This window comes from Mixophyes fleayi, chromosome 8 (genome assembly GCF_038048845.1).
Source record: "Mixophyes fleayi isolate aMixFle1 chromosome 8, aMixFle1.hap1, whole genome shotgun sequence".
In the NCBI taxonomy this organism is placed as follows: Eukaryota; Metazoa; Chordata; class Amphibia; order Anura; family Limnodynastidae; genus Mixophyes; species Mixophyes fleayi.
This window is the reverse complement of record NC_134409.1, coordinates 132,918,878-133,063,056: the sequence shown is the minus strand read 5'-3', so window position 1 is coordinate 133,063,056 and position 144,179 is coordinate 132,918,878. Positions and strand designations below refer to the sequence as shown.

The following is a 144,179-nucleotide window of genomic DNA, read 5'->3' as shown; positions in this document are numbered from 1 at the left end:
TTTAACTCTCCTTACTGAATCATCCTCGCCCTGCCACACAGACACAGCGATACATTTCTATCTGTATTACAAATAAATAAACTTGTGTTTGGATGTATCTCTTTCCAGGCAACAGTGAGTTAAAAGCTTTGGTCCAGACATGGCTAGACCAAATCTGTCTTCCTCTTCATGCAGGGAAGTTGGCATATCTAAAGCTGGCACTATCCTGAAATCCCTGGCATCCCGGCAAAGCTATGTCAGTTTAGTAAATACAACAGGTTGATGGTGCCAGCGGTAGGATCCCTGTTGGGTAGTGAGATGTGGTATCTGTATTAATATCTCGCTCCCTGCTGAGTATTTCAAGAACACAGTCTGTGCAGAACGCGTTGGCAGGGGGGGCATGCACCAGAAGTAGGCAATGCCAATATACCAGGTCCATAGAGTCTGGCACCATCTGTCAGGTCATTTCTGGTTTCCCCACTGTATCGTGCAGAACTCAGGGTCTGTTACGCCTGACAGTCATTTCAATTCGAAAGCTTTAGATGTCTAAATCAGAGTAAACAATTCTCCCTGACTTGCAGGGATCTTCATGCCGGTGATCAATGGGCTCCTTATCTTAACATAAAACTAGAGGAGCTTAAAATCACCAAGGAACAATTTATCTAGACAAAATTAGAAAATAACTATTGTTAAGAGAAGAAGCAGCTCAGTGGTTGGGCCACTTCACTTTCTAGAAATTTTAAACCGGTATGAAAAGCAATTTAATTTCACCGTTTCCAACATGTTCACGGTGCAGAGGTGAATAGACCCCAATTTGAAGTTTGCATGTGCATTAAAATGAGTAGTTTTTTTAACTTTTGAATTTAAAATACTATTTAAATAATATTTATAGTTTGAAGATCACCATTCTCAATAGATAAACCCCACCAAAATATTTCAAAACGTGTGTGAGCCGGCTGAAACACACACGAATCGGCTGAAACACTGTTGAACAGGCTTGACTGTCTCGATTAGTTAATGTTTCTAAAAATTCGAGAAATTCTGACGAATCGTATTGAAACACAGTTGGTTTGAGTAACTCTAGAAATCAATTGGCAGAACCAAGGGAATCCCACTTCTGGCACCATCCTTTTTTCTGTCAGTAATGGTCAGTTTTCCAAGGATCGACAACATTGCAAGAATTTTGAAGAATACAGGGCTCAGCGCAAAGTTATCCATTGCCGACTTTGTGTCATGATCCTTTTTCTTCCTATCCTGAGTTGGAGCTAACTTTACTAAATTATAATATGCATTTAATGTGCCGATTACTTAAAAAAGAAAAAAAAAAGTAATTTTAAGATTTTATTTGCCTTTTAAGACCTGCTGCTGTGACGCGCTTCTGTATAGCGGGCGGTGATTAATTACAGAGTTTAAACAACCTCACCAGCAGGGTCCAGGACTCTTCCTACTAGATGGCTTAATAGTCATACTTGTCAACCTTTGACAAGTGAACTCCGGGAGATTCCGGGCAGGGGGCACAGTTGGAGGGCGGGAGGGGGCGGGGTGCGGTCAATCGCGTCATTTTGGCCCCACCCCCGAGACGAAAATTGCATTTTGTCGCGGGGCCATGACGCGATTCACCGCAAATCCCGTCATTTTGACAAGCAAATACCAGTATGCGGGATACTTGCCTGCTCTTCCGGGAAAGACATACCCAGATTTCAGGAGTCTCCCGGACATTCCGGGACAGTTGGAAAGTATGTTACTAGTAAAGATATAATACTGGACTATACTCTACAGACCTTTATACCAAGAAAGGGGTTGGAATGTAATCTGTGTTTATTTATTACATCTCTTTTGTAAAATGCATCTCCGGCACGTCTCGATAAAGACACAGACAGATATTATGTTTGATGAACAAAAGTAATACATATAGATAGGACCCAAACAGTACTGATTATGGACAGTGTAAAACCAGGATGCTGGTTTTTGGATCTTGTAGTTCTGAATTTTCTGGGACGCAGAATGCACTTTTTGACATGCTCCCCCCCCAATAAAGATATACTGAATGGACCGCAATGTGATGCATGTATATAAACATTTAAAAATACATTGTTTCCAGATTCATTATGTATAAACATAGAACATTTTTTTTTTAACAAATCTACAGTTTTGTGCGTTAACCCTTTTAAAGCATTCTTGTACGAGCTAGGTCATCTCTCCGCTTCAGGATTAGCAATGCACAGGTTACTTATAATATACAATCTTGTTCTGTTACCTGTACACTCATGTGGTTAATCTAAGTATGAATATCATACATAAAGTCAGCAGGAACAGCGCTGTACTCACCCTTTATGAGGGTCTGGGGATCAGACAGGTCACATATCCCCTTCCCAGCAGGGATAAGACCAGCCTATCAGTAGAAGCCACTACAGCCCCCTCTACAAGCATTTTATAGAAAATGCTACTGAAAACCTGTAAAACGAAATGACCTGGCCAGAAGGAATTTAGGAAGCCAACTGAATATAGAATATTTAATTTAGTCATCAACGGTAGACATAGCAACTGGATTGCTTGTAGGGTTAAGCAATCAATGTGCATTACAGTGTCACCTGCATACCTTGGAGGCAGACATTTTTGAGCCTGAACTGCAGCTTTGCAATTCACTAGACACAGTGCCTCATGCCTCAGTGAGGTATATGGATTCCGGCCACAAAAAAGACCATCTCCACTATGAATAGGTGACGGGTACAGTTTAAAATGTTCTTGCCTACTTTTTGGACAAGTATAAGGGCCATGACGATGCGGTTTGAACCATCATGGAGCTGCCCCCCACTGCGCAATGATGCAATTCACATCGATCTGGCACGGTGGCCTTCTCTTCCGGGATTCCAGAAGGACTCCCCGGAATTCTGGAGTCCACCTGACATTCCGAAAGAGAAGACAAGTGATACAAGTTCAAACTTATAATACAGCAATATGAAAAAGGTCACATCACAGAGGGTGGCAGCCTTTAATTTCTATACCACAAGGAGACATTTATTAGAGACTGCAGGACTTCAGCTACAAACCGGAGATTATATAAGGCGTGGTATGTTATTTACTCCACAAGCAAACCAAAAAAATCTAGAAGCTGACTGACCACCGCCCTGGAAAGTCACTGGCAGAGTAAGGATTCCCAGAACATACAAAATCAAGAACCTGATTTTAACATTTTCCCACTAGCCATCCGCTGTACTAACCTCCCTATCTCCTCTGATACAGAATGACATGGCCTGAAACCTGTGTATAAAACAGAAGTATTCTAACAGCAGTTAATACAATCATTGACGTGTTTTATACTGTCAGGAATACATAAGAAACGAAGTGCTTTGTTGTTCAAAAAATGGGGCAGACAATTCAATCAATTCAATTTCAGCTCACTGCAATTTTTGTGGATTTAACTACGCTTCACTCAAGGGTTAATTTACTGACAATCAAGTAAAATAAAGTCAAAGTTTCATCCATTGGAAAGGTAGACACTACGATAATGCACGGAGGACAATCCCCCATCACCTCTTTCCTTAGTTGCTGCAAATACTTTTAGTCGTGGATACATTTTAATAGAGAATAATAATGTGTTTTAAAAACGATGGCCGTCAGTAAATGTGCTTAATGTTATCAGTAAAATGGGTTATCGAAGCCTGGTTCACTCATCGTGAAAGTCATTCCTTAAACAAAAGTCTATTCAGCATTAATACTTCCCCTGGTTTCTGTAGTGGCTTGCCAAAATTTAGCATAACCGGAATTAGAGGCTGATCCGTGTCTACAATGTAATATATTGCATTCACAGCGCTAGAACTGGAGAGAAAATAACATCCAGGTGCTCCGTTTTCCTCCCACACTCCAAAAACATACTAGTAGGTTAATTGGCTGCTATCAAAATTGACCCTAGTCTGTGTCTCTCTCTGTCTGTGTGTATGTTAGGAAATTTGGACTGTAAACTCCAATGGGGCAGGGACTAATGTGAGCGAGTTCTCTGTACAGCGCTGGGAATCAGTGGCACTATATAAATAAATGATGATGATGATTACAGCATAGTCTGAAAACGTCCTTTGCTTAGTACTTATCATTACCAAATCGCTCAACATCTATTACAGCCTGATTGATTAAATATTGGTAATAATGGTTATGGATCATCATATTAGGTGTGTTATAACTTCAACGCCTGTAATGCACTAAGCAAATTAAAACATGAGTCATGTGAGAATACTGGGCGGAGCCTTGTAAATAAATTCATTAGACAAACGTACACATTAGACAAAGACGGCTTTTGACATAAGCACCTGCAAACGAAAAGACTATAAAACAGCTGCATTTATTTTAATTGATTACAAGAAATTTCCAAGCACTCTCGCTGCGATTATAAGATGCAGGTCACAAATAATTCTCTTGCCAACAAAATTGCATGGTAACGGAATAAGGATGGCATTTTACTTAGAAACAAACTGGAGCCATAATACAAGCAAAGGGTTTTATTTTTCCTGTCGGCTCTTTGAGAGAGGAAATGGTGCGACAAATCGGTAGATTTAACCCCATTACTGCCAGTTGTGGCAAATTCCCAGAACGGCAGTCAGCGCACGGGTGCAGATGATCACTCACCATGGTCGTGGGAAAATACCAGGAAGTTTAGGCCGGTTAGTATCTGCGCCATATCATCATATCGGTTGCAGTGTTCTCCAGCGCCGTGAACCACAAACACCAGAGCCCTGGGGACCGAAACAGAAAATATAAACCATTTAATAAATCCGCACAGGAATGCATGCTGCATAAGCTCAGCACTTTGTGTTAATCAATTGCAAATCATCTTATTATCAACCTGGGGGATAGGAATTAAAAAACAGGAACAAGGAGCTCAGTGGTATGAACTATATTAAGGACTAATGAACTGAATGCTGTAAGTTCGGAGCATGTAGATGGCTGTTCATTAGACACCAGGGAGTATATTTACTAAAACTATAGGTTTGAAAAAGTGGAGATGTTGCCTATAGCAACCAATCAGATTCCAGCTGTCATTTTGTAGATTGTACTAAATAAATGAGAACTAGAATCTGATTGGCTGCCATAGGCAACATCTCCACTTTTTCAAACCTGCAGCTTGATAAATTTACCCCCAGGACTGGTACGCAATGTTGTACAGTAGGGTGGCAGCTAGAGGGGTGAGGCGTTTCAAGAACCGTTTAGTCGCCTGTGTGACGGATGCAGGGGAGATTTTGTGCAATTGATCTGTGCGACACCCTTCAGGCAATACCATTTAATGTTAGCAGGAAAGCATCTTAAAAACTATAAGGCTGGAGAAATAGCTCTTATGACATGAGCCCAGCAGAGCGACGCGCCACAGCGACCGGGGAGCCCCGCAGAGCGACGCGCCACAGCGACCGGGGAGCCCCGCAGAGCGACGCGCCACAGCGACCGGGGAGCCCCGCAGAGCGACGCGCCACAGCGACCGGGGAGCCCCGCAGAGTGACGCGCCACAGCGACCGGGGAGCCCCACAGAGTGACGCGACACAGCGACCGGGGAGCCCCGCAGAGCGACGCGACACAGCGACCGGGGAGCCCCGCAGAGCGACGCGACACAGCGACCGGGGAGCCCCGCAGAGCGACGCAGCGACCGGGGAGCCCCGCAGAGCGACGCGCCACAGCGACCGGGGAGACCCGCAGAGTGACGCGCCACAGCGACCGGGGAGCTCGGCAGAATGTTATACATTTGTAAAGCGCTACGGAATTTGCAGGCGCTATATAAATAAATGTTGATGATGTTGTGTATTAGACACCAATAAATTTGCAGAACGCTTTGTATTAGGCACCACAATGATTATAATGACCTTATCATTCCATTCAAACTCTTTATCTCACAATCGTTATTTTCATTAATTTAAACGCTTGATGAACACACATTACCATATATATATATATATATATATATATATATATATATATATATATATATATATATATATATATATATATATATATATATATATATATATATATATATATATATATATCTGTATTAACTTATATGGGACCTAAAGGAAAACAATGGGTAGATTTAATGGCCGGGGCAAACTTCAGATCACTCGAACGTCCCAATTTTTTCCTTTCAAAATCCAGTCGTACGATGAGAACAGTCTGAACTGAACGCCGGCTTCTCTTGGATAACGCCTCTCAGCCTTAAGAACAGGATCTTACTACACCCTGGAAGCCGGTATATGCCATAGACTCCCAACGATAAAATCTTTAATTTGGTTGAATGTCTCTTTTCCACTTTCGCTATGCAGCCGCCTGAACACAGGAGCACAGTAAGACGGGCAGTCGGTGAAATCCCTCCCTTGGAGAAACAGATGTCTTTTTGATGTCCGAGAAAATACATTTTTTTTTTTTTTTTTTTTTCAAAAATACATTTTCCAGTGGAAAAAATAAATAACATCTTTCATCCTTTTCCGTTGTCCTTTCTCCATGTATAGTAACAAGCACCCATTTATAGACACCAGACGTCCCAGTCTTTAACCTTTTCACCTCCGGATATAACCCTTCCAAAGCCAGCCAGCCAAAAATGTATATCTTACAATACCAATATCCGCATTTTGTTTCTTTTTAAAGTGTCAGCTCTTTTGTTAACATTTTATTGGAAATATTATTTTACCTTGGGTCTAACTTAATAATGTACAAGTAATAATTACTGTCTAAACGTCTATGGGGTTCTATCTCGGTACCGTGCTGCGGATTATCACATGATGAAACGATCACTTTGTTGTGTGACGGAAAGTACTTTATGATATAGTGATGGCTATACGGTGTGAGCAGGAAATAGCAATCCTTGTTGTACACCGCCAGGCGGGAGGGGGGGGGGGATTTGGGAGCCTATAGGAAGCCAGGTGGGGAATAAATATTGCACATTGGAGTGTGCTAAGCTGCATCACAAAGGCAGGTTTTCTAATCTGACAGCTCCACAATGCAATTTAAACATCCATATTGATTTATCCAGCAGGCACTGAACTACAACGGAGGCACGTGCTGCGGCTGCCTGCCACACAGGCTTAACCTCTTAGCTGCCGAATATATCTACAACGGCCATATATGCAGAATAACAGTATAAACAGTAAAATGATAATATAGGACATGACGTGTGCTTTATTTTGTGTTGTTGGGGCTGTTTGGCGACCGATTTTCACCACCGCTCTTGTCTTTTCAACCTTCGGTTCCCAATGTTTTTCCCACGTTCCACAGTCCTCCATCACTGGCTGCCGCACACCGGTCTTCCCTGATTCACAAAGAGACCGTATCAATAAGGAATGTCAGTCTGCCAACAAGGACTCGCTGGAGCGCTGTCTCTCACCTCATCCCTCGCCTCTGGCTCGTTGCTTTCTTCTTGTAATTTTCCTAAAAGTCAGTTACTAAAAAGAGAACAGGTTTCCAAAGCTGTTATTATGTAACGCCAAAAAAAAAAAAAAAAAAAAGGAAATGGCTTTTCTGGGCTGGTAGAAGCCGTGGAGCCAGGGGAGGAAGAGATACAAAGTCAATTATTTCACACATATCTATTCTGAGAGAGCGACAGGAAACCCTGCAAGCTTCAGTATTTAGTCTGTCCACGCTGGATCTTACTAGACAGCTCAGTCACACTGCTGACATTGAACATGGCAGATCCATACGATTTCCATCAGTGCTCCGGTTAAAGCCTGACCTTGAGAAAAGCTCGGTGCCCTTGGGATGGCCGGAGTTCCAGGCATTCCGTTACTGTGCTCAGAAATAATTTAATTTATGTTATCCTTTGATCAATCACACACACATTAAATCTATTTGTAGTTAGATTGGTGTATTTTTTTTTCCAGTTAAGAATGTCTTAAGGTCAGCGGCTGAACGCAACATTGTTGATCCCCATAGCAAATATTTTTGGGGGGCCTCTCCTCCCTATGATTTGGTCCCATACACAGAAGACCACGTTGGACAGACCCTGTTGTGGGTGGAGACGGAATAGATCACAGTAGGCGCCAATACACCTGTGAGCCTCTGGCCGTACACGCCAAGGCAGACATTACCCTGGATTTTCCAACATCATTGATCAAATCTGGTTAGAATGGATTTTGATAGTTTAAAACAATCATTATGGATGCTGGTTTGGTTGAAAACTACCAAATTTAACTACCAAATTGACCAAAATGAGCAGCTTTAGACTAAAATGCAGTAAACAATAGCAACCAATCAGAATTAGTTTTCAGCGAGCGAGAGAGTTTCTGTGCATTTGTACATAACTAGTGAATAACCACAATGTGCGAGTGACCCTAACTGGGTTTGAAATCAATGGAGAAACTCCAATATATTGTAGGATATATAATTTGTTATTACCTTGTTCACCCGCACCAATTTCTGACCAGTAACGTTTATAATATCTGGTGATTGAAGTTCTGTAATAATTGTTTTTGATCTGTTGCACAATCTTTCTGTTACGTCATTATTTCTTAGTGCCCGGAGAATTTTTCCTTTCTTTTTCTGTTTATAGAATTTAGTATTACTAGTAGTTTGGGGTTAAATGTTATTTTGTGTGTTGTTCGTAACATAAAATGCTAATAATAAAATTTGATTTAAAAATAAATAAATAACCGCCAACGTTTTAGTCGCTAGACAGTGACTATCAAACACTACACGAGCCATGTGAAATCATTTGGATGCTTTTGATTTGGCGGGGGGGATTAATTTCTAAACTTTATATGTTTCAGTGCAGATTATTATTCCGTAGTCTAAAGTAAAATGTTTTAATAGGTGAACTTTATTTCACTACTTACCTAAAAAAACAATAGTATAAAAACGACCTGCAGCAATGTGAGGGACTACTGATGAGATTATTAGGAGTCCACAAGATAGAACAGTAAAATAAACTTGCATGGTCATTTTGGGATTATCACATGAGGGGTGGAGCCTGTCATTCCAGGTATGAGTAGCCCCACCCCTCCTGTGATAAGCCCTGCCCCTTCACAGGTTGATGTACTTTGGTGTGCTCCGTGTCACATTATTCTCAGGCTGGTCATACACATGACATCTAATTCAGCTGATCACAAGCTAAAACAAATAGTTCTGCAGATACTGTATCAGATGGACCAACACGTTCACAAGTTCACTGACCCTCATACCCTGCACTCGCACGGTGGGACGTTACTTGGGATAGCTTACCATGCCATAGGTCAATCCTCAGGAGTGACCCGTGGACATGATTGAACTCAACAACCCTGTGTCACGCTGGATATAGGACTGTAAGCTAACGGCGTGGCTACTGTTAGCCTCAGGGTACTTACACAGAGGCAGCTAGACATCTACCTCTGGTGTGTCCACAGGAAGGAGCAACTGCAAAGGGGGCTCCAAGAAATGCTTTTTATTTATTATTTGCATTAACAGAACAATAATAATATTTTGCAGCATTTTAACTGTTAGTTCCAATATTACCTTCTCGGATTGGTTCTAGCCACACCCCCTTAAATATGACTGAGACACAGACACCCAGAAGGGGGGAGATAATAATAGGTACTAGCAATACTTGAAAACCTTATAGTACCTATAAATTGGGTATATTTTCCTTTAAAGCTGCACTACAACATATGTGGAAGAACATTTAAAATTCCCCACTTTATAACGGCCGTGTAAGAAGTGTGAACGGAGGACCAATCAGAAACCGCAATCCCCAAGATTCCAGCTTCTGATTGGACCTCCTCCGTAATACATTGCATTTAAAGGCAATTCAGCAAACTGCAGGTGCGATAACACCTCGGTTCAATGTTTCCAAGCACAGAGGAGTACGATGTTATCACTGCAGTATGACCACATTCCAGGGTAAGGACATAGCCAAGTATGTGTGTCCCGTACAGCTGTAACGGATTCTATACAGCCCATATACATATGATCTATACAGCCTGTATACACGCATAGGGAGAGTCGCTAATTCTGTCATATTTAAATACCTCATTACTATGCACAGTTCAAGAAGAAAAAAAGGGTGTAATTATAAATTCTGTTAATTCCTTGCAGTCTGGCCTCGCCTATCTCTGTATAATGACATTTAATTTGCATAACAACTCAGCATTCCAACAGACTGGTTCTGGAGCAGTTCAGCGGGCAGGTAACTTACAACAACCTCACGTAAGGTAGGTTTACCCTTTGTCTTCTCACTCTGGAGACGGCCATGTTGTGGGTCACCACAATATTCAGCATGCAGCCTGTCAGTTCACTAGGTGGTAGTCTATGAACTCACCAGGAACTAGTGACATCACTAAGGAATAAAGTATTTTGTACCTCAATTCTGCAAATGCAACAGAATAAAGAAAAAAAATGCATCCTGGTTAATACATGCATGCTTTACTGTCCTGCAAATGGCTCGGGCTTGTTTTCTCCAGCACATCCCACAGATGCTCGATCAGACTGAGATCTGGGGAATTTGGAGGCCAAGTCATCACCTTGAACTCTTTGTCATGTTCCGCAAACCTTTCCTGAACAATGCTTGCAGTGTGGCATGGTGCATTATCCTGCTGAAAGAGCCCACTGCAAATCAGGGAATACCGCTGCCATGAAGGGGCGTACTTGGAGGTAGATGGTACATGTCAAAGTAACATCCACATGAATGGCAGGACCCAAGAACATTGCCCAAAGCATCACACTGCCTCCGCCGGCTTGCCTTCTACCCATAGTGCATCCTGGTGCCCTCTCTTCTCCAGGTAAATGACGCAACCGACTGTCCACATAATATAAAAGAAAATGTGATTCATCTGCCCAGACCACAATCTTGCATTGCTCCATGGTCCAGTTCTGATGCTCAAGTGCCCATTGTAGGCGCTTTCAGCGGTGGACAGGGGTCAGCATGGGCACTCTGACCGGTCTGTGGCTACACAGCCCCATACACAGCAAGCTGCGATGCTCTGTGTGTTCTAACACCTTTCTATCATAGCCAGCATTACATTTTTCAGCAATTTGTGCTACAGAAGCTCTTCCGTGGGATTGGACCAGACGGACTAGCCTTCGGTGCTCATACACATCAATGAGCCTTGGGCACCCATTACCCTGTCGTCGGTTCACCGGTTGTTTTTCCATGGACCATTTTTGGTAGGTACCAACCACAGCACATCACCCCACAAGACCTGCTGTTTGGAGATGCTCTGACCCAGTCGTCCAGCCATCACAATTTGGCCCTTGTCAAAGTCGCTCAGATCCTTACGCTTGCCCATTGTTCCTGCTTCCAACACATCAACTTCAAGAACTGGCTGTTCACTTGCTGCCTAATATATCCCACCCCTTGACAGGTGCCATTGTAACAAGATAATCAATGTTATACACTTCACTTGACATTGGTATTAATGTATGAATACCTGAATGAATATGAGTGACAGCTGACATACTGACTTTCTCTGCTAAGGTAATTTAACCAACTTCTGCATTAGAAAACTACCATGAAGTTATCAAATTATCACAAATGTTAAAACTGAAGTGCACCTTTAGGCAACTTTATCTTGCACATGGGGAGTTTGTTTGTCATCATCCTTGGATAGGACAACAGATAAGAAAAGATCTGTTCATTGGACATTAATGTATCTACACTGCAATTCTGTTGTCAGATCTAAGCACACAAACAACTCTAACATAAACTTGTGTGAAGGTGGACATCTGCTTTAAACGCTGGCATAGCATTAATAAGAGATACTTTTTTTTTAGCTATGCACCCCAGACATATGCACCCACAGGGTTTAGCACAGGAGGAAAAAAAACTCAAAAAAAGTTCAGCATTAAAAAATTTTCAGGGCAGGGACCTGTTAAAGTAGGACACACATGAACAATGAATCCTGCAAACCTCCGTGTCCTGTGCTATGCATTATTTATACAGGCATCTGCGTCAAACAGTGCTCTGTCCAGGCTTATAAAGGGTGTGGGTCTGTTAACTCTATCAGTGCCAGGAGAGCTTCAGTAACAGAGGGCAGCCTTACCTCGGAGGAGAGGAAGGTATCCAATCTCTGCAGTAAATCTTCTGTCCATCAGCATTGACATAACGCTGTGGATCCTTAGTTGGTGCATCCTGAGGACCGGGGGAGCAGTCTTCGGGCATCATTGGAATACTGCCTAAAATTTAAAAAACGAAAATAATTAAAACTTAGTTATAAGTTTCCACGGACCTATCACATTAACTCACGTGTACAATGATCATTATCTGCAGAATGTTGGGATACTTTGCCCCGTCTCCCGCTGTGCATGGCCAAATCTGCCTGTACCCCGTTGGTGATATGTAATACAACACACACAGCTTTTAAAGGGATAGCAACACATAAGCTCATCACATCCTCTATGCGGAAAGAGAGGATATTAGGCAAGAGTCCGGCTCGACAGCTAATGCTTTAATCATATCTCACATCATTGGCACTCTTGGTCATTTAACTTTAAAGAGCTGTGTTATAGAGCTATTATAGAGCTATTACTAGGATTAGCACTAAGCAAGTTTTTTGCATTCTTGCATTAAAAAATCAGCATATATTATCTTTGTTGGGCGTGTTTTGGGCAAAATTATTTCTTATTCTACCGAAAAACTGAAAAGCAGCAGCAATGCCATTCTGGAGGTGACAGGGTTAAAATACTAAGACACAACATAGGACTGCATATGATGGCATTGTGATAATCGGATATGTGAGCCGTTCCTTTCAGTCATCCAGTCATGCAAAGTAAACAGACCAAACAGGTGCATAAACAATATTGTATGTCATTTATTGCAGGTCATAGGAAAGGACGAATACACGTCTGTACATAACTACACTCTGTGATTAAGTAGACCGTGCAGTGTGATTACAGTATAGAAATACACTGATATACATGTTGCATTAAACACATGTATGCTAAGATTGCCTTTTATGTATGCATAGCAACTTTGATACTGTACATAGCAACAGTGGTACATATGCAGAATGGTGCAATTACCCGCGTTCATCATACATGGAATTATAACAGGTTAACAGAGGCAAATTTGCAAAAAAAACATGCATTGGAAAATGACACCCATGTTGCAGATACAGACTATACAGTGGGCGATCAACCGTGTGAAACTACAAGTCCCAGCATGTCCTTCCAGCAGCATCCTGGGACTTTTAATTTCTAAACAACCAGCGAGCCACAAACTGTAGGACATGATGGGATTTGTAGCTCCACAAAAGCCAGCAAGCCAACAGGAAATTCTTTTACAGAGTCTTGGCACAAACATTACACACAGGTGATTGCTACACGGCGTTTAAGACCAACATATTGGATCCCAACTCACGTAAACAAAAATAGTGTAGAAATAAGAGGAGTAATAAGCAGGATCAATCCAGGGAAGGAAAGAGAGCAATACATTATCTATCCAGGGCTCAGAGAAACCCTGCCATATACAGTTCCTGATCTAAGGGGGGGCACTAATTTATATACCCACAGTTCCATATATTAATAGAGATGACAAAACAGCTTTATCTACCTATGAATCGGAAGGCATATAGATGCTTTATACATTTGAATGAGATTTGTCTGCTACTGAAGCTAAAAATTGTGCTTTACTTACTAAGTGTAGGGGAGCAGAGCCGTAACTAACCGAGAAGCTGATGAGAAATATGCCTTAAATACCTAGAGACGTCTGATCAACCGTGAAACTGCCTCATCTACTCAGGGATCAATTTCCACACTACCTTATTTACTCAATAATCAATTGGAAAGAAAAATACTAACAGATCAATAACACACACTGCCCTATCTGTTAAGAGATCAACTGAGAAAATCCAACAAGGAACGCAGAATAAGATAAGTGCCGGAGGTTGGAGTCACTTGGGCAACTGTCAATACAAATGTACTCTCTGTCCCCTGCAAAGGGACGCTCACTCTGCAGGCAATAGAGGCACTAACTGACTTATGTGCCAATGTTGTACCCTCAGATACCCATCATTAATGGCACTACAACACTACTTGTCCAGGTTAATAGCACTGCTTAACCCACCAATACTGAAGGTGCTATCTAAGGGTACTTTCTTACCAACCAACACTGAAGATGCTGCCTTGCCCTCTCACACTAAGAGTGCTCCCTTACCCACCAACACTGAGGGTGCATGCTACCTTGCCCACAAACACTGAGGGTGCATACCCACCAACACTGAGGGTGCATGCTCCCTTACCCACAAACACTGAGGGTGCATGCTCCCTTACCCACAAACACTGAGGGTGCATGCTCCCTTACCCACAAACACTGAGGGTGCATGCTCCCTAACCCACAAACACTGAGGGTGCATGCTCCCTAACCCACAAACACTGAGGGTGCATGCTCCCTTACCCACCAACACTGAGGGTGCATGCTCCCTTACCCACCAACACTGAGGGTGCATGCTCCCTTACCCACCAACACTGAGGGTGCATGCTCCCTTACCCACAAACACTGAGGGTGCATGCTCCCTTACCCACAAACACTGAGGGTGCATGCTCTCTTACCCACCAACACCTAGGGTGCATGTTACCTTACCCACCAACACTGAAGGTACATACCCACCAACACTGAGGGTTGCATGCTACCTTGCCCACCAACACTGAGGGTGCACACCCACCAACACCGAGGATGCACACCCACCAACACAGAGAGAGCATGCTATGTTACCCACAACACTGAGGGTGCATGCTTTCTTACCCAGTAGCACTGAGGGTGCATGCTACCTTGCCCATCAACACTGAGGGTGCATGCTACCTTGCCCATCAACACTGAGGGTGCATGCTACCTTGCCCACCAACACTGAGGGTGCATGCTACCTTGCCTACCAACACTGAGGGTGCATGCTACTTTGCCCATCAACACTAAAGGTGCATGCTATCTTACCCAATAGTACTGAGGGTGCATGCTCTCTTACCCACCAACACTGAGGGTGCATGCTCCCTTACCCACAAACACTGAGGGTGCATGCTCCCTTACCCACAAACACTGAGGGTGCATGCTCTCTTACCCACCAACACTCAGGGTGCTGCCTTGCCCTCCCACACTCAGGGTGCACCAACACCGAGGATAACGTCTTACCCAACAACAACGAGGGTGCTCTTACCCACCAACTACGCTGGGTGCAGCCTCCTAGCCCCGGACGGTCATGCTGTGCCGGCTCTGGCTCGGTCTCTCTCACTGACAACCAGAGCAGCCTGTGCAGCGGACTGGGCGGGGTGGGCGGAGATAACCAGATGAGCGGGCGGGGCTCCGTAGCTGTCACTCCTGGAACGCGGCTCGGCGCACGTGGCTGTCAAGGGCGTGGGCGGGGCTATATCATGTGGTGGGTGTGTTTTCATTACTCCACGCCCCCCCTCTTAAAGCACCGGATTAATTGATGGGAACATAAGGGTAGTTATGCCAGGGGGGTGCCAGGGGGTGCCATCTGTGTCACACTTACACTACTGGAAGGGATTTATACTGGAAGGGCAGTGATTACTAATAGCCACTAGATTGTACAACGCTGCAGACGATGTTGGTGCTTTAGCAATAAATATTGTAATCCTGCTAAAATTAATAAATAATATATAAAAGAGTATATGATAAAAACACCAATGTAACAATATGGAAGTCTGCAACAACAGCAGTAATAATAATAATAATAATAATAATAATAAAAATATTTATTTTTGTTAACAATAATTGATAATATTACTTGAGAGAGAGAGAGAGAGAGTGCATACACTGTGCAGCTTGCAATTATTGTTTTGTGTTGTGTCGTTAATTTATTCATGCATATATACAATGGATAACATGACATTAGGGCAATATGTGGTGGCCACAGCGCTTGGGTTTGTAGCCCACAGAAGCCTCCCTGTCTGTGGTCCAGGTGTCCTCTGTAGCATTGGTACCAGTTTGGGTACACCTGACACTGAGACTTGTCCCAAGCAGAGACTGTGTACAGCTTATCTGTACACTTCCAAAATGTAAACATTCATAATTCATAAGTTTTATTATACATATCATAGGTCACGTGTTTATAAATCATGCTTGCAAAGGAGAGGTAATAAAAGTAGGCACACTGTGTTCATTGAGGTGGGTGGTGACAAGGGCTGGCTGGCAAATTTTAGGCAAGACTGGGCTCAGCAGCCTATTGGGAACATTTTAATGGGAAACAAACGCAGATAGTCCTGTGACCCAGCTTAAAGTAGTCCACTAGGGGATACACAACTACCCCCCAGCCAGCCTCTGAGTAGTGATGATGGCCATGCTCGATGATGCAATTCACACCCACCTTGCCTGCAAGTAGGGGCCTTTTCCACCGCCAGTGCAGCCACAATTGTGTAAGCGACAGATACCTTTAAACCTTTAAACATCAACATATTTTCTGCCCCCCCCTCCTTTATAAAGGGTCTATACAACTTCTAGCAGCCAAAAGGTTAAATAAGAGGTGTGGGGTTTTCAGTTTCGTAATGAGAGGGTTAAGCCCATATGTAGTCATCTCGTTGCAAGCATTGCATATGATTGCAGTAATGCTGTAATTAGAATGACCTCAGCTAATGCATCCTTATAACATAGATCTGGCTGTCAGATATCTGTTTATCTTAGTTATGGGTGGAGGGTGTATACCTCCAAGCAGAGCTTTGCAATGAGTGATGCAGCATGTGACAGTGTGATAAGCTCCAGAAGCCTTAGCAGGGAGTTTGCATTAGCTGCAAATTCAGATCCCCTACAAACACATTACTTCCCAGAACCTCTGGAGGCCAGAGACCCAAACCGATCAGAACTGGACCAACAAGATGTAAGATGCAGTGGCAGAAACTAAGCCCACCAGATACTGCTCTGGGAGAACAGATAAGAGAAGTCTCAGCCCCCCCAGCAGATGACCCACACATAGCAACACAACTAAGGGGCACATTTATCATTAATCGGCAAAAGTGAGAAATAGTTATCAATCCTTATCGCAAGGATAAGGATTGAACTATTTCTCACATTTATTAAAAAGGGATCACAGAAACAGCAGTTCCGAAAAACTGCTGTTTCTGTGATAAAAAAAATCATACTTACCCTTACCCCCCTCTTCGGATGCGCTGTCTCGGGATCTCCTCTTCGTTCCTCTTCTTCCTTCAATTGCGCATGTGCAGTGCACATGCGCACAAAGTCCCCACTCGGTCTCTGCAACTATCGTTGCAGAGAGAGCGCGCTGAGTGACAGGGATGGATCATGTGATCCCTCCACACATGCGCTGTCCAACTCTGCTCTTCGGAGCAGAGCTGACAGCAGTGGATTTCTTCAATTCTGATAATGTACACCAGTTTCAGCTGGCGTACATTATCAAGACAAGTTCCCGAAAAAAAAAATTTTCGGGACTTGTTAGATTGCGGCCAGAGCAGTCACCATTCTGTTGAATGGTGACTGCTCGCAAAAACGATCAGGAGTGCAAAGCAGCAGATATCCATGATATCTGCTGCGATGCACCTTTAATAAATTAGCGGAGGGCACATCGGGACTTTAATTCCACGGTAAGTGCACAATAGTGCACTACCGTGATTTGTTAAATATGCCCCTAAATAACTAGTTTTAGAATTTAGACTGTAAGTCCTCTGGGGCAGGGACTCATGTGAATGTTTAATAAACAAACTCTGAACAGCGCTGCTCAATATATTGGTGCTATAAAAATAAAGTATAATAATAGGGGGTCAGATAATGACTTCCATGGGGGATATATATATATATATATATATATATATATATATATATAGGGTAGGGGGATGTTCCTTAACGCACAAGCTTACTATGGTTTCATAACAAATGTATCCAGGTAATTATATGATTTGACAATTAGTACTCTTTCCTATTGGATACCGATTGGGGATAGAGAAATAAGGCCCCGCCCCATTGGGGATAGAACATCAAGACTCTGCCCCTTTAAAAGGAAAGGCGGGATCAGGCAGGGTGGCCTACTCTCCCTGGAGTCTCGTAGGTCTCCCCAAAATTCATCAGTCTCCTGGATGTTCCATGAGTGTAGACAAGCATGATGTATAGGGCTCCATCACAATTTTTCTGTGGTGTCCAGATATTCATATTTACAGCCCTATTCAGAGGGGAGGTATATTATTTTTAGGTGTAACATCCACGATTGTACTTTAATTGTATTTAATGTCTCTATGTTCCTCCATCCTATTACTCTGGAGTAGTGTGACCTTCCATGACACATCTCTGGTATCTCAGTAACTTGCTTATGAGTTTTCAGTGTGAGTCAGGGTCCAAACTTAGAATAGACTTATAATTGCTAAATTTAAAAATCAATTCACTCTCAACTCATTTAACTCAAATATATGTTACGTACAACAGGGGGAATTACGGAGGCAACACCGTGCAGGGCACATACATTTCTCGTGTTATTCTAGGGCAGCACGGTGGCTCTGTGGTTAGCACTTCTGCTCACAGCACTGGGTCATGAGTTCAATTCCCAACCACAGCCTTATCTGTGTGGAGTTTGTATGTTCTCCCCGTGTTTGTGTGGGTTTTCTCCGGGTGCTCCGTTTCCTCCCACACTCCAAAAACATACTAGTAGGTTAATTGGCTGCTATCAAAATTGCCCTTAGTCTCTCTCTGTCTGTGTGTATGTATGTGAGGGAATTTAGACTGTAAGCTCCAATGGGACAGGGACTGATGTGAATGAGTTCTCTGTACAACACTGCGGAATCAGTGGCGCTATATATATAAATAAATGGTGATGATGATGATGATTCTAGACCCATAACATGTTCTCTAGAATTGTCTGGTTATCTCCTGCAGTGCATGCTGGGACCTGTAGTTACATAACACTGCAGGTTGGCCAGGTCTGGTCTTGAGGCCTCTCCAACCATTCAATTTATTGCTTGCCATAAATATAGGGATTCCCCTCAGTAACTAAATCATATGGAATGACCCTTTCCTGGTCGAACATTCTTCAAATCAGCGATCTGATGTCAGCTGCACTGTGGGAAACATTAAAGTTAAACAGTGGTTTGACGACTCCGTTAATGGTGTGAGACGCGTCTAACGAATACCTGAGGGGAACGTTTATTGCTTCTCTCAAAAAACGAAATGAACGCTCTGAGAGAGATAAATTCGCCAGAAGACTGGAAACTGCAGAGGAAAGATATTTAGTTTCTCATTGTTCTACTGAAATAAAAACAAACAATAGGAACAAGATTGTAAAGCCGATCTCAGATGTCACTGCAAAAAAACGTTTAGATTAATATTCAGAACTTTTAGGAATATGGGGATACGGTGATTAAGGTAGTGGTCCTGCTACGCCAGTGACCAGGGAGCTGCTGAAAAGCACGGCTATGCTAAATTTTACATACACAATTGCCAGCGCACGCCAAAATAAACATGTAAATAACAAAATTGATGCAAAACAAATCAGCGCTCTCACCTGTATAATATATGATACAAATAGATGTCTAACCAATATCTCGTTCTATCCGTGTGCTCTTCTTTAGACCTGTGCTCCCTGTCGTTTTTTTAAAAAAATCCACGGGTATCTCAAAGATACAAATTAAAGTACCTATAGTGTAACACCGTGATACAATAAACACACCCATTGTGTAAATAGTGTAAGGTATGTGAAAAAGTGGAAAACAGGTGATATGTTGTTTTTCTTAACACCCAATTTGATTAAGGACTTTTTAGGAAAGATATAGGATTCAATCACCAAAATGTACCCGTCTTTATTCACTTACTGCTCACACTAGGAGGGCAGCTTTGTATATGCGTAACGTTGGATAGGTTGCACAGATTTAGTTTCCTACGTATATAAGATAGAATGAGGCCGGGAAAGAAGAATAAAAGATCTGGCGTAATAACTTCTGTATAACATGGCATCTTTATTAAAAATGCACTTACCAATCAAATGTCATATAGATTATATGTAACAAAGAGCTCACAGTTTGTGAGATTTTCAGGCAAGAGATGACATTGGGCCTAATTCATTATGGAAAGTTAAGCAAAAAATTGAGTAAGTTTTCTTACTTAAGTTTTCTGGACAAAACCATGTTACAATGCAAGGGGTGCAGATTAGTTTATTATTTTGCACATAAGGAAAATACTGTCTGTTATTTTCATGTAGCCCACAAATACTTGATAGCTTTATTTGTACACTGAAATGTAAATATTTTCCTTATGTGCAAAATAATAAACTAATATACACCCCTTGCATTGTAACATGGTTTTGACCAGGAGAAAACTTAAGTAAAAACAATGAGTACTTTCCTTAATGAATCAGGCCCATTGTCATTAGTTGAAGATTGCGTTAATGCTGTATAATTTTGTGAGCTTGCTGGAAGATTTACTCTGTACCTCAGTCCTTTCAGTAATAAGGTGAACTTTTGTGATCCTGAGTTAAATATATCGGAAGATTTATATATTGACGTTGTAGTGTTTAATTAAAAACTGTGACTTAACTGGCTGTAAGTAGATACATTGCTCCTCATCCTCATGTTGTCACGACACCCACTTCACTGAAGAGGGGTGGGAAGGGCGGGTGGAAGGGTGTGGGGCTTCATAATTCGCATCATTTTGCCCCCCCCCCCCCAGTGATGTAAGCTTGTTTGGGGTCTTTTTACATCTCTAGGGGCGGGGCCAACATGACGCAAATCGCGACTGGCTGCACCCCTTCTGCCCATACACCCCTCCATGCTGTCAAATGCAGGAGAATTGCCAGCTCACCTGGTATTCCAGGAGACCTACCCCGAATTCGGGAGTCTCCCGGAGATTCCAGGAGAGTTGGCATGTATGTATTTATCCTTATACACAGTACAAAGCTTCTCTGTCCTCACTGATACTGCTCATCTTCCATTCCCCTCGCATCAGAAACTGAGCTCTGCATTCTCAATACCAGTCCTGGCTCATGCCTTCTCCTTCCTCCTCTTCTCCCCCAAAGCATACTGGGAGTTGTAGTTCTTCAGTGGTACGACAAAAGCACACTACTTTTGACCTTAGCACACCATTACTTAACTATGTGCACACACCCCTTGCCTTCCCTTTTTGCCCCTGAAATCGCCCTTTGCACTTGAATATGAAGTGGCTGTTGCTGCGTTCACTGGTGTATAGTTCGGTTCTGGGTATGCTCAGAGCGATTTCTATGCAAAATACGGCACATATCGACATTTCCGTTCCTTAATGAATCAGACCCTCTTTGTAAAACAATGCTCCATATGTTGTTAGTCTAGAAATAATATTTATTATAAGAATGTATTCACGTCTGCATTCTCTACCTTCGTTTTTATTTTTTCCCGTTAAAAAATTCCAATAAAATGCAATGTTTTTGCAGTAACAACAGCAGGCTGCTGTCATGACTAGTAAAACTCGAAGCGGGATGTCAATGCACCTGACATCTGACATAGAACCTGCACGTGTGTGTGTGTGTGTGTGTGTCAGCCGCACATAACCACAAAGCGATTTTGGTTTCGCTTCTTAGTGCTTCCACTCTCTTCGGTTATACAGAACATATTCATGTTTTTTAGATTATGTGGTGTTTTTGGTTAGTTCATTGGCAACTGTAAAAGGGAAGTGATAGAGGAAGAATGATTATTATTATATGTAACATTACTGTGACTCGCAGCAGTCGTTCCTGTAAGGTGTGGACCGAGCCGCCAACAAAAAGCCTCATATTAGGTCACTTCATGGTAAATCGTTCTGTATGAATTCAGTTGAGCTCAGGGACTATATTTTATTGTATGCTAATATAATTTCTAAGAATTAGGGGCCTGATTCATTAAGGATCTTAACTTGAGAGACTTCTTATTTCAGTCTCCTGGACAAAACCATGTTACAATGCAAGGGGTGCAAATTAGTTTTCTGTTTTGCACATAAGTTAAATACTGACGGTTTTTTCATGTAGCACACAAATACTTGATAGCTTATTTGTACACTGAAATTTAAAGTTGATATTTGTGCGCTATGTGAAAAAACAGTCAGTATTTAATTTATGTGCAAAACAGAATACTAATTTGCACCCTTTGCATTGTAACATGGTTTTGTCCAGGAGACTGAAATAAGAAGTTTCTCAAGTTAAGATCCTTAATGAATCAGGCTTAAGATCCGTCATTTTGGCGATGCAATACCGCCATTATGTCATTTCTTTGAAGGGTACGGGGCCTATATCATGTGATGCGCAGTGAATTGTGTTATCCACTTCACTCAGTAATCTACTTTCATCATCATCATCCTCATCAGTTATTTATATAGCGCCACTAATTCCACAGCGCTGTACAGAGAACTCACTCACATGAGTCCCTGCCCCATTGGAGCTTACAGTCTAAATTCCCTAACACACACACACAGACAGATAAAGAGAGACTAGGGTCAATTTTGATTGCAGCCAATTAACCTACTAGTATGTTTTTGGAGTATGGGAGGAAACCGGAGCACCCGGAGGAAAACCACGGAAACACGTGGAGAACATACAAACTCCACACAGATAAGGCCATGGTCAGGAATTGAACTCATGACCCCAGTGCTGTGAGGCAGAAGTGCTAACCACTAAGACAGCGTGCTGCCCGTAACAGGACCATACCATTAGTGGTAAGGTATGAGACCCTCTTCACTAGAGCATGCAATCTAACAGAATAATCCATTTAAAGGCAACTACAAAATCATTTCTTCTTTTTTAAATTGGGCACCTATCAAGTAAGAATAAATGAGACGTGACCCTTTCATATTGCAAATGCATTTAGGATGCTTGAGAGCCTATGTGCTTATTCTAGCACAATCAGCGATAATGAACACAGGGAAAACGCCGCAGAGGTAATACGAGCACCCTGCCCAATGGGTACAATTTTTATGCTGATTACTTTGTATCTATGTATTGAATTAATCTCCGCTGCAAACAAGTTATATAAAAAAAACTGCCGTTTACATTTTTTATGGCTATGATCATCAGGTAATAGAATTTCTTTTCTGGTGCTTGAAAAATCTCATTACTGCATGCAGCCTACAGACCGTCCTTATCGGTGCGCCCAGATCTGACTGCGTTCACCTCCCTCTGCAGAGGAAATATGACAAGATATTGTATTCATACAAGCCGTGGAAGGCTGCACTTTAATGCACAACAAGAGGCTCTAAACTGCAAGAGTAATTTGTACTATTTAGGAAAATTATCAGCAACATTTTTAAATGGATAATATGCCCTGTCTACAACTAGAATATATTTTTATTTTATAATATATATATTCGTTAAACATTTGGCCATACATTATTCTAATTGTACAAATTATTATTACAAAGAGTACATTTATTGGAGATAAACCGTATTTATTGTTGCCTGAAAGAATGTTAGAAAGAAAAAGCGACTAACACAGCTTTAAGTGGAAAGTTAAACTGCTTTAGTATTTTTCACTGAGTTTAATGCATGAATTGCTAAAACTAAAATAAATAAATGACAGTCAAGTGATGGTGAAAGCACACTTTATAGTAAATATTTACAAGTGTTAATGTAAAGAAATGGGTAAAAACTGAATTAAAGATGGTGTTATTCAACAATAAATTAATTTTTGTGCTTCTATACATAAAGGGGCACTAACTCACTGGTTTTGAACATTTCTCCTAGCCCCGCCTCCACATAATACTTTGGCGTAGTCGACAGGATAAAAAAAAGACTCTTCCTCCTTATCATCTAGATGAAAGGTCCCCTTAACTTGACCCCCTACATCATCATCTGCTGCTACAGTCACGTTGCCATCCATGGTAATTGATGTTGTGGCTCACCTACCTTTAGGAGAACCTAGGCTGTTGCCCATGGCATCAGTGGTTAGGTGGCACCTAAACAACTGATTGAGTGGCATAATGTCACTCACCCAGTGATTTTGATGCCCCCTAACCATTAACGCCATAAGCAACCGCCTATGTTCACCTAAAGGTAGCGCCACATTTCCGGTCTGAGGAGCCGAGAATGCAGGGGCAAACGCAGGATTTGCAGAGGGGTTTCCACACCACGCCGCCAGTGGGCATGACCAGCATGCATGGGGGCATGGCTATAATTTTAGACAGTGCTTGGCTGCTCTCCAACTCATCCTATCCCCATAATATACACGGGCAATGCTGCGGGCACTACTGTTAGGTGCACACAGCTCTCTCTTTTCGAGCAGAGCCGTGTGAAGCAGGGCCAGAGTCCAGCCACCTCAATTATACAGTGCCCCAGGCTTGGAGGGTGGGTTCCAGGCACTAAGAACCCCCCCCCCCCTTTGGTTTGCCTATGGAATGCCACCTTCACCTCCCACCTCCCAAGATAAGAAGCAGAGGCGGAGGACACTTTTGAGTGGGGTTAGCCCCACTTAGGGTCCTGTAACCACTGATATCTGATGTCACCAATACATCTTTAACCGACTGGATTGACAGTTGATGGATAGACTAGAAAGTTCTGCAAAGCTGCACCAGCTCTCTAGAGAGTTGCAAGCTGAACTGGTCTTGAATGCATTAGAGGGAAATACCAGGAAGACTATTCTCTTAAAGCTGGAATAGGTTGGAGCTGCAGTAAGGGGTATCATTAAGATTCTAGAAGATATCTGTGGGCATTCATCATCTACAGCGGTGTTACCCAAATTGCTCCTTTTTAAAAAGAGAGTAAAACATACTTCAATTTACAAATTCACTCCAAAAGACGGATGAGCTCGAGCTGTGTGCATTGGCGGAGAAATATAAATTGCTCTGGGATCAATTTTTATCAGGCCTTCGCAACATCTCTTTTTTTGACAGATTTTGAAAGAGAAAGTGTACACGGATGGTGATTTCATCTTTCATGAGACTCAAACTGGAGCTGGAGACAGAGAAGAAGACTTTTGTGCGTTTACTGTTATTTAACAAGCTACAGTCTTACTGTCAAGCAAGAAAGCTGAGACGAGCGAGACAGATATTCTGTAAAATCCTCCGAAAGACCCTTAAAACTCTGTGCTTATGATGAGGGAAGAGATAGCTCAGTTAAAACAGGATCGTCAGCAGCAGGGAGCTCCAAAACAATGGAGCTGATACAAAGTGAGTACTGCGCCAGTTTGCACAGTGTATCTCACACAGAAATTGAGCGCACGCATATGTGTACCTACAAACTGGCGTGATTCTGCCAGTCACGCTATCCTGCTCCTGGATAGGCACAATGGGGGTGTTCTAACATAGGCCTAGTATAGCAAGGGCTGTGGTTCGCCATTGCGGATGGGTGCAAACCGGGAAAAAAGACGCTTATACTCCTATTTGCGACAGGGGTTGGTTCAAATAGTGGATTATGTTCATGACGACCTCTGACACTAGCAAACTACTTGTGATTGGTTGTTTGCCATTAAAACGCTGAAGCTGATTGGTGCTTTCTTCGTCACCCGTCCACGTATTACGCTTTTGCGTCTGTGCGATTAAACAAAAAGTTTGTTTCTTTTTCTCTTACACGAGATAAGGGCTTATTTTATTATAGTGTGTTGTTTTTTTTAGGCTTTGATGCTGCCTAATAATACATGTGTTTGTTGCACATAAATCAAATGGATTCAAACATGGGCGCAAAAGGGGACATAATTGTCTGTGACGTCTGCTTGGCGTGAACCTGGCACCTATGCTACTGGGGCAGAGCTGCGCGGATCTTACGATGTGTACGGACCAGCGTATAGTCATATTTTTACGTATTTTAGGTTGTGATGCAGCTTTAGGAGCAATAATAATTACTGATAGTGGAAGTAAATATAATGTCAGTCTGTACATTGGTTGCCTGTGTTTCAACGAATCCAATATAAAATTCTTCTACTAACATACAAGGCCGTCAACAAAATTGCACCTATATACATCTCCTCACTTGTCTCATAATATCTCCCAACTCGACACCTCCGTTCTGCACAAGATCTGCATCTCTCTTCCACTCTCATCACATCCTCCCATTCTCGGTTACAGGACTTTTTTCGGGCTGCACCCACTTTGTGGAATTCACTCCCTCGCACAATAAGACTTTCCTCTAGTCTTCAAACCTTCAAGCGTTCTCTGAAAACCCACCTCTTCAGACAAGCGTATAATATTCCTCAACCACCATCTTAATCTCCCTAGGTTACCCTATTACCACCCTCTACACAGCTAACACAAGACAACAACCCTCTGACCAACATTGTTGTGTGACTGATCACGCAGCCCACTCAATAATTTACCTTTGCATTCTAGCTGGTCCAATGTGCAATATGATGTAGCACGTGCCCTTGTGCTTCAAACTCCCATTGTCCCATAGATTGTAAGCTTGCCAGCAGGGTTCCCTTACCTCTCTCTGTATGTATTACCCAGTATTGTTTTATTAATGTTTGTTCCCAATTGTAAAGCGCTACGGAATTTGCTGGCGCTATATAAATAAATGTTGATGATGATGATAAATATAATGATCAGTTCTAATGGACTACTTACACATTCTTGAGAGCCGTTACAATACGTAATGGAGAATGTTACAGCAAGATCCGTTATTTGACGCTCTCTACTTATAATCTATGAAAGAACATAAATGAAAATAAGGTAGATGTGGTCGTAAGGATGTGATTTATCTTATTAAATGCCCTTGTGACCCGGATTATGTTGAACATAGGAGTTGGAAGATTAAACAAGACCGTCAGTACATGAAAGCAAGTTCTGAAACGATGGGGGTCTGTTTATTCGTGGCGATAAACAATCGCGTATCAGTAAAATATCACTGGCGACACTCAGCCGTCTCGGCGATACCAGGCTGGAGCGTTAAGGTTAACTTGCCGGCAGTCGGAGATATTCGCACATGTGAGCCGTCTAACCGGTTCATGCAACGAATAGTCCCACAGTTATCTTTATATAATAAATTATATTTGTATTGTACATCTTGCCTGAAAATGTGTGTGGTATATATTGATATATTATATTTGATATGGATCTTGAAGCCTGATATACTATACTATATAAGGTGGGTTGATAGATTAGGTACAATGGTCACTAGAGGGTTTAAATCTGCAATTCAATTGGACTTATGTTGGTCAAACTATTTCACTGTTCTAATAATATAAGGAGTGATAACGTGACTGATGTTCTATTGTGTGTCATGCAGTTTATATAATAGATAGTCTTGTAGTTATTACCTCAATGGGGAAATTATATCCATACTAGACTGCAATAAAAAAAATCATACTTGAATAAACTGCACCTATTGTGATCTGTATTGCTATATATATATATATTTATACACTTATATATGTCTTTTACACTTATTATAAGATGCACTTTAATTCCGTTACCAGCTACAGATGTTTTGCCATATATACACTTGTTAAATTCTTGAATCGTAGGCTGATTTTACTTGGCTTTTAATGATCATGTGACACGTTTGAATTGTTAGATATACTCATATGATGCCTGTCATAACATATAATTGCAATCACCTGATGGTAGGGGTACGACTTCAAATCTGTGAAACACATCCATGTCTGCAGCATGCCATCATTTATAATTGGACAGCCTTCAGGCAGTAGTGTTGAGAAATCTTAGTGATCTTCAGGAGTTGGTGGGAAGCTTGGATGTGTCTGCACTACTGGTATGCCCTGGGTTTATCAAACACTTTGTTACTACTGCTACATTCCACAAGAACAAATGAGGTGAAGGAGCTATTAATGTAACGTGGGATTGGTGGAGCTATTGAAACTCTGAAGGGGCTAATTATGCAATTTCTATTAAATGTGTTATTAATTTAATGTCATAGCTTGTAGGGGAAATAGCTTTGTTTATAACATTTGAGTGCTATTAGTTTGATATTGGGTCTGATTGAGACTGAAATAGGCATATTTATTAAATGCAAATGTTATTAATTTAATTGCAGGAGGCTATTTATTTAACGTAATTGCTATTAATTTAATGTTGGGGCTCATATCTTGGAAGGATGCATAATTCATAAAAGTGGTTACTATTGATTTAAAATAGGAGTTTGGTTGGTAGGGGGGGGCTAGAGTGCTCACTTTTTGCTTGGCTTTCCAGAAAGTAAACAGTCCCTATAACTTTTTCAAACCCGGCCCCCATATTCTAGGATCTGGCCAAGCAGCAACTGAGCTTGAGACGCCTGCAGCAGTAGGTAGTCAAAGCTGCAAGAACGGGAAGGAGAGCAGCAGTCTGCTAACTGTGCCGAATGTGGTGGGATGTTGTGCAAGGACAGTCGAGAGGTATGTCCCACTTCATGCTGCTTGGGAAGGGAGAGCATGGGATATGTGCGTTTGCTTGCTTTAATTTACTTTTACTTTTTAATTGTTATTTATTAAACTTTTGTGACTTATACACAAGATCCACATGCATCCGATAATGGACTATAATTTTTATTTTACTGTCTTTTATCTTCTAGATATGCATTATCCCTCTCTCATATAGAGCTTCCACATTTTCTTTAAACAACACTTACATCTGCACTATGCATAATAATTAGAATACAAATCCATTAGTTTACTTACTTCTTTCCGGCGGATAATTAGAAAACATCTTTTCGTTGGGCAATAACATTACATGCATCCCTCTCGTGAGTACATTAATCACTAGAGAATTAACTCAACATCTTTCTTTATGGAAAAGTGACTCAGATGTTGTGTTGTGGATAAGTAATGATATGAAACTCTCTTCCAGATGACTTAGTCTTTTGTGTAATAATACTAGCGCACCTTATCATAGCTAAAGCTTCAATATTTCCTAGGTTTAGGGTGTTATACTTGCAGATTAGAGACAGGGCATCAAAGTGATGACCAGCAACGTGTGGAGTTATTGTGACACGTACCGAATAATTCTCACCGGTTGCTGGTAGTTACTTTGATATCTCTGCCTGCAAAGTTCATAAAGCACCTCTATGTACGGCGCTGCGGACCATTTGTAGCGCCGTTATAAATAAAAGATAATAATAATAATTTGACTTCATCCAGCTACAAACACCAAAGAGCACAAGACACTAAAATTCAGGGTGGATGCTGTTATACAAAGAGCAGCCAATTTATGACAAAAACTGGCATTTCCCATGTAATTGGCTGCTCAACTAGTTACCGAAGCACATGTGGAAATAAAGTAATTTAAAAGGATCTATCACTTCTAAAGCTGGCAGCTATACCGCGCTGTGCCAAGGCAGGCCAAGCTATTCACACATACTTGGCTATTCTCCCAGGAATGTCCAGGAGACTCTCGAATTTCGGGAAGTGTCCAGGACGTGCAGACATCTCCCCCAGATCCCACCCACTTCATTAGAAGGTGGTGCTTGGTGATGCATAATGTGTCATCATAGTTCTGCCGCCGGCTGCGTGAAGCCGTGTATTTCTGCATTGTACAGCAGGGAGCAAGGCCATGCCAACACTCGCCATCGCATCTTCCTCGAGGGGATCGCAGTGAAGCCCAGTTCAACGTCTAGGAGTAGAAGGACCAAGAGGCGCACTTGCTCTGATAAATAAGCAGTGATGCCCACAATATTTGTGGTTAATAAATACTAATTTAGTATTATCATCATCACCATTTATTTATATAGCACCACTGATTCCGCAGCGCTGTACAGAGAACTCATTCGCATCCTTACACTAATTGTACTATTTATAAGTGTATAATTTGTTTGCTCGCCTTTCCAGACAGTTTTCGGACACTGCCCTGCTCCTGTTTCTTATTAACAGATTATAAAGACCATTTTCTACCAACCTCTCATCAAATCCAACAACCAGTCATCTGTACTTATTTGTTTTCTTGCTTGGAATTTCCTGGGCAAGTGTCTCAAAGGAACTCCGTCTCCACAAATACGTTTTATAGAACCTGCGTGTCACCCCGTTCTCCCAACACTAAGTAGTAACAGGACCTGAGCTGTGGTATTAGATAGGTCATGAGTTCTGTGATCAAGTTGCAGTTCAATTTCTACTAAGAATAAGTTTGCGTTCTGTCTCGTCGCAACTACCGGGAGCGTTCCAATCTTTTGCTTTTTGCACAGGACGAGAACAACATATTCAGGAAAACTAAGCCTAGCATTAAATATTCATTCTGAAGCACTTCTTTTTAAATAATTCATTTATTTTTGTAGTGCTGCAATGCATTTTCTTTCCATTTACACAAAGTCTTAACACTGTGCTATCAACATTTTGCTCCATTGTCATTTACTCCCGTGGATAAATGATGATGAAAGCAGTAGGGCTCTTAATCAGCATTGCAATGCAGCAAACTGTGTTCCAAATGCAATTGTTTTGAATGTTCCAAGTGCAGGGCCAATTTGGATGAGATCCGGGCCCTTGTTAAATGAGGTCGACGGCGGTCATCACTACATTTTCCAACGCGACCTATAATAATCCTATTGATTGTAAGATTATCTCACTCACTTGGGGGGCAGTATCGGACTAACTGCCCAAAATCAACTCACAGTGTGTGTGTCATCATCAGCTATTTATATAGCGTTACTAATTCTGCAGCGCTGTACAGAGAACTCACATCACATCAGTCCCTGCCCCATTGAAGCTTACAGTCTAAAGTCCCTAGCACACAAAGAGACTAAGGGCAATTTGATAGCAGCCAATTAACCTACCAGTGTGTTTTTGGAGTGTGGGAGGAAATCGGAGCACCCGGAGGAAACCCACACAAACACAGGGAGAACATACAAACTCCATACAGATAAGGCCATGGTTGGGAATCAAATTCAGGACCCCAGTGCTGTGAGGCAGAAGTGCTAACCATGGAATATGCAGCCAATTTCCACTGCATTGTACTCACATTGTAACACGGCAATCGGATCGAATCTGCACAATTTGTCCTTGCTTGTTTGCAGCCAATTTGCCCACAGATCCCTTTGAATTGGATCATTGTAATGTGTGTGTAACATTAAGCTGCTCAGTGCCAGTGTTATGACAGGATCAGTATCCAACGAGGCCACACACTTACGTGACCAAATTGGATGAGATCTGGTGGGATTGTGGCATATTAGTCGGAGTTTAACATGCCCGTACGCACAGGCTGATAATGGGCATCCACAGCAATCGTCTGACCATATTTAACTACGTAGCTGTTAACGATCAATCTACTTTGATCTGATTATTATCGACAATTATAATATTTTATGACCACACACAACAATTTTGGGCGAATTTTTTTCCATATTGGCTGCAATATCATTTGTGGCCAGAATTAGAATACAATAGCGGAAAAACCAATCAATTCACCAATACCTTACCAGCAAGAATCAAGGATACTTTATTCCGAAGAAACCTCCTTGGACAATTTTAAGCTCATAAAAGTACATTTATAATGTTGAAGTGCACTATTATTATCTTTCATCCACGGAGGGGGGGGGGGGGGTGTTCTCTATTCAGTAGACATGGGGGTATATTTACTAAACTGCGGGTTTGAAAAAGTGGAGATGTTGCCTATAGCAACCAATCAGATTCTAGCTGTCATTTATTTAGTACATTCTACAAAATGACAGCTAGAATCTGGTTGGTTGCTATAGGCAACATCTCCACTTTTTCAAACTCGCAGTTTAGTAAATATACCCCATGGACTTTCTTCCATCAGATAGTAAAAACCTATAGAAAGTCTGTGGATACATTCAATCAAGACAATGATAATCATTATAGGGAAATCAAACTTAGAATGCAGTGTGCTTTTATTTTTAATTCAGAAAAGCAGTATGAGCCTATTTTTTGCCAATATACTAGATGTGTATCAGCAGGGGGTCTGACAGTCCCACAGACAAAACTAATCAACGTTAAAATAATCAGCGCTCAGTAATACACATCAACATTTTAAAGATAAGTCAGTTTTATATCAGCACTCTTTAATAAAGAATTAAAACCCATACGTATAACTTACAACTCGCATTCGGATATAGATAGATTTTAATATGAGTCCAATCCAAATTAAAACAGCCATTAATTATATGGCATGATAAATATATCAAACGCAGTTTTCAGTTGTTTTATTTGGGAGACAAAATTATCTCCTCATCCCCGATCTCCAGTTACAGATCAAAAGACTTTACTAGAAAATTAAATAGATTTAATAAAAATTTAATAAAAATGTATGTTATAAATAACAATTTGCAGCAAATTTTAAATTAGGTTTTCTGTATCCAATTAGATAGAAATGAAATCATACAAAAATATGAAATTCCTGATACTACTATTTACAGGTCAAATATACTTTAATTATACACAATAAGCATATTTTCATTGCTATGGAGTCATAAGCATGGTCATTTCAAAGCAAGCATTGATAAACACTGTAGATTGTTGATAAGCAGCTGACAGGAAGGAGGGTTCATTGTATCCATGACAACAGACTCACCCAATGACCCAGCATGAAGCACAGAGCATGAATGAATGAGGATGAAATAAGCTATCTGATTGGCTCGTCTCCAAAACTCCAAAAAACTATACAAATCATTGTTATTTCATGGCTTATGCCAAGAAATCCTCAGGCAATTGGGCTTATTTAGACTTATGCGGCTGTCACCCAGTTTGGTTGCAGGAAACTGCAAAAACATAAATATCTTAGCAGTTGAGTTTTTAAGTGTGTATTTTGCATTGCACTCATCTTAAGATACATGCAACTTAAAATCCAGTGTATACATGTGGCTGCAGCAAAGATAGAGAGTACAGAGCAAAGATATGCCAGTCATCATCATCAACATATCATCGTAGATTCGGTACCCAAATACATAACCAACACCAGTGCTATTGCCACACTTGCCAACCTTTGAACATTGAATTCCGGGAGATCCCAGGCAGGGGTCGTGGTTGGAGGGTGGGAGGGGCGAGGCGTGGTCAATCGCGTCATTTTGGTCCTACCCTGGCGACAAAAACGTCATTTTGTCATGGGGACGGGGCTAAAATGACGCATCATTTTGGCCATCAAATAGCAGTATGCGGGATACTTGCCTGCTCTCCCGGGAGTCCGGGAGACCTATCCAGATTTCAGGAGTCTCCTGGACATTCCGAGAGTTGGCAAGTATGGCTATTGCTCCTCGCAGGTTGGGGTCCCCCTATCATAATGGGAACCAGTCCCACCCTGCTCAGCACAAGCTGGAACCCAGAGAGAGGTCCCAAAAAATAAAAAGAGTACGCAGCCTCTGCTATGTGGGAACTATATGTCCCAGCAAGCCCTGGCAGCTATTGGCTATTTGGATATTTGTTCATGCTGGTGTTTGTGAAATTACCTGTATATCCATGGCTGCTTTTGGAAGAGGCAGTTCCATGGGAGCTTAAAGAGAACATAAAATACAAAAGAGGCACAAACAGGTTTAAAATAATTTAATTTAATTGAAATAAACACCACTATAGTCCAAAGGAAACTTCATCATCAACGTAGTACAATTGGAAAAGAAATGACCTGTATGGTGCACGTAACTGGACGTAACTGTTCCTTACGGACATTTACAGGAAAACTGCGTTTGACGTGTAATTCCCCCATTGTTAAACTCTACACTGGCTGTACTAATGTTAGTTCCACCCCTGTAAACTCCTAATTATATAAGTCTCTTTAAAAGACTAATTAAAGTTGACTTGATATCTACATTCATTGTAGGCAACCATTTTGTGGGCTCTGGGCCAGAGCAAGCCACGGGGCCACTCATTCAGCGTTTTAGATGCCCACTAACCATTGGTGCCCTAGGCAACCCTGTGCGGGCTGCACCAGTAGGCAGCCTGCCAGTTTGCTTGGCAACAAGTGACATCACTAAGGCACAACCTGACTTACACACACTGTGCATAGTTGTCAACTATCCCTAATTTCCAGGGACAGTCCCAGCTTTTAAAGAATTGCCCCTATTTTTCAATACTGACCAAATACAGAATGCAATTATTTTTCTGCATGTTAGATGCTATTCTTACCATCCATTAGCAGTCTATTGGCTTTATGGGTTATTATTTATTGAAGGGAAGTCTTTAAAATGCAACACAGCACGGTGTAATCAGATTCATTATACACCCCATGATGGGGATTGTAGTGTTAACAGGTCCTGAGACAGAATCCTGCATGACTGCCCGTAGAGTGACTGGCTCAGCCCGAAATAAATGTACTTTTTGCTTAGAGTTTCCTGTTGGTTATATCAACATGTGTTATTTATAGAGGTTGTTTTTCTTGTTGGGAGACCTTTTTGAGCCTTAAAAATATCTGTTCTGCCAAAAGACTAGAGTGTATGTTTACGTAACCCACACAAGGAAATCTAAACGCAATTAAGGAATCTTGCGTAGTTTATGTTACCAGTTCTGTAGCGGAAAGGAAATGTTTTATAAACTATTCCATTAGTTATCATCTTATCAGGACTGTGTACACTAGGCTCAGCTTTGGGGGTCGTGCAGCAATGGAGCTGTTCATTTCATTTTATTTTTTTATTCCTTTTAAAATCCTTTTTTAAGACCTTGAGGTAGATTTATCAAATCTTCCAAAAAGTTAAAGTTGCCCGTACCAACCAATCAGATTCTAGCTATCATTCTCTAGAATATATTAGGTAAATGATAGCTAAAATCTGATTGGCTGCTACGGGTAACACCTCCATTTTTCCTTTTTAGGATTTTCAGATCTACCCGTGAGGTCACGGGGTGCGGATGTTGAACTTTTGCGACTGAATTGCAGAAAGGTATTGTCCTGGCCCTACCTTGTGGCATACTTGCCAACATTGTCAAGGACTCCTCCGGGAGATCAGTGGGAGGTGGGCGTGTTCGGTTTCTGGCCAATTACAACAGGGGGTGGCGCCACGATGAAGCGCAATTCACATCCTAAAACCCACCCCCCGCCACTTTACTATTGTGGTGATTAGGAACCAGAAATTTGTGAGTCTCCCAGACATTACGGGAGAGCAGGCAACTATGCCTTGTGGTGGAGGGGTAACTATCAGGTGGAGCGGCCAGGATCCTTGGAAGAGTCATCATAACACCTTGCGACTGTGTTCTTCACCTAGTGCGAATATTAGCATCCACCTGGTGAACTGTAAATCCGGATAACCTGTACTGTCGTTAGATGATAAACTTGCGTTTTGGTTGCAACAATCTGCAATCTGGTGATTTCCGAGAACCCATTAGGACGCACAGTCCTCATACTACCCCAAAATCATCATCCTCATCATCATTTATATAGCGCCACTTAATCCTGCAGTGCTGTACAGAGAACTCACTCACATCAGTCACTGCCCCATTGGAGCTTACACTCTAAAGTCCCTAACACACACACACACAAACAAATACAGACAGACAGAGAGACAGACTAGGGTCAATTTTGATAGCAACCAATTAACCTACTAGTACGTTTTTGGAGTGTGGGAGGAAACCCAAGCACCCGGAGGAAACCCACGCAAACACGGGGAGAACATACAAACTCCACACAGATAAGGCCATGGTTGGGAATTGAACTCATGACCCCAGCGCTGTGAGGCTGAAGTGATAACCACTGAGCCACCATGCTGCCCAAAATGCTTCTGATGTATATGAAAGTATTGATCAACTAGAGGAACATATTTAAAAATTAGTGCACAGGTAACTGCACAATCTTGCTGTAATTCGTGGCAACCAATCAGATGATTTTATGATTTATTTAATTTTACTCAAAAACGTCAGATAAGATCTCCTTTGTGCGCCATTACCCGTGCACCAGTATTCACAAATGTTTTCCACTGTTTAAAAAAATAAATAAATAAATATATACATATATATATATATATATATATATATATATATATATATATATATATCTATATACAGTGAGAATTCAGGGCTCAAAGTCAAATGAAATCTCCTTGAAAGCTTATTTTCGTAGACATTGGTTTCTGATTCTCCACAGATAATGATATTTAATTGCCCTTCAAAATAAGACTGAATCTCAAGATGTTAATTAGAGATGTAGTTACGGTGAATTAAACACACTGCTCCGGGCAAAACTGTATCATATTTTATGAACTAATCTCAATTATTTTAATAATAGACACAGTGTAATAGATTTTATGTAAGTACTTAGCACCTGTACAGGTGAAAGCTTGCCAAGTAATCATAAGATCTAGAGGGGCTAATGAGTTTATAGATAGGTTGCTTTGAAATATATAGGGACAAAGAAACAGGGTGTTTAGATTAGATGTGGCTGAAAGGTCGATAGTGATTTACCCGTATAATAATAGGCATCCGTTGGTAGATCATAAGATCAGTGTCTGTGACAGTCAGTCAGTAGTACGTTCCTACTTTAGGGAGTAGGGGATCGACTCATCAGTCTCTGCCGCATTGGAGCTTACAATCTAAATTCCCTATCACACAGACACAGAGTCCATTTAGCCAGAAGTCAGTTAACCTATCACTATGTTTTTGGAATGTAAGAGGAAACCGGAGCACCAGGAGGAAACCCACGCAAACACGGGGAGAACATACAAATTAGTGTCCTGGTCAGAATTAAACTCATGACCCCAGCGCAATGAAACCGTCATGCTAACCACTGTGCTACCTGTATTTTTTATATTTGTAATATATGTATTAGCTGCATATATATGATTTGCTGACTGCCTGCTTCCGATTAGCAATCAGCTTCTAGTTGGCTGCTTTGCAAAACTTCCTGACACCATGTAATGCAAGTTCTCTGGTCAATACGATTGTTTTCAAGACTCTTCTGCAATTGTATTAAATGACTGTCTTATATGTAAAATAACATTTAAGGTTGATAAAAGTTATTATTTGATATATTTAATTTGTTTCATTCATAATTATATGTTGTAATTAGAGATGTTCACTGACTCCCGTGTTCTGGTTTTGGTTTTGGATCTGGATTAACTTCGTGTTTTGGTTTTGGTTTTGGCAAAATCGCCCTTGCGTGTTTTGGTTTTTGATCCCGATTCTTTTTTCTAAAATTCCTATTTTTTTTTGCTAAAATCACATATTTTTGCATTATTTCTCCCCCTACATTTATTATTAACCTCAATAACACTAATTTCAAGTCATTTGCAATCAATTTTGACCACCTCACAGGTCACATTATTATTTTCATACACTTTCAAACTAAGACTGCAGCAACCTGGCTGGATGGTAAGCGACAGAGCAACGACTCAAACACACAGCAGTTCCTAGCACATCTAGCAAACATTATCACACAGCAGTGGCAGAAAAGAAAAGTGGTGCAATTAGCAATGGAGCAATGGAGCTCTCCTCTTTGTATGTTATCTAAATAATACAGTACAACGTGACTGCACATTTAGAAGACCAAGCCTGCCAGACCCATTATTTGTATTTCAGCAATGACAATTAGCAATGGAGCAATGGAGCTCTCCTGAATGTCACTGTAGACTTTGAAGAACACTGCTACCCCTCCTCTTTCTATTCTACCTATGACACTGCCCAACTGCAGTAGAGACTGCCAAGAACTGTGCTACCCCTTCTGTGTCCCTCTGTGAAATGGCGCTGGATCGCCGTGGAGGGCGGTACTTATAGAATCCAAAGGTCGTGAGATCCAACGACGTAACAATGACGTTTTGCCTCATTTTCAATTCCGAGGGCGCGCAAAAGTACCGAGCCGACTCGGATCTGCTAAGTTCTGGTGTGTTCGGTTCTCGGGGAACCGAGCCAGAGCATATCTCTAGTTGTAATATATTCTTAATTATACTGTGGCTGATTTTACCAATATCTAGATTAGTTTGTTCCTTTAGGGTTGACATAGGTTAGCGAGGTTTGTGTTGCCCGGAAATATGAGGGTGGTAGATCACCCTGCAACGAGAGCCCAAGGCACTAACCCTCCCTGCCTTATATCCTAACTGTAAGCTATATTAGTGTGTAGCAGAGCTTTCCCCGTCACATGCTGTTATCTGAGCCTGGTGTAACTGAATAACTATTACAGTGTGTGTATCAGCCATGTAAACACAGTCCGGCTATTCCCCGCCAGGTCTTGCAGCTGCTGCTGTGAGGTTGTCTCCTTCTATTGATCACAGTTCCCTAAATAGGGATGTTAGACAAGCAGTTCCCTTATCCCCAGAGGCCGGCTGCAGACCTGGGGGGGACTGCTGAAGAATACTGCACCTTTATGTGTGGTAAGCTGAACATTCCTGTTAATTGTCCATGTATCTGTTGCTGAAGAGAAGCTGTATTTATGTTTTAGCTGCTGATTTGAAGCCGTGTTCTGCCAATGAGGGGCCTTCAGACGTCCTGTTACAGTGCGGGAATTTTATTTTTAAATGTTTTGAAAATACGATGTGTGAAAGGGACAAATAGCAATTTGGTTAATGTGTTTACCTTGTGATAATACATAGTATCTGATCACTAATATACTTTTGAACTCAACCTGATTTGCTGTAATGTGAAACTTTCGAGCCTTTCAGACTTTTTAGTTTTGATATTTTCTTGACTGAAGAGAAGGTCCTTTCCCTACTGTTTTGCATAAATTAATCTAAAATATTGCTTTATTTTTAAAAAAAAAATAAAAAAAAATTAATGGCTAATCCCACCCAACATCTTAGCCCAAAATAAGATTTTAATTTTGAATGTAATTAGGTAGATTCAGAAAACCTTCTAAAAAGATAAAGTGGAGTTGTTGCCCATAGCAGCCAATCAGATTCTAGCTATAATTTTTTCGAATGTACTAGATAAATGATAGCTAGAATCTGATTGGTTGCTATGGGTAATACCTCCACCTTTTCTTTTTAGAAGGTTTACTAAATCTACCCCAAAATCTAGTGCTCAATGGACCTTGTGATGGGGCAATACCTGTTTTATTTAAAGCTCTGACCAGGTAATGATCCCACCTTTCCAGCAAACTTATAGGGAGTTGTCAAAGCCCCTCCCTCAAAAACTTGTCATTGACATACCGTTAGGATCTCCGGCTCTGACCTTTGGAGGGATCGGGAAACCCTCAGTACCTCCAGATTCACCAAGCACCAGTAAAACTTACCAGTTTTTTTGAGTGCAGTTAACCTTTAACTCCACATTTTTGCATTATATACCCATAATTGTCACAGGAATTAACTCAGAGATTAATAGTCCACCAGGGACCCCCATCAGATTGCAGATTAAGTACAACCAAGTTTAATGCTTTAAACAATGTTGTTGTACAGCTAAAAAACCCAATATGTCACCATGATGAATGAATTCAGCTGTTCCAAATTGATTATTTAAAAAGCACTGAAAAATATCCTGGTTCTTGTCCTTCTTCCTTTCCAATAAAATATATAACACATCCCAATTTCAGCGGGATAGTCCCAATTTGTGGACTGAAAGGGGGCGGGGTTATAGGAAAGTGGGCAGGGCTTCACCAGAAAGTGGGAGTGGTTGGCCAGAGGATGGACAAGCTTGGGTGAATTATTAACAACTAGAAAACAGGAGCTGACAATTATTGTGCCGGATGCTGTATACTAGAGTATCAATTACAGTACTAGGAAAATTCGGCACAAAACCCCAGGAAGAATCATAATATATCTCAGACTTGTCAATAGTATCATTATTCTTGTGACTGCTGCAAGATTATTTGTTTTTGTATATTGGCTATAACAGTCTTTTAGAGGATAACTATCACAAAATTGAAAACCGAATTGAAGCTTTATTATAGCAAAATAATATTTCTTTTGGAATCTGGGCAGTTTTTAATATATCAAGAGGAAGGAAGATATTAAATCAGAGATTGCTATAAACTGCCGTATTGGTGATGTCACCTTTAGAACTCTGAATAATCCGTTTGCCGTTTGATTGTTGCGTTCTAAAGTTCTAAAGGCAGTTCTGTGATTATAGGAGTGAATGGCAAGGTCTGAGATATATTATTTTTCTATAATAAAGCTACTAGTATTTTTTATTTTGAAAAAGCTGTTCTTTAATTATTAGAGGACACGAGTCTATTGTCCACAAGTGGTGCAGGGTTTCACCCTTTTATTTACAGAAGGAGAGAAGTTCTGTAAATATTGTACTATTATTTATTTATACTAACTTTTACACATTGTTATTGTTTTATCTGTAAATTATTATATTATATCCGTTGTGTTACTTTATTCTGTAAACTATATAGTTGCACATCTCAATGGCTTTTAAAGCTCTTGAAACAGATAGTTATTTTTTTTTTAAATAAATAACAATTGGCTTTTCTTTAACTCAGTATCCCTATTAAGATACCTATAGCTAACATAGTCCTTAATGAGGCATGCATAGCATGTAGCTAGCCATTTCTATTTGTACAGAAATCATTTTGTCATTGTGATCCGTTATAATTAATAACTTTTACCAAACTGCAGTTTGCACATTAATGGTGTCTTTGGGGGATATTTACTAAACTGCCGGTTTGAAAAAGTGGAGATGTTGTCTATAGCAACCAATCAGATTCTAGCTGTCATTTATTTAGTACATTCTACAAAATGACAGCTAGAATCTGATTTGCTGCTATAGACAACATCTCCACTTTTTCAGACCCGCAGTTTAGTAAATATATCCCTTTGTCATCTACACAGAAGGACACAACACTGTCACGTTCTTCATATATATCTGCAAAACGGGATTTCACACCCTCTTGAGACTCCTGTACTACACGTTTAAACATACAAGGTGCCGGGCGTATACGCAGAAATGTGTCTGGTGGGTGGACAGTCGTTGATGGTCCCTCCCCCAAGTTTTGTTATATGGCCAGGTGATGCCGTGTTCTGTCACTAGTCCATAACAGGTGCTAACCATAGCTTCCCCTTTATATAAGGTATTATAGTATCATCATCATCATCATCATCATTTATTTATATAGCGCCACTAATTCCGCAGCGCTGTACAGAGAACTCACTCACATCAGTCCCTGTCCCTTTGGGGCTTACAGTCTAAATTCCCTAACACACACACAGACAGACACACACAGACTAGGGTCAATTTGTTAGCAGCCAATTAACCTACCAGTATGTTTTTGGAGTGTGGGAGGAAACCGGAGCACCCAGAGGAAACCCACGCAAACACGGGGAGAACATACAAACTCCTCACAGATAAGGCCATGGTCGGGAATTGAACTCATGACCCCAGTGCTGTGAGGCAGAAGTGCTAACCACTTAGCCACCGTATGTATATATATATATATAGTATATATTTTGTATTTGGTAAGTTATATAATTATATTGCGAATGTTATTATTAGTTCTTTCACTTAAAGCTTCTTTGCTGGTTGTTTTATATATGTGTGTGTGTTATACCACAAGTAATGCTAATTATCATGCTGATTTTTCCCCAGATTGACGTCAGAACACCTTTAATCTCTCGCCTATCCTGTAAATAATTTGAACTGGTTGAAATCTTTACCTACGAAGCGTAACTAGCTGGGGCGTCCATTATTAGCCGCCATGGAGACGGACTTTGATTATAAAAAGAGGCAGCAGCATGGTAATAATCTGCTGGAACATATTAACAGGATGCGCGGATCAGCGGAGCTCATTGACATAGTCCTGGTGGCCGAGGGACGGAGGTTTCCATGTCACCGTGTGGTTCTGGCCTCCTTCAGTCCGTACTTCAGGGCAATGTTCACCTGTGGTTTGGTGGAATGTAACCAAACAGAGGTGACCCTCCATGACGTAACCGCTGAGAGTGTCTCTATCATCTTGGAATATGTGTACACTTCACAACTCTACATCAACAACCTAACCGTCCAAGGGGTGGCCACGGCCGCCTACTTCATGCAGATGGACGACATTTTTAAAGTGTGTCAGACGTACATGATGGACCACATGGATGCCTCAAACTGTCTCGGCATCTATTATTTTGCTAAGCAGATCAGTGCCGATGACTTAGAGGAGAAGTCCAAAAAATATTTATACAACCACTTCAGTGAAGTCGGCCTACACGAAGAAATACTGGAGGTTGATTATCAGCAGTTGACGACAATGATCGTGTCGGATGACCTCAACGTTTCGAGGGAGGAGAGCATCCTGGAGCTGGTTCTGCGATGGGTGAACCACGACAAGAGTCTACGATCCCAGCACCTTATGGATCTCCTGAAACAAGTCAGATTACCACTGGTGAACCCATCTTTCCTCCGGGAAGCTAGGAAGAGGAATACCGTGCTCTTGTGTAACGCTCCGTGCTACGACATGGTCGAACAGGCCCTAGAAACCATTGAGAAATCCACTCAGGTATCTCTAACGCTCCGGTATGGAATGGAGACCACAAGTCTTCTCCTTTGTCTGGGGAATAACGCTATGGGCATCAGGTCTAAATATGGAAGTTACGGAGATTCCAGCTTCTGCTTTGCTCCTACAACTGGAAAAATCTGTTATATGCCGTCTCCGAAACAAGGGGAAGTTTTGGGCTCAGTCTCCACCGGCGTGGTTACAGAAAATAATGATATCATTTTGGCCGGTGAAGCGACAGTTGTCAAGTTGTCCAGACAAAAGAATAAGTGTGTTGAGATTTGCAGGTCAGTTGGTTTTTACTAAAACTGGTGTATAGTATCAACATAGTTCTCGAGGCACATTGTTCAAACATGGTGCAAAATCTAAAATGTGAAAATGATGTAGAATAGAAAATCCCTCTGGGAGCATTTGGACAATGCATACGACTGATAGATAATAGTATCATTTTGTCACATACGAGACAATCCATAATGAGATAAGTCAGGTGCCAAATGATGCCTAAGTAGATTTATCAAGTGGAGTTGTTGTCTATGACAACCAATCAGATTCTAGCTGTCATGCTCTAGAATGTACTAGATAGATGATAGCTAGCATTTGATTGGTTGCTATGGGCAACACCTCCACTTTTCCTTTTTAGAAGTCTTGAGTCATCTCCCCAATATATATACATAAGGTATAGAGAGGGTGGCTATGATACCAACATTGGTGGAAACTTCTTGTTAGTCCTTTTAAATGAGGTATGAACCCAACTGGAATAATATCCCAATTTGCACAGACATTTAGTAAATGACTGGACATTAGATGTTTTATTGCATTAACAACTTTGTGGCTATGATAAAAACCCATAACACACTACACATCACTACAGATGACTAATTTAGGACTCTCAAGCTGTACCCTATAATCAAATATGATGAAGAAATAAACTAAATCCTTCTACCAGGTGGGTTACACTGAGAAAAAAATTGGGTAATATAGACTGAACAGCAACAGAGACAGCGACTGAAGTTATAAAAACACACTAGTCAAAACAACAAGGGTGAGGTGTATCATAAGGACTGACCAGTGATGTCACTGGCTCCTAAAGAGGTGATAGGCTAGATTGTTATGAACTGTAGTTCAGCTCTCAAAATGGCTGCCTCCTATGCGTGTAGGATGCATTCTCATCAATATTCTATCAATGTTTACAAAATGGCTGCCTCCGCTGTGTGTAGACTTCAGTCTCATGAAAATGCTGCCCAATCACAAAATGGCCATCTCCACTGTGTTGCGAAGGCTGCATTATCATGAATATTCTGTCCATTCACAAAATGGCTACCTCCGCTGTGTGTAGACTTCATTCTCATGAATAGTCTGTCCATTCACAATATGGCTGCCTCTGCTGGATGTAGGATGCATTCTCATCGATATTTTTTTTCTTCAGAAAATGGCTGCCTCCGCTGTGTTAAACAGACGGGTGCGTTTTAAATCACAGACTAAAGAGAGCTCCCCTAATTATACTCTGCATGCACGTTTTACACATGAACATAGTTTGCTTCTGTCTGTATTATATGAAACTGACAATTCCTGTCTGTACTGATTTACTGTAGAGATTCATTTAAATAACAGGATATTAAGCAGAGGCAGATTAAGATTAAAGTCTGCTCTGTTAAGGGGATGATGTCTACTCTGTTTTTAAGTAGGGTTTATTTTTTTATTTTAATATCCTACTTTTATTCTTAATGCACAAAAAATTATTAAAAATGAGCATTTTTCCAGCAGAAACCCATCTAGTACTGAGGTGCTATGAATGTACTTATGTAAACAATATTGATCTCTTACGCTCTCCTCATTGTCCAGGTATCACAATCGCAGGAATTACTGTTGGGAGAAGCTGTGTAGCGCAGAGTATCGAGAACTGTACACTATGGGCAGTGTACATAACGACCTCTATCTGATTGGCGGTCAGATGAAGCTGAAGAACCAGTATGTCATTACCAACTGCGTTGACAAGTATTTTGTGGACAACGACAGCTGGAGGAGCGTGTCGCCGCTGCCGTTTCCACTAGCCTGCCATGTCTCGGTCACGCTCAACAACAAGCTCTATGTGATGGGCGGCTGGACACCACAGGTTGGTGGGAAAACAAATGGAGTTTAATGTAGATACATAAATAATCATTAGTTTGCAAACGTACATTAACCCCATCAATGTCAATGTTTAGCGCCTGCTGATGGCGGTTAGTCCCCGTTTGCTGTAGATCCAGAAGAAGGGTTAGAAGTTCAGTTGACGCCTCTCCATGCAGTTACATACTACACTACGTCAACACTCCAACATAGCGTTAATGTAGCAACGTGTTCCATAGGCTTGTGTGCCGTGACGACATGAGGTCATCCACATAGGGCTCTGTGGCTGGATCCCTTGTAAATAACTTATTGTAATAATATATTTAAATTATTAGCACAGTGTGCCAATTTATATCGTTTAAAATGTACTGATTTTTGATACTCTGTATTGGAAATGTACTTATCTTATTATATCGTGTGGCACTTTGTATAGGAAATGCCTTAATTTCTGAGGTATTAATTTGTATCTTCTGATGTCATGATTGGATTTGTATAACTTTTCTAAAGAAAGTCCCTCATGTTAATTAGACATTTTCATCTCAGTGGCCAACACGTTTGTTTAGCCTGTATACACAGCAGGGGGGCCTCTGCCTCTCTGTCTGTGTGGCTTGTATCCTGCATCTTAGATCCTATCCGAATAATGCACACAGAAGATTTTGGAATATAACAGATTAGTGTAAATTTTGTTAACCATGTTTTGGGGAAACATATTGCATCCTGATCCTAAAAATAACTCAGACTTCTTGGGGCCAGCAAAGAGTTCAGAGGGCTGGCTTACCCCCTGTTAGGCTGTGTCCAAAACTGTATAAAACAGCACTGGTTTGTAATGAAATGTATCATTATTGTTCCATCTGACTTTCTGATCACTGTTACCTTCAACCAGTGTGAACTGTCCTTGTCAGGACACTTGAGCTAAATAAACATCACTTGCTTCAAGATCCTGCTTATACAACTTCTTCCCTGCTGTATTTCCTGTGACCTACAGATTAGACTCAAATCTAATCCGTTTCTGGCTGTTCTGAGGTTTGGACCCAGTTTTCCAGTACCACCGCTCTGCCCGCTACCCAGCAGCTCTGGCCAGTGTGACAGGCCAGGGGGGATCCATCCACAGCAACCCTGATCTATAGGAAGAGGTCAGGGGTACCAGCTCAGGTACACCAGGAAGGGGGTACACTAGCAGCGACAGTTACCCAGAAGGAACACGGTGCTTAATGCCGGTAAGGAGTCCAGTGGTGGCAGCATTGTAAGCCCCTCCTACTGCGTTTGGGATAAAGAAAGGGAATGGTGGCAAAGTAAGCCCAGCCGGCTCCCAGCAACAACAGACAGGGTGGCATAGGCGGTCCATCCTGTCACAGGCTCTATTTAGTGATGGGCAAATAAACTGTTGTTTTCAACGGAGAGAGGGCTTCACCCTAATTATCAAAGGGTTCCCCACCGATTAAAAGATTTGCCGTATCTTGACGTTGAAAGATCCCCTTTATATACCTGAACGTTTTTTATTTCTCCTTACAAGACAAGTTTGGGTAACTCTTCAGTCTGTAATTAATATTCCATTGAAGCTTCCATTATCTTTGAACACAATGCCCATTTATATGAAAATCTTAAGTCTTTGTTTAAACTGACGACATAATATTCCGCTGGAGCCAAGTTGTAATACAATGTACAGAGCTTGTAAAGCTCAACAAGACTTTGCCATTAGTACAGCAGCTCTCCGAAAACCTATGAATCAAACTCCTGTCACTTCCAGAACTGTATGCAAACAGAGTATAACTTCCAGAGGAAAGATATAACGCTTTAATGTAAAGTAAAAAGCAGGTCTGGCTGTATCCCAGTGTTTCTGTTACAACGGCGCTGAGATTTAGCAGGTGAAAACTTTATCCTCGCATATAAATATTAGAGATGCTCACTGACCCCCGTGAACTGGTTTTGGTTTTGGATCTGGATTAGCTTTGTGTTTTGGTTTTGGTTTTGGCAAAACCACCCTCGTGTGTTTGGATTTTGGTTTTGGATTTTTTAGAAAAAGTCCTAAAATATGCTAAAATCACATATTGTTGCTCTTTTTTTGTTCCTACATTATTATTAACCTCAATAAAACTAATTTCAAGTCATTTGCAGTCAATTTTGACCACCTCTCAGATCACAATATTATTTTCATACACTTTCGGACAAATACTGCAGCGACCTGGCTGGATGGTGAGCGACAGAGCAATGACACAAACACACGGCAGTTCCTAGCACATCTAGGGCACATTGGCACACAGCAGTGGCAGAAAAGATAAATGGGGGTCCGCCCTCCCTCCCACCCACCGTTATGTTGGATCTTAAAAAGGAATCCAAAACTTGCGAGATCCGACGACGTCACAATGACGTTTTTTTCTCGTTTTCAAATCCGAAAAAGCACGAAGGGCTCGGTACTCGGATCCCCTAAGTTCGGGTATATTCGGTTCTCGGGAAACCGAACATAAGCATCTCTAATAAATATTCTTGCAACATGTGCTGGATCCCAGCTTCCAAGACTGGTACCACTCCAATGGCCGTGGTGTAATCGGACCAGGGCGAGCAAGGGTTAACCACCATTCCTTTTTTTGTTTGCCAAATTGAACCCAGTGCTAACCACTAAATTAAGAACAGGAGAAACCCACATTACATTGAGCCGTACCTGGTTCTAATCTTTTGTGTACTGACAACTGTATAGCACCATTACTACTACTCTGTGCTGTGACAACGCTATGGGGCAAATGTATCATAACCGGGCTTTGATCCCGGCAATAAGTAGTTTTTTTGTTTTGTAGATCATGGCAGCAATTAAGAATTGTTAATCACTGACATTTATCAAAACATATCACAGTGGCAGCTAAGGATGGCAACAACAGAACAACATGATTGGAGAAAAAATGCTATATTCTTGGAATAAAGCATTTTTAAATATTTAAACATGTTTACTTTTTTTTTAAACTTTTTTTTTAATCTTTTTTTTTTTTAAATTCTCACTGCGCAATTTTATGACAGCCACATGTGGGTCATCATCAGCCCAGGCGATATTCTTTTGATAATTTTCGGCAACAAGTTTTTTTTCCGTTTATTGCAAAGATAAGCAGCGATACAAAATCAGCCGCGATTCAGCCGCAATTTGAAGGATCCTTCAATTTTCTGATCGCTGCGTCGCAGCAGATATGGTGGATATCTGCTGCTTTGTATTCTATTTAGTTTGCTGACCAGTCCCCATAAAATAGTATGGGGACTGCTCCCTAACGCAATCTAACAAGTTCCGAAAAAGAGCAATTTTCGGGAACTTGTTATGTTAATGTACGCCAGTGCTGGCGTACATTGACGGAATTGAAAACTTCAATCCTTATCAATGCGATAAGGATTGAAAACTCTTTTTAATTTTAAGTGCTGGTTGGTAAATGTGCCCCGTAGTCTGTTATCGCCATCCTAAGATGTGCAAATATGCTGCAATATTTGTTCAATATCTTTAAGGCTGTCCCTGCGATGACTTTTCTCTACTGACGACTCCTGGTTCTGATCCGCAGCCTCTACTGCGAGTCAGGTCGTATCTGGATTAGACCGGCGCCTTTTAGCGCAGCTAAAAGATGGTCATTTTTTTATGCGTTTTCCACCACGGCTAAGAGGCACATTTATCATTTAACGTTGAAATAGAGAAATGGTTATCAATCCTTATCGGACGGATAAGTATTGATTAATTTCTCAAATTTATCAAAACCGGAGTACAGAAACAGCAGTCCCGATAATCTGCTGTTTCTGTGAAAAAAAAAATCATACTTACCTGCCTCTTCGGAAGCACTGTCTTCGGGTCTTCTCCTTACTCTTCAATTGCGCATGTCCAGTTCCAAGAACTGGACATGCGCACACAGATCCCCTCTCTGTCTCTGCAACGATAGTTGCAGAGCGCGCGCGCTGAGTGACAGGGAGGGATCATGTGATCCCTCCACACATGCGCTGTCCAGCTCTGCTCTCCGGAGCAGAGCTAACAGCATTAGATTTCCTCATGTACGCCAGCTTCAGCTGGCGTACATTAACATGACAAGTTCCCGAAAAAAATGTTTTTTCGGGACTTGTTAGATTGCGGCCAGGAGCAGTCACCATTCTGTTGAATGGTGACTGCTCCCAAAAATGAAGAGGAGTGCAAAGCAGCAGATATCATGGATATCTGCTGCGATGCCCCCTTAATAAATTTGTGGAGGACACTGTGGGACCTTAATTATCCGTTAAAAGCACTATCGTGCTTTATTAAATATGCCCCTAAAAACGTTCTGGTCAGTTTCGATTGGGAATATTATCGAGCACCTTGCCTCGCAGGGAGCGGGACGGCGGTACGGTTTTACGAAATGAACTATAGTGTCATTATATTGGTTTATACAAAAAATGATAAACGATGTTGAAAAGAGAAAAACGTTTCCCATTACAGGCTCAGCGTCAGTTCCTATTTACTGGAACATATCTCTAAAAAAAAAAAAAAAAAAGTGTGGGAGGTAGAGAATAAAAAAAGAATCGCTAAACAGTCTCTGAGCTAATTACCTGGATATCACAAACTGAAGGCGACGAGATCTGCAGAGTTTTCTCATGTGCTCCCAGCACTGACAGGGTTAAGGATTTATGATATAACAGGGAGAAGAAATGTCTGCAGCTATTTATAGTCACAGGGCAAGAAGCAAACAAACTGCACCCACTATGTATGCCAGAGGCGACCTAGAACAGGGCAGTTTGGGCAGCCTGCGGCCATCTGAGCTCCCTGGTGGAGAAGTGCAGCTGAGCCTGCGGCTGGGCATGAACGCTGTTGGAGAAATGAACTGTAAAATGACCCTTGTATTTCATAATGTTACCTCCTGCAAGCGTACCATTCTCAGCTGCCAATCACCGTGCGGATGTATAACGCAGCACGGCTGTGACTGACAGTCCAGGCATCTGGGTCACTAATACTTAATTGCCCAATAAAAAAAAAAAATGTCTGCGGCCCAGCACTGAAAGGGTTCCCACCCAAGCCGCTGTCAGTGGGTGTTTATTGATGAACCCAGACGTGCCATTAACATTAGACATTCTGCTTTTGTCAGTCGCTGTTCAAAACAGATGGCAGCAGGCAGATCTAGCGCAGTCGGCGAGATCCGTCCACACCGAACGCTTCGCCTGTTGCTTTCAAATACGAGAATGTTTTGTTTGGAATACATTACAATGATTTGCATTATGTACCAATTACCATTCCCTGTAGCTCCCTCTGATAGGTAAGAACTGTAACGATGGCAGTAAATCCTGGCAGATGTTTGGGTTGGTTGGGAGAATCCTTAAACTTAGTCTGAGGAACTCCTGATTAATCAGCTTATAACGATTTATTGATTCAATCAGCTTAGGCATGTTCTTCCATTTTTCAAAAATACAGGTAAAAATTTGAAAACCTCCATTTTCACGCAGTGGTTTAGATATATATTTTTACCTTCTTGATACAATTTGCAATAACTGGTGCCCGTGAACTACCCAGGTCATGCAATTGAGGACCACCACTGGAGCTCTGGGCCCAGTTTTCTTGCACCGCATATATTTTGGTAGGTACACTTCCAGTGTCCACTGTGATGTGCAGGGGCCAACGCAGAATTTGTAGAGAAGGGTTTCCACACCACACCGCCAGTGGGCGTGACCAGCATGCATGGGGGCTTGGCTGCTCTCCAACTCTTCCTATCCCTATAATATACATGGGCGATGCTGCGTGCACTACTGTTAGGTGCACGCAGCTCTCTCTTTTCAAGCAGAGCCATGTGAAGTGGGGGCAGGGTCCAGCCACCTCAATTATACAGTGCCCCAGGCTTGAAGGGGGGGGTTCCAGGCACTAGGAACCCCCCCCCTTCAGTTTGCCTATGATGTGGCCACAGTGTCCTGCTTCTCTTCTAGTGCAGACTGAGAAAATGAAAGCCCACCCCTGACTGCTGTTGGCAACACAACCAGTTTTCATAACTATACCCCCCTAGACTGTTGCTTTTAACTTCTATGACATTGGGATATTTGCTCCTGACAATTTTCTACGTGTGGTTGTCTGGCGCGCATACAGTGACGAAACTCAAATTGCTCAGTGCCAGCTTCTGCTCTCTGCACCTCTCTACTATTATTAATATCAGGGGACATCCATGTGTATTGCACAGTGTAAGACAGGAAGTGTCAGGACCATAGAAAAAAACACTCTCCCCACAAATGCGTCAGCAAAAGGAAGAAGCCACGTGTAATAAAGACAGTTCAGATGTCCCTTTACTCTCATACCTCCCGACATACAGGTCTCCAGCAGTGGGACAAGGGGCGTGGCCACATCATCACGGGGGCGTGACTTCATCACAATGGAGGCGTGGCCACACACCAAGATGGCTGCCTAGTGCTGACTGCCCATTACATATTTCTCTTTTCCCAATATTCTCACCCGCGGGACAAACATGCACTCGGAGGGAACAGCTGGACAGAGCCCTAAATTCCGGTTTGAAATCGGGACGGTTGAGAGGTACAACTAACATCTTTGGGGGGGGGGGGTGAGAGTTTAAGTTAACGAAACAGTACAAATATAATTAACTTATACATTTATACATGAAGAAAACTGGCATTTTATTTTTAAACTTAATTACCTTAGTAAGGTAATTCATACTTGCCAGCTCTCCCTGAATGTCAGGGAGACTCCTTGAAATAGGGGTGATCTCCCTCACTCCCTGAAGAGTCTGGCATTCTCCCTGATGCTGAGCCAGTACAAGACGTGGTTGGCTTCGCCATCTGTGGCATGATGACACAGTTCAGAAATTGTGTCCTATGTCCATGTATTGATGCCTATGGAGGTGGCCATTTTCATGGAGACCAAGATTTTATCAAAGACTGACAGATAAGACAACATGACTTCAGTAATGGAGACAGAAATGTAAAAGACACTTCAGTCTCTAGAGATTCATTAGCTGCTTTTCATTAACGTATAGTTGCCTACTCTCCCGGAGTGTCCGGGAGACTCCTGCATTTCTGGGAGACCTCCCGGGCTCCCGGGAGAGCAGGGCAACCTCCTGGTTCTCATCCCCACAATAGATAAGTGGCAGGGTTTAATGACGAAAAAGATTGCGTCATCTTAGCCCTGCCCCTACGGGGCTAAAATGATGCAGTTTGTCAAGCCCCGCCCCCGCACGCCCACCTCTCCAGGGATCTCCCTGAAGCCAACGAGGAAAAGTTGGCAAGTATGAGGTAATTAAATGTAATAATTAAATGTAAAAGACCTTATAAAATTGCATCTTGTTATATATACTCATGTTTATATACCACAGATGGATCACCCCGACGATGAACCGGAGCGTCTGAGTAATCGCATCTTGCAGTATGACCCCATCAATGATAAGTGGGCACAGCTGGCTCCCATGAAGTATTCCAAATATCGATTCAGTGTTGCTGTAGTGAACAGTGAAATCTACGTCTTAGGTAAGAGTGCGCCAGGATCATAAAAGTGTGAAAATCAGAACTTTGTATTTAAAGGGACATGTCCATATTCAGAAAAGTGGCTTCCATTAAGTGCTACGTATGTGACAACACAACATGATACCCTTGAGTTTTAGTTTAGAAAATAAATCACAATCCCTTATGTGGGGTGGTGCCATTTAGGGGTCTATTTATTAAACTAGTGCGGTGTTGGGCAATATGCATTGTGCAAATCTCTAATACATAATGAAACACAGCGGCTATTTACTAGGCCATGGCCGAGCCTAACTCTTAAGGAAACAAAGCTCCTCTGAAAAAACTTTAAGGTGACTTCCAGTATAATTATATTTTACAGTACGAGCTCCATTATTTCTTATAATTCACAGGTTTAAATCTGGAACAAAACAAGATGCTTGTATAAGACAATTCTCACATTCAGGTGCGTTCTCTCTTCGCTGAATGCAGTGTAACACTCTCACAATACGTCATGTGACACGTGACATCACTATTCACCAAACAGAAGTTATGACATCACTAAGCACCGACTATATCAACAGGAGTCTACATATATTAATGTTTTTTCTGTATTATAAAAGGAATTTTCTAACAACTCCCCTCCCTCTACAAAATCGCTTTCGGCAGACAGTTCATGCCCATAGGTACAGTTATACTCCTTCATCGCCCCCAAATAGACTTAAATTAATTACAAAAACATGTTTTCTGTTCCCGTACATGTGATTTCGCCTCCAGTTACTCGCCACACTCCATGCTATATACCCCTCCTGGCTTTGCCCGGTAGTTACAGCTGAGACGGTATATAAATAACTGCTCAGTCACCTTTGCATCCTCGGAGCCATTAACACTATATGGCAGACACCCAGGCCCTGCGTCATGCATCACCGAGCCTGCCAGTCAAGTACAGAGCGCAGGGCGCTGTGCCAGCCAGGGGCCTTGTGGAGCAGAATATAACATGAGTCTCTGCTGGTATGAGGGATAAAGACAGGAGATTTGTTTTACCAGCCTGCCAGAGGCAGGGATAACGGTACAAGCCTTAAAGCTGAAGTCCCTCTTTAAAATGGATTATGGGTCAGCAGCACTGGGGGGGCAATGTTATATTTCTACCTTAACGCAGTTCCAAAGTTGCAGTAAAAGCGGTCCAAGGAAAGTCCCAAGAAAAGTCCTTTGTAGAGTTCTTTAATTTTTTACTCTAAAGTAATATCAAAGTAAAATCATTTGAAAACATCACAGATGGAAGCGAAATTGATTGCCAGCATGCTATGGGTTAACTATTATTATTATTACCATTTATTTATATAGCGCCAGTAATTCTGCAGCGCTGTACAGAGAACTCACTCACATCAGTCCCTGCCCCCATTGGAGCTTACAGTCTAAATTCCCGACTAGGGTCAGTTTTGATAGCAGCCAATTAACCTACCAATATGTTTTTGGAGTGTGGGAGGAAACCAGAGCACCCGGAGGAAACCCACGCAAACACGGGGAGAACATACAAACTCCACAAAGATAAGGCCATGGTCGGGAATTCAACTCATGACCCCAGTGCTGTAAGGCAGAAGTGCTAACCACTGAGCCACCGTGCTGCCCCCTAGTTTAACTGTAAAGTAATAAGTTGGAAACCATAGTTGCCAACTTATTTTTTCTCCCCGCCGGAGTGTATAATGTCATTCACGCATTTTGCCACAGGAGTGGGGCCAAAATGACGCAATTTGCAACGAATCACGCCACTTGCAGTCATTAATTTGGAATCCACATTTTCCTTCATAGTCTGTATGTACATAAACTAACAGAAGCAGTTTGAATAGATTCCTGCAACTGCTTTTTCAGCATTTAGCAGCTAAAAATATTTTCTCCCCATCCCCTCTCTCCCTGAAGAATAATAATAATAATATAATTTATTAATTCATATTTAAGGGCGGTGTATTTATCAAGACCCCTCCGTTAAGAAGATTTTCTATCAGATAGTTATCTAAAAAAAATGTCAAATGTTGATGGTCAGTTCCACGGTGACACTGTCCGTCAGCGGTCAGCAGAGTCTTACTGCTCGCCAGGCCAGTCTGGCGTCAATCTGCGCATTACTATTGTAACTTGAAGAACTGGATTCGGGCTTCCATTTCCATGTTCGGTAAAAAAAAAAGAATAAATAAAATGAAACAACAACAAAAAAAAAAAGTAAAGAATAGAAAAAAATTTACTTTGTTTAAAAATGTTTTAATAATAAAACATTTTTTATACCCACCCAGGAGAACTTGTGTACAGTTGTTGGCTTGTATTAAGACACACTTACTCAGCAAGTGACTTTATAAACCATTCACAGCCCTATCACAGGGTCACCCAGCCTAGGTGTTACAGTATGGCATACAGTTTATATTTGGGGCACGTCTTTCGTTCTCTATTTATAAAACCCATCCGCCCCTCTCACCAAAAAACTCAATAGTGCTGTACTAAATGAAGATTAATTTCCGTTTCCCAGAAGGATTTCTAAAAACGTAAAACAAGAACACGAAGTTGATTTTTGCATAATTAAGACAATCACGTTTTAATTCAGTCTATTTAAGGTGCCCCGAAAAATTTCTATAGAAGAAGAAATAAATCTCGGCAAGCGAAGTCTTTCATCAGCCTGGAAGGAGGAAATTGTATGGGCTCTATATAGCTTTTCCTAATAGGATTTCTTAGTCAATGCTCACTTTTTACTTTCCTATTGAGCAGCAACATGGATTAGAGAGCTGAAAACAAAAAGGGACTTATGTAGATTTAAAAAAGAGAAAGAAGAATGATGATGATGACATCAGAATCTGCGTTGTTTTTTACCCCTCGGTCTGTGAAATATTTTTTTCCTAAGAAAACCTCTAGAAAACTTAGGGAGTTTTGTTTTTTAGAAGCTACATAGAGAAAAAAAGAATGCCCCCCCCCACTCAGAATTAGTGGTTGTATGGTTGTCTTTATTCTCAACATTCCATTAAAATGCTTCTCCTAAGACACAGCCTCTGCTTCTGGGGCCCGTCCAAGCCCCTCTGAATCGCCTCTCTCATTATTCTGACAATGACATTATTTTTAGTGCATCCTGCAAGTAGTAATCTGGGCCTGGGAAAGGATGGCCGGACTGGGAGAAGAATGCCGAGTGTGTATGAAAGCGGAGGATTGCTGTAAAACGTTCTCTGTGTTGTCCCCCCCCCCCTCGTTTAACGAGTTCTCGGAATGTTTTACAATAATCTGGCAATTATAATTATTATGTTTGAAGTATGGACACATAACTCTGGTATGTACAGTAGGGTTACAAGGACGGGATGACATAGAGCGAATTCCAACCGGGGCAGCGGAGGCTGGAGGTCTTGTTGTTGTAGGGAGTTGGGAACAGAGATGAAAGAGCCAGAACTTCAGAGGAACGTTATGGGGTGGAATAGAACTATGTAAACTTGTTTCTCTACACACATAAGCACTACATAGCCAAAGGGCAACAAAAAAAGTACTAGGGAGGGGAAATTATTAATATTATTAATAATCTTTATTTATATAGCGTCAGCATATTCCGTGCACTTTACAATTGGGGACAAACACAGTATTGGGTATTTTTATTTTTTTGCCCATAAAACTTCTTTATAATAGCATATCAGCCCTCCTCCTAATTCATTTATCTTGGCTATCACTTCCGCTCCCCCAATCTGTGCCCCCCTATTTGTGTCTTCCCTGCCCTGTAGGATGTAAGCTCTCACGTCTTCTCCCCAAGCCCTGTCTTCTTGAGCCCCGGCTTAGGTTATGTTATACCCCATTCATACTGCACCAAAATCCCGTGTTTTTGCCGGGGCGAGCTCAAACGACCCGGGTCTTGGTGCAGTATGAATGGTACAAGTCAAAAATCCCGGGTCTAAAAACCCGGGTCTTCAACCCAGGATTTATCGAGGGGTAATTCCCGGGTCGGACCCGGGTTGCCTGCACTATGAATGGTGTAACCTGGGTTTTTCAACCCGGGTTGCACAGAAAACAAGCTGATTGGCTGTCTGCCTGTCTCTGGAGGATGATGTCATCGGTGGGAGCCCGTGGAAGATTCGAGAAGGAGTTTAGGAGAAATGGTGGATGGTGGAGTGCACAAATTGCCAGGGCACAGACTTGTGCAGTATGAATGGGGTCAACCCGAGAAATTCCCGGGTCAGAGGTGCAGTATGAATGGTGTTTCTGAGCTGGGACGCTCCGAGCCCCGGCAAAAACCCGGCTTGAAAAACCCGGGATATTGCCGGGCGGCAGTATGAAAGCGGTATTAGACATTACCAGCACTCTCACTCACTGCCCTGTAATAACATGATCTGCATTACCGAGTTGTCTGTGTGTAATGTGTTCAATCAGTGTGTCTGGTCTTTGTATTCTTTTGTTTTTTCATGTATTATGTAATGTGTTATGGATGCTCGCTGTCTGTCTATTATATACTACTGTAAATGTCTTGCACGGCACTGCAGATCTTTTTTGGCATCATATAAATTAAAGCTAATAATAATAATATTACAGCCAAAGAGGTAAGAGGAACCTGCTTGCAGATTACAATCTATGGGACGATGTGAGTTTGATACATAAGGACACGTGCTACATCATATTGCACATTGGACCAGCTAGAATGCAAAGGTAAAAGTACTGAGTGGGCTGTGTGATCCAGTCACACAGCAATGTTGGTCAGAGGGTTGTTATCTTGTGTTAGCTGTGTAGAGGGTGGTAATAGGGTAACCTAGGGAGGTTACGATGGTGGTTGAGGAATATTATAAAGTTGCCTGAAGAGGTGGGTATTCAGAGAGCCCTTGAAGGTTTGAAGACTAGAGGAAAGTCTTATTGTGCGAAGGAGGGAAGTCCACAAAGTGGGTGCAGTCCGAAAACAGTCTGTAACCGGGAATGGGAGGATGTGATAAGAGCGGAAGAGAGACGCAGATCTTGTGCAGAACGGAGGTGATGAGTTAGGAAATATTTTGAGACAAGTGAAGAGATGTATGTTGGGGCAGAATGCAGTGAAATCATTGATAATGGTATCTGCTTGTGTTTGCCATTTACATATTGAAGGTGGATCACACCTAAATGTCAAAAATAGTTCCATAGTCCTCTTATCCTGTATGTTGGGAGAAATGACAACGCTATGTTTTACATCGGTCTTATCTGTCTACGTGTTCATTATTGCCAGCTGCCATGACTTTGGGGTTTGCTGTCTGAGGTTGCACACGTTTCCAGCCCGCAGTCTCTCTTTACCTATCACACAGGTTATAGACCTACTGAATCCCCCCCAGACAGCGCTTACACCCCCACACACTTCAGGTTTGCCACCACCGATTGAATACGGGCAATAGGACTCCAATATACTGTCCCACACTGGCACGCAAGGCTTCTGGCTACCACAGGCTAACAAGGCCCCCACCAGCAAACAAAGGGTTAACTCGTCACACCTATAGACTGTTTCACAAATATAAATGCAAGCACACACTAAGCTTGTTAATCAAATGTATCAACAAATCACACACCGGCATTCAAAGGGTTAAATTGGTCAAGCTATATTCTTCTTAACAGGCTAATGGATTTGTTAAAGTATCAAGGATGACACATTTTAAATTATTAGATTAAATAAACAAAAGTACAGGGCATTCAAATATATATAAAAAAAACAATTAATAAATTGAGATAACATACACAAGCAAAACAGTTTAAAATAAAAAGGGTTACATTCAGAGTATAACTTACATGAGTTGTATAATCTGTGCCATGGGAAATTGGCTAGGAAGATGGACAGCTTATCAATGTGGATTGATTTTCCCAAAAGACTGCCAATTTGTTGTAACTGGTCTCAGCTTTTTAAAGACACTTTTACACCTTCCCACCTCCTGGGGGGTTGTGGTCAGTGATACTTTTTTCAATCACCATTTACATGTTGTCTGATTTACTACCCAATTCTACTATGTGACCTAACTTTTCTGTGGAGCGTCACACAAACCCAATTTTATTATTAATAAATCCCCTATGAATTTGTCCATCTTTTAATACCAAACATGCCTAAATACAGTGTATTCGTAGAGCTTACACTCATTTCCTTAACTTCTCTGTGGGGTAGAATTCTTAATTTGACATATGAGCTGCCCTTCATCATGTTATTGAGGAATATGTGGTTGATCACTACTTTTATTGCTTATAAGTGGCATATTTTAAAACTGATTTTTTTTGTCTATATCACATATAGCCAAGTCAGCACATGGGCTCTTTGAGCCAGACACCATGCTGAGCGGTTCCTAAAAGTCTATTCAGGTGTCAAAACTCCATCCCAGGCCAGGATATATCTCACAGCAGGGGCCTTTGAAGCTGTCATACTGCTATTTTCTCACACTGGAATGTGATGTACAGAGCCATCAAATACACACACAACAGACTTTCTGTCTTCACATTTTACACTTTATCAATGGATTCACTTAATATACCATATTTACACTGCAGTTATGATTCAGGCCTTATCCCCCACACTTATGTGATGGGTTAATCCTTATAAATAACTGTAAGTTCTCTATGTTCACAACAATTATCATATAGACTCACTTTTAGTTAAATCAATCACCCCCACTGTATTGCATGACCCCTCTCGCTATTTTCCCACAATTCTCTTTACCCTGACACTTTAATTTTAGGATTACACCATGATGCCGGGACAGTTTTGTCTTCCTCCTTTCCTTATTCTCGAACACGGGATCATGTTGCACTCTCTCCTTTGCAGGTGGAATTGGCTGCCTCGGTCCAGACAGAGGGCAGGCACGGAAGTGTCTTGATGCCGTGGAGATTTACAATGTCGATGGCGACTTCTGGAGAGACGGTCCGGCTATGCCAAACCCGCTGCTCTCTTTGAGAAGTAACTCGAGCAACGCGGGCACGGTGGAAGGGAAGCTGTACGTCTGCGGAGGTTACCGGGGAGCAGGTATCACATTTAAAATATCACTAAAGTGCCAGTTGATTTTGTGGGTCAACACAGTTTTGCTCATGTTTACAAAGCAGCGAAATGGCCAAATTATTGTGTCCTTTATATGCCTACAGATTCCACCGTAAAGCCGTGTGTCAAAGAACAGGCTTCTCACATTTTAAAAACTGTTTTGCAAATTGTTTGCCTCATTAAGCATTAGACTAAGTCTGGCCAACCTGTGTCTCTCCAAGTGTAGTGAAACTACAAGCCCCAGCATGCTTTGCTAACCAGCCGATAACTAGCAGGGTATGCTGGGACTAGTTTTCAGAAAATCTGGAGATCCACAGGTTGTACTGGACACCTTTAGATCATGCTTTTATTTGCAGGAATTTGGCCTTGATTGTTGTCAGTCCTACCTAAATTACACAACACAGAAACTGAGCATCGTTCCTCTAATTCCATTTATAGATTATCAATTCTGAAAAAAAGCAAACTTGCAAATATGGTGCAAATGACATTCCGTTGCATAGCGAAGCAAAAATTAAATTTTACGCTTGTATCTCTGGAACGTTGCACCTCTGAGAAACGCTCTGTACCAATGCCAAACTCAATTTGCTCATCTCGGCTATAAAGCAAAATATTTTTTTAGGATACATGACTGTAAAAGTGATGAATGAGCTCTAAGCAAATTAAGCCTATTGGTTCCAATGTGAAAATTCCTGTCAGCTACGCCATACTAAGCTTAGACTATAAAAGAAACTAACCTAGCTGAACTATGCTGGTGTTATGACAGTTTTATGTCTTTTCTTTTCAGTAGTTTACACTTTCCATATTCTACACTTTTGTAGCATCATAAATACGTGTAAGGCTGATGTAATGCAAAGTTTTTCTTTGCCAGTAGAGCTTTTTTCCTGCTGGCCGAAAAACAGCTTGTGTGACACAAACCTGAGAGACAATAAGTACTTAAAGAGAAAAAAGACTAAGTCCGTAAATTATGGATTACAGACTGATAAATAGACTTTGATAAATCACCTGGAAAAGTCAATTTAAAAGTTGCTATTTTCAGGAATGAATTTCTACAAAATATATCTGCCCTAATACTCCCAGGTTTTACAGAGGGGGGGGGTCATGTCTTTACCTGAAACCATTGTGTGTCTGACCAATAAGGGTGGGTACGTTAACAGCAGAGCTCATTATAATTTATGGTGTTATGTTATCATTTCTTCTCAGAAGGACAAGAAACAAATACTGTAAGCTCCACTGGAGATATGATCTCTCCGGGTTTTCAAAGAATAGCTGATTTACTGTGATATCAATTGGTTACATAGGAAGACAGTTTCAATGATTAAACAGAGAATATCAGTACAAAGTGGGGAAAACTTTAAATTATTAGTTTTTTGCATGCGATTTCAAATGGCTGGCGTTAGGCTCAGGACACAGAGGTGGGTGAGATATCTATGCAGAGAACGGCTTCACCAAGGCCCCTGTAGATGCAGTTTTGGACAATGTTGACACCCTAATTTCCTGCACCGTATTTGGTTCTCTGCTTTTCTCTGTCCCTCTTCTCTTGGTGAACTGATACGCTCCTTCGACCTATGACCTGTATGCAGACAAAACTTATATCTACCTCTCTTCGCCCTTGACCTTTCTCCTCTTTTACCCTTTGTGTCCATCCTCCTCACCACCATCTCCACGTAGATGTCACAACACTACTTTAAGCTCAACATATCCAAAACTGAGCCCATTATATTTCCTTGTCCAACTGTCACTATTCCCTCCTCCAGTTTTCCCCACCAACATCACTCTCGCCCCCTCCCTTATGCCCCATCGTTCTGCCCTCAGATTCACTCCAAATAGTCTTTCGTTGCCTCCTACTTCAAAACATTGTCAGATTGGGCCCTTTACTCATTCACAATTGTTACCAAATCCTCAGCCACCTTAATTATAGCGTGCCCCCCATCCCCCCTCGCTTTGCCTATGCTCGCATACATCTCTGACCTTACCACAATAAACTTTCCTTCATGCCCTCTAACATCTACCTGTGACAGGTGTCTCGTCTTCGCTTTGATTACCAGCTCCCTCTCCGGCATCCAAGACTCCCATTCTACCTCCCTCATATAGAACTCCCTAATTCACCTGACTAGACTCTTCCCCAACCTTCAGTCTTTCAAATGATCTCTGAAAACCCCTCTCTTCACTATAGCTGATTCCACCCCCACCTGATACTACTCCCTCTGGCCACTGCCAGCTACTATCCCGTCTAGATTGTAAGCTCCTGTGCAAGGCACTCTCTACCCTCTGCTTCTGTTTTGTATGATTTGGTGAGCTTACTGTCAAGCGCTGCAGAGTTTTGTGGCACCTTATAATAAACGATGAAGACAAAGAGTAAAACTCGGTACTCCACTGAGAAAAGGCCACGGCGGATCACTGATTCTCTTTGGATGAATATTGCACATCATTAATCCACTACTGCCATTTAGTAAGCTGACAGGGATTGCAATATGGTGCAACACTTGGCCATTGGCAATGACAAGACATTGAAATGGTACCAATGCCATACATAATAACTTGAATCAATAATTCTTTTTTAATAATGTTTTTTTGTGCGGCAAAACTAAAAAAAAAATGTTTATCTGTTACAAGTCTTACAATGCTATAATATTCCCTATTTAATTAAATTGCCCCATAGTTTAATTGTTCCCATATTCTGTCATAAGAGAGAGAAAGGGAAAAATTCATAGGTAATTTCTCTGACAAAAACTCTATTTGATCGTAATTCCCGATTGTTCCTTCTTCTATTGTAAAGATTCCATTTAGAGTGACAAACCCTTTGTTTTACGGTGAAGGGGGTGTATTTTTGTCCCTTGTTCATCTCTGTCAATGAAAACATCTTTAGAATGTTCTTTGCGTTGAACTTTAATGTACAGAAACCACGTTTAACCTATCTTCTTACAAGTGCGTCTCTTCAAGTAAAAATAATACCTGTTTAGATTGCCATCCCCAGCCATAGACCTATTACATTCCTTGTACATTGAATAAAGACAGAGACAGATTGGAGAGGCTCAATGTAAGTGTTCCTGGGAGCTGGAGTGGATGAGAGGCAGCTGTTTCCCTGCGCAGTGCGTATGTCAAACTCTTATTTCACTGAGGGAGGAAGGAAAATAAATAAAGGGTCAGTTTCGAAACTGCAAAACAGACGTCTCCTGAGTTGCAAATGCCGCCTGCATCCGTTTTAGTGCAAATCACTCGACGCTAAGTAAAGCACAGGGGCTTTGCACATGAAAATGGTGGCATCTCGCTAGCTGCAAGCTACACGTATGGATGTGCCTTGTTTGCACCATGCAAATATGAGATTTTATTTTGTTGTTTAATAGCTAAGGGCTAAATATAAGACACAGGTCCATCAATTTCACCCACTGAGAAATTCGTATTATGTTTATCCAGAGTAATCAGCTCACAGGGGATAGGAATCCTTTCTGACCCCAAACATGGCAACAGAATATATTTCCTGGATCAATCACCCCCATAATAACCTCTATTAATTATGGCTACAGATACTATTTCTTGTTAGAAAGGAATACAATTCATTTTTTACATTATGTTCATGAATTTGCTATTACCAGCTCATGCCGTTCCCACAGCTTAAACACCCTTACAGTAAAGAACCCTTCCCAATGCTGATGTGAAACAGTCGTTCATCCATTCATAACTTCTTATTAGAACAATCCTTGCATTGACCTCTAGTATATTATACAAATTAGTTGGGTCTATACGTTTCCTTATACCCACTATCATCTGTATTGGAGGCTGGTTGCAGAATTGGGCTCACCCAGGGGACCTTTGCATGAGTGGGGGGGGGTTACTGTTCTGGTATAATGTATGGGAAATGGAATCACATGTTATTTAACGGACATGGTTACTGGTGGGTGTGTGGATACAGTTACATATAATGTGGGATTAATAATGATCTGAATGGTGAATGGAGCTTTCTCCATGGAAAAGGAGATGTCATATTGCCAACTTCACCTTGAGTCCCGAAATAGCCTGTCCCACCTGTTTGTGTACTTACTTGCAATGGAAATATTAAATAATGGTTAACTATAGAAGGTTGGCACTGCAGCGAACGCTGGTGTAGCCACACAGATCAAAAAGTAGGGACTGTTGCCTATTGTGTCCCAGTATCAAACATTTGTAACACAAGAAGCTGCTGGCGATTTGGGAATATACAAGTAACTTTAATAATACATTATACAGGTCAGTTCTGGCCAGGTGTGAAACTACAAGTCCCAGCATACCCTGCCAGCTATCGGCTGGATATCTACTGGCAAAGCATGCTGGGGCTTGTAGTTTCTCAACACCTGGAGAGCCACAGGTTGCCTAGGCCTGTTATAGGTGATAATGTATACTATGCAAATATCTTAATATCTTTATAATATAACAGTACAGGAAATATTATCTCCTAAAATACTAACATTGCATTTTGGAAATACTATGGTTAAATCAAGGAGGTATAAATGTTTAAAAAAAATCTCTAAGCAATAAGCCCATATGTAGATAGTTGTGTATTTATGGTATTATATGTGCTATATAGTGTGTATTATAGTGTATCCTACTGTGGGCCCTTGTACCTCTCCCCAGACACTGCGGTGGGCACTGCTTACTCTGTCTATGAAGGAGCCATTGGTGTCTTATAACTGGTGCTTACATGAAATAATAATCATTCAGTAAATTCAATTTTAATCACTATAATGGACACATATCCTTGACTATTAAACTGTTATTCCGTTGCTGGGTTTTTTGCTGCCCTCCAATAACTCCTTGAAATGCCATTATGTAGCTTCACCTCTTTGAAAAGGATTAAACGTCTATTGCTCATTGCTGAACCCGCTGATAAAATTAGACTAATCCCTCATCCTGCGCCTCTCTGCAATGATTGTCGGAAGGATTGCCCAGCCAGAGATTCATCAGGATGATTGACATGAAGATGTATGTGTGTTGTGCCCTTAGCCGGCACTGTGACTCCTGGCGTCCAGCGTTCCGACGCTGGCGCAGGGGATTCCGGTGGGGGCAGGGGTCTTTAATTTCATAGCAACGCCGTTTTCACAGTGGTGGCGTCCTTAAACTGTCACCGCAAATAATGGTTGATAGGGATTAAATTGCTGCTAAAATTGAGTCAATGTCATTTGCAGTTTTCAATTTTGTTGTTTTCATTTGATCTTGGGCAGACAAGTAAAATAACTCTCACCCAGCCGTGCCTTCCAATGAGGCAGAATTAAAGAAGACTGATTAAGTTTAACAGGAATATGCCATGTGGGATTACTATGTTTGGGTTCCTTAAGTCCCCCTGGTCTTTTTTTGTGTCTGCATTTTCTTCCCTGGGGAGACCTAACAAAGCAGATTTTACGTCTATCTCTGCAGGAGATTGTGAATCAATAATAATATATCTAACTTCAATCCGATCTACATAAGACGTATAATTCGCCTGAATGAAAGAAAGGAGATACAAGTACATTCTTATTAGAGATGCTCAGGCTCGGTTCCCCGAGAACCGAACATACCTGAACTTAGCAGGTCCGAGTACTGAGCAAATGAAAGCTCGCAGGGGGAGGGGCCTCGACAACACCGCTAACAGTTTGAAAAAAGTCCACCTTCAGCAGCAGGAGAGAGAATCTCCAGCTCACTGTATTGCAGGCATCACAGGATCAAAGGATCCCGATGATCATAGGAGAGCAGGTAACATATTGATCAACATTTTTAAAGTTTTGGATGAAGTTATACTTTAAAAGATGGGCTCACACAGCTCCACTAAATTTAACATCCCCAAGGAGTAGAATAGACCTTCATCATTATCATTTATTCATAGCGCCAGCGAGTTCACTAGCAGCCTTATAAATAAAAATAGACTAAAGACTTAATGCAAATTGGTTATCAACTGAGTCGTGGGCACTGTGATAGCAAAGTAATGTACAATATATAAGAGATATATATATATATATATATATATATATATATATATATAATTATATACTCACCTGTGGATCTGTAGATAGAGGGGCTGGCCCAATGAATTATAGAACTTTCAGATGAGGATAGAAAAATGTGTATTTCAGCACCACGGACAGTGTAATGTGGGCACAGATATCTGCAAGAGGCGGGCGCTCCTGATTCTAGAGTTTGTGTTACCGTACCTAGTTTAAATTAGAGATGCTCAGACTCGGTTCCTCGAGAACCGAACATAACCGAACTTAGGGGATCCGAGTACTGAGCCGAGTTGGCTCGGAACTGTCGCTCGCTCTCGGAATTGAAAACGAGGCAAAACGTCATTGTGACGTCGTCGGATCTCACAAGTTTTGGATTCCTTTTTAAGATCCAACATCACGAAGGATGGGAGGGAGGGCTGACCCCCATTTATCTTTTCTGCCACTGCTGTGTGCCAATGTGCCCTAGATGTGCTAGGAACTGCCGTGTGTTTGTGTCATTGCTCTGTCGCTTACTATCCAGCCAGGTCTCTGCAGTATTTGTACGAAAGTGTATGAAAATAATATTGTGACCTGTGAGGTGGTCTAAATTGACTGCAAATGACTTGAAATTAGTGTAATTGAGGTTAATAATAATGTAGGATCAAAAAAGCGCAAAAGGATGTGATTTTAGCATATTTTAGGATTTTTTTCTAAAAAATCCAAAACCAAAACACACGAGGGCGGTTTTGCCAAAACCAAAACCAAAACATGAGGCTAATCCAGATCCAAAACCAAAACCAAAACCAGTTCACGGGGGTCAGTGAGCAGCTCTAGTTTAAATAAGGGCGCTCCGACAGGGGTGCAGCTTGTAATTTTATATATACCTGTATAATTTACAGCATATCATATTACAGTTTCACATCACAGTATACTATATATAGAGTTAGGTACAAGACACCAAACCTTTGTATAATCGTATTATCACATTGGTCACCTGATGCACTTGGGGGCCTGAAATCTTAGCACGTACCAGGAAAGTCATTACTTCCCAAAACTGTTGGTGGAGAATCCAGACGAAATCAGAAGACACCAATTGCACAAAAAAAAAGAGTAATCTGATAATATTTATATTACACAAGGTAAAATGTTGTAAAGTATTGTGAATTATTTTCATATGTAAAAGAATTTGAAAGAAATATCTCGCTGTCTTTCTCCTTGTTACCACTCGGTCGTATAATGTGCTGATTGTTTTCTAAGACACTTGTCCTGTCAATATAAAGCAACAAATGTTCCAGAATGCATTGCAGGATCGCTCTATTTGTCAGTGTCATACTGTGATGCACTGGTTGGTTCTTCCCCAATGTTTACGCTTTGTTTTCCCCAAGTATGTAGTATATCAGAATAACTTCCATGTACAATTTCAGATGCAACCAAATTTGCATGATGTGCTGCTTGTATTTTACGGCTTGCTAGGTCCAACTGGGTGTTAAAGGGATACACAGCTCCTTTATGAACAGATCTGAGGGACATTTATATAATATAATACAGATAGTAATTGTCATGCTAGCACCTGGCAAGTATATACTTTACTTAGCTATGCAGTAAGCCGTAAGCCCCGCCCACTCACACGACAACGGAACTTTTAGCATTAGAAGAAGGGGTAGATTTATTAAACCTAAAAAGGAAAGTGGAGGTGTTGCCCATAGCAACCAATCATATTCTAGCTTTCAGTTATCTAGTACATTCTAGAACATGATAGCTAGAGTCTGATTGGTTGCTATGGGCAAAACCTCCACTTTTCTTTTTTAAGAGGTTTGAAAAATCTATTATTATTATCATTTATTTGTTAGGCCCCACAAGGTTTCCGCCGCACATAGTACAAACAGTAGACTATACAGGGTATAACAGTACAGAACAATAAACAAAAAGTACCAATACTTCAGAAACTACTGGCAGGCTAATGCAATAGACACGGAGCAGAAGAACGGGTAAGGAGACCCCAAAAAGCCATCTAAAGATATAACATAAATTAGTCAACTGTGAGAAGATGTTTTGAAACATTCAGAAATATCTATTATAACCGGCCGTGGTATCAGGTTAGGGGTACCGTGTCCTGGGGTAAACGGCAACACTTCCCATGCAACAGCCAAGTAATAGCACACCAATCCAGTGCCTCGGTACAAGTAGATGCAGCTAGTTTTATTTAGCAGCTTAAAATAAACAAAACACAACATAAATCTTAGCCTGTCTGGTTCTTCTAAATAACATAATAAAGAATTCCCTCTGTAAAGTGGAAGGACCTAGTGTCCCACACACATACAAAATAGCAGAACTTACTGGTATCAATGGCCGGGTCTCTCAGCCTCTGACCTGTTCCCCAGGCCGTGAGAGACTAAAGGAACGGCCTCACAGCCTCTTAACTACACCTAATTAACTAGCACCTGGCCAACAGGTGGTTGGAATATCGGGCCTAATGAATGGAGCCAGCCCTTCTCCCTCCATTCATAACCCTAGGAACCCTTACACCAGCTAACTAAATCCGGACCGCTGTTTGGAAACCTTTTATTTCCAAATACACACACTCTAGGGCATATTAATCTCACATCAACAACCTCCTTCTGCCACATAAATAAATGTATATATATATATATATATATATATATATATATATATATATATATATATATACACATACTGTTGCAATGATATCCAGTCTTATTTAACCGTGTTACTAACCTGTTTACAAGCTATTGCCCCCTCCCCATTATTGTAGTCTGCAAAGGGCTTAATGTAGCTTATTTGGATTAAATGCAGGAAGTCTCACATGACAGAAAGACATTCTTCAACCACAATCTAGCCCTTAATAATCTTTAAATCTGATAATCTCCTCCAACTATTGCATGCGTATTATTTAATGTTATTATCAGTTCTGTTATATAACGCACCATGTACGATAGGTTAAGAGGCCCTTTAAACTGTATATAGTCTGTGAGGATGTTATGTTGACAAGATGGCTGCTTCCGATCTGACCTCTGAACTTTGCATGGCTGCTTCTTCCAAGCCCCTCAGTGGGCACATCCAGCGTCTCTCTCATACTAAGCTTTTAATACCATTTGTGTGATATAAGAAATATTTACATTGCACTGAACTAATTCCCACTACAATTTAAAGCGAACCGGTCATCTACACACAGTGGCGAGGGACATTCAGCGAGCTGATCGACTGATATTCATGAGCCGTTGGCCTATCAGATCGCTGGGAACAAGTGTTGTCACTGGCTCCTAGTGAACTGATAGACTAAATATTGATTCAACTAACAGAATGACTTTCCCCTCACACGATGTGTGTAGGTGACAGGTCTATTCCAGTGTATTAAGCAAACATCATGACAGACCGCATGTGGACATGACGCAGGAAAAACACGGCTATTTTTAGATTCCGTGTCAGGAGTTTTGATGGATAGACCCAGTAAATGTTAATCCCAATGGTACAATTAGGCAGCTGCGTTTATGTAACCCTGGATTAACATGCAAGGCTGTGTCCTCTTAGCTGTGTGCAAGTATGAAGAGGTGCATTGTGGAGGTGAATAAGCCTTGAGGATGAAGGGGGCTCGTTGCACACATACCATAGACTTTTTTTTCTGGCGTAACCTTTTACCTACTTTTCTAGGCCCTCTCATCACTCCTCTAACTGGTAGGCTAAAGTAGAAGTCACAATGACCTATTGTGAGTTTAATCATTTAAGGCACCATGGAACTGAATGGCCAGTCGAACATTAACTATATACTGAGCAGAATTCTACTGAGGGAACAGGGGAAGGAACCGTCATTACTTGACATCAAGCCGTGCTCAGAAAAAGGGATGAATTTACTACAGGAATATACGGAAGGGACCCAACCCATCCGCTCATTGCCTTAGACAGGAAAAGAAAAACATATAAGACGTCACATACTCTGCCCCAGCAAGGGTTCATCTCCAGGTAGCGTTGCGTGTATACACAAACACAAACACAATGGTAATGGGCTGTCACGCTGGAAGTACTAAAAGAGTAGTATGAGCATTGAGCAGCTGTCCTGCAGAGATGGTCATCGGAGGCTTTAAATAAAGATTAATGTATACAATTGGGAATTTAAAACGTGCATTGCTAATATGCATTTTTTCCAATTACCTTTCAATTAGATTGCCTTTCCATAGTACAGACATTTAAAATGTAGCTAGTCTCATAAATTATGGTGCTTAACTAAAACTATGGCGGATACTACAACATATTACAATAACTCCTTATACTTAAAATAGGACTTTTGCCTGCAAACTCCTCTTGAAAACACTGCTAGTGCTATCTGACAGATAGATTGTGAGTAATTTAGCAGCTTAGCGATATATGTATCCATGGAAAAAGTGCAGTCCATGGTTTGTTTCTATGGACACATATATTGCTAAGGAAGGTCAGTTATTTATAATCTACTGTCAGCAACAGAGTATTCCTGTGTTTTCAAGGGGCAATTTCAGGCAAAAGTCGACGACCCAGGATGAAATCCAAATAAATCATCATTGTTTTTAAGAGCTGGTAGAAGTCACGTAGCCAAGATTTTGCCATATATTTTTCATGTCATTATTAAGAAGAGATATAAGCCATTTGTGTGCAATTTTTCCATCGTTATAAATGACCTCAATTATGGTCTCCTGTCCCCTTCTTGAGAACGAGCCAAACTTCAGAATATCATTAAACAAGGAGTGAGGGACGAGAATAGCGGAAAATGTTTTGTAATAAACAGCAGAAAACCCACTGGGACCAGGCGCTTTTCCTGTATTTTTCCCTTTAATAATCTAAACAATCTCCTCTACAGAGATTTCAACGCTCCATTCTTCCGCTACATGAGATGAAAGTTTGTGCATTTTACACTTAATTAAAAAATAATTCAAGGTTTCTTTATTAAAGTTTGTCAAATCCTGCAGGCTGTGCAGATTATATTTCTGAAATTTCTTCTCTAATTAACCTGCGATCAAAGGTCTTTTGTCCAGATCTAGTTTTAATTGCCAGTATGTCGCGCTGCAAGGTTTTATATCCGAGCTTAGTTGCCAGACTGTTTGTCAGCGTTATTGTCTTTCTCACAGAACTTCTGTTTAATCCTTCTCAGTTTATTCTCAGCTTGGGAAGAAAGCAAAATGTTCAGTTCCCTTCGTATTGCTGCCATCTTTCGCAGTGTGGGAGTTCTTCCTCTCGTCTTATGGTGGGATTCCATCTCTTGAAGCTGTACGGTCGTTTCCACCTCAGACAGACCCTCTCCCTTGGTCGGGGATGGATATATATTAAGGTATCCATATTGTGTTATGGTCATCCAACAGACACTAAGGGGTATATTTACTAAACTGCGGGTTTGAAAAAGTGGAGATGTTGCCTATAGCAACCAATCAGATTCTAGTTATCATTTATTCAGAACATTCTACAAAATGACGGCTAGAATCTGATTGGTTGCTATAGGCAACATCTCCACTTTTTCAAACCCACTGTTTAGTAAATATACCCCTTTGTCATTTAAGGAGAAGAATTAAGTTCAAAGTATCAGGGATTCCAGTTGGTGCTTAAAATTGGGGACTCTTTAATTGCTAAGTGTAGGAGAGGAAGAAATTTCGATAGACCTAAGAGATCAGCTGATAGAGGGACATGATCTGATGAATATTAGAGATTTCCTGAGGCAGTTCAAAGCTGGATTATATGAATCCTTATAAGTACTGTGTATCTAAAATATTAACATTTTGGAAGGGGCTCCTTAACCCTCCAGAATTCATATTCCAAAGGTAACGTAAGAAGATTTTTAAAGCCCTCGAGCTTTGACTTGTAGTGCTGGACGAAGAACGGGCTACAGATTTTGACCTATCCATTCTCACATTCAACGCGGTATTAAATTCATCTGCCATTATCGTATTTCCTTTCCTGTTTGGAGAAATAATTGAGACCAGTTTAGCAAGAATCCTGTGCTGCTTCTGGCTGGCGGGCACAGATATTAACTGCGGTGTACATGGAATTCTACAGCTTACCTATCAAGATTAGATACCTTCCCCCTTCAGTATGAAAGGTAAAGATATCAGTGGTGGCTACTTCCATTTTCCCACGCATGAAAAGTCGTAGGACGAGATCTGAACTTCCATTATGGCTGGTGTAAACAGGAGAAGTCAGTTTCTTGAAGAAAGACAATAGCACATTTTAGCCCAGTCATGATGAATATAGTTTGCTGTGTTTAAGGGGAACTGCTGAGCCCCTTGACATTAAAAGAAAGGGCACATAAGGGCATAGATCAACATATATATATAAATAATAAAATCTAGCAATACACATCACAATCTACAGAACAGGCCATTACCCGGACGTGAGAGCCTCCTTGTATAGGGGATAAACAAAATCAATAGCGTGGATTGGTCAATAGGCATAGGAAAACCGAGGAGGGGGGGGGGGTTCTTAGTGCCTGGAAACCCCCATCCAAGCCTAGGGCACTGTATAATTGAGGTGGCTGGACCCTGCCCCCGCTTCACACGGCTCTGCTCGAAAAGAGAGAGCTGCGTGCACCTAACAGTAGTGCATGCAGCAATACCCATGTATATTATGGGGATAGGGAGAGTTAAAAAGCAGCGAAGCACTGTCTAATATTATAGCCACGCCCCCAAGCATGCTGGTCACGCCCACTGGCGGCGTGGTGTGGAAACCCCCCTCTGCAAATCCTGCGTTTGCCCCTGATAGGGGTGGGCAAATGGCACAACAGGTGTCAACTGAGATTGCTGATGGGAGGGGGGCGGGGTTGCACCCATGTTTACTGGAGTGCAGACAGATAAGGACACCCCCCGAGTGCCTCATAAAATTATTAATTCACCAAAAATACAATATATGAGAAAGGACACATATGACATAAAACAAGATATAAAATTTATACTACAACAAGATAAAAATATATAAACATCTGACATTGGGGGAGCCTGTATACACTCCGTCAATATGTCCTAATCTCAGGCCCCGGTGCAGTCTAGGATGAGTGCATCCATGCAGACAGGAAGCTACTGGGGCACGCAGCCACTTTCCCCAGCCTATAATCTTGTACAGATGGACCTGGTCCCCATCCACTTCCACCATGATCACCACTGACGGGCCCCTGTTGGAAGCCTGGCCGAGGTACTTTTGTATTTAATTCTTAAATTATTGTGCCGGGCTCAGTTTTCATGGTCCACTTCTTTCTCTTGCATCATAGAGAATGTCGTCCTCTACCGCATGCTGGCATATAATAATGTTGTCCACCGTGTAGTGTAACCGATTGGTTCATATCCCCATCGCTTTATGTCCACTTGGAGACTGATGCTTTCTGTAGCTCCTGTTAGACGGAAGATATCCTCTCTTATTATGACTAAGGTTGGCCTGACTGTGCGTGGACTATGTCCTCAAGAGCTACCAACAGGTCATGTTTTCAGGATTTCAGTTTGTAGAAACAGGTGATATAATTACTGACCCAGCGAAATAGATTATCTCACCTGGGCATAATTAATGAAATACTGAAAACATGAACTGTTGGTAACTCTTGAGGAGCATGACCCTAGCTGGTTACGTCCACGGCATGCACCTAGCTGGTTACGTCGACGGCATGCACCTAGCTGGTTATGTCAATGGCATGCCCCTAGCTGGTTACGTCCACGGCATGCACCTAGCTGGTTACGTCCACGGCATGCACCTAGCTGGTTACGTCCACGGCATGCACCTAGCTGGTTACGTCCACGGCATGCACCTAGCTGGTTACGTCCACGGCATGCACCTAGCTGGTTATGTCCATGGCATGCCCCTAGCTGGTTACGTCCACGGCATGCACCTAGCTGGTTACGTCCACGGCATGCACCTAGCTGGTTACATCCACGGCATGCACCTAGCTGGTTACGTCCATGATATGCACCTCGCTGGTTACGTCCATGATGTGCACCTCGCTGGTTACGTCCATGATATGCACCTAGCTGGTTACGTCCATGATATGCACCTCGCTGGTTACGTCCATGATATGCACCTCGCTGGTTACGTCCATGGCATGCACCTAGCTGGTTACGTCGACGGCATGCAACTAGCTGGTTACATCCACGGCATGCACCTAGCTGGTTACGTCCACGGCATGCACCTCGCTGGTTACGTCCATGGCATGACCCTAGCTGGTTACCTCCATGGCATGACCCTAGCTGGTTACCTCCATGGCATGCACCTCGCTGGTTACGTCCATGATATGCACCTCGCTGGTTACGTCCATGGCATGACCCTAGCTGGTTACCTCCATGGCATGCACCTCGCTGGTTACGTCCACGGCATGCACCTAGCTGGTTACGTCCACGGCATGCACCTAGCTGGTTACGTCCATGATATGCACCTCGCTGGTTACGTCCATGATATGCACCTCGCTGGTTACGTCCATGATATGCACCTCGCTGGTTACGTCCATGGCATGCACCTAGCTGGTTACGTCGACGGCATGCAACTAGCTGGTTACATCCACGGCATGCACCTAGCTGGTTACGTCCACGGCATGCAACTAGCTGGTTACATCCACGGCATGCACCTAGCTGGTTACGTCCACGGCATGCACCTCGCTGGTTACGTCCATGGCATGACCCTAGCTGGTTACGTCGACGGCATGCAACTAGCTGGTTACATCCACGGCATGCACCTAGCTGGTTACGTCCACTGCATGCACCTCGCTAGTTACGTCCATGGCATGACCCTAGCTGGTTACCTCCATGGCATGCACCTCGCTGGTTACGTCCATGATATGCACCTCGCTGGTTACGTCCATGGCATGACCCTAGCTGGTTACCTCCATGGCATGTACTTCGCTGGTTACGTCCACGGCATGCACCTCGTTGGTTACGTCCACGGCATGCACCTAGCTGGTTACGTCCATGATATGCACCTCGCTGGTTACGTCCATGGCATGACCCTAGCTGGTTAAGTCCATGGCATGCCCCTAGCTGGTTATGTCTACGGCATGCACCTTGCTGGTTACGTCCATGGCATGCACCTCGCTGGTTACGTCCACGGCATGCACCTAGCCGGTCACATCCACGGCATGCACCTCGCTGGTTACATCCACGGCATGCACCTAGCCGGTCACATCGACGGCATGCATCTAGCTGGTTACATCCTCGGCATGACCCTAGTCAGTTAAATCCTCAAAAATAACCCTGAATACTGTTCAGCTAAATAAGATGTTTTGGAGGCATAGAAGAACTAATAGTATTCTCCGATGGAATCCAGTCGCTGCTCATGGTTGTTTGGCTATAGAAGGGTTACTTGTCAAGCACTGGGCCCTGTTGTTTTCATCGCAACCCAGGCGTGGTAATAACTGTGCAGGTAATTACATGCTTGCTTCAATGCACAATTAAATTCCCTGTAGACCTTCCGTATGTTATATGCTCTATCCCTGGTGAGAAATCAATGTCCATGCCGCACCAAAATGAGAGATCAATGTTGTAAGCAAGTTGCAATCATTGAGCAAGGCTCAGGTAACCCTTATATATATATACGGGTACATTCAGGTCAGCGGGTGATACACAGCACGTATTAAAGCGTATATAAACCTAGATATAATATATTATAACTTGTAATATAATGTCTTTTGTTTTCATTAATGTCAGAACAGCTCCGTGTACTCTGAAAATCGTCAGAGGTCGTTTGCTGTACATTGTCATATTTCCGTGAATGTCTGTCCCAAGACACTAAGGGGTATATTTGCTAAACTGCGGGTTTTAAAAAGTGGAGATGTTGCCTATAGCAACCATTCAGATTCTAGCTGTCATTTTGTAGAATGTACTAAATAAATGGCAGCTGGAATCTGATTGGTTGCTATAGGCAACATCTCCACATATTCAAATATACCCCCAAAGATGAATAGCAAACTGCAAAACAATGCAGGCCTCTGTATCCACTTCTAGGTACTACTTCCTCCCGTGAGAGGGAGATACACCGACCCCAAAATGCAAGTGATGGAAACAGTAAAAACATCACTTCAAAGTCACTTTAGGACCAAATCCTTACATTGGTAGAATTGCACCTCAAATTGTATTTTCCAGTTTAATATGGAGATATATAGTGCAGGAAGAGTACCATTGAAATTATTGGTCAAGGCCTGGTGTCCGCCACCTCTAAAAGAGTATAAAAGAGATGTCCTTTTGTGGGGGGAGGGTGAAGGGTTCTGAAAACCAGGGGATGTCCCCAAGAAAATTCCCTTTCCAGCCCTTGAATTTTGTTTAAATATCTTGTACTGCGAAGAAAAAAAATAATAATGAAAAACTTGTTTTTATATTTGGCCATAAAATGAGGTACATAAGTGTTCCTAGCCTGCCTTTATTTAGGAACGCCCTAGTCCGCCAACTCCAACCATACAAAGTTTTGCGCACCTACCCTCCAGATGCTGTAATTTTCAGCAGTTTTTTGCAAACTTAATGCACTTCACCTAAAGTCGGATACATTCTTGCAAAAAGAGGTCATGAAGTCATAAAATAACAGTTGTGCTGCTGGCGATTGGGGCACCAAGGGGTGGCATGGCTTTGGCGATTGTGGTAGAGGCTCAGTTTCCATCTCTGCTGGATCATAGGTGAGAGAACATGACTGCATGGGCGAGTAGCTTCCTATTGGTCCGCACAGTCCCACCCAGGGCTGGATTAACCCTAGGGCTAACTGGGCTACAGCCCAGGGGCCTCGGGCATCCAGGGGGCCCTTGAAAGTGCTTTCACTGCAGTCCTTCCCCGGCGCGCTGTAGTCTCCTTACTGAGGAGACCTCCTGAGTCTCACTCTCATGAGATCTCCTCAGTAAAGAGCGTACAGCGCGCCGGGGAAGGACTGCAATGGCAGGAGAAGGAGGCAAGGGCCTTGGGGGCGGCTCGGCTCACTGGTGGGTCGACTCGGATATGGGGGGGGGGGCCCTCACAGGGAAATGGAGGCCCCCTTAGCCCAGGGGCCTCCATTCCCTTAATCCGGCCCTGGTCCCACCCCTCTTTGGCGGTCATTGAAGCTGCGCACAGAGCCGGAGGGGTCCACGGAATCACACCCCATAGACATGTGTAACATTTTGGGAGCGGAGGATGATTTCTGGCCTAAATGGCAGACGATGTGGAAGTAGACAGGGAGATGTTAGAAGTTTCTCAATATGCAGAAAAATTGTATTTTACACAAAATGCTAGGACAAAAAATTCTCCTCTGCAATAAACGACAGCGGGATTTAGGTCATGTGATAATATACGGATCCCAAGTGGAATGTTCAAGAACGTTCAATGTTACCGGAGTTCTAAGAAACTATTAGGATTAGGCACCTGTAACTCTCCAGCCGTTATTCTGCCGTGAACTAAAACAACAAATCCGCAGCAAGCTTCCATTTTTCTAGTGCACGACAGATAACAAAAGTGAGTGTCCGATTGTTTAATGCAACGTTAGAAAATAAGCCCCATAAGCCATCACGTTATCATATGCCTTGCCACTCCCACTTTATGATGTCAAAAAAAGCCACGCCCACCTCCTCAAACACTGGGTGGACAGAGGCGTATATAGCGCCACTGATTCCGCAGCGCTGTACAGAGAACTCACTCACATCAGTCCCTGCCCCATTGGAGCTTACAGTCTAAATTCCCTAACATACACTCAGACACATATATAATGTAAGTGACAGGAATGTGATAGTGTTACAATGTGGTATGACACACCCCCCGTATACACCCCACTTCCACCAATGTGCACTGGACCAAGAATTAATATTACTATTAATAATTCATATTTACAATTGTTTACAATGGTCCAAAGAAGACAACTTTGATTTTCTGTGTTTCAGTATCCAGTAAATATAATACCATTAATTAACTAACTATTTAAGCAACGTTTTTCTTTTCACTTTCGGCATCTTTGAGTTTTTTGTTTTTTTATGAATTATGATTGGAAGTGGATATTATACAATGATAATGTATAATATCTTTTTTATTGTTACAATATTATGAAAGGTCGTAATTCTCAATGAGAGGAGGTCATATTTTTTTTATTATTGTAGCATTGACTGTCATCCTGATGAATTGGATTCCTTATGAAAAATAAGTTATGATGATAAGAAAATAAAAAAAAAAGCTATAATAACGGGTGATCCCAGCATGCACTGCTTCTCAGCGATGCGTGGTGAGATAAAGAGGCCGGCAGGATACCTGAGAATAAGGACGATTTATCAAAGGTCCTACAGAAAGATAAAACATTTAATACTCGGTGAGACCCTGCTGCTTTGTATTGTAGCCAGACCTAGCAGCACATGGGTATTAATTGCAAAGTTACACAGAAAGCTGAGCGCCCCCATTCCATAGCGCTATACTGACTAAAAATAAGTTATTCACATAAAAGATAAAAGACATGTTATGATATAGCGGCTGTAGGGACTGTGAGATTAGGTCACTATATCCTGGAGTTATATTGTACAGACCTCCATTGTCTTTTGTTAAAAATCTATATATTTTGAAGTCATGTACAATACAAAGGCTGATGGGTTAGCCTGGGCTATTTAATAACGAAACACACTAAAATCCCAGCACACTGCCAGCCAGTAAAATAAACTAATTAAAACGGCCCTCAATTTATAAATAACATTCAGAAGTCTTAGTTCCACAACTTTGCAAATATATGATAAGCCACCCGCCACTTCACGGCGCTTCTGCTAATAGTACGGTTGTAGCCCTAAATAGTGGGAGTACCACTGTTTAGGGCAGCATGGTGGCTTAGTGGTCAGCACTTCTGAGTCACAGCGCTGGGGTCTTCAGTTCAATTCCCAACCATGGCCTTATCTGTGTGGAGTTTGTATGCTCGCCCCGTGTTTGCGTGGGTTTCCTCCGGGTGCTCCAGTTTCCTCCCACACTCCAAAAACATACTAGTAGGTTAATTGGCTGCTATCAAAATTGACCCTAGTCTGTCTGTCTGTCTGTGTGTGTGTGTGTGTGTGTTAGGGAATTTAGACTGTAAGCTCCAATGGGGCAGGGACTGATGTGAATGAGTTCTCTGTACAGCGCTGCGGAATCAGTGGAGCTATATAAATAAATGGTGATGGTGATATTGGGTCATATATTCGTGTGTTCCAAAAGGCAGGCACTACAAGGACCAGTATTCCCTGTCAGCTTCTGACCTCATACAATACTCACAAACAATAATACACAAAAAAGAAGTTGCTCAATTTATTTCTAAGAACAGGTGCACGAAAGAGGGAGGGTTATCTACAAACGAAATGCAAAATCCCCCCAGCACGCTGCTGTCAGACGGTTATCTGCCACCTGCTGGTCAGTATAGGTAACACGCTTTACTGGGTTCATGATTAGTCCCAGCGCTGTCATATCGATTTCATCCTCGTTTGCTAAGCACATTGGGCCTGGTTCATGAAGGAACATAAATGCCATTACGTGCCTACAAATTACCCGATGTGTGCCCAGAAATGCACCATATGCCAGTGAACCAGAGTGCATGCAATTTATTTTCGAACGCAAAGGACACTTACTACTGCCCATGATTTCAAGAGCGGAAACGGGGGAAGGGAAGGGGCGTATGCAGGTAGGCAACGACCCGTAAGGGCGTGCGAGGGTCAAGCGCTCGTACATCCGTCCAATTCAAGCTCTGGGCACTTCTCAGGTGTGTGATAAAAAAAATGGAGACCTCAGACTTATACATCTTTCAAACTTGTTGTAAAAGAAAAGCCAAGAACATTGATGTGTTGTAATAATTGTAAACAGAATTGGCTTACCCACCAAAAGTACTGGCTGTAATATATAAAGCACTTGTAATATATAAAGCACTAGTAAATAAAGGACCAGAATGCCGTCCACAAGACCTGCAAAAAGAAAAAAAAAAAACGTAACAAAAATTAGATTACAAACACAGGCCTTATATCAGGGACAAAATATACAAGTGACAAAACATATTTATAAAAGCCACATCAACACTAAACACAGACCGATCCTTATTCACCATGGAGGAAATGAATAAGCATGTGATCAAATATCAACTGGGATTAGAGGTATCACGGAGACCAACATAAAAGAAACCAATACTCTTTATTGATTGTAATGTAGTAATCAATAAAACAAGTCTATCTGTAAATCTCGCTGTCTGGTCAAATCAACCCCAACAAACATATACAGTGAAACATTAACAAGAGGACCAGTGCAATAAAACATTTCTATAAAATAAGAATCCAGTTTAAGGTAGCACGTTCTAGCAATGTCAATGTATACTACTATATAACATATCAGCAGCAATTTGGTGGAATAATCCAAGGAAACCCTACAGGAGAAAATCCTACAACAACCATAATGGTAATATAAAATGTGTTTCTTATAAAATACTATATCCTTAGAGCATTAGTGTAACAACGAACACATTTTAGAAAGTGATGCAAGAATTCAAACACGGACAATCAATCAGAAGTCATATTCTACATACAGGGCCTGGCTTAATATGGTGCGCACGGTAGAAGGGCCCTGCGCTTAACGGAACGTCCCGCCTGCGCTGGAAGACAAAAGAAATTCTGACACAGGCGTATTCTAAAAAAAATTAAAAAAAAATTGACCCTAGTCTCTCCCTGTCTGTCTGTCTGTGTTTGTGTGTATGTTAGGGAATTTAGACTGTAAGCTCCAATGGTTTGAATGAGTTCTCTGTACAGCGCTGCGGAATTAGTGGCGCTATATAAATAAATGATGATGATGATGATTCTACCTTAACTTCCGAGCCCCCGCTCTGAATCATATCTTGTCCAAATGGAATGTCATAGTCTCTTGTCCGAAAAATGTGGAAAGTAAAAAAGGGAGTCGAGTCGGATACACCGTATCCGACATATGAAGCCTTCTATGAGCTAGCATTATAATGTGAGCACCCCCCTGGGGTGGATTATCAATGCTGCCGTTCACCATACCTCATAATTCATGGAGCTAGCATTCAGGGAATGTACAGCTGGAGGTTTATTAGGACGGTCATTCCTTACGCTTCACAAAACACTTTGGAAATGTGCTGTATAATGGTCCAATAGTCTTACACACATAAACCAGAGAGCAAAGACATTTCAGTAAATATACATAGAAATCAGCACTTGGCAAAGAAGAAACGTTTCCCCCACAGTGTGGCTGGTAAGATGCATGTCCACAAAATAAAGAACTGCACACGTTACATCGGTGACGTTTACAACATCTGCCCTGACCAGAGATTGGAAAGAATCGAACAAGTATTTTGACCTAGGGTCAGATTGAACCATCAGATCTTCAGGCTTTTACCTCTTCTAGACACAAGTAATGGAACGTTTTTTACTCTGGAGCGAAGTCTGAATTGGCCCCAATATTAAGGTTACAATTCACAATCAAAGAGGAGTTTTTATATTTCTGTACAGAAGCAATTTGTGTGTTCAGTGATCTCTGTGCTCAGTTACTGCCAGACACTTTAATCTGTTCTAATACAGATACAACTATATGTAACCGGTAACACGTTGAACAACTTCTTTCATAACCTGAATTGTTATTCAATATCTGTTGGAGAAACACAAACCAGGAACACTGTCATGAATCAAGAAGGTGGCACAATATCACATAGGTGGGGGGTTGGCACAATATCACATAGGTGGGGGGTTGGCACAATATCACATAGGTGGGGGGTTGGCACAATATCACATAGGTGGGGGGTTGGCACAATATCACATAGGTGGGGGGTTGGCACAATATCACATAGGTGGGGGGTTGCCACTATATCACATTGGTGGGGGGTTGGCACAATATCACATAAGTGGGGGGTTGGCACAATATCACATAGGTGGAGGGTTGGCACAGTATCACATTGGTGGGGGGAATGGCACAATATCACATAGGTGAGGGGCTGGCACAATATCATATAGTTGGGGGGAATGACACAATATCACATAGGTGGGTGGTTGGCACAATATCACATAGGTGAGGGGCTGGCACAATATCACATAGGTGAGGGGCTGGCACAATATCACATAGGTGGGGGGTTGGCACAATATCACATAGGTGGGGGGTTGGCACAATATCACATAGGTGGGGTGTTGGCACAATATCACATAGGTGGGGGGTTGGCACAATATCACATAGGTGAGGGGCTGGCACTATATCACATAGGTAAGGGGCTGGCACAATATCACATAGGTGGGGGTTGGCACAATATCATATAGGTGGGGGGTTGGCACACTATCACACAGGTGAGGGGTTGGCACACTATCACATAGGTGGGGGGTTGGCACAATATCACATAGGTGGGGGGTTGGCACATTATCACATAGGTGGGGGGTTGGCACATGAGGCTAACATGACACATGAGGCTAACATGACCCCAGAGACTCCCCGTAGCGCTGTGTGAACGCTCCCAGGAGACGTCAGGCAGTCCCACAATACAGTGCTCAGATAGGAAGTGCACCCCCTGCTGTGATTCGCTGCATTGCACAGCAGTAGGCGGGGCTATGGTGACATGATGGCATCAGCATGCCCCCTCCCGCACTCGCCACCTAACCTGCACTCTGGGATCTCCCTTCTATCCCATTTCAAAAATCTGTGCTCCACAAAATAAAATCTCCATTTTGTACTGGTGCGGATCTCTGTACTTAGTAAGGAACGCCCCTCACTCCACCCGACTCCTTCCACCGGCTGACGCAAACTCCTTCACAAATGTCGCAGTCTTGTCCTACAAACCCATGTGCTCAGCCTAAGCCCCCAATATGCGAATCCATTTTGCACTGTGCAGTTATTTAGGGCAAATTCTTATTAGTTTGGTGCAGCTCATGAAAATATATACAGTCATGGCCAAAAGTTTTGAGAATGACACAAAATATTATTGTTCACAAACTCTGCTGCCTCAGTTTTTACGATGGCAAATTGCATATACTCCAGAATGTCATGAAGAGTGATCAGATGAAATGCAATTAAATTCAAAGTCCCTCTTTGCCATGACAATGAACTTTATCCCAAAAACAACATTTCCACTACATTTCAGCCCTGCCACAAAAGGACCAGCTGACATCAGGTCAGTGATTCGCTCGTTAACACAGATGAGAGTGTTGACGAGGACAAGGCTGGAGATCACTCTGTCATGCTGATTGAGTTAGAATAACAGACTGGAAGCTTTAAAAGGAGAGTGGTGCTTGAAAATCATTGTTCTTCCTCTGTTAACCATGGTTATCTGCAAGGAAAGACGTGCAGTCATCATTGTTTTGCACAAAAAGGGCTTCACAGGCAAGGATATTGCTGCTAGTAAGATTGCACCTAAATCAACCATTTGATTTAAACTGACTCTTTGCATAAACTTATTGTACTTGTCAATAAAAGATGAAATTCTTGTAATTTTACTTCAGTATACCATAGCAACACCTGACAAAAAGTCCTAAAAAGACTGAAGCAGCAAACTTTGTGAAAACCAATACTTGTGTAATTCTTAAAACTTTTGGCCATGACTGTATATTACAGATTTTATAGTAAAAATATAAGGCAGAATTGTTAGAATATTACATAGTGTCATACATAATAGAATAGTTCTGTTATTTCAGTTTAGATGACCGATGCCCCCTTTTGGATGTGGTGGTGACACTAACTAGAGAGGGATTGGATGACTAACGCATTTCAGAACAGGGTGGAGCATGAGGATATGATGCATTTAGAGTCAGGAATGTTTCTGCTATTACCCCAAGAGAAATGACTTGAACTGCTGACTTTCCGCGTCTCTGTGTTTGTATTTTAGTGTACAGGATTGGAATTTCTGGGAATGGGCGGGCGTCCTTTGTTGTTGTTTTAAAATCTAGGAAAATATGTTACTTAACCTTTAACCTTGCTCTGATGACGCAACGTGGAACACAAAACATCTGTTGTATAAGCGTGAAAATGTTGCGTTGTTCTGATGTAAACATGTTGTAATAGTTAGTGCAGCTGCAGGACACCCCCTATTTACACTGGGTGCTGGCGTTAAATAAGAATCACATGGCGTTCCATATGTTATATTAAAATACAGAATGTTATGTACCGCAGGATGAGTATTACATGTAAATTGATGGGTCCCCGATACCAGCTACAGTTCAGCGTAGCCCTACTCTTGGCAGTTTCATTAAGCCAGCAGTGTTGGCATGGTATGAAGTTATCTGGCGGTAGAGGTAGACACAGACCTCTGTTTGCTCAGAGTCTATACATGGCATAAAACTTAGTTCAGTCCATGCATTATCCTATACTAGCCACAAGTGAGAAAATGCATTAAATCAGAGCCTCTTTAAAGGGAAACTTCACTCAAAATGTGTATTAAAATCATTATGCTGAATACCATATCTTACCAAGCTGACTCTTTATGCTTGAAATAGGACTTATGTCTGAAAATGTCTGTTAAAAACTCAGAAACACACTGTAGCTGCCATTTGACAGATAGACTGACCATTTTTTGGTAACATTTGTAACCATGGAAACAGACCGTGGATTACACTGATTGTTTCCATGGTTGCAAAGGTTACTAAGGAGAGTAATTTCTTAACCCATTAACCCCCACCCTAACACCCTTTTGGCATCGGACAGCCCGGTGCTTTAAATCTGTGTGCTGTGCACCTGGAGGTGGGCTGTCACTGAGGGATGAGCAAACGTTACACACTGCATGAAATAGAATGCATGTGTATTGTATATTGCATGTGGTACTTCCAGGTAGTCCACATGTGATCACGTGATCACTGGGACCCACCTAAGAAGACCCAGATACCTCTCATAGTAAAAATATATAAATAACTGCACTGATTGTTTCCGCTATGGCTGGAGCTGGTGTCAGCACCACTGAGAGCAAACAGTTTCTGTAAAATATATTTCTAGTGTATCCCAAAGGTTTATTCTGACCTACTAGGGTTATTCTAATAATAATGAGTATAAAATAATAAAAAAAACTTTAAATAAAAAATACACTAATTTCTAGAGCATATTACATATCATGGGGTATATTTACTAAACTGCGGGTTTGAAAAAGTGGTGATGTTGCCTATAGAAACTAATCAGATTCTAGTTATTATTTATTTAGTACATTCTACAAAGTGACAGCTAGAATCTGATTAGTTGCTATAGGCAACATCACCACTTTTTCAAACCCGCAGTTTAGTAAATATACCCCCTAGTCTCTATTTAGAACATTCAGGCTTAGATACCCATCTTTGTGGATAAAACATGGGGTTTTATTTTTGGCAGACAATTCTCTCAATAGCGGCGAGTTGAAAAAATTAGCAGTTGATACATTTGCCCCCTGGGCTCATTGAATGGTATTGGTGGGTTGGGTGCACACGTTGGTGGCTATTAATTATTGTTATTGGACTGAATTGTTACTGTTTATGTATGCTTAGCATTGAATATTACGCTGCCCCCCCCTCTTATACCCCCACTCCTTCCTTCCCTTTAAAAAAAAAAAAAATCTTTTATAATAACATAAATCGGGCGCAATTAAGATTTATTTTTCTCCTTCATTTTTAACAAGCTTAATAAGCGCACCTGTCTGCACACATCTGCCTACCCAGAATCTGCTCTTCATTCTGGGGACGACTGTGTCATACTTAATTGGAATTATCATCCCTGCCATCGTTTATAAAATATTAAAACCGTGTAAACCGTGGAAATACAGAAAAATAAAAGGAACGTTTTTACAACCATTTAAAAATCGTGTAAAAAATGTAATTATTACTGTATTGTTGATGGAATCAATTAGTTGTTTAAAAGGTAAATCGTGTAGATCCTGATGTAATATTTTGAAGACTATGGGCCTGATTTTGAATAAGGAGCAAAACAAAAACAAGGAGCAAATTTGCACCTGGACAAACCATGTTACAATGCAAGGGGTAAACATTGTCTTATTTTTTTGCACACAAGGAATACACTGTCTGTCTTGTCATGTAGCACACAAATACTTGATAGCTTTATTTTACAATGAAATTAAATTTGATCCAGGACATGCCCTACCCCAACTATAAATCTGTCCCCACATTTTAAATTTTCCTCCCCCTCCAATGCAACATGGTTTTGCCAAGGTGCAAATTTGCTCCATTTCTTTGCTTTGCTCCAAAACTCAAAATCAGGCCCTGTGTCTACCCAGAAAACCTGGGCAGAAGAATGGGTATTTTGTGTCTGAAACAGCACAGATCTGACAATAATTATCACATCAATGCTTAGTACAATGTGCCTAGGTAGTTAATTGGACGGCTGCCGTGGCTCGTCCAATCAGCTTCATCTACACATTGCATCGAGCAGCGTCACACTGTCATTCTACAGTCACTTCTAAACTCAATTTATTGAACAGTTTGCAACACCTAGAACCTCACCTCCCCCAAATTACATTACATTTATAGTGTCTTTTTTATACTTGCAAATAATGATCATCTACAAGGTTTTTTTAGAGATCTACAGAATATTGTTGTACCTCAATTACCCATGTTCAGATTTTGGTCTGTCCACAAGTGGATGAATACAGCCTAAATAAGTAATTTTGCACCCTATGGGGTATATTTACTAAACTGCGGGTTTGAAAAAGTGGAGATGTTGCCTATAGCAACCAATCAGATTCTAGATATCATTTATGCAGTACATTCTACAAAATGACAGCTAGAATCTGATTGGTTGCTATATGCAATGCCTCCACTTTTTCAATCCCGCAGTTTAGTAAATATACCCCCATGTCTTAAAACATCTGCATTCCTGAAATATACTCTGTTGTTACAAAATCTTTCTTACAGGAAAACACTCCTCCCTCTCATCTCCTGTTACTTGGATGACTGAGCGGACATTTATTTTGCAGATCGGCATGAGGTGATTACAAAGGAGATTCTGGAGTTTGACCCGTGGGAGAACCAGTGGAATGTAATATGCACCAGAGCCCCCATGCATGACTCTTACGACGTCTGCCTCGTGGCAAGGCTGAACCCCCGAGACCTCCTCCCGCCCCCCCGGGACCTGGTGGAGAGGTGACACGTTATAGGAAACAGCGGAGGCTCCGAGATCACAAGATCATAGCTTTATTCAACATTATGGTGAAAATCAGCACGTTCTGTAGGTTGTATAGAGCCATGAACTTAGTAATGCTGGTTTACATTGAGTATGAATAATTACTGCGGAAACGCTTCTTTCAGGCTATGGGGTCAATAACCCGCTTAGCGTCTTCCAAAGATATATGTAGTCGAGGATTTGCTTTAGTCATCATTTATTTACCAAGGAGAACATTTGACAGAGAATAACATATATATATATATACCCAGGTTAGCAAGTTGCTGTTGTTAGTCATTTGTAAGACTTTAGAGGAGGCACAAAGGTTACTAGGAAAAAAGTGGATAAAGAGGAGAGATGGGAAAGGAATATTTGGTAAGATGAGGTCCTGCAAAATTAGGGCCAAGCTAACATGAAGGTCAATCAGTCTAGACCACAGGAGGCAAGGATAGGAATCTATCACTGGCCCAGGTCGTTCTATCTGAACAAGGTTTGTAATAGGTTGCCTAAAATGAAATGTATTTTAACTTAATAAAATGATTACACTACTTAATATAGTCTTTTACTTTTTTAAATCGTTTTACTGGTTCTGTTATGATCATAGTTGCCTACTCTCTCGGAATGTCCAGGAGACTCCCGAATTTCCGGGAGTTCTCTCGGACTCCCGGGAGAGCAGGCAATTCTCTCTGATCCTGGCCGTCTGTGTAAACTAAACGGAGGGGGTGGAGCCTAGTGACATCATGGACCCGCATTGTGGCCCCGCCCCATTTTTATTGGTTCAGATTAGTGATGACGATTTTGGGGGCGGGGCTAATGACGTGATTCTTTAAACCCCGCCCCCACATACCCACCTGCATCCCGGACCTCCCGGGAATCATCTTGCCCATGTTGACAAGTATGGTTATGATGATCCTTTTTGTTGGTATTTTGGTTAGTGTAAAGTCTACAGGTACCGTTGTGTTTCCTCTCTTACAAGCATACTCACACTATGCAGAATGCTCATATATCTTCATCTTCCCTTTATTTTTATTTATGCTTGTAGATATTTAAAAATACATGATATTTCTTAATCTGCCTACAACACAAAAAAAATAGCAAATAAGAACCGTAGCACTTAGTGCAGGTGATTTATACAGGTCTGTAAATGTGACGTGGACTGAATTTACAGGTATATACCCCCAAATCTGACAGTCTGTAACCCTGTAAACAGGACATTCTTTACATAAGTGCCGGTTGGGTCATTGGAAAAGGGAAGTGTCAACGGATTGACGTAAGAAGAGATATTTGGTTTATTTTTCAGTAATACACTCTGCTATATAAGTTGGGGGGGAACCTGTGATATATTCGTATTAAAATTTTGACACGTTTACACTGATTTACAATGTACAGTAACGTTCCATAAAAGTAAATTACAGTAGCGGTGATGTCTATATTTCTGTCCGCTGCAATGTTTATCTTACTGGCACACTGCTCGTCCAGCAGACCTGTATCTATTTATCCAAGTGCCAGAAGCAAAATGAAGGTTTATTCGGAGTATATCAAACTTGACATTTCTCATTTGGCCACCAGAACATTCATCTACTGCTCCCCGGGCACCGTCATCGATCTGCCTGTTTCCTTCTGTACATTTTACCTCAGAAATTTCCAGTACCTATGAATTACACACACCGTACAGGCAGCCATTTTGTTGACCGAGGGGAAAGTCATGAAAATGGAGCCCATCGATAGTGACAACACTGAGGGATGAGCCGTAGTTTCAAAACTGACGTTAAAGGTTTTATTGTCGTAAAAGACCATTTGGATTCCATGTTATTTTTAAATTTTGAGCAACAGTTTCCTATTTCACAGAAATATAAAATTAAATCCACTCAAATGTCACACTTGGAGACAATATTTTTTGTACACTTTTTAAGAGCGTTTTCCTGATTTATTGTTTGAAAATAAATTGTCAAAAAAACAACACATAGATTTTTTACTATGCTAAAGAACGGAGGCAGCCATTTTGTGGAATGAACCAGGGAAGCCTATTAATTCACAAAGAACCAGTGACACTACTGAGCCAAAATGGACCAAAATTCCTCCAAGCCGCTGGACAGGACTGATCTACAATTACCGAAAAACATTTGGCTGAAGTCATTTCTACTCAGGGGGGTCACTCTAGTTACTGAAAGCGTAGGTTCACATACTTTTTCTTGAAAAATACATTTAATGCATTTTGATCAATACATGAATGAAAAAATATATTCTTTGGTGTGTTATTTACTTTATTGGGTACTCTTTATCTATTTTTAATACTTAGATGATGATGTGAACACATCTAAGAACACATTTATGCAGAAATTCAGAACATTCTAAAGAATTCTTGAACATTCTATCACCACTGTATAAAGACTCAGGGACACAGAAGAGATTCAACCCTGGTCTCATCATTATCAACTATTTATATAGCACCATTAATTCTGCAACGCTCTACAGAGAACGCAATCACATCAGTCTCTGCCCCATTGGAGCTTACAGTCTAAATTCCCTAACATACACAGACAGAGAGACTAAGGTCAATTTGATAGCAGACAATTAATCTACTAGTATGTTTTTGTAGTGTGGGAGAAAACCAGAGCACACAGAGGAAACCCACGCAAACATGGGGAGAACATACAAACTCTACACAGCTAAGGCTATGGTTGGGGATCGAACTCCAGTGCTGTGAAGCAGAAGCGCTAACCACTGAGGCACCGTGCTGCCCCAGTCTCAGAACTCTGAGGTGATTTGTAATATCCTTATTATCTACAATACAGTTTTTCTTGCTCTTTAGGATACTTAATAATGCATTCTGAAATCAAACATCATTTATATAAGGAATATTGTTCCTTCCTCTGTAAATTGTAAGTCTATCATTACAAGTCAACAATGGAGTTCTGTGTGCTTTTCACAGATCTTTGAGTTGACTTCTTACATCCTTAATAACTTACAGAAGTGGATGCATTATTCCTTAAAATACACATGTTTTTATTAGTATATCAATGGTAATTGTGCATTCAGTTAAATAAGTCCATTTTTTTCTAACTGCACATAGTAAGTCCCTATTTAATATAAGGATCATTCTGTTCCTAGAATTACCTTTCTGTAACTATTCACTAATTACAGCAGATTTCCACTTACTGTAGCAGCTTCTGCTCCTGGTTTCCTGGTCGTCGTGGTCAGCGGTAGATTGGGAAGTTTAATGGCGTTGGGTTTCCCCTCCGCAGCATCACCCTCCAGGGTTTCTTGGGGCCGATTTAAGGAGAACCTAAGCCTCTTCAAATTAAATATAAATATTAGTGTCCTGTACAACATAAACTCTGTACAATGGTGAACTTACTAAATATTTATAGACATAAAAGGGTGTTTATAAACATTTACAAGGATAAGGGTAATAAGCAAGAGCTGTGATGTACTGGATATGACGACAGTGCACTGTTTTGTATTTTAAATAATCCTGTTATATAAATGTTAACTTCTAAAGCCCAGAGAATAAAAATAGAAGGTGAGAATTGCAGTTAAAGCAGCAATCCCATGAGAAAATCTGGTGTGTTTTTTAACATAAATCACTGTCAGAGGCTATAAGAGAAATGTTGGTACTGTAGTTACAAATTTCCTTTCTTGTTTTTCTTCAGGCTGCTATTAATGATTTATGATTCAGGAATACCATGGCAACCACAGTCACATGTCATATTATGTAGTGAGCAGTGAGGCTTTGCAACACCCCTCTGAGCTCTGACTGCGCAGTGCAATCCCCTTTGCCATCACATGACATACTGAGAGCTGTGAGCCTGTGTCTGTTTAGCAGACCGACTGTGTCTGGCAGCCATTTTTGTTTGCCATGCAGAGATCTTTTGAAAAGGAGATCATAATTTGTAGGAGAATGGCTAAGAAATAGATAGATGCATGTTTAAAATGTAACAGTATTCTATGTAGAATTGCTGCTTTAACATGCATACAAATCAGATTGTTATTGTGCCAGTGGTAAAAACTGAAAAATGGGGACGTTTACAAGGACAAACCTTTAAATCCTGGGACAGTCTCTGGAAATTTGGCAGCTAGGGGTAAATTATCGACATCGAAAATAATCCAGCAATATGGATAAACCATATGACTTATCACATTTTTTTTTAGCAACAAACAAGGAAGTTCGAGGAGTCCATCATTGCAGCAATATCCCACCAGGCTACATCTGTCTCACTATTTATGTGGAAGAACAGAAACTATATTCTCTTCTACTAATTACATAGCAGCAGTATAGAGAGTTGTACAAGAATGAACAAAGACACTTGTATACGAAGCACCCACCAAGGAGATCTGTGAAACATCATTATAACATAAAGGGAAATAAATGTAGGATAATTATCAACTAACATTTTGTTAGATACACTCAGCAGGTACAGATGGAGCAGACTGCAGTGCACCATCTGTTAGGCAGCACAGTATACATGTCACGGCTATTCAATTCAATAGATGGTGAGATAATGCCTCTAACCAATGCTGATTTGTGAGATGTCATTGGGGTTGCAATAAAGTTTGATCTGTCAAACTAACATATACAACAGTGCAATTGTTATTTAATGGTCACAATATTCTAGCATTCTGCAAAACATGTATTACTTCTCTTTGTACTGTCTCCTTAAAGTGAATCTAAACTCCTTTTACTTTTTTTTTATATTGTAGTTTTTTGTCATCGCATCCACCCCTGACTGGGAGATGTGACCATTACTATCATAGTAAATGGTGTTGCATTATATATAGACAGAGCAAAAAAAAAACTTGCATAGTAATGAAAATGTTTTTTTTTGTTCTTATTATCTGTGTGTGTAAAATAGGGAAATGTAGATGGTAAAACCAAGTAACACATATTGCTCTCTGTTCATTGATCAAAGCCTGTGACTAAGGATGTGGGATAGGCTTATACAAAAATATGACAGCATTCAGGGAGAAACTTCTGATTGAACCAGAGCTGCTCTGACAAGTAAGGAAAGACAATGATCTCTGGCTTTCTGGAAGTGAATGACTTTTGAACTATAGTGAAGGGTTAAAAACATAAATAATAATCAATGCTGTCATTATTATATAAAGTCATGGGGGGGAGACAGAGGAGAGGGTAAGATAATCATAGGTAAACCGATGGGGGGGGGGTTTCCTAGTGCCTGGAAACCCCCTCCAAGCCTGGGGCACTGTATAATTGAGGTGGCTGGACCCTGCCCCCGCTTCACACGGCTCTGCTTGAAAAGGGAGAGCTGCGTGCACCTAACAGTAGTGCACGCAGCATTGTCCATGTATATTATGGGGATAGGAAGAGTTGGAGAGCAGCCAAGCACTGTCTAAATTATAGCCACGCCCCCATGCATGCTGGTCACGCCCACTGGCGGCGTGGTGTGGAAACGCCCCCTCTAAAAATCCTGCGTTTGCCCCTGATAAAGTCCTGTATTTAGTAAGTGCTCCATATACAAAACAACAAGTTAAAGTTATCTGAGGGTGGCGACCCTATTTTAATGTATACTGAGACAGTAATAGTTCACAGGCGCGTCCATAGGCAATTCGAGAAACACATTGAACTACAGCTGTATCTGTATTAGGAGATTACAGAACGTTCTCTCCCTCCGCCCTATACATAAATAGTTTTTTGCCGAACGGATTATGATAGATAGAAAATTTCTACATCAACATGTGGAACAAGAAGTTGTCAGAGCGCAGACGTCTCCCGCTCAGCTTCTCACGTCTGAGCAGATGTTTCCCTTTCATAGAAGTGACAATAAAACAGGGATTTAATTACAATGACCACAAGACAGAGACGGAGTAGCTGAAACATCTGCCCGCTGTCAGGAAACCATGAATGAACAATGAATGAAAGATGAATGTGAGACACATAGGCAGGTGGTAATTTAACCTCTACAGCGCTTTACCGGTTATTGATGAACAATGCCATTGGTCTGTGGTGTGTCCCTTTAAATATTTGGGAATCCTAAATTAACCTGAATGTGGACTCCCCTCCCATGGAAATCTGACTACATAAAGCTTCTCTACAAATATATTATCTGATGGTGTTAGTTTGCTGTGCACTAATTCAGACCCTTGATGATAAGAGGATTTGCAAATTCTTATTACTTTCTGCTGATTTAAAGGATAAACCACTATCAGGTGACAGGAAAACTGCGGTTTCCATTAATTACAGTGTGTCCTTGGGTAGTCAAATGTAGCATTATTCTAAGGAAAACAACACGGATGTATGATCCAAGTTTCATATAGAGGTGTGTTTGTTGCCACAATTTCCCTACATCAGAGTGAGAGAAAACTTACATCTCTATTCTGTGGGGACCCTGCTCCTTCCACTATATAACTCTCAGTCTGTGACTTCCTGCTGCCTCCATTCCCCTCCTCACATCATGTCACTGCCCCTGTCACATGCAGCCCTCTCATCACTAATACATCACTCATTTCCTGATATACTCTGTGCTGCTGGGGGACCCTGCTCCTTCCACTATATAGCTCTCAGTCTGTGGCTTCCTGCTGCCTCCATTCCCCTCCTCACATCATGTTACTGCCCCTGTCACATGCAGCCCTCTCATCACTAACACATCACTCATCTCCTGATATACTCTGTGCTGCTGGGGGACCCCTGCTCCTTCCACTATATAACTCTCAGTCTGTGGCTTCCTGCTGCCTCCATTCCCCTCCTCACATCATGTTACTGCCCCTGTCACATGCAGCCCTCTCATCACTAACACATCACTCATCTCCTGATATACTCTGTGCTGCTGGGGGACCCTGCTCCTTCCACTATATAACTCTCAGTCTGTGGCTTCCTGCTGCCTCCATTCCCCTCCTCACATCATGTTACTGCCCCTGTCACATGCAGCCCTCTCATCACTAACACATCACTCATCTCCTGATATACTCTGTGCTGCTGGGGGGACCCCTGCTCCTTCCACTATATAACTCTCAGTCTCTGGCTTCCAGATGATCTGATTGGTTAATAAACAAGCTACCCTTCTGCTGGAAAAAGATGCATAAACTGGTTATCTAGCCACTTTAAGTGAGTTGCAAAAGACAATAGTCTGGCCCATCCGTACTTAGTACAATAGAACTTGTCAGCCATCCAACACTGCTGTTTACTCTACTGAAACAATGTTGCCACTCACTACAAAACAGTTACTCAAGAACCTTTTCCCATTGTTTGTATCTTTTAGTTATACAGCCACAAGTTTAGGATGTAGGAATAAGAACTCTTGTTTGTATGGTCCTTGGGGGTTAACTGTCTGTATGATGAATTATGTCTAACGTCCCTGTGCTCCTGTCTGTATATCTATCCTGCTGTATTATACTCTGGTATCTGGATATAAATTATCTGCTGTGGCTGCCACATTTCTCGGAAAGTTTCCCTCATGTAACAAGTCATAAATATATGTTACAGATGACTTTCTAACCTATATTTGTCTCCATATCACAGTGTTTATTCCCAGGACAAAAGTATATCCATTGTACATCATGTATGACAAAACATACATGTGTAGATATCAATCATATAGTACATATGGATACACAGAAATAAACCCTAAGAAAATATCTTAAAGTCAAGCATTAGCCCCATAACCACATCTCTATCGTCGCTGTCTCTGCAGGACTAGATATCTGGATATAACACACAGGGATTAGCCTAGGGCTGCAAGGTAGAAAATGCAACATCAATAATAATGTATTATTAATTAATATATTTAAGGGCTGAACGTACAAATATATGTATATTTCTAATTCATTATCTACATCAGTGGTGAAAGTGGGCTGTTAGATGGAGGTATGTCATTTATATATATATATAGTGGTGGAGGTGGGGGGTATATGGTGGTATGTCATATATATATATATATATATATATATATATATATATATATATATATATATATATATATATAGTGGTGGAGGTGGGGGGTATATGTTGGTATGTCATACCGCCACTTCTACTGTCTTCATTGTAACACTATCACATTCCATTCACTTACATTGCCATTACAATTTTCATACCACCACTTCTAAATCTTCACTAGGCGATAGTGGGTGGTGGACACACACAGGATTAATCACTAAAATGAACCAAAAAATTTCAATCCAGACAATTTATGAAATTAAAATATATAGGCTACTTTTAGTTTGAACTGTCTAAATATAGTACAGTATACGTAGTATTGTCACATTTGTCAACTTTCCCAAAACTATAGTGGATTATACAGCTCGGTGTATTATTACGCTCTGCTAATGTATTTCACCGGTCACATGACAATGCAGCAGATACTTTGTGCAAACTCAAGTTCTCACAGTGCAATAATTACAGTGTGGATCTGTGCTGCCACCTAGTGGCTACAAGATTTTTCACACAACACGACTGATCAGACATCACACAGTTGCTCTGATACAGTTATTCCCGAAAACCACAAGTGCAACTAGAGCACTTCACGGGGGTTCTCCCCATCTACAGAGAAAGCCCACTAGCGCCTAATGTGAATAGCAGATATTAATGTCGTAACCCTGCTAAATACAACAATGGTGGGAGTCACAGGGGAGGGAGACCAAACAAAGTACTATTATTAGCAATGGAGGTTCTTTAGAAAAATTGATAAATGGAAAAGGCCTTTAATTGAGGGGATGGCCTAAAAGTGATAGCACAGAGACAGACAGAGAGGTAAGAGGGCCCTGCTCGCAAGCTTACAATCTATACTACAATAGGGGTTTGATACATGAGTTTAAACGCTACGTATTTCGTATTGGTCCAGCAAAATTGCAAAGGTAGAAAGTGCTTAGTGGGATATATTATCCAGTCACTTAATGTTGGTCAGGGGTCAGGGGTCAGAGGGTTTATGGAGTATAGAAATAGAACACACGTAAATCTTATGTGTACTCTGTAAAGGATGGTAATAGGACATCCTAGGGAGGTTAAGAGGGTGGTTGAGGAATTTTATAAGCTTGCCTGAAGTGGAGAGTTTTAATGAAGTTCTGAGCGTTTGAAGGCTAGAGGCAAGTCCGCAAAAAGTCCTGTAACCGGGAATGGGAACATGTGATGAGAGTGGAAGGGAGACTCAGATCTTGTGCAGAACGGAGGTGTCGAGTTGAGAGATATTCTTAAAACAGTGAGGAGATGTATGTTGGTGCAGTTTTGTTGATGCCTTGTATTATAGTCAACCTACAAGGCCATGGATTCGGTAAAAAAACAGGCAATCAATATAGAGACTGATAGAGTGGCCCAGCATAGGAAGAACGGTTTTCAAGGAAAATGTTATATATCTATCGTATGGGATGAATCATGAAATGCTCACTAAGAGCTCCCGTTGAGAATGAGCTCTTAGCGGTTATGCCACAAAATTTATAATCGGCAGATTTCCTGTGCTCTGAATTCAGGTTGTGGAAAATACCCCAGTTATATATAGGAGGGTATAGAGGCTAAGAAGCCATTCTCGACGGGAGCATTTAGCGAGCAAGTCTTGCCAAGGATGTCCACATGGACCTAGGTGAGCAATAGAAAGAATAAAAGAGGGTTTATTTTTCTTTCAAATAAATGTAGCTTTAAAACAGTGTGTGTATTATGCCCCTTTTTTTCCCTGGTGCACTACAGGTCCCAGTAGCATGCTGGCACTTGTGGTTCACCAAGTTCCAGAATGCCACGGGTATGTGGGCACTTTTAGTACTACAAGCGCCAGCATGCCCAAACACTAAATGATGGCCTGAGCACACTATGGCCTATAGTGCATCACACACAGAATATTTAATTAAACCTATTTTCATTATCGTCAACCTCAACAGAGGTGAAACTGCGTCTACTTCTCCCTCAGCATAGTGCCTAAGGAGCGTTAACATGCTCATATGTTTGCCAGTTACCTGCCCCATTCCCGCCTCTCCTATAAATTGTTCTACTGCGCATGCGTAGTTCAAAGACACACATTTTGCACTTAGGAGTCGGACTAACGTCTGACCTCCATGACCCCAATTTATGGAGGCAAATGTATTTAGATTTTGAGGGTACAGATCATGTGGTGGTAGGAATATGAGTGCAATCAACTGTACAAACAGGGAAACGAAAACCACTCCTGTCTGCAGTTTTATTTAATTAAGAACAATGAGGCCTCATCCTCTAGAGAACACACCATTCTAAGGACTAAACTCACCATCGCCACAAGGACTTGTTCCAGGATGGTGATGAAAGTGGATTTGGAGAGACCTGATACACCACCAATAGTAATCTGGAAGATCCCATTGTCTAAAAAATCAGGACATATAGGATCTTCGACACACCTGGTATAATCATGCCGCCGTGTTAGTGCTTGTACTTGGCTCCATGCCTAATGATGTACGTTAGGAGCGACTAAATTGCCGCTATAAAGTTAAGAAAGTTAGTAAGTTAAAGGTGTTGTGGATCAAACTATCAGATACTATCAGTCGTTCCTGGTGTCCCTGCTTTTAATTTATATTACTGTAAACTTAAAGGTCAGCAGACCTTTCATCCCACTTAAAGCTGTATTTACAAACACATAAGTATCACACATAAAACAATTTCAGCATTCAAATACATTACAATATATCCAGTAGTCTGTGGATGTCATCTTTCTAGTCTGATCATGTTGCACATTTGCTACAAACTGTTGAACATTTGGACACAGCACCAACATCACTGTAAATAGAAAGAAAATAAGAAAAACATCATCACTTGGTCCCCAATGTAGCACAATGACGGCATACTAATAGAGCAAAATATTGTAAAAAAAAATAACATTACTATTCAAAACTGATGTACTATACACCCGTACCAGGCCGTGTTCACAGGAAAATCCGACAAACCACCTCCACACTTAAAGCAGCAGAAGGTTTAATTCCAGACTTAGAACACAACTGATGTAACCCTGAAAGCTGAAACTGCCGCTAGATTAACCACATAATAACCGGCTCATATTGCACCTTTTACCTTTATTTCTCAGTAATATCAGATTACAATTGATGCTTAATACCTACATTTAGAGACACGATTATGTGCTTTACATTCTTGTGTGTTTGAAAGGAACAGGTTATTTCTTTAGACAAATTGGGGCTCGTGTTTAGTAGAGCACAAATTGTGTTCATGGTGTATTTAATGCTTTTTTACTTCTGCGCAAGCGTAAAAGACAATAGTTCCAAAACAACTGGTCTGTGCGCATGCTCTGATGAAGAAAGGAGTATTATATGCCAAAAATGCAATTTGCATTCAATTCAACATGACTCCCATTATTTCCACATCCATAATCATGTAATAGCACCTGGTTCTTGATTAAATGCATTTTGTGGTAGAAAAACAGCTCTAAATGCCTCAGTATTACACCTCTGGAATATATATGCAGGGACGCAGAGGTGGGGGGAAGCAGGGGCAAACGCAGGATTTGTAGAGGGGGGTTTCCACACCACGCTGCCAGTGGGCGTGACCAGCATGCATGGGGGCGTGGCTATAATTTTAGACAGTGTTTGGCTGCTCTCCTACTCTTCCTATCCCCATAATATACATGGGCAATGCTGCGTGGACGACTGTTAGGTGCACACAGCTCTCCCTTTTCAAGCAGAGCCGTGTGCAGCGGGGGCAGGATCCAGCCACCTCAATTATACAGTGCCCCAGACTTGGAGGGGGGTTTACAGGCACTAGGAAACACCCCCCCCCCTCGGTTTGCTTATGGGAAGATTCAAAGCCCGGGGGCTGAGGAGTAGGAGAAGCCACTAACCTGGTGTAAACACGCCACCCTCGATGGCTATGGAAGTGGCTCCAACAAGATGCCCGAAATTAACATGACATCACTGAATATAATATACGTGGGTATTTGTGATTTAATAAACAACCTCTGGACCCAAGATGCAGTATATTTGATTCTGCAGACCCAAGGTCTACAAGATAACATTGTCACCTTTAGGGATCAATGTCCTGGCACTGGAGTGGTTTTTGGCACCTGAAGAGATTTGAAAGAACCAACCACATGACGGCTTGCTATATTTTATATAGGCAAATATACTGTCATTCAATTTGCAAAATACCACTTACAACCAATATAATTAGTCATCAAACACATATTCATAAATTGGATGAGGAAGGGCAACCCATACGTTGAATAAAGCATTCTGTCACATGGAATGAGAGGAAATGAGTAAAAGCTCAATTAATACACTTGACCTATCATTGTTTGGTATCTGTAGATTTGTAAACTTGTATTGGATTAATTAATGAGAAAATTGGGTCTGTGTGACACTCCCCAGAAAAGATATGTTACATTTTAACGTTGGGGATTAAACAGGGAAGATGTAAATCGTGGTTGTAAAATTATGTCACAGGCCTCTCCTGGAGACCGACTAACCCCTGTAGGAGGGGGGGAAGGTGACAATTTGTCTTTAAATGAGATCACTTACAAGATATTGTCAAAAGTCTTTGGAAATCAATCAACATTGATAAGCTGTCCATCTTCCAAGCCAATTTCCTTTGGCGCAAATTATACAACTCGTATGTAAGCTTATACTCTGAGACTTTCTCCCTTTTATTTTACATGCTTTGCTTATGTTATGTCATCTTTTATTAATTGTTTTTTATAACATGTAAGCATTGTACTTTTTTGCATATTAAATCTAACATTTATTAAGTGCTGTCCTTATTGCTCTAATCGAATTCACTGCCTGTTTAGAACAGGTTGATTGCTTGGCTGTGTTAACCCTTTAAATACCAGTGCGGGAAGTGTTAACTCTCTTAGCTATCAGAGAGCAGAGTGTGTGCGCAATTGGGTAATTAATTTATAGGCTTTCTATGTAGATGGTGGCAGAGGAGAGTTGTTGATGTGTGTGTGTGTCTGTGCTGGGGAAGGGACCTGATAATCTATAACCTAAGGGGTAGGTGAGCGCAAAATTTAGGCTGGAATCATGTGTGTCCCCTTACAGTAAACTTCCAAGTCACGAGTGTGCAGAGTGACAGGTAAAGGTTTTCAGGAGCGGTGTCCTGACAAAATAGAGGTGATCTATTGTTTGACTGTTTCATTATTTGCTAAATTATCAGATCAGGGAGCCAGCAGAGGAGGGTTTCCCTGACTCTCTCTCTCTATATATAACACTATATTTCTGTACCTGCAACACTAACACTGGGACAGTCTACCCCATGTTGTTTCATATGTATTGTAACCTTGACTTCCTCTACTATTACTGACTTTGTCAAATATGATCAAGTTTCAAAATCTACAAAAACAAGTTTTTCCTAGAGTAAATCTGTATTACTACACCTGTACTCGGCATTATCTGCATGTGTGTTATCAGCCCTAAATAAATACTTCAGATGTTTGTTAGTGTTTTCCTTGCTTTCGGCTATTTACCTAGTGACATAGGAGTCTACTTATTAAACAGCCAAAAACTTTTGGACTTAATGCAATTTAAGAAAAGGGTTAATGCCGGAGATGTCAGAGATTAACCTGTCTTCTCTGTATAATGCTGTCCACATAGACTTCTATGGAGACGGAGAAAAGACTCAATTTATCAAGTGGCGATAACTTGGGCTAAGGTGGGGTTAGTAACCTTAATCACCGCCAGAAAGGATTGAAATCAGAGCTTTTCTTGATCCCCCCTGGCACGCTGAAGCTCCTACCCATATAACTATGGATATTCGCATTATTTATTTTTTATTTATTTTATTCATTTATTCTATTTTTTTGCGTTTGATTGGAGTCTTATAATCTTATTCAATCTCCATCTCCCGCTTGCCTATTATGCAGTCAGTTTATCAGACAGTGAAACCACCATAATGTTGGCTGCAGCAGTAAACTTGCAGATCTTGCAGGCAGGATTGTGTGAGTGAGTACAGACTGTTACATGACATAGGCAATGTAAGGATTTGTGTTCGGCAATAGTGTACACACAATGTGGATTTTGTATACAAATTTGCAAACACTGCAAAAAGATTGGTTTTATGCGCCACAGGCTGTGGAAGATTACTACATTTATCATATATGCAGAGGTGTTTAATTCAGCATATAATTGCTAATCCCAATTTGTTTTATCTTGACTAGAACAGTTAATTGACAGTGCACTCATATAAAATACATATTGCATGGTTGCAAATAATACTATGAGGGGATTTATCCGTGCAAATATACACATCAAATCCAACACACAGACAGGGATATATATATATAGATAGATAGCCAAAGGTTGACTTGAATTACTGCATAACACAAGTTATGACTTCCCTATCTATAGTCAATCCCTTGGTAACCCTATCAGATGCAGGAATGCAGAATATGGTCTCCTCCCTACTATTACTGCCCTGCAATACAAACACCTAGACAAAGGGGACGTGTTCCTACATCAGTGCCCAATACTAAGATGGCGTCTTCTGCATTGACGATGACGACCCTCTACCAACCAATAGGAGAAGCGCTAGTCAGCTCTCTCGCACCCAGCCCATAACCCCGGAGCAGAGATGACCTCATCATCACCACCAGTACCCAGCTGCCATCTTTGAACAGGGCAAACGAAGGGCGAGACCAGCGCCTAAAACGTAATTAATGACCGATGATGAATAACCTAACCTAAACGTTGGTGGTTATCACGTGAAAGAACTGACTTACCCGAGTAAGGCTCCCAGACTGTCGACTTTTTCTACATTTACCAGTACGTCTGCCAGGACCTAAGATGGCCGCCGGGAGGGCGCGTCGGCCCTGTGTGGAATGCCGCTGAGCGTGGCAGGAAGCGGAAGCGCCTGGGATCTCTCTCTTCCGGTGACTGACGTGTGTGAGCGGTGGTCGGGAGCGGTGACGTGTCTCGGGATCCTTTTCAGTACAGAGAGCGGCGGCTGCGAGTCAGTCAGAGGAGGGAGCCTGGAATAACCGGACCGCTCCCAGAGCACCACACCGACACCGACCATGGGCAGTGAGTATCCCCCGGGGGGAGGAGACCCCGGGCCGCTCTCACCGGCGTCAGCCTGAAATACTCGGATGGAGATAGATCTTATATTATATACAGACACTGGCAGATGGGGGCATATATATATATATATATATATATATATATATATATATATATATGGGAGCTCTATTCATATGGATGGCATCAGTTCAAACCGAACAGTGTATTAGAATGTGTACATGTCATTATATATTAAACATTCTAATGCACTATTCAGTTTGATTTGATGCCATCCATAGAGATAGAGCTCCCTCTCTCCTATTTATAAACCAATATATTGACTGATATGAGTGAAGGGAAATGTTTTTTTTTTGTTTTGCATGAATGTCTTTCTTGTTTATATTTTGGGGCTCTTAAGCTGTGTACACACTACAGGGTTTTCGTCCAATAATCGGCTCAATCAGCCAACATACGACCGCTCGTTCAAAAGTCGGGTCAGTGTGTGCAGTGACACGATGGTCGAAAGTCTGCCCAAATGGACGATTGTCGCCTTATTTGGTCGGTCGTCCCGTTTAATATTTTCATTCCAATCTCGTTTCCGCTGTGTAGTGTGTAGAAAATTCCCACCGATCCACGACAGTGAGTACAAAATTACAGTCATTGCTCACGACAACATGGCTGTAAAAAGTCGCTAAAGGGACGTCCGCTCTTCCCTTTATCGTCCTAAACAAGGCTAGTGTGTATGCAGTCCATGGACCGAGGGATCGGACCATCGATCGCATGTAAAATCTATCGGCATAAAAAGTTGGTTGAAATATCTGTAGTGTGTACCCAGCTTAAGTCTCTGGGTTCTTGGACCATTGTCTGGCTGTTGATCAGACAAGGGACGAATATAAAAATTTTACCTTAATTTCGTAACTGACATGCAGCAAGTTGACAATGCAATTTGTGTCTTGTCTTTCCTGTTATATTCTTTTAAGGTTTTCTATGTGTGCAGTAAAATGTTGGGATTATATAACCTTGTGTTTAGTTCTAAGAGATTTGCTAGAGGTTCTGCATGTCTATAAGTAGCATTCCCGAGTAGTAATGTACGTCAGCTTCTGTACAGATCAATATGCTTTGCATTGGCAGAGTTTTCTGGTGATCACACTGTACATGTAAGGACAGTGTACAAATATGTGTGTAGTTGTCCTCGGGCATAGTAATGAAGTGTATGATGTGAAGGGTTAGTATCTTATTCCAGAATCTGCTTTATAAGGTCTGAAAAATGGATTTAACGTTTAATATGATAAAATAGTTTCCCATCCATGTGTGTGGTTTTATTCCACTTCATGTAGACATTTTCAGAATTTTTTTTTGCATGAAAATTATTTCTGAATTATTTAGCATACATGGTCAGGCTAGGAAATCCACTCAGCATGAATGTCTGCAATATTAATGCCTGAATTTATTGGCTTATGCAAAATTAATTGGCCAGGCTTCTTAATAATTCGTTATACGCAGGGAAGCCTATATAAGTATTGTTTGGTTCTCTGCCCTGTACTATTTTCCACACACGTGTGATTTTAGTTTTACTTAAGCAAAATATAAATATATATATATATATATAAATTCAGATTTGCAAGTCACAATGAAAATAAATACTGTAAAGCCTTATGATTATATTATAATTAATATCATTTTATCTTTTTAACAGTCAAGTTTCTTGAAGTAATAAAGCCTTTCTGCGCAATATTGCCAGAGATCCAAAAGCCAGAACGAAAGGTACGTGTCATTTCAGTATTTTGTCCTTTCTGTTTGTCACGTTTTGTTTATGCTGTGTAAGATGAGGAACAATGTAATTGCACTTCCAGTAAACATTTCCATAGTAAGCTTGCAGGGGTTGTGTTATCTGTCTTTGTGCTGTAATTGTTTCTTTGTTTCTGTTTGCAGATCCAGTTTAAAGAAAAAGTATTATGGACAGCAATTACGCTATTTATCTTCTTAGTATGTTGTCAGGTAAGCACACAAGGATTTTATACATAAGTGTTGGAGCTGCTGTTCCTGCCGCGGTGAAGTTCTATTCTGTAATCCGGAAAAAAAACCCATTTAATGTTTGCATAGGTTTAAAGATGGGGCACTATGACCAGGGATTCCTGTTTCAGGTGTCTGCCCTGCTATGCGTTTCTGATCTGTTGTTTCATTCACTGCTTTTAGATTCCCCTCTTCGGTATAATGTCTTCAGACTCTGCAGATCCCTTTTACTGGATGAGAGTTATCTTGGCTTCCAACAGAGGTAATTTCATGATCATGTCTCCTGTGTACAAATCCAAGTATCTTGTGTATACTGTATTGTATGAGGCTATATAAGGTGCACATTAATGCCATGGACATGCTGACAAAATGATCCTTTGTAGACAACCTCTTTCCTTCCTAACTTAAAACGAGCAGAGATTTCTTGTCATTATAGCCTGGTCAGATAAATCAATTGTCCCTTGGAAGGAGTAAGGATGAATAGTTTACAGATAATATAGTAAATACACGTGACAACAAGGCAATACGGCTATTTAGTAGCGCAGTATATTACACTACGGAGAACCACCTAGTTTATCACATATCAGCATCACAGTTGCCCTGTGACCTGACATTGAGACGTTGCTTTATACAGGAGTCTGCCTCTAGTGGGGATCAGAGGAGGCTGCAGGGGAGACGTAATCTGTACTGTACCCTGAATAGTGCTCTGTATTATAGCACGAGTGATCTGATAGAAAAAGCACAAGTATATTGTATTTCTAATACAAGAACCTGTACACAGAATATGTATACAACATAAACATTCAGTACATTATACCTCTTGTACCCCAGTGGATGTGTTGGGAGTTGTAGTGTTGTGTTGTACTTTTATACCATGTACTGTCTTGTTGTTTGCCCTCTGTACAGCGCTGTGGAGGTCATGTGGCGCTCTCTAAATAAAGGTTAATAATAATTTTGATCTACAAAGCAAGTGGATACAGAGATTTCAGCTTAAAGCATTACTATAAAATGTTAGGTGGGAGAATTGACACCGTGCTCCCCTGTACCCAAAAAGACACAATAGGGACAATCTGTAGGTATACAACTACTACCCATCAGCTCTTCCATGCGCCTGGTCTGACACCTCACGTACTCGTATAAAGGGATTCTAGGGAATTTCCAATGCTGCCATATCACAGCCCGAGCTGCAATTAGGAATTTTAACCCGTATATTGTACCTTCCCTTCATATTTGCATGGTGACATGGCCTGACGGCGAGCCGTGTGACTGCATCAGGGTGAGGCATTGTGACCTTGGGGCTGTTGCCAAGTCCAGAAAGGACTGAGACTATCACAGAGCAGACAGAAGGCCCTGAGTTTGCCCTTAGCCTACACAGAGGCGTAAGAGAAAATCCCGATTAGACAGAAGGTTACTTGTTACCGTTCCCCCGCTATCCCCCTGGTTTTACCATATGTTTAAAATGCACCAACATTCAATTGCAGCTCTTGGATATGTCACCTAATATACTTTTCTGTGTTCAGGGTTTGTACATCTATGTAACTTATTATTTCTCTTATTTCACAGGTACCTTGATGGAGCTGGGTATCTCTCCTATTGTCACCTCCGGCCTCATTATGCAGCTTCTGGCTGGGGCCAAAATCATTGAGGTCGGGGACACTCCAAAGGACAGAGCCTTGTTCAACGGAGCACAGAAATGTAAGCCATACGTTGGAAGGATTTTCTGGTTGACTATATTTGTGCATGTCACGGAGAGATTTATTTAATTTTGGTTTGTAATCTGTAATTGACTTAACATGTCCTGATTTTCCTCAGTGTTTGGTATGATCATCACCATCGGTCAGGCCATTGTGTACGTCATGACTGGGATGTATGGAGACCCCTCGGAGATGGGTGCTGGCATCTGTCTGCTCATCACCATCCAGGTGAGATGTCCTGTGGGTCTGTGTGGGGGGGGGCCTGTGGGTCTGTGTGGGGGCCCTGTGGGTCTTCCATGGAATAACCATCCTTTTTCCTAATTTCTCACCCCCAGCTCTTTGTGGCCGGTTTGATTGTCTTACTTCTGGATGAGCTGCTGCAAAAGGGTTATGGTCTGGGGTCCGGTATCTCCCTCTTCATCGCTACCAACATCTGCGAGACCATTGTTTGGAAGGCCTTCAGCCCGACCACCGTGAACACTGGCAGAGGTAGGAACATGGCGCTTTCCTCAATTCATGGAGTCAATTCCTCATAGGTTAAAGGGGCCAATAAGCGCTAAATAACTTCCGTTTTACTCTACATGGTCCAACATAGACAGAATAACTTTGTTAGGATTGTAATGTGTTCTAACCTCTATGTACTGTGATGTGTCCCACCTTTAGGTACAGAGTTTGAGGGAGCCATTATCGCCCTGTTCCACCTGCTCGCCACTCGTACCGACAAGGTCCGTGCTCTCCGGGAAGCCTTTTATCGCCAGAACCTGCCCAACCTCATGAACCTGATAGCTACCATCTTTGTCTTCGCTGTGGTTATATACTTCCAGGTGTGTACCGGCTGGTCGCCAAAGATTTTAGACTGGATTTCTGCCATTTAAGTTCTTACACCTGGTGTCATTTCATTTGTTAATTTGTGTTTGAGAGTGAAGTTCTAACATTTTGTATCGCAGGGATTCAGAGTGGACCTTCCCATCAAATCCGCCCGCTACCGCGGACAGTACAACACGTACCCCATCAAATTGTTCTACACCTCCAACATCCCCATCATCCTGCAATCCGCTCTGGTCTCCAACCTGTACGTCATCTCTCAGATGCTGTCTGCCCGGTTCAGCGGGAACCTACTGGTCAACCTCTTGGGGACGTGGTCTGTAAGTATCCCCAAACCTGACCAAGGGGGTTCTTGTGTCGTTTATGGCATTTCCTCTTATTGGACACTTCTCTTTAGACAGATGAATAACTGTTGGTCATATACCCCCAAACTGACAATATGAGGCAAGTGATCTCTTATTGTTATAAATCATTTATAAATAAGATGAAGAGATCACAGGAAGTGTTGCACTTGGTTGAGTTTTACTCAACAACTCTTTTACTACAATGAGCTGTCACCTCTACACGTCATGGGGTCTGACCAGGTTTTCCTGTTTTCAGGACACTTCCACCGGGGGACCGGCTCGAGCGTACCCCGTGGGCGGGCTCTGTTACTACCTTTCTCCGCCGGAGTCGTTTGGTTCTGTGCTGGATGATCCGGTTCATGCGGTAATTTACATAGTCTTCATGCTGGGCTCCTGCGCCTTCTTCTCCAAGACCTGGATAGAAGTGTCCGGCTCTTCCGCTAAGGATGTAAGTGTCCGTCCCTGGCTGTGTGTCGCGCTGACGTCCGTTTATGGACGGTCTATGTAACTGTTGTGTACTTTCTCTGCAGGTGGCAAAGCAGCTTAAGGAGCAACAGATGGTGATGAGAGGCCACAGAGAGACCTCTATGGTGCACGAACTGAACAGGTGAGTGATTTGCGGCTTCTTATTCATACCTGCCAGCAACACGCCACGGATATGTGACTCTCGTGAGACTTGTTAGCAATCCACGTAAAGCTTAACTAAAATATACTGTGGAATTCCATTATTTATAAACCACAATATTCAGTTCCCTCCGATTAAATATGGTCTCTGGCTGACACTGGCAAGCTTTGTTATTAATTTGTGAATAAATGTCAAAATTATAACTACGTACGTAAAGCTAAGACAAAATTACAGGACACATCGCCCAACCGCTTGGTCTGTTACAGACTAGTTCTCCTTTACTTGCAGATTTTAAGCTTCCTTTTCTGTACTAAGGCAAGTAAACTGGGGGTGTGCAATACAAAACTACCAGCTCTTGTTGCAGCCTCCATTATGGTTTGTGAAATTAATGGTATAATAATGAAAAATATACTATACATAAAAGAAAAGTCTGCAAGTGCGTAAGTCAAACAAAACGTACAATTTAAAGGGCACATTCTCCAGACTAGAGCCCTGGGGTTTAAAGTATTTTTGTGAACTAGAATCTTATCCTGGCATCCCTGATGTCCGCTATGATGATACTGATGTCCGCTATGATGATACTGATGTCCGCTATGATGATACTGATGTCCGCTATGATGATACTGATGTCCGCTATGATGATACTGATGTCCGCTATGATGATACTGATGTCCGCTATGATGATACTGATGTCCGCTATGATGATACTGATGTCCGCTATGATGATACTGATGTCCGCTATGATGATACTGATGTCCGCTATGATGATAGGGTTTTTCTAAACGATGCTGCCCCATTCTTACAGTTAATCAAGGCATTGAAGATTATAAAAACTGTTATGGAGTCCTCTAACATGGGCTCTTTTCCCCTCTTCTTTAGGTACATCCCAACAGCTGCCGCCTTTGGTGGTCTCTGCATCGGGGCCCTCTCCGTCCTTGCTGACTTCTTGGGGGCCATAGGCTCGGGAACAGGTATCCTATTGGCTGTCACTATTATCTACCAGTACTTTGAGATCTTCGTCAAGGAGCAGAGCGAGGTCGGCAGTATGGGTGCGCTCCTCTTCTAACCAGTCCACAAACCTTGGATGTCGGCTGATCACGTGGTTTGGCAAACCCAACGTGGAGTGTGTATTCCAGGGACTTCAGAGAGAGTCAGACACGTCCCAGTCGGTGGTCCATTCACCCACGATGTCCTCGAACACCCTGTTTTTTGTTTAGTTTTTTTTCTTCCCCTTTTAATAGTTTTGGCCAATTTTATATAATTGTGGACTGTGTGCAAGAACTTTATTTTTTTTTTTTTCTGGAAAAATATTTTAATTTTGACTATTTTGAGCATGAATTCAAACAGGGCATCTATTTAAGTGTCGTCTCAAAGACTTCATGTCGGTTATCTCATCTGTACAGCGTTTGGAGCAGAGCTATGGGTATTATCAATTTTTTTTTCAATAAAACCTTTGAAAACAAATTGTGTTTTTCCTGCTGGGCTCGACACATAATACTCTTCTTTCACCTGGTTCTTTTACACTACAATAAGGACAACTGCATCCAAGAAATGTAAATTATCATGTATGATGCATTGTCCAGTTGGAGGTCTGTCAATTGGCGTCTGTATCGTGGCCATAGCGCCTGTATTAATGTAGCCATAACCTGAGTTTCCGATGCAGCTTTGTTAAGTTAGATGTTTGGCGGATTTCTAATTCTAACTGGCTTCCTTCCAGCAAATGCTACATTGCAAGGAATGGATAAGATTTGGTTGCAGAAGATTTGTGCTGTGTACACTAATATAAAATCCTTTATCTAGATCACTATATGGTATTGAAAGGTACTCTTAAATCCTAGGTGAGGTACGGAAGCAAAAACGTTATGTAGCGCATATAATTTTATACAGGGCCGTCCATAAGTGTCTGAATTTGTCGGGTACACTTTACCTGCCCAGTAGCCGGCACTGTGGTTTTGGTACCTTGGACAGAACGAGATTGCGCTTTGTCTAAGATCACATAGAGCGGGCTCTATGATCCAGGATCTACAGCACATCCGGAGCGCTACATAAATCTGTTCTAGTTGTAAGGAAACGCATGCGTTCTAGATCTGTAGACCTGTGGTTCACAATATGGTGTGAGGTTCGTATAATATATATGTGTAATATATACACTGTATTTACCTGCACCTAACATGCAACATCAATCCCAAGAATGATACTTTGGTGCTTTGAAGTGAATCCTTGATAATAAAAGAAGTGATTGTTACCCTTAAAATGTCCTGAATAGCACAATTGGTCACTTTAACAGGAGATTGCTGCATGTGTGAGCGCTCAACCCAGCCAGTTATATTGGTGTAGATCTGAGAGTCACCAACTGGGGCCAAACAGGCAGATTTATTCCAATTTTTCTCAGTTGGAGCAACTTTAACATCCAACCCCATCGTTAGAGCCAGCAGTAGCCCCATGGGAATACACACATGTAATATGCATGTTGCGGGATAATTATTCCACCTGTATACTGACAGCTGGACGCACGCAGCCTATGTATTACATGTGTGTCTAAATCTACACGGCTGATCTCTTAACTTGATGCCCCCAATTTAATAATCTGAATTAATCTACACTCCACGTTTGCTTTTGGGATGTCCTGTTTGGTGTTCTTGGAATTCAGACACTTGTGAGTTTATTGGATTATAGTGAAATAAATTATTACAAATGCACTCAGGAGAAAAGGCAGAAAAGAGAGATTAACAAAGAAGGGGGCAAAAGGAACCTTAAATAAATGAAGTTTAATAGTGTTCAGTACAATTGAAATTGTTACTATTTTGTTTGGCTTTATCCTATGCAAAAAGTTGACAGTACAGGTTCTCTCTGCACCGTTTGTACACAATATTCCTAGTTCTAGCATTGCAGACTGATGAATATTGTGACCTGTGGAAGTACCAGCGGATGTCTCCTGCTCATGGCGACAGCCCTTTATACTAAAATATTATATATCACACAGCTCTGTATAATATACCGTGTCTAGGCTCCTCTTGTAGTCCCCCCCCCCCCCCCCCTTACAGATTGGAGTGGATTATCAATGTCACAGTATGAGAAGTAGGGATTTCTGAAGTCATTGAACACAGGATCTGTTCAATTTTACAAACCTATATTAGGGTCGTGAGCTACATTTAATTTTTCTCATTCATAATCATCGTAAGTTTGTATTCTTCTGTCATCGGTAAAATAGGGTCATTGTAACCCAAGTGGAGAGTTTAAGGACTGAAGCTGTAAAACTAATAAAAATGCTGTGTTTTTAAAGAATCTGTCGTTAAGAATTGTTTTGCATTCTGTATTTTTAAACATGGGAAACGTTCCCGTAATCCGTATTGCACAATAAAATGTTACGTTCATGTTTTCCTCTCCATCGTGTTGGTTTGGATCTGTACGGGCATTTCTACGTTTCCACTTGAGCTTTGCACAATCTGTGGGTCTCACGTGGTCACATATCATGTACTCTTCAATAAATACCACACAGATATCTTACATTATATACCTTACCTTACAGAATGTCATCATTTCACCGCATATCTACAGCAGGCAGCCTATAATGACAGATGGTTTGTTAAATTTGTTTTCTTGTAAGAGATTAATAAACTGTTAGAGGAGATTATTATGCAAACCCCTATTATGTGTATTTTATCCATTCTTAAAGTCTATCTGTCACCTGTGCACGGTGGAGTCATCCAGTTTGTGGGCTGAACTAATTAATATACATGAGAATGTAGTCTATCACTAGGAACTGACTCCTCATGAATATTAATCAGGCCTCCTGAATATTAGTCAGGCAGTCCCTCAGTGATGTCCCTGGTTCTTAGCAAACTGATTGGCTGGAAACTGTTTAAAGGACACAAAATGGATGCCGCCACGGTGTGTAGGTGACAGAGATGCATTAAAGCAGCGGTGCTGAAAACCAGTCCTTGAGAGCTGCCAACACGTCATGTTTTCAGGATTTCTGTCTGTAGAAACAGGTGGGATAATTACTGACACAGAAATAATAGATGAACTCACCTGTACACGATTAAAGAAATTCTGAAAACATGAACTGTTGGTGGTTCTTTAGGACTGAGTTCGAGCTCCTCTGCGTTAAAGGAAAATTTTACTATTATAATATTTATTACGCCCCAGCAAACATATTTATAAATACAATATGGTAACTGTGATATGTAATTTAGAAAATTTGCTGATGCCTGAAGGTCTCTTGTGAAATAATATTATTTAGTTTGGTTGCTATGGGTAAAAGACACAGCTATGGAACCTTGGAATTGTCTGGTCCACCCTTATACTTCAAACTCAATGATTTTGTGTTACTTTCAGTGCAGGTCTTAGTTCTCAGGAATGACACTGTATGCCATGTTGGGAGGGAGGTGCTTCTCTAACGGTAGACAGAGTGAGTGACAGCTTGACAAACATGCTTTGCAAAAATGCATTGTCGGGATTGGTAGATTCATACTCAGGGGCGGAGCCAGCAATGTCACAGTAGCTCAGGTGACTGCATTCTTAGCATTAATCCCTGGGTCAGATTGTCGAGATGTGGGAGGAGCTGAGAGGAAAGGTAATAATTAAATTTTTAACAGTATCAGGGTAAAAACCATGTATTATATCTTCATGGTTCATATCAGAATGTTTCAATTTAGGTATTTAGTGCTCCTTTAAGTCTTTTTATTATTATTTTAAATATGGCCTTAAATCTGCATTACCTTAATATCTGACCATAATTACTCAACTTTGAGCCTACTTTTATAGAATAACCCTAATTTACTTACACCGAAACTGGTTTTAGCAAATAAAGTGTAATTCATACAGTATATACACCAAGACCGCAATTTGCAGCCAAAATTGGTGGGACTTAATTATTTAGAAGCAGAAAGGGATAGTCATTGGCTGCAGGTAAGAACTTCACATTATATATCTAGGAAACAATCCGTAATCTTACTGGACACCCCAATAGCTTCCAGCACACATAGGATAAGTCTTCTGGTAGAGATAGAGCGTCATTATGGCCTCCAGCCACAGATCAGCTCCAGCACAGCTCCCCTAGTGTTTACACATTGTATTGCATGTTAATATGTTCTTTACCACGTAAACAAAAAGTGTTAACAATAGAATAAATGAATAACAATAGCCAGACACACATAGAAAACATATAGGTAGACCAATATAGACCAAACCTCCAATAATGCACACATATTTGGTATCCCTGTACACGTTATAATATAATATGGGATATATTTTGGGTTGAATAAGGGATAAGAGAAAATGCAAAATATTCTGTAACCTCCTGAGGTGTAAACAGGGCACCGGCCTCAGGAAGTGAAAAGGTTATTATTTATGCTAAAACTGAGATTTGTGGTAGTTTGTACAATGTGGTCACAATATGTGACCTGGTCAACTGAACAGACTGTTCATTGGTGCTCACAGTCAGCGTAATAATAACATATAGGTTATGAAGGCAAAAATGTAAATTATTACATAGATTCAATGTGAGGGGGCGACATCTCCCGCTTCCGTCTGGGAGAATGGCGCTGGACAGTGACATCATAGCCCAGCGTCGCTCTGCCAGTGGCTTCTCCTCAATGTCAGTTGGCCGGGGCTCCATATGGGAGTGTGGCTGAGGTTCTATATGGGGGTGCCTATAGCAACCAATCAGATTCTAGTTATCATTTATTTGATGCATTCTACAAAATGACAACTAGAATCTGATTGGTTGCTACAGGCAACATCTCCACTTTTCCAAACCCGCAGTTTGATAAATTTACCCCCTGGTGTACGTCTGGTGCATCTGCTAATGTTATATAGCTGGAAATATCTTGAGAAGCGTCAGACTGAAAATCTACAAGTCCATGGGCTCTTTCATGCATACGTTCAGGCCACAGAAGCATCCAAATTCGATAAAACAGTCAACTATTTTAACCTTTCCTTAATTTGGGTTCATCAGGAGTTTAAGATCATTTCAAAATAAATATTGGTGTTGAAGATTTGGGGTGGAATATAATGAATTTGCCCATATGAAAACAGTTAACATCAGCTTGTGTCACCTTCCTGATTTTTCCCCTCTAAGGGATATATACCACTTAATTTGTCTTTGCCTAAACCACATTAAGCCCTTTATACAATCAAAACTATACTGCAAAAATGATTGGAAGTACTCCAAAAACATACTGGTACGTTAATTGGCTGCAATCAAAAATTGACCCTAGGCTCTCCCTCTTTGTCTGTCTGTCTCCCTCTCGGTTTGTCTGTGTGATTGTGTGTCTATAGTAGGGAATTTAGACTGTAAGCTCCAATGGGGCAGGGACTGATGTGAATGAGTTCTCTGTACAGCGCTGCGGAATTAGTGGCGCTATATAAATAAATGATGATGATGATGATGATGAAGTGATTGAGGCCATGTTAAATAGTCTTTAACAGTGTGTAATGTTATCTTTTGAACACTAGAGGGAACTATTACATCAGGATACTGATAAAGAAATAGGAAAAGCAGAATCCAACATAGAATACAGTAAGAGAACATTACTGGCTCCATGACTGTAGTCAGCAACTATGTATTTAATTGCATTATATACATGACCAAGACATGAACTGACAGCCTATAGTAATACAGACCACATATATATATACAGCCAATTAACCTACTAGTATGTTTTTGGAGTGTCGGAGGAATGAATGAACTGAAAGAGTATATATATATATATATATATATATATATATATCGACCAATCACAATTTTTAGCGCACACTTAAATATATAACAACAATAGGAAAGACGCGTAAAGTTTCCACTAAAGTGTATTGTCGAGACGAGAACTGGATACGTTCAAAATAGAGGCATAACAATACATTTGTAACTAATATCCACACTCACTGAGCCAATCCCGTGAAAACAGGAGTAACCAACCCCAGGAAATGGCGGCAGTTGCTAAATTCTTAAAAATTAGCAAAATCGATCGCTTTCCAACACAAATAACACATGTAGTCCAATTCCCCTACTTGCATGAAATGTGTGAGGATTTTAAAGTGCTTCCTATTGGCATCATCACCGCTTATTTATATAGCGCCACTCATTCCGCAGCGCTGTACAGAGAACGCATTCACATCAGTCCCTGCCCCCATTGGAGCTTACAGTCTAAATTCCCTAACACACACACACAGACACACACACACACACACAGACAGACAGAGAGACTAGGGTAAATTTTTGATAGCAGCCAATTAACCTACCAGTATGTTTTTGGAGTGTGGGAGGAAACCGGAGCACCCGAAGGGAACCCACGCAAACACGGGGAGAACATACAAACTCCACACAGATAAGGCCATGGTCGGGAATTGAACTCATGACCCTATCGCTGTGAGGCAGAAGTGCTAACCACTGAGCCACCGTTAGGCCAGTGGCCCCAGGGCACTGTCCCTGCAGCCTCAGCCTAAATACGGCCCTACTAGCGGGAGTGGGCAAGTTAGTTCAACATTGTCACAGGTAGTACAGCTTTAAGCTCGCGCAAACAAACGAAGGACAACAAGTTGCTTTTCTCAAGGTCTGAAAATCATGCTTCACCCCCCCCCCCCCCTTTCCCCCCTATAAAGACAGTGACATTACTTCTTTATGGTTTCAACCAATCCATTACAGCTTGTTGGTACAAGGGCAGTCAGTGCTGAACTGAGATTTCCCATAAAGAATATATACTGATATACAGTATCAGCCTCTCCGGCTAGCCGTGACCTCCACAGTTTGTGTTGAAGTTTTCTATTACAGAATATATTTACGGCTTGGTATTAATACGCGGGCTGTGACAGCCTCCCTCCTCTTCTGCTCTCCTAAATCATCTTTAGTGCTATCGGCCAGTAAAAGGTTCTTATGCTGGACAACATGGACAACCTACAGGTGATGAATGGAGGTCACAGAAGACAAGTATTTCACATTCCCTCAAAATCCGCCAGCATGTGAGACACAGGTGTATCAAGATAAAGTGTACAACGACAACTTATACTGAAGTCATGTCTTCATTGCAACCCATTTGCTTCAATATTTTTTTTTGCAATAAGTGTGAATTGACTTCTGCTAGACAATTCTACATATTGTAAATACATTGCAACGTTTCTACCCATGTTCTAGTTTTTTTTTACTTTGAAATCTGCCTTGATTGTTTGTGTGGATCTTCTTTGCTGTTACTCTTCTGCTTAAAGTTGGTCGCACGCGGCCCCGTCCTTTCATTCCTAGCGCCAAATAAGATGATCCGTTTCAGGGGCAAACGCAGGATTTGTAGAGGGGGGTTTCCACACCATGCCGCCATTGGGCGTGACAATCATGTATGGGGGCGTGGCTATAATTTTAGACAGTGCTTGGCTGCTCTTCAACTCTTCCTATCCCCATAATATACATGGGCAATGCTGCGTGCAGTACTGTTAGGTGCACGCAGCTCTCCCTTTTCAAACAGAGCAGTGTGAAGCCAGGATAGGGTCCAGTCACCTCAATTATACAGTGCCCCAGGCTTGGAGGGGGGGTTTCCAGACACTAGGAACCCCCCCCTTCTTGGTTTGCCTATGCATTTCCAGTTTGTCCAATGTAGGTAATTTGCTGACTGGATATCTGAGTATACCCAAAAATAATATTTTCTGGTGGCAGACGTATATAGATAAAAACTGCGGCAGTCCCACCAGTAGTTTCGGTTGGAGTGGCATTGCAACCTCCGGGTTGTCTTCGCCTCTCACAGTATTTGCTGCATCAGGAAACTGCGCTGCAGGATGAAGGTAATGACAAAGCAAATTTTTAGCCTGATAGGAGAATCTACTGTACTAATGTCAAATGTCCCTAATGCAATCAGATCATTTGTCATCTAATTCCCTGTTGTTGAGACAGGGGGCCTGATTCATTAAGGAGAGCAAAGCAAAAAAGTAAAGGAGTAACTTTGCACCTGGGCAAAACCATGTTGCATTGGAGGAGGGGGAGGTAAATTTAAAATGTGGGGACAGATTTTTAGTTGGGGTAGGGCATGTCCTAGGTCAACTTTAAATTTCAGTGTAAAAATAAAGCTACCAAGTATTTGTGTACTACTTGAAAAAGCAGCCAGTATTTTCCTAACGTGTAAAATAATAAACTAATTTGCACCCCTTGCATTGTAACATGGTTGATCCAGGATCAAATTTACTCCTTTTTTGCCTTGCTCTCCTTAATGACTCAGGCCCAGAGTGTGGGCGTGGAACTGAAGTCCTCTCTAGAACAGGAGGCTGTGTATCTCAGGTATCAGGCCGTCACCATGGGTGTTGCTTCAATATCTAGCGACACATCAGTTGGTGATGGAGCCATGTTCACTCCACTCCCGTTGATCCTAGCACTCTAGCGTTCTAGAGGTGAATGAAGCGCCAGTTCCCCATTGTTGGCTCCTCAGAACGGACAGATCAGTGTAGTTCTCAAGTCCAAGTCTAGAAAACCATGTCCTTCACATGGGTGTTCTTCAATCCCCTACCCGAGTGGATGCAGCATGACTCTGAGATTATCAAAAGCCTCATCTGCTAAGTCTCAGAGCTATGGGGCAGGGAACAACAATAATATTATCACCATCACACTATGCAGCACTGTATTTGATGGGAGAGATTGCAGAAGCATTGTATGCTGGGAGAATGGGGCAGCATGTGAGCCTTGGGGATAACGACTGGGGGGGGGGGGGGAATTGCAAACTAACTGATCCACTATCATCATCACTCTTACTTTCAACATCTGTATTTTTATTTCTATCCATATGTATGTAAACTTTATCTGCTCCTTCTTTCTTTGTATTCCCATTAACATCATAACATTACGTTATCTTCAAAACTGGGTAATCATACATCAACTTTTTTGCCATGATTGACATTTGCTTTGTCTATACTGGAGACAACCGTAAATGCATTTCTTGCTTTTTAACCGAATGCTGCTGTTGTTGGTACTGCTCATGTTTGTGTCAACAGGAACACTACACGAGGATACTACATTATAATATTCTGATATGCAGGTGCTGCTGCTAATGAAAGAGCGGGCTTGCTCTTAAATCTTTTACCATCAACAATGCATAAGTCAGCTTGCGCTATTCTGCCTCATTTATCTCAACCATCAAGGTTAGATAGATTTCTTTTATGGCTGCTCAAAGTACCTGTACAGCACCTAAATCACTTTCCGTTTAATTGATTATCATTTTGAAAAATTAACTCTCTTATAAGCCATATTTTGGATCCGTTGTTTCTGCCACATACTTTTTTTATATTTCAGCATGTTTTAGTATTATTATTGATAGAACAAACCAAAGGATATTTGGAAGAGGGTGCGGGAACAGTTAACAATGACTGTACAATGTTGCACAATGAATAAATACAAAACACTGATACTTATGCAACTTCGCAGATTAATTATGTAATCAACAGGTGGGTTAGCCACTATCCAGTGGGCAAAAAAATGAGTAGTAATATTAATTCTGGTTCACTAATTCCAGATAAATGGTTTGAACAGAACAAAACAATGTACTTATAAACCATTGCTGCCTGTTCGAACAGAATGTCCAGGAGACTCCAATTATTGGTAATTCTCCCAGAGAACGATTACCTGCTACAAGGTGGGCAAGGACATGATGTGAATTGTATCATTAAGCTCCACCCTCATCAGTAAATATTGAGTGTCACAGTATAACAAAGTGGGTGGGGCTTGATGCAGTTGCACACACACATGATGACACATATTGCATCAAGCCCCACCCACTCCCCCTTTTCCTAGTTCGCCTACGGTAATACAAGAAAGGAATAAGAACTTTATATTGCTGATTTTTTGCTGCAAAACTCGCACAACTCTAATTCAGTCAATTCATTCCTAAGGCATGAGTTACATTTCATGAACAGTGATTCAACCCAAAATGTAAATTGTAAAAAAAAAAAAAAAAAAATTTTTAATTAAAATTCCGATAGATAAATGGTCACACTGCTGACTTTCAAATAAAACAATTAACTAAAACGAAAAACCTTCTAGTTGTCGGAAGAAATATTTCTCCCGATGTGATATAGTTAATGACTTTTCCAACGATTGACAACCCCATAAAAATGTCCCGATCAGCACGACGATTCCTGTGTACACACTATACACGGTTTACAAGATTTACCGTCAGATCTGTGCTCTTCATCTGTCATAACCATCGGCTGAAAAGATGGTGACTAGAGATCTATGGACACTGCCGTCCCTGAGTGCATACACACTGAAGGGATGGAAGGACATTGAGTGAGATTTTTAGTTTAATATATAAATCAAATGAAACAATACGATGAGCTTTGGAACGATAAACGTTCATCGTTGGAGCGTACACACTATATACTATATAGGGTCGAACGGTCATTTATCGTGTGATTGGCCCGATAATCGTCTGAACACCCTGTAGTGTGTACCCAGCCTAAGGAACATTTATATTAGTGGTAGAGCTGCACACAGATATCAGATTCTAATTGCTATTTAACATTACTATTTCCATAAATGTTCCCCATGACATTAATGGGGAAATGCTGAATATGAGACACACCACGTGGCCCGGTTATGGGGAGATAACGATGGATCGTAATTAATAGCGATGTCACCTTTCCTACTTTTATTTCTGGTGTTGGGAGGGTGGAGAAGTTTGTGAAACCCCTCACCAAGGGTAACCTCAGCTTTGTTGCGCTGGCATTGAAGAAAACCTGAGGCATTGAGGGGAAAAGAACTTTGCTGGGCTATAACCATAGATGTCATCATCATCACCATTTATTTATATAGCGCCACTGATTCCACAGCGCTGTACAGAGAACTCATTCACATCAGTCCCTGCCCCATTGGAGCTTACAATCTAAACTCCCTAATATACACACACACACACACACACACACACACACACACAAATAGAAATGTCAATTAGGTCATTCGAGTCGAGGGCCGCAACTTCATATAATGAATTAAATGCCATCAGCGGGAAGCGTCAATATGCCATCAGCCAATCAGATCGTCATCATCATCGTTTATACTTAAGACATACGTCTACTGATAGGCGTATCCGAGTATATGTCCACATCTAGTCGCATTGACATACGCTTGTCTATACCTTACCCCCCAATCCCCCCTTTCATCTCTCAAGGCTTAAGGACAGGGTCGGACTGGCCCGCCGGGGGACCGGTCTATCCACCGGTAGGCCCCGACCCTGCTTGCTCCCCTCTTTGTTGGTGGGGGGAGCAAGTAACTGAAGGGAAGGAAAAAAAACTCGCGTGAGGAGCACGGCAGACAGAAGACAGAAGAGAAGAAAGTAGCAGATAGAAAAGGTAAGTGAGGGAATGGAAGAAAGAAGGGGGACATGATGGCAGAGTAAAGGGGGACATGATGGCAGAGTGAAGGGGGACATGAAGGCAGAGTGAAAGGGGACATGATGGCAGAGTGAAGGGGGAGCATGAAGGGGGAGCATGAAGGCAGAGTGAAGGGGGACATGAAGGCAGAGTGAAGGGGGGCATGATGGCAGAGTGAAGGGGGGCATGATGGCAGAGTGAAGGAGGGCATGATGGCAGAGTGAAGGGGGACATGAAGGCAGAGTGAAGGGGGACATGAAGGCAGAGTGAAGGGGGAGCATGAAGGCAGAGTGAAGGGGGACATGAAGGCAGAGTGAAGGGGGACATGAAGGCAGAGTGAAGGGGGAGCATGAAGGCAGAGTGAAGGGGGACATGAAGGCAGAGTGAAGGGGGAGCATGAAGGGGGAGCATGAAGGCAGAGTGAAGGGGGACATGAATGCAGAGTGAAGGGGGAGCATGAAGGCAGAGTGAAGGGGGACATGAAGGCAGAGTGAAGGGGGAGCATGATGGCAGAGTGAAGGGCTAGGCATGAAGGGGCTGGAGCATGTTAGGGCTGGAGGAAGGCCTATGTATTAATTGTTGGTCCTATTGATTTAATGACAGGGCTGGTTGGAATCTTGTAAATGTACTCATTATTTTTTCCCAAATAGGGCCTTCAACATTCCAGGATCCAGACAAGCCGCAACTAAAGAAACCTGCAGGTACAGGTGGTAAAAGTGACAACAGGTAGGACAGTCTGTCAAATATTCTGAGTCTAGTGCAGGCTTAGCTAACCTGTGGCACTCCAGGTGTTGTGAAACTACAAGTCTCAGCACACCCTTCCAGCAATAATTTGCTATATATTGGCAAAGCATGCTGGGGCTTGTAGTTTCACAACACCTGGAGTGCCACAGGTTAGCCAAGCCTGGTCTAGTGGGACAATCCCGATTTATGGTGACTGTTCTGCCTAATCTAAGGGGCAGGTCAGACTGTGTACTCTTTATACACACACTGCATTCTTTATATACTACACTATGATGCTAGCTGTACTTTGTGGGCTGCCCACTCCCCCTCTAGCGTCTAGTCTCGCCTCTACGATGGCTGGCCACACCCCCTCTGGCGGGGCCCCTAGCGTTGCAATCCCCCGGTGGGCCCTTCATGCCCCAGTCCGACACTGCTTAAGGAGACACAAGGCGCTAAAAGACTATAGAAGGATGTACACATTTGTGGTACGCCATATGAAAGTGCATATCTTACACCATCAATATATCTTATATTCATACTCACAAGTATATTATAGGCAATAAACTATCCCTTACTATTAATATGGATATTTAAAGTCCTGTCAACGTACCCTCAATAAGTAAAAACAATTCCTGCAGTCTTGTAATTTACATATGGGCTCTATATATGAGTTCTTGGTAACTACTAATAACCATATAACGAACACTAGATAGTATGTTATCCCAGGTGCGTATCACCACACTGTGATGTAAGAACCAATAATGACAATATACTAATACAAGCATGAAGTCAGGATACACTGCGACTACCAACGCTGTAAATGCTGCGACTATGAATGAGTCTCCTGGGGAGGGGGTGTTATGAGGAAGAGACAAAACTAGAGGAGGTGACTGACAGATTAATAACTTGCTCCAACTGCATTTCTTACCATCTCCCCCCCCCTACCCTCCCCAAAACCATGCACCCTTCTCCAAGAAGCGTGGCAGGAGACCAGCGCGACAAAAAAAAAAATATTATCAGCCTTGTCTCTTCAACAATGATTTATTATTTGCATTTAGTTATTACAATGTGCCAGCTCCTCTCGCCTTTCTCTCTCCCCGCACCCTCCAGCACCTCTGACAGGGGGCTTGATAGCCCTGGAGTCATTTATATTTAGTCATGAGGCTAATATGATTCGGGTGCTCAGCGAGACCCCCCCCCCCCCCCCACCAACCTTTCCCTCATGCGGTATTGTTGTGTAGCCACGCTGACAGCCCTTGTTACGAAAAAAAAAAAAAACAGTAGTCGATCTTGCTTTAGCTTTTCACCATTAATCAAACTGCCCAAGGATTGCAAAGTAACACTGACAGCCCTTTATCTGCCAGAGAGAAGAGCTGGCAGATGTATTTTATTACAGACTAGTCTTCAGTGGATTTCTATTAGATGCGGTGCCGAGGGGAGTACGGGGAGGGGGGGAGTCTCGGATGGACGAGGGATGCTGAGGAGAGAGTCAATTTTTATACGGACAAGGTGCGCCTGGGAAAGTGAGGTGGCGGACGGGGAAATGGCAAAGACCAGCAGACGAGGGGAGAAGGAAGGGGATGGAGAGAAGGGAGGGGGAGGTTGGAGGTTGGTAATGGAGAACAGAAGGCTTCAGATAGATAGATCAGTCAGTCAGGCAGAGAGGTCCCAAACGGAGAGAGCTATTGTGGGTGACAGTAAGACCAATCAAAGAGGGAGTGAATCAAAAGGTACATCTTATCAGCCGTGGACCAGCTGGACGTGTTGTGCTCCAGCAGGACCCGCGGAGGGCAACAGGAATTAATCGTGCTGTCTAGCCGTGAGAAATTGTACCCACTCAGGGCTTCAAGTTCAGCTCAAGGCAGATATGATTAACCCTCTCGGGGATGGAGGGCTAAGCAACAGCATGAGAAGAGGAGCGGCGAGGCCACTAGGCCCGGAATAGTTATTCCAAGGCCCTGCAGGATGCTGGCAACCAATATGTTAAAGGACAATAAAAAAAAAATAATAAAAATAAAATAAAAAGTGTTTATACTAAAGCAATCTCTATCACCTGTAGTTATTGCCTTTCATAATCCAGGACTGTCAACCAGAAAAGAAAGCAATACACACACACAATCACCCGCCTTCTTCTCATAAACCTTTCCCTCTCTCTCTTCTCCCCCCCTCCCTTACTGCGATGGAAAGATACATAGGTAATAAGGAGGCCGATGGGAACCGGAGCTGGGGAAAAGTTTTTGAAGAACATTAATCAAAAAGTTGAAGCCGGCCAAGTGACAGCACCATCAATACCGCGGCACCCCCAACGCTGGCGCAGGGTGACGGCTCCCGAAAGGCTCTTTATTATACTTCTGTTTATGTGTTAGTTCTTAAAATGCTCAGGCGGCCATCCACAGAGAGCGCGGAGAAACCTGTACGCAGGAGAAGGTATCGGGAAGGTGACTGGGAGGGAGACGTTGGAGGCTTTATGGCCAACACTGTGGTTCGATCTCTACGTATAGATCTAAATAGGAAGCAAATAAACAATCGTTTAAAGATTTGCTATTTGGGGTCTGCTTGAAATTTTAATTTTGAAATATTAAATCAGTAAGACACTGGGTTCCACGCCAGAGTTATGGTTTAAACAGAAAGATCAGAGATGAGAGTAATTTTTTTATGTTGATCCATACACACAATGGATCCAGCTCACAAACAGTAGTACTTGTGTTTACTTACACACCACTATAGGATTGTGATGGGCTTGGATATGTCAGTAGTAAATGCTAAAGTCGCATTACTCTATTTGTGCAGTGTAATGAAGTGTTCTATATTCCAGTAGTGTCTTGACGGTTATTAATACATGCAAATGTCGCATTTTCCATATATAATGTCATTAAATACAAACTTCTCCACATCTGCTGTTTAAGACCTTTAACAAATTAAATGGAACTCTTCCTTCATGCAGTAGTGAAATGGAAATGTCAATAAAGCGAATAGACGACTGCAATGCTAATGATTTAAGTACCCTCATCTAAAGGGCTTAGGGGCATATTTAACAAATCACGGTAGTGCACTATTGTGCACTTACCGTGGAATTAAAGTCCCGATGTGCCCTCCGCAAATTTATTAAAGGTGCATCGCAGCAGATATCATGGATATCTGCTGCTTTGCACTCCTGATCGTTTTTGCGAGCAGTCACCATTCAACAGAATGGTGACTGCTCTGGCCGCAATCTAACAAGTCCCGAAATTTATTTTTTTTCGGGAACTTGTCTTGATAATGTACGCCAGCTTATTATCAGAATTGAAGAAATCCACTGCTGTCAGTTCTGCTCCGAAGAGCAGAGCTGGACAGCACATGTGTGGAGGGATCACATGATCCCTCCCTGTCACTCAGCGCGCTCTCTCTGCAACGATAGTTGCAGAGACAGAGTGGGGACTTTGTGCGCATGTGCAGTGCACATGCGCAATTGAAGGAAGAAGAGGAACGAAGAGGAGATCCCGAGACAGCGCATCCGAAGAGGGGGGTAAGTGTGATTTTTTTCTATCACAGAAACAGCAGTTTTTCGGAACTGCTGTTTCTGTGATCCCTTTTTAATAAATTTGAGAAATAGTTCAATCCTTATCAAAAGGATAACTATTTCTCACTTTTGCCGATTAATGATAAATGTGCCCCTTAATATGCAATCAGCCAATCAGAAATGTCTACATTGTGCTATGAATAGCTGTCCTCATCATTGCACCAGTATATGAGAGAGATTCGCCTCCTCATCTGCAAATGCGTCACCTAATTATGTCGCAATGACGGGACCGTGCCCTTAGTGTACTGGGCTAAGTCTTGCTCGCCCCTGTTCCACTTCTCCAGGGTGAGGATGACGCTCGGCCACAATAGGCAAAAGATCTAGATACAGACATGTGAACATATTTTGTGTGTGCATGTGCAGTGCAGGAATGAGTATCTTATGTTAAATAAAAAAATTGGTGTATGTCCAACTCTAAAATGAGCCCCACAATGTTCCACATACATAAAATCAAATGATTAGTAATGAATCTGTAGTTTAGAACAGGTTTGTTAGAGGAGTACCCCAAGCATTCACCTGAAATTCAATACAAACCCAATTATTTTGTCTCAATCTGGTTTATGCCATCAGCTCTAGATGTAAGGCTATGAAGTCACATGACCACTGGACATGATCATAACATTCTATAAAGACAGAGAATACATGACCAATGTATGGTAATACCAATCATAGGTATCCAACTAAAAATTACATGTGAACTCATTTTTTGGGTTCCAAGCTACAGTTTAAGACCATGCTCCATATAACTCGTTACAAAACAAGACCACTGGAGATCATACAAATTTATTACACTGTATAGAGACACAGGGCACTACATCCCCCAACATGACCTGACCATAATACAAATGAATCAAGACCTCGCCCCCCATGACTTCAAAAGACATGACTTCACAACCACAGCAAGTTGGGAGAAGTCCACCCAAAACAGAATAGATCTCCTGCTTGGACATATGACCCACTGGATCAGAATGCAGGTAGGAAAGCTTCTGTCATTCTCTAATTTTGAGAAGTATTATCCTTTCAGGTATGAAAGTAAACAAAACCTGCAAAAGTTTTCACACAAGTAATATAGGGGAAATCTGTAATTTTTTTTTTTTTTAAAGCATGCATTTGAATAGTCAGAGCTCCTGAGACACTGAGTTATATAGTGGAAGGAGCAGGGTACCCCAGCAGCACAGTTTATCAGATGAGTGACGTGTTAGTGAGGACAGGGCTGAATGTGACCTGCAGGGAAACTATATGAGGAGGGGGATGGAGGCAGCAGGAAACCAGACAGTTATATAGTGGAAGGAGTAGGGTCTCCAGCAGCACAGAGTATATCAGGAGATAGGTGATGTTAGTGAGGACAGGGCTGCCTAAGACAGGGGCAGTGTGGTTAGCACTTCTGCCTCACAGATCTGGGGTCATGAGTTCAATTCCCAACCATGGCCTTATCTGTGTGGAGTTTGTATGTTCTCCCCGTTTGCGTAGGTTTCCTCCCACACTCCAAAAACATACTGGTAGGTTACTTATATCAGATGAGTAATGTGTTAGTGAGGGGCAGTGACATGATGTGAGGAGGGGGAACGGTTGACAATACAACTTGCTCATACTCCGAAGGGGCAGGGAAAAAGTTGTGCGTTGAGGCAGAGAGGTGACTTGCGACTTTTAAACAGATCTAATCTGGGCTGCTGCAGGGTAGGTTACAATTCATATTGAATAATGTGTCTTATTGCTTTATACCTCTTCACACAAGTCTGACTTGACCAAGCCAGTTCGTTATTAGAAAACAATACACCATAACTGCACAATACATTTGTGCATATTATACAGCAGTTTATTTCTTGTGTCTGTGTTGAGGTGAACAGGCAGAATAAGTATAAGGAGCCATATAGTCTCCGCAACCTCTCCATTCCCTATGGATTATTCCACTCACTTCAATACAGACAATCCAAATAGGTTTAGGACAACATTTAGTTTTCCTTTGCAGGAGAAAAACATGTGATTGCATTCAGCACGAGAAACTAGTGCATATGACGAGCAGAATTACTGACCATTTAGAACGCTCAGTATAGTTAACAGTATTTAGAAAGCGATGGGATGGTCTTGAACAGCAGCATTATTCTAAGCTTATTTCCTCATGTTCTGCATAAAACCACGATTGGGATCTTCACGTTTCTTATTTCCAGGTCACATGAACAGTAAGTAAAAGAACAAGGTTATAAATCTAATCCTCTGTACTCCCTAAGCTCAGGATACACCAGACAGGCAGACTGTTCTGTTTCAGATGCATCAACTCTTCACGTTTACCTTCAAGATAGTGGAATCCTTCTAGTCATTAGCTTAGGGTCATTAGTGCGCCTGTTGCAGTCTGCATTAATGGAGTCTCTATGATAACCTTACTTGTAGAGAGCTATATAGCCCAAAGATCCAGCCTGCACTCTATATATGCTAAGGCTACAATGATTATAACCCTTTAAAATAAAGTATGCAAAATACTCTGATCAAAGAGAAGTGAGACATAGTAAATACCAGTAATGGGAAGAAAATATGAGATAGGTAAATGATCTAATATATCATTCCTGCTGTCCACACAGGCCTGGAGAGAACATGGATAGTTGCCTATTAACCCATTTGCAGCCACAGAAGAGACGATTACACTGGTCAGACAGTAAAACGAGACGCACGTCACACTATTTGTTTCTGCCGTGTCCTCCGCAGGTTTGCAGTCTCATTTACCATATGCAAAATTCACAGACCCCCCCCCCCCCCCTTTCTCCGCCACCATCTGAACATTACATTTTCTTTGCTTCCCTGAAATTGAAATTTCAGGATATATGTGTCTGTTGTAATTGTTGCTAGATTAGGTGTCAGACTGATAAGATGTAAGTAATATGCCCCTTCCCGGCAGGGCCTTGCTTCCTGCACATAATGAATCGGGAAGCTTCTTACCCGTCTGGGCCATTTGGTTGTAAAAACTTCAACTGGGGGAGATGGATTTGATAATTGCGCAGGTTCAGGAGAATAACAAACACGTCGAAGCATCAGTCCCTGGCAACCCCTCATCCGTTTTATTCACATTCCCAGGACAAGCTACTTTGTAGGTTTTAAAAGGCCCAGTGCCAAATATATCCGTGTGACCATTTACCTTTTAATCATTGCTGTAGCTGACCCTATATAACGCAGTCTGATAATCGTAGCTTATTAACATAAAATAGGGGGTGTGAGATTCTAAACATAAGACAAATAAATTACATATTTCTTTTAATTTATGTTTCAGTAAAAAAAACATTTTCGGCAGCAAAAAAACAAAAACAAAAAAACCAGCAATTTAAATATTTTGTAAGCAGTTCACTTTTTCAACCCAGATCAAAAAATAGGGACTCTGCCGCTCTCTTGATGGATTAGGTATTCATGTCATGACAGGTCGATCTTCGACACTCTTCAGCTGTCCGAGATGAACAAATAAATCAAAGTCCGTGGTACGATCTGTAACATTTCCTCTGGGGTCTTCATTTCATATATTTCGCCGGTTGTTCGGCCAGGATTTTGGCGGAGGATTTGGCGTCGTAGAAGAGCTCGTTGATTTCTTCCACATGCTCTTTTTCGATGCTGTCTTTGCCGTTGATTTTGGCGAGGAGGTTAGCCGGGGTCAGGAGCTGTACAGAGTATCTGGCAGGATGGAGGAAGAAAGTTAGAGGGACCTGATCAGTAACTCACATGCAGTTTATTTTTTGGGACTGTAAAACTTATTTACTGCAAACTGACATTAATCCATAGCGATTAAAAGTAAAGCGGACAAGTAAAGGGAACCGGGTGGGAGGAAACGTTTTAGGATAAAGTTTGGCGAGGGTGAGAATAAAAACGTTTGAACAAGAGCCAAGATGTTGCTGGTCCTTTCTGGAAGGATAAGGATCACTCTGTGGCCCGAATATCTTCAGCTGTGCAGGATAATGCACCTGAGCTGCTGCGATACCCGACAGTTGACATCTGTCTACCTGAGCGGTGAGCTGCAGGTTAGACGTTTCTCAGATGCTCGGTCTCTTAGTCTCCTCTTTGGGATGAAAAGAATGACCGGCGGGGCTGTCACATCACTTACCTCAGCGTAGTCTTGGTGCCGATGTCTCCCAAGTGATTTAAAGCTTCCTCGCTAATGGTAATTCCCTCTGTCTGCGCTCGGATCTTTATAATCTGCATCAACAAACAAGTGACCAAAATGAGAAGCCCAATTTATTCAGTGGATGCGTTAATCACTTGTTTTACAACATCTACTGCTATTCATTTATATGGCACCAACGGTAGCCAAAGCGCTGTACACTAAACAATGGGGTCACATGAGTAAAGCCTGATAAATGGAGTGAGGTTCCTACTTGAGATTAAGCAAATAGCATCCACTTCCCCCTACTGTCCAAGGCTTTGTACACAGGTGGCAATTTAAATCACGTAACAAGCATAATAAATAAAATTGGATAAAAAAAATAAAAATTTGTGTCCTATCAGCTGAATGGATCTGTATATACACACACACACACACACACACACACACACACACACAGTCTACTTTTTATACTGTGTCAATTTCAAAATCTGTTGCAGTGTTTACGAGAGTTAAACGCAGTTTACAATGACAATGAAGTTCTATGGGTACTCATTTAGCGATTGGATTCACATGACAATACAAAGTTTGTCCCCATTTAGCTAGCACTGTTTTTCAATACGAGCCCTCAGAAAGGAACAGAATAGAAGACATTGGATTATTTAGTGCCTTGGTGTCCCAGTCAGCCACTTTTTGGGCTGAACCAACTGCACGTGCAGTAGAACGCAGTTGCCCAACTCACCAAGTACCAGTGACATTATTAATCATTTGTAAAGCAGCACCCCTGAGGCATGAGGCATTGTGCTCAGTGCCTCAGTTGGGTCATTCGTTCCCAGTGAATTTTATTCATATAGCACACACATATTACGCAGTCCTGTACAATCAATTTACCAAAGGAACACACACCAAATTAGTATGTAAGCCAATTAATCTTGTTGGACTGACGAAAAGTTAGAGCAGCTGGATATAAAACTCATCTGGAGACAGAGGTAACATAAAAATTCCATGCAGACAGCACCCTGGGTTGGAATCAAAGACCACAAGGCAGCAATGCTGACCACTGTGCTACCACACATAGGTCACAATTGAATTGATTTAGTGCTAGGCCCACAAATAAAAGCTCACATAACCTTGTTGATGGAACTAAACTAACACTTGTTACATTAGACATTTTAGTAACTTGCAGGGGCTTGCGGCCTTTCAGAGACGGTGAGGTTAGAGGCACCGAGCCGCCACCACCAGCCTGGGAGCCGCAGCGCTGAGTGATAAGGGACAGCCGGGATAATGGTGTTGTGTGTTGTACTGCTGAGATAGCAGGTCTCATATAATACAGGTATTTTTCACTTTGGCAGCTCGGTAAACAAGATACCGGGAGGCGCCTGCTTAAATTAATACTGGAAATGCACAACAAGTAGACAGTGTGAGCGCTGCTGGAACTTTAGACAGCCATGGGAGAAAGAGATAGATACGACGCCTCCTTATTCATCTATAGCATTTCTTACACGGGATATGACTTCTTTAACCATATCGCTGAAGCACCAATGTAGATTTCTAATTTAGAGATATCTAAATAAAGTATCTGAACACTTACACACAGCAACGTATTATTGTGCTTCAGGTCAGTTTAAATAGGTTGGAAATAAAAAAAAAAAAACAAGAGTACACAATATAATTATGTCCACAGGAATGGGATCTATTACATTTGGGAGCTCTGACTTAACATGTCCCCACATGGCAAGATATTACACAAGTGGGATTTAATAGGATATGACTCCCCCCTTTCCCCATGTAGTCCATGCCCCGCCCTCATTACAAGCGGCGCTCCTCACAGTAACTGTAGCAGGCAAAGAACGCTCTTTCTTGATTATAGATTCTGCATAAGCCCTCCTATAACTGTTTATGCATTCAACACCACCGCAATTAAATCTAGCATTGCTATGTTAAAGACGCCCGAACCTGGAAGAATGTCCTTGTTGAACTGTGTCTAGCGAGATTTGGGAATTATAGAAGACATAACAGTTCCCTGCTCTCTGAACTGGGTGGGAACACATTTAGGGAGTTGCATCTGCTATATTTTTTGTCTCAGTCTTTTCTGGGTCTCTGGACAACCCCAATTAGGCCACACTCACACTGCAATGCTATTGTATTGTTAGAAGATGATCATACATGCTTAATATCAGCAGCAGGGCTCTAAGAGGTGATACGGGAATTATGTGCCAGGACAAGAAGAACGACAGTCTACTGAAGAGCGAAATCTCTTCATTTTAACATCTTCAACAAAGTTTGTAAATTCCTAGAATGACCCTATTCTAGATCCAGCTTCATATATTTCTATTATTGTGTGGTATAAGATGAATGGCGGTTACAAGCACAGCGTTGGTAGTGACAGCTGGCCGGGGGAGGAAGTTATATATAATGTCTTACCTGTTTCATTTCCTGTGGAGTGTACAGCATGGTACGGATAATCATCACTCTGTCTAGGAGATCCAGGGGTATCCCGTGAGGGGAGACTACGTCTTCTGTGCCCCTAAAACGATGGAGGAGATTACACAAACGTCATCTAACCAATATTAAAGACAACGAGCAATTGGCGCTCTCTGGAGCGCACGCAGCCAAAACGCAGAATTTCCAGCTCGCATATTATTTCAAGGGTAACTGCTACATTAAAACATGACAGTAATTTACACCAATCATTTTATTATATTCATTAAGCAAACGATACTATTATAATTTATATATCTGCATTAATATGCAACAAGTACAATCATTCAGTACCTGATGACGCAATTGCCCCGATTGGTAGCAAAGATGACGATGGGGGCGAGGGAGGACTCCAGGGCCCGGTGGAGGTACGTGAAACATTCGATGTCCAGCATATGGACCTCATCAATGAACAGCACCCCAGGGACCAGCTCTGCGATCCCCTGGTCAATATATTTATTCACCACTTTGTTGATTTCAGCTCTCAGCTTGTCTAAGAGATTAGGATAAAGACAAGATAATTTATACTAAAATCTTAGACAGATCTCAAACCACTGAAACTCTACGCGAACGTTACATGAGCACCAGGAGGCAACGAACATTTATTTTTACAGAGATGGCTCAATGATTCACATCAGTCCCTGACCCAGTGGAGCTCACAACCAAATACTTTCATCATTTTTAAACTTATAAGGAAACACTGTCAAGAAATAATAATTGTTCCAAGTACCTGTGATTTCAGTTTTCTTTGGCTTCATCAACTGACCCATCATAGAGAGGATATCTTGGCCCCCCTGCAAAAACAAGATGATTGTAAACGTCTGGAAAGTCTAGTGAGCGAGGACCTCGCACCTCTATCACTGTAGGTCTGTGTACAGTAGTTACATTAATCTCCCTGACATTACAGCTCATGGAGACTTATACGTAGAGGAAGCTCAAATGAGATCATACAGGAGAATGCCTCTATAGGCAACAAAGTTTGCAGTAAGCAGGATGAGGAGACCTGGAGGCCAGCACCTGCAGGACTCGTCACTTCAATTACTGAATGTTGCTCAACTAATAAAAAAAAGGCGCATTTATATTGAGTGAGAATTAAATATAGTGCAAGGCTAGCAGTAAAAACCAAACACAAGTGCACCCACCATTGCAAACAATAGTTATCCTATTAAGGCTATTATTACCATTTTACACACCAAGAGAAAGGTTATTTATAACCAGCCCCTACTACGTACAAGTGACCACCCCACACCACTAAGATGTCTACCCTTACTTTGTGGAAATATTGTTAGATACAGATTGTATCATTTCACACACTGCCATATTAACCCCTGATCAGGGCTCAGTAATGTAAAGTTCAGTTTACATGCTCTAAGGGGCCATCTACTGGTGATACCAATACCTGCAACAATACTTTGCCTGCAGTGCACATATGCAAATTAGCAATTAATTTTTTTTTGGGCAAGTTAACCTTTCAATAATAACTTGGGGCTCCATGAGGACATCAGACATTGTGATGCAGGAACAGTAAAATGTAAAAATACAAAAGCCATGAAACTTTGCACCTGCGACATTCCACTGAAGAGAGTCTCAAATCACATGATTTAAAGCTCTGGGTGTCTATCTGTGCATCCTGAATAGTCAAAATATTTTTCCTAGCAATACAGCCGCTTGGATGACCACAGCTTTCCCCTGTGCGTACCTGAGGCCTTGCATTGGCCACATCCAGGTCGTGCAGCGTGACATCCTGAATCACTTCTTTCTTCTTGTGAACATCTCCCTTTGGCAACGGAACGTACTCCTCAGCTTCAAGGTCAAACTCTGTGGCGTAGGTGTCACACCTGCCCTGTCTCTGTTTGGTGAGGAGAGAATCTGGGTTAATGGAAGGGAACAGGTGCGTTCTGAGCGTCGCTGCCAAATCCCTGACTGACAGGCTGCTGATAGCCGGCAAAGGGAACCTGCTTACAAATTACAGCCTTGCTGAAAGCACTGAAAAAGAAGGTACTTCCCCACCTGAATCCCAAAAAAAAAAAAAAAAACCATTCAGGACAGTCTGACCACAAAAACCACACACAGCAAACGAATCTAACTGGAAGGGAAAGGAAGCAGAGCGACATTACAATAAGGAGCGAGCACATTTATAGAGTATAAGACAGACTTCCAAAAACTGTATACAAGCATGTTATACAATGTACCTTTACTGCCCCGCTGTTCGCCTCAATGTAGATTACATCACCGACCTCCACCCGCTCCTTCTGTAAACTTTCATAGATGCTGGGATCCAGCTGAAAGACAAGACAAGTGTTAGCCGTCCGCAATACCTGTGACCGGCACTTAGGTTTTATTAGTCTACGGCAGAGGTAGGCAACACATGGCTCGCCAACGGTAGTGCAACTACAATTCCCAGCATGCCCTGCCAGGCACAATGAGCAGGGTTTATGTACTTACGTTAGACAAAAACAGAAATATACACAGGGATTCCTGGGGCCAGGGTTCAGCTTTGAAGAATTTATTTCCATTTGGGTTTATTTTGATGTTGACAGTTTTATTGCTACTAAATTTACAGATAAGGATATTGGGTAATTGTCCAAAGTAACATTAAGAAAATTAATAATTTTATTTAAATAACGATTGGTAAAACTAGTTTTGCAATGAGGAACAGTATTTTGGATTGTGACCCACAGGTACTAGGGCAAGGACCCCTAGATTAACAGCCGGGTTACATAGTTCTGTTTCGAACAGCCATACATCACTTGGTAACAGAAAATCCATTTCTTAAATTTGTATAATGAAAAAAACAAAACACCTTTAGCTGTTTGGTTCCTTTGGCGGTTTTCAGGCCTATAATAACATGGCTAATGGTCTTGCCATAGCCTCCCATTGGATTCTCTGTCTCACAAGGGGTTAACTCCGTCACCTCTCCTTCGTACACCTCCTTGGTTTCACGGATCCTCAGACCTGCGGCAAGATATTAAAACACTTCTATACCCTGTCTGCACAGTATAATCACACAATTACAGAACGTTCCATCAGTTGAACTTCTCGCCCAACTTAGGAACGTCACTTTGACATTGTCATTACTCATTTGCCACAAACCCTGTTGAACATTCAATCTCAGGTCCTAGAACCCTGAAGAGATTCCAACATTAGAAGGGGGGGGGGGGGGGGGGGGGGCGTTCAATGGTCAGCGATGTGGCACACGGACGTCACTGTGAAGTCCGGCAAGTACCCCTATGGGGTGCACGGTAAAAGAAAATGAGTAGAGATTCCTGCCATAACAACGGCATGAAGTGGCTCCGTGGGCGTTAGAGACACCTCACGCTCAAATGAAGGTCTCCCTAGGTTCACCAAATTGCTGGCTTTATATCCATGTCAGGAACTTAGCAACTGTAAGGACAATAAGCCTGTGTTAAAGCCTTGCTATTCTATTTACAGACATTTTAAAATATTCCTGTTTCTGTGAAGGCTGGTCTAGGTTTCCCTCTTGTGTTGTGGTAGAGAAGACATCTGGAACCATCCTAAGGAATCAGCACTGACAGTGAGGACCAGCATCCTCATCAACACTGTGCTATATCCCCGACACAGAATAATATGGTCATACACGCGGTGCTCGCTGCTTCCACAACTGCAGCGTTACAGCTTTCAGTGATGGGGGAGGATCTTCTACACCTACCACATCTAATACTAGACAACGGATCACCGCCATTGTGACAGGTGGCAGGAGAAGGGTTTGTCCACATAATTTGCGGTTAGGGATCTTAAAATATTACCCATAAACGGACTGTAATGGCCAGAATAGGATGAATACAAAGTGAATATATGTCAGGCTTTGGGAAAGACATAATATGCCTATTTTTATGCTGCGTTTTGGATTCTGGCTTATTCAACATCCTTAGACAAACACGATAACAAGGACCCAACAGGATCCAATCTGAGTTACGACTGCTGTAAAACTTCTGAGGCTGAATAAGACTGTGGGCTGGCCTCCAACATACACAATTCACTACAAGTACTTGAAAAGGTTTTAAATCATTGGCAAAAACAATTTTCTGTTGCCCTTGTGGAGGAGAAAAAAAGAATAACTTGTATTTCTGCTAACTGAATAATCCATGCATGAAGTATAGAAATTTAGATTTGTTCAACATTAAAAGACATACGAATCCCCCTCAACATTGATCAAACACCACCAGAGCAAGTCAGTGTTTCATTTTTATTATGCGTCCTCCAGGGCAGAGTCTTGTGAGTAAACGGCACAGTTAGATCAGATTAGGAAAAAATCCCCAATAATGAATGAGAGCGTTAATGGACGGTCATAAAGGATAACAGATGGAGCTATGGCCTGGAAGAATAGAGGGAGCTTCGAGGAGAAAGTCATAATGAAAATAGCAAATTTAAGGCTATACTCAGATATACGATTAGTCAATACAGCGGTGTAGGGTTATTTTCTACAGATACTTGTAATGCTATGGAGAGGTAACGCACATGGAAGCTGCCATATTGTGCGCTGGACCAATATTAATGAGAACGCAGCCTCTGACAGTCATTAGTGAGTATCTGCACCTGTCCTCTAGCAGGTACAAAAGATGCGCCCCCCCCAAACAGACGTACATGTGCGTTTCTGCACTTGCATGGACTCTACCTTACTGCACTTGGCCTGTGTTTGCATGACCCTCCCCTCCCCCGTTATACCCCACCAGACATCAGGAGTCCGGGTCCAAGAACTGCGCAAGTCTGCATTGGCGCATAAGTGTTCTCTTTGTGGACATGCGCAATGCGAATTTGCAAGATTTAAGCTACACAAACTGCCGTATAGGCCCGTCGTGCCTCAGTGATGTCACAAGTTCTTAAGGAATGGATAGGCTGCATTCTCGTGATTATTGGTTTAATCTTTTTATACATGCTGGAAAGTACATATTTTGCTGTAATGTACATCAATTTTAAAAACGGGTATAATTACTTTATTTGCGGTTATATTTCAAAGGAAAACAGACCATTTTTAAGTAGGATTTATGGTCATAAAACTCATGGACACACGTTTCTATGCACAGAGATCGCCTTCCTAAAATCTGCGTGGATTAGAATGAGCAAGAGAGGGACTCAAGAACGCCCCAAGAGGCCAGATATACCTATAAAATGACAATGCTAATTTGCCTTCAAACAACTTTTGAAAAATATATCTTTCAGCCATGGTAGTGTGTATTACGTTACACTGCAGAAGAAAACGTATGCTGGGACATTTATAAACAAAAAAAAAAAAACCCTGGTGCCCAGGAAAAATATGGCAGCCATATTACAACCGCTTATTACTCTAGCCCAGTTTAGGCCAGTGATGGGCAACAGCTGGCCCTAGGGCTGCATGTGGCCCTCCGAGCCACTTCTGTGGCCCACAGCTCCTTCCTGCTTTATTGTCAGCTGTGTTAATTATAGCGTGTAACACTTGTATAAAATTCTACAGATATGTCATTACAGATAGGAGACTTTCTTTGATTAAATGTATTGTTTTAACTTATTATTGAGACCAACAGTAACGTGCGGCCCTTTTTGAAGGTCAGAGGGCCACCTACGCGGCCCCTAAGGTCTATCAGGCTGCCTATTACTGGTTTAAAAGAAAAAAAAATTAAAGCAAAGCTGTTTTATCCGCGTTACAATATTTTTTTCCGGAGCAACAGATTTATTAAATGTTTTGAATGGTGAGAACATAAGTGACATGCTAGTAGAATATCCTATTGTTGTGGCCCGTTAGAATACAGAAACATTTTCCAGCAGACGTCGGGTGTCGTTTTATGGTAGCTCGGAGCCATTGTTTGAGGCAAAAGCACATTATTCTAGAATAATAAGGATTACACTCCATCCTAAATATTTACACCTCCGCTCAAAACACTGTCCCAACCGCACAACTCATCATTTGCTATCAGTTTATAAAGAACCAACAATTACCCTCAGCACTGTACAGACTCTGGGTTAAACCCACACAACATTATAACAATGACACAATTCACTCTACTTGTAAACAGATTTGTCTTTAGAAAGGACCACTGTCCTATTGTTTGTATTAAGCAATATATTTATAATCCCCGATATTAGCTTTCAAAAACATCTTTAAATACAGCACAGCCACAATGTTTTTCGCCAATAAATCAACAAGCCTAAAGCTTAGCTGGATTTGCAATGACTTGAGCACCAGAGATTTCTGCAATTAAATGTGTTACAGACTCCGCTAGCACGGGGGATGTTGGTAGAATTAGATGTTTAATTTACACAGGGTGAAAGAATCCTATTAGGATCTCGCACTTGAGACCAATCCGTGTATGAAATTGAAAAATTCCACAAAAGAATCCGCCCTCAGTCTTTCACAAAATCCAATATTTGTTTAGAACCTTTTTTCCGTGTGCTGACATTTAGAGAATGTTCCCTGGTAACAAAAGCATCGGCTGTTAGTGATGATTTAACTCTCAGCCTCTTATCTTTTGGGAATGACAACAGGGATGACACAAGTTTCATCTGTTGGTTCAAATTTCCAAATCCCTGACAGGCAACTTCATCACATCAAGGAAATATTGCAGACGTTTTTCTTTTCATTTCTGCTCAAGAGAGGTTTTTCTCTCTCTCCTCTCCGTACCCTCCCCCCCCCTTTGCCCCTGAGTTGACAGGAATTTAAAGGCTAGATAATGTCGACTGTCCCCTTTTCTTTGCACAAAAAAATAAAATCAATACAAGGGTCAAGCTGCATTTGACTGCGGGATTTAAGAAATAAAAAATAAGATTTGTCTGCTCGCTCATGCTGCTGGACTCAGGGCTCAAAACACGATCACCCATGATTTCAATAATAAAGAGCGCTTGTTGATCTCCTTCGATCGGTGTGTCGCCACGCCGCCTTTTTCACACCTCATTTGCCTTCATCCTGCGCTACTAACTACAGTGCTGGCAGCCTGCGGATTCCCTCTCAGCAGAGGACACAGGGGCAGATTGCGCCATGCTGGGATTTTTTTTTTTAGAAGTAAATGTCATAAGTATTACATTTTATCATTTTGTTGCTTTTGCATTTCTTTAAAATAAATCATAAGAGAAAATAAATGACAGACACAAACCACATTTAATAGGGATGCAATGAATCCAGGTGTCTGACCCAGATTTGTAAAGATTACTTAATCAGAACAGAATCAGGAAGAAAGGACACAATATGTCCACAACCTTCAACCGCAAATTAAACTAGAAGTTCACTCCTCTGTTTCATTGTTCTATGCAAGCTGTGTTTGGATTCTGCAGATTGTTTTGTGAAAGCTTTTGGATGAAATCTAAATAATGGATTTGCAACACTCCTATTTTAAACGATCATGATCCTGAAGTACCATCACACCTCTATTTATAATAAAAGATTTCCAAGTATCTGTAACCCACAGCAACAATTTGGTAGAAGTGTAATGAAGTTTAGGTTATGGTTCCAGCCACTGTCCTTTTTGCACATGAAATTACCTGCAGCGTTGTCATTTGTTGGCATGACAACCACTTCCTTTGACAAAAGTTTAAATGTCATGGGAAGGGGGGGAATTCTTTTTTCTACGAACGTGAATGCAGACCTGTCCAAAATGTGCAATTGTAGCAGCAAATACAATGAGAACGGTAATCTATCTTGTGTACCCATCACCTGCACAGTGTAGACACCTATGTCATGATGACATAGCCTATGGGACTCACAATGTAATGTTACTGGTGATCTAAAAGACTGAATACGAGCTCTGCCCACAAAATAGTTGTAATCGGTAGCCGATCCTGAAAGCTCACTATATCAACCCAAGTCAAATATATGCAAGTTTTACATATATATATACAAGAAACAAAATCAAATTAGCCAATTCATGCTCCCACAAACAATAAGCACATACACGTAATGTTTCAGCACATGCCACTTACCAATCGCTCTTCGGAAATTTTCCATCAATACCTCCGTTTTCTTAATCTCCGTAGAATAGACTTCACTACCGACCATGGGGCAAAACGGGACTTTGCTGCCCAACTCCTGGGCAATTGCTAAAGCCAGCGCTGTCTGTAAAGGAAGTCAGAGTCATAAGTTTACTATTCTACACAGAGAACTTTATCAGGACTAGAAGATATGAATTGAATTGCTCTGTCAAAGAATCATTAAACATAATCCATCACAGGCAATAGAACAGCGCCACCCGGTGGACAAGTAACAATGAAATTAGCAGAACGCTTGCTCCGTTAGTCACCCTTATTAGAAATGTTTAACTGCAGCTCCTATTTGTATAAAGGAGTGAAAATTAGTGAACGAAAAACAGGGTTCTGCATAAATAATTTTACTGTAAGTATGTTTAATTATTTTTACAATGACTGAATTAATCAACACAATAGGGTGGAAGGAGAAACATCACAACACATGGGGTGCGCTGGCAGCAAGTGGAAGTTATGAGCAACATTCTGACTTTCATGCTTTAGCCATGCAAAATGTAAATAGGAAGCAGGTGATACTAGTTACCTTGCCAGTTCCAGGAGGTCCCGCAAGAAGTACCGCTCTTCCGGCCATTTTCTTGCTTTTAATTAGCTCCACTATTATACCACATGCCTAGAATTTTAAGGGAACAAAAATGAACCGTTAAACTTTGACAGGCGCAGAGGGAGTGAAAGTCGTACACAAAACAAAAACATATTTGAAGGTTCCAACATTAACTGAACATTCTAGTACTGAACTCTTGAAACCAAAGCAGAGGAGAGTGTTTCATGGGTTAAAAACTAAGTGCAAAATACTTAATTACAGGATGATTGACTTTTCTTGAGTACCAGACTTCAGGTATCCCACATAAATATTTTCTATAAAAGAAAAATATTGAGGTTTCAAAAAATGCAAAACATTATGTAAAAGTAGGTACTTTTTGTCTGCAGATAAGAGACTAGAGGGTATATTTACTAAACTGCGGATTTGAAAAAGGTGGAGATGTTGCCTATAGCAACCAATCAGATTCTAGCTGTAATTTGTAGAATGTACAAAATAAATGATAACTAAAATCTGGTTGCTATAGGCAACATCTCCACTTTCTCAAATCCACAGTTTAGTAAATATACCCCTAGGGTTCTCGTCAGTCAGGACATGGGCTCGGTCTATAAAAGCCTTTTGGTTGTCCGATACTGTAAAACAAGGCAACCAGGCTGGCAATGCACAAAAATAAGTTAAATACTTTATATACATAAAAATATACGCACATCTTTAGGATAGTGTCTGAATAGGAGCGAATATAGCTCAAAAAGCAGATACTGGGGGGGATTCAATTGGCCTAGTTACTGGTAAAAGTAACGCGGCCTGCGCATTATTACGGTAATAATGCGCTTAATTACCGTTATTACAGTGCTTTCAATGCCGGCTATTTGCTCGCAAATTACCGTAATAACTTTAATGCAGCACTAATTCGGGGGAAATTTAATTCCCCCCACTGAGTTTCTGAGATATAACTGACCCTGACCCCACCGATTTGCACATAGCCTTGCTGAAAAGCGGTCAGTCACTGCCTGCCAGAAAACCTTCTCACCCCAACATGTCACTCTGCAGCAGCGGAGTGAGAGCGTACGGTGGACATATTTAGTTTAACATATATATTAAATGTCAAATAATTGCTATATTAGATCTTTTAGCAATCCTGCTGGCTCCTATAGGACGGTCTCCTAATTCTGCATTATTTGTTCCACACCTGCTGCAAAACAACCGCAGACAGCTATCCCAGCTAGTTCCATTAACCCGACTGCTGAATTCAGTAGGGAGGGGGAATAAAAATAAATATGAGAATTGTCCTGGAAAAACCGCGAGACACGGGAGCACTAGATAAGAAACCCTGCATTGTATTACACTTATCAACAAATTCACATCTACAATATTTGTATGCATTTATACATTTTAAGTAAACGGCTTTGATCATTTTGGACAGAGTCCATAAACCATTTATTTCCACCTTGACTGGCCTCAGAACTTACACAAAGTGACAAGGAATACAGTTGAACTGTGTACAGCAAGTACCAGTGTAACATGCTCGTACACTTTTGATCTTGCAATTTCTCCATCTAAAAATAAAACCACCAATCACTGGTTCATGGCAAGTTTTCTGCTGCGATCAGATAACGTCTCAATAGAGTACACATGGACTCCTCAGAGGACTTTCCAACTTGTGTACTGCTTCACTGCCAATGTTCCCACACACAGCATTGAACAATGAAACGGCACATGAAATGAAAACCATGCCACAAAAACTGGCTTCATGAGTAAATTAAAAGAGGGAAAAAAAATGCATCTGTTTAAGTGCCCAAAATACAGCATTAACTCATTCAATGCTTGAAAAGTTTACAGCCGCACTATAGTTAGAAGGACATCACTAAAAACCAAGGGTTTACTGACAGAAAACAGTGTTGCCCTCCACGATCGATCGTATCTAAATATTTTCACTTCTAATAAGCTGATGTAACCTTCATAGTATATTTGTAGAGCTTTTACATAAACCATATATTATTTAGTGACCCTTTAAATCAGATCAAGAGATGGCAGCGAGTGACACCAGACTGCTAAGCAACAATATTGCAGACACCGGGTCTACAAACAGCAATTTAGTTCAATAAAACAAAGAATAATATGTGCTTTATAGTGTTTTGGGGTTTTTTCCAACACTATTTGTGGATATTTAAAACCACACAGCACAACACAACAAATGATGACTTGAAGTGGCCTGAAGATCTCTAGATAGGCGGCCCGTCTTTGGATGGTTTGGAGATCGGAGTTGTTACATCAATGGACTTATGCAAGTCAATAGGTAATAAGCAGTGTCATATTGTCACCTAGATGCTACCACAAACGGTGAATAGAACATCAAAATGCTCAGATGCTAGAGCCAAAGAGAAGAAAATTTGTGATTAATTATCCCGTCAGCCTTAGCAGCAGGAACTACCCTCAATCATTCATGTACTTGGTCTCTCTAAACTACTCACTAGCTACAACTGTCACTGACCCCCGACAGGTAAGAGGACTACAGAGTACTATGGAACATATAAAACAAACTTTCCACATTTCAATTAAATGACTTCAATAACATTTATACTTTAACGGAGTGTCCCCTTGACAATTTAATCTGCAAGGTCTACTCTTATTTAGTGCTGATGAGCCCACTATCTAATCAGCATGCTGAGGCCATATGACCATGTTTTAACCAAGCAAAGCTAATCATGTGTTATAGGGTTTCTAGACAGGACAAAAGCTGGGTACACACCACAGAAAATTACAGATGTGATTAATTTCTGTAACGATTTCACCAACTGAAAGTCCAGATTCTTGTGTACACATCTACATGATTTACCTTCAGATCTGTGATATTCATCTCTCATAACCATCTGCTGAAAAGATTGTGACTCTGTACATTCTACAGATAATCTGCCTACACTGCTGGCCGTGAGTGTGTGTACACTGCCACATTTGGCCGACATTGTTCCATCGTTGAACGTGATTTTTAGTCAGTTTATAAAATCAAACGATACGTTGTGCTTTGGTTTCACAAAACACGATCATGGGAGCGTACACACAAATGCAGTATTGGACCTATCAGTCTTTTGTAGTGTGATTGGCACGATAATTGTTTGAACCTGTAGCTAGTACCCAGGTTTAGTTCGCTTATGCTGCATAGAAACATTATTATCCTTTATTTATAAAGCGCTGATTTATTACATAACATCGTACACGGAGGGGATTCAAAATACATACAATGATATGAAACACAAGGTAAAGAAGGTGATTGGGGCCTGCCTCACCTCTGGGCCTATAGCGGCCCCAACCCTGCACCCATAGTAGTTCCACCACTGCTTCTGGTGTTCAGGAGTGACCGCTGACTTTTTGTATATTTTATTATTTAATGTCATATTCCTTAATAACTTTCCCCTTCACCTCAAAATTGTGAGATCATTTATAAGTAATCTAATGCTAGCTGGCAATTAGATCACTAATATAAGGGATCTCTTATAGATTATCTGCAGCGGTGACTTCGATTGTGTCGCCCCTTTAGAGACCTTTGCAAACCCAGATTTCTCAACTTGAGACAGCACCTATATTGAGTTGTGTTACACTGATCAGGTACCCAGGAGTCGAACAAAAACAGGATATGAGCCAATCAGGAAGGGGTTAACTTATGGATGGAGAAAGGTTATGTACTAACAGTTTTAAAGATTTGTCTTCTTAAAAAGACAAAATCGGTCCCAAAAACTCTGTGCAATCAGACAATGGACATCTCTATGTAATATATAGAGAAAATTAGAAGACGGCAACAGTGGACGTAAATGCATAGGCCAAGATCGCAATACTGGCTAGTAACTGTAGATAAATTGACTGCACATTTCAACCTTTGGCGCAAGCAGCCAGTTACAGCAAAAATAACCAAGAGAACTCCACAGAACAGGATACAGATGGTTTGCAGTGCATAACCACACCTGGATATGTACATTTGTGCGTTCAGTGGTACAAAGCACAGGCAGTGGACTGCTCTGCAGAGGTGATACAGGCAAAATCAGTCTTCACCGTGTTCTAGAGAAACAGATGAGTGCATGTGTGGGGAAAGCACCTAAAGAATTCTACAGCCCCGAGTGCCTCCTTCCAACAGTGAAGGTTCTGTAATGTTGTGAGGCACAAGTTCAAGGCCTGGTTTGGGCGGTCATTTTCCTCTAATTGCAACTTAACTATACTAAGTGAACATCTTTCTCGGGGTAACAACATTTATTTCCTGACAACCAGGGTGTCTGCCAGGACGACAATGACCCTATAACCACAGAGCATGTGTGGTCGTCCAATAGTTTGAGGAGGATAATGCGGATGTTACCCATGTTTTGGCCTTTTTAGTCACGTGACCTGAACCCAATTAAGCTTTTATGGAATATTCTGGAACAACACCTGAGACAGCATTTTCCACCATTAACCAGGTATCAGATGAGATCCTTTCTTGTGGAAGATTGGTGCAGTGTCCTGTACAATTCCAGATTCAATGCCACAGCACATACAGGCTGCACTGGCCATTGCCCTATTTGACTTTATATTGGCTTTACATTTTTTTAATATTACTACCTGTGCAGTAGATTCCAGCCTTTTCTCTTAGCATAGGTAATATCAGTTGATTCCTACTAACCAGGCTGCACCACTACAAAAATGTACAGAAGCACAGGAGATCGTAGTCACAGCAGGAAGTATAACTGCTGCCACATTTCTCCGACAGCGCTTTAAAAACTTTCAAGCAGTGTTCCTACCTCAAACTACCACATAATTTGTCTCATGACAGTTGTTATTGGATGAGCACCTATAGACATTCGTCACAGCATATCCATCAAAGATGTGAATTTAAAATTAACATTTCTATGTTATTCAATTGAAACAAGTGTTATCCCACTACCTTATCATTGCTATTCCACACCACTTAAATAGTAAGCTCATATGGGCAGCAATCCTCTATCTTCTGTTTTAGGTCATTACATGTTATTTATATCATCATCATTTATTTATATAGCGCCACTGATTCCGCAGCACTGTACAGAGAACTCATTCACATCAGTCCCTGCCCCATTGGAGCTTACAGTCTAAATTCCCTAACATACACACAGACTAGGGTCAATTTATGATAGCAGCCAATTAACCTACTAGTATGTTTTTGGAGTGTTATATCACAATCCCCTTAGCATAATATTTGGCACTTTATAGAAGGATAATAAGAAAATTCAACATATATTGAGAGTTCTAAACAGAAAAAGAAAAAAGTGTTTAAACATGGTCAGGACATTTTTTTTGCAAAAACAAACAAAACATCTAGTTCTCTTGGAGACCAGACAGTCAGCATATTTTGCTGTGGAAACAAGGATGCCCATTGGAGCAATTTAATACATGACAGTAGTATCAGCATTCTGGTAAACATTAAGTTCAGCTGACCCAGCTATTACAACACCATGGACAGGTCCACGCTGAGAATGATATTGCATTTATTCGTCCATGCTGTATAGTGATTGATGTATGGGCTGCAAATGAACTTGAATAATAAAATATTAGAATTGGAAACTGTTCCCTATATCCATCATGCTCTTGTCTTAAGATACTTATAACAAAATAGTAATTTGATGTGAAAGGCATTTTAAAAAATCTAAGTTGAAGATTTACATCAATAACCCACCCTCCATCATATACTAACCCACTGGATCAGTCATAAGGGACCCCACATAACTTAGGGACCCCACATGACTTAGGGACTCTATTCCAAACACAATTGTGACCAGCTGCTGCGGAACTACAAGTCCCAGAACGGCTGCAGAGCATGCTGGGACTTATAGTTCCACAGGCCCAGCCCAGCCGTTCCATGTTCCCTCACCTCCCGGCCGTTCTCCTGGCCCACCAGCCCAGCGGCCGCCTGCTTGGCCAGCCCGCTCTCATCCAAGCCCAGACCCTTCACGTGGCTGTGGGTAGCAATGCGCTGGGTCTTGGTGGTGCTCTTCACCTCCTCGATCTTCATGGTGCTGCTGGGAGAGGCCGCTGCGGTCTGTCAGAGACGGGTGTGCGGGCGGCTGTGTCCGGGTGATCCTCCTTCCCCGGGTGTGAGCGGGAATCACAACCTGCGCAGCGCGTTACAATGCGGTTACCAAGGCTGCAGGAAGCACCGCCCACCCACCTCAGACGCTGCCATCTGATTAGGTGACAGATTCTTATCCTGTCTGCGGATTGGACGAACCATGTGTCAATCTATCTGTGAGGACTCGGTTTCCGCTTGCGTTGCTAGAGGCCACTTTGGGCCTTAGTAACGAGGCCTGCGGGATACAACGGCCCCCTACAGCCTAACATGCTGCCTGGTCACGTGGTTATCCCTACATTTATAATGAGGATATACTGAGTTACTATGGGATATCATGTGTGGTTTCTGCATAGAACACCTGTTCCAAAAATAGGGACAAACTCATGTCAAGTAAATGACTTGTACATGAAGCAGAGAGTAAAGCAAAATAGAAAATATATTACTCTACAATACAGTAACAACTAATTTAGAGGGACACAACAAGACATCAGACCTGCCAACACATTATTACTTCTTTCTTTTGTGTAATCATATTCTGTTCTAATTAAGCCAACTAATACAGTGTACATATAGTATTTTAAATATTTTTTAATAAAAAAATACTCTTCATTATCATCATCACC

At 41.6% G+C, this 144,179-nt stretch overlaps 4 protein-coding genes and 1 long non-coding RNA gene across 8 annotated transcripts in view; 2 read left to right on the top strand and 3 right to left on the bottom strand.

Moving 5' to 3' along the window:
• MGLL (monoglyceride lipase) overlaps positions 1 to 15,172 on the bottom strand; it is a 37,188-nt gene extending 22,016 nt beyond the window's left edge. Inside the window, exons 1-3 of one of the 3 annotated variants that reach the window (XM_075183630.1) lie at positions 15,067 to 15,172; positions 11,958 to 12,090; positions 4,600 to 4,706 (exon numbers count right to left, since the gene is read on the bottom strand). In XM_075183630.1, coding sequence (XP_075039731.1) covers positions 4,600 to 4,706; positions 11,958 to 12,079 — 229 coding nt within the window. In that variant the 5' untranslated portion in view covers positions 12,080 to 12,090; positions 15,067 to 15,172. Of the gene's footprint in view, positions 1 to 4,599; positions 4,707 to 11,957; positions 12,091 to 15,037 lie in introns of all 3 variants that reach the window. The other 2 variants (XM_075183632.1, XM_075183631.1) reach the window with 2 other exon arrangements.
• Positions 15,173 to 37,781: 22,609 nt separating this feature from the next.
• Positions 37,782 to 85,957, top strand: KBTBD12 (kelch repeat and BTB domain containing 12). The gene is made up of 6 exons (XM_075183628.1): positions 37,782 to 37,934; positions 41,086 to 42,264; positions 43,820 to 44,090; positions 51,376 to 51,526; positions 58,266 to 58,463; positions 85,220 to 85,957. Exons 2-6 carry the CDS (start codon positions 41,195 to 41,197, stop codon positions 85,387 to 85,389), a joined length of 1,860 nt encoding a protein of 619 aa, XP_075039729.1. The 5' UTR covers positions 37,782 to 37,934; positions 41,086 to 41,194; the 3' UTR covers positions 85,390 to 85,957.
• LOC142099779 (uncharacterized) lies at positions 77,885 to 100,171 on the bottom strand. 2 transcript variants are annotated; one of them, XR_012678608.1, is made up of 3 exons: positions 100,032 to 100,171; positions 88,564 to 88,698; positions 77,885 to 78,260 (listed from the first exon to the last, which is right to left on the bottom strand). It is a non-coding gene; the product is annotated as an uncharacterized LOC142099779 (long non-coding RNA). The 2 variants fall into 2 exon arrangements; XR_012678609.1 differs by lacking the exon at positions 77,885 to 78,260 and adding an exon at positions 79,930 to 81,604.
• Positions 100,172 to 100,180: 9 nt separating this feature from the next.
• Positions 100,181 to 107,273, top strand: SEC61A1 (SEC61 translocon subunit alpha 1). Its single transcript, XM_075183629.1, has 12 exons — positions 100,181 to 100,332; positions 102,005 to 102,072; positions 102,241 to 102,306; positions 102,505 to 102,583; positions 103,885 to 104,016; positions 104,134 to 104,243; positions 104,351 to 104,504; positions 104,679 to 104,839; positions 104,963 to 105,160; positions 105,441 to 105,632; positions 105,715 to 105,791; positions 106,689 to 107,273. Exons 1-12 carry the CDS (start codon positions 100,326 to 100,328, stop codon positions 106,873 to 106,875), a joined length of 1,431 nt encoding a protein of 476 aa, XP_075039730.1. The 5' UTR covers positions 100,181 to 100,325; the 3' UTR covers positions 106,876 to 107,273.
• An 18,380-nt stretch (positions 107,274 to 125,653) lies between these two features.
• On the bottom strand, positions 125,654 to 143,640 carry RUVBL1 (RuvB like AAA ATPase 1). The gene is made up of 11 exons (XM_075183627.1): positions 143,359 to 143,640; positions 137,475 to 137,561; positions 136,892 to 137,024; positions 131,787 to 131,938; positions 131,176 to 131,265; positions 130,683 to 130,832; positions 129,714 to 129,777; positions 129,278 to 129,476; positions 128,927 to 129,029; positions 126,506 to 126,597; positions 125,654 to 126,078 (listed from the first exon to the last, which is right to left on the bottom strand). The coding sequence occupies exons 1-11, from the start codon at positions 143,497 to 143,499 to the stop codon at positions 125,919 to 125,921; spliced, it is 1,371 nt and encodes a 456-aa protein (XP_075039728.1). The 5' UTR covers positions 143,500 to 143,640; the 3' UTR covers positions 125,654 to 125,918.
• Positions 143,641 to 144,179: the final 539 nt, after the last annotated feature.

Excerpts from the sequence above, each read along its gene's own strand:
- KBTBD12 (XM_075183628.1), top strand. The coding sequence starts at position 41,195 with ATGGAGACGGACTTTGATTATAAAAAGAGGCAGCAGCATGGTAATAAT. Across the intron at positions 42,265-43,819 it reads AAGTGTGTTGAGATTTGCAG|GTATCACAATCGCAGGAATT; the intron begins GTCAGTTGGTTT and ends CTCATTGTCCAG. Across the intron at positions 58,464-85,219 it reads CGGAGGTTACCGGGGAGCAG|ATCGGCATGAGGTGATTACA; the intron begins GTATCACATTTA and ends TTTATTTTGCAG.
- SEC61A1 (XM_075183629.1), top strand. Across the intron at positions 104,840-104,962 it reads CTGTGGTTATATACTTCCAG|GGATTCAGAGTGGACCTTCC; the intron begins GTGTGTACCGGC and ends TTTGTATCGCAG. Across the intron at positions 105,633-105,714 it reads CCGGCTCTTCCGCTAAGGAT|GTGGCAAAGCAGCTTAAGGA; the intron begins GTAAGTGTCCGT and ends CTTTCTCTGCAG.
- RUVBL1 (XM_075183627.1), bottom strand. The coding sequence starts at position 143,499 with ATGAAGATCGAGGAGGTGAAGAGCACCACCAAGACCCAGCGCATTGCT. Across the intron at positions 137,562-143,358 it reads GCCAGGAGAACGGCCGGGAG|GCATGTGGTATAATAGTGGA; the intron begins GTGAGGGAACAT and ends TTAAAATTCTAG. Across the intron at positions 126,598-128,926 it reads CTCCACAGGAAATGAAACAG|ATTATAAAGATCCGAGCGCA; the intron begins GTAAGACATTAT and ends TTGTTGATGCAG.